This window comes from Podarcis gaigeae (assembly GCF_964106915.1).
Source record: "Podarcis gaigeae genome assembly, chromosome: Z".
In the NCBI taxonomy this organism is placed as follows: domain Eukaryota; kingdom Metazoa; phylum Chordata; class Lepidosauria; order Squamata; family Lacertidae; genus Podarcis; species Podarcis gaigeae.
Genome location: NC_139691.1, coordinates 48,477,695 through 48,618,018, shown reverse-complemented (window position 1 = coordinate 48,618,018; position 140,324 = coordinate 48,477,695). Strand labels below are relative to the sequence as shown.

The window sequence follows — 140,324 nt, the reverse complement described above, 5'->3', positions numbered from 1 at the left end:
ATGAACCTGATCTCGTTTTTTGACAGAATTACAAGCCTGGTAGATGAAGGGAACGCAGTGGATGTAGCCTACCTTGATTTCAGCAAGGCATTTGACAAGGTGCCCCATGATATTCTTGTAAAGAAGCTGGTAAAATGCGGTCTTGACTATGCTACCACTCAGTGGATTTGTAACTGGCTGACTGACCGTACCCAAAGGGTGCTCATCAATGGTTCCTCTTCATCCTGGAGAAGAGTGACTAGTGGGGTGCCACAGGGTTATGTCTTGGGCCCGGTCTTATTCAACATCTTTATCAACGACTTGGATGATGGACTCAAGGGCATCCTGATCAAATTTGCAGATGACACCAAACTGGGAGGGGTGGCTAACACCCCAGAGGACAGGATCACACTTCAAAACGACCTTGACAGATTAGAGAATTGGGCCAAAACAAACAAGATTAATTTTAACAGGGAGAAATGTAAAGTATTGCACTTGGGCAAAAAAAATGAGAGGCACAAATACAAGATGGGTGACACCTGGCTTGAGAGCAGTATATGTGAAAAGGATCTAGGAGTCTTGGTTGACCACAAACTTGACATGAGCCAACAGTGTGACGCGGCAGCTAAAAAAGCCAATGCAATTCTGGGCTGCATCAATAGGAGTATAGCATCTAGATCAAGGGAAGTAATAGTGCCACTGTATTCTGCTCTGGTCAGACCTCACCTGGAGTACTGTGTCCAGTTCTGGGCACCACAGTTCAAGAAGGACACTGACAAACTTGAACGTGTCCAGAGGAGGGCAACCAAAATGGTCAAAGGCCTGGAAACGATGCCTTATGAGGAACGGCTAACGGAGCTGGGCATGTTTAGCCTGGGGAAGAGGAGGTTAAGGGATGATATGATAGCTATGTTCAAATATATAAAAGGATGTCAGATCGAGGAGGGAGAAAGGTTGTTTTCTGCTGCTCCAGAGAAGCAGACACGGAGCAATGGATCCAAACTACAAGAAAGAAGATTCCACCTAAACATTAGGAAGAACTTCCTGACAGTAAGAGCTGTTCGACAGTGGAATTTGCTGCCAAGGTGTGTGGTGGAGTCTCCTTCTTTGGAGGTCTTTAAGCAGAGGCTTGACAACCATATGTCAGGAGTGCTCTGATGGTGTTTTCTGCTTGGCAGGGGGTTGGACTCGAGGGCCCTTGTGGTCTCTTCCAACTCTATGATTCTATGATTCTAAGCCAGAATGCTTCTGAGTACCAATTTATGGAAACCACAGGAGAGAGAGAATGCCTTTGTGCTCTGGTCCTGCTTCTGGGTCTTCCTCAGGCATTTGCTTGGCCTCAGTGAGAACCGGATGTTGGACTAAATTTCCCTTTGGATTGATTCAGCAGCAGACTCTTCTTATGTCGTTAACAATAAAAGCCTGAAAACACTGCAGAGCAAATAAAAGGCTATAAACACAGCTAAATAGAAAGGTAGAACTACCATTGCTGCCCCAGTAAAAGAGGCATGATCTCACATCCTTCAAATCAAGGGCCAAAGTCAATAGAAGAGCATTTGTTTGGTGGCCTTCTAATCTTAGTAACAGAGAAGCACCCCCAAACCCTTTAAAAGGGCCACTTTTTATTGAAAGGGCTAAAGTAAGGTTACCAGATGTCCCCGTTTCCTGGGGACAGTCCCTGGATTTACAGCTTTCTCAGCATTCACATGTATGTAGCGAACAATAAGTGTCCCCAGATTCATTGAAAAAAATCTGGTAACCTGTAGGCCAGGGGTCTGCAACCCGCGGCTCCGGAGCCGCATGTGGCTCTTTTACACCTTTGCCGCGGCTCCGGGGCGGATACTAGCGAGGGGAGGAGGCGCATTGTGCGCCCTGACACTCCCCACTGTGACGGGCGCTGTACTGGCTGTGACGTCGCATGGGGGCGGTGCGTGCGTTAGTCACGCACTGTCCCGACGTCACCTTCCCACCCGCTGTCAGATCGCGGCTCTGGAGATATATTTGTTTTAAATGTCGCAATGGTTTTGCGGCTCCCAGTTTTTTTTCTTCTTCGGAAATGGGTCCAAGTGGCTCTTTTTGTCTTAAAGGTTGCAGACCCCTGCTGTAGGCTAATAGCAATGTAATGAGTCAATGATACTAATTGAGATACATGAAAATCACAGCAGCCAAATTACCTTTTGCACAGAAGTTGCTTCTTCTGCCAAGAGTGAGCTTGCTTCTGTAGGCACCATTGCAGAAGGCTGCAATTCTTCCTCAGCACCCCCCCCCCCTTGCACACCTGCCTGGCCCACCAAACAACCCCACCTGACAAGCTATTCTCATCAGAAACAAGGATGCAATGCCACAGTTGTTTTATGTCTGGAAACTGCAGTGCTTCCTAGAGCCTCCACCTGAGCTCAGCATTACAGGGAGTGATGATGACTGAAGAAACTTACGCACAACCAGACCTGACAAAATCCAAACTGGCAGCTGGATTTTGTGCTCAGGTTTGGTAAACAGGGCTTCAGAATGGAGTTGTCACATGTCTGGCCCCAGAAACTGGGCCTAAAAAATGTTATTCCTCTCTGTGTCCTTTAGCTACGAGCTTATCTTATTAAGGAAGAGGACCCTGCTGATCTTGGCCTTAACACTGTGTGCTTCCTGAGTCACACTGAGGCTTTCTGATGCTGAGGTGAACAAACTCTCTAGGAAAGCGACAATGTGTGTACCTGAATTGCCACTTTGCCTCGTTTGCACAATTTTCATCTCTTTTCCTTTTGCTGTGAAAAAGGAAAGAAGGTGAGTTTTCTCACCCATCGTTGGGAAAGGAACTGCTTGCAACATAAAAGCCCAAAAGTCTTAGGGAGCAATAAATTATGAATGAGAAGCAGCTCTTGTGGAACAGATACCATCACTAAAACAAAGTCTCTGGTTTCATGTCACAAATTGCAGTGGGAAACAACTCATCCAAGAGAAATACAAAAGTAAGCACATTTTGAGCTCAGAGGAAATGGGATCTTCCTTGTGCTTCAGAGAATGCCAGCCTCCCAAGAATCTCCTATATAATTTTGAAAGTGGTTTGACTGGTATTTCTCCATGGTTTCAGCTGCCCCTTATCTTGTCACAAAACTTGTCATTAGGGGGTTCATCAATGTTTGGATGCTGGCTGCCATTTTGATTCAAGATGGCAGACCAAAACATGACTTTGCTCATTTTCTCATTTGGAGCTGTCTCTTGTGATATCATTGCTAGACCTGGCAAAAGGGTTCCTGTAGTGGGGGCAGCCATCTTCACTGATGTTTGGATGCCAGGCACCATTTTGAATCATGATGGTGGGACCAAAATATGCCTTTGGAGTGACTTTACCCAATTTTTGAAATGACAGGACCAAACTCACAAATTGCACTATTCATTAAAAAAAAATCCATGCCTTTTCATTTCTACAAATTCCCAGGCAGTGCTGGGCATACCCTGATACTAAGGTAGACACTGTGGGTCCATTTGTGTTCTGCTTGTGCCTTGGGTTGCCAGCTTCCAAATCAGCCCCTGCACCTGTGCATTAAGCAGTGCTTCTCTGTGCAACACTTAGCAGCATGCTGATCGCTTTGCTGTTACTAAAGGCACAATAACAAAACAATAAAGAATGATGATGAATTGACAACTGCACAGGTGGCCTGTTCACATATAGCAGTACAGTGGTACCTCTGGTTGCGAACAGGATCCATTCTGGAGCCCCGTTCGCAACCTGAAAGGAACACAACTCGCGTCTGCACACATGCGGGTCGCAATTCGCCTCTTCTGCACATGCACGTGATGTCATTTTACGCATCTGCACATGTGCGAGCGGCGAAACCTGGAGTAACCCTTTCCAGTACTTCTGGGTCGCTGCGGGACGCAACCTGAAAAGATGTAACCTGAAGCAAACGTAACAAGAGGTATGACTGTAGTATCCAATGTGGTGTCCTCAACATTGTTGGGACTCCATCTCCCATCAGCCCCGGCAAACATGGCCATTGGTCAGGATGATGGGAATTGTCCATTGACATCTGGAAGGTCCCACATTCTGTGCCACTGAAATCTGTGTAAGGGGTACAGGACTCTTTCAGCGATGTAGATGATGATGACTCATCCCTTGTAGGAAATTATCTCCTGCTATTGCTCATCCAAGCCTTTTTGGGGATTGATGACTTCAGCTAGACAGATTTTGTACATTTTGTTTGTTGCCCTTTCCCCCCTTAAACTGTATTATAAAGTGTTTATTTTTAAATGACTGAGCAGTTAAGCTTTGAATGGCAGCTGCATCCCCCTCCCCCAGTTAGTGTCATCATAACATCATTATGTTGTTGCTGGAACTCTTTTTTCCCTTTAATCTCCCTCTCACCAAAATATGCATGCAAATAAATGCCGATTCATTTATAGAGCAACATCAAATTAAACAGCTTGGATAATGACTAAACACCGATTATCACCGCCCCGAATAATATCCACTTAGACACACCACTTTGGAATCAAAGGCACAACGCCTGTTGTAACATTCTTGTGTTTTTTTAACATTAGAGAATTCCTTTAGAAACCAGGATGGGTGTATATTTCTCTCTCTCCCCCCTCCCCAAAATGGCCAATCTTCAGTGGGACACTTTGGTAGGTGGACAGAGTCACCAATCAATCAATCTCCAAGCTTCCCAAGCAGGAAAAGACAAAGCCTAAGCCTACAAAGGAATCAGAAGTGTGCCAAAGAGACAGGACATGCTTGGAAATGACCAGGAGCTCAGATCCCTCCCCAAAGCAGTGCAACAGGGCAATGGGCCAGATTCCAATTGCACCAAAGGAAAAGCCATGGCTGCAAAAGGATGTTCCTATTTACACCCATGGATTCAATTTGGTGGTACGCTCAGTTGCAGCTATACTTGTCCTGCACTTAATGTCAGGTGATGTCAGGTGATGGACAGGCAGAAGGAGATGCCTGGTGGGCCTAACTGGGCTCCAGGGACAGTGGTTCTTCACCATCACTGCTCTATTTTCAGGTATCCATGCCATACAAATCACTGCAAAAACATTCTTCTCGTCCTCCTCCTGCTCGTTAGTTTGAACACTGCTCCTGAAGATGGTTAGATGTCTATTTGTTGAAACAAATGAGACCCACAACAATATGTTGCTGTGCATCCTTTTTCACCGCCTAGCAGGATCACTCCTGTTTTGGTTTCCTGCCGTTGTTGTTGTTGTTGTTATTGTTATTAATATTAATATACTGCCCTTCAGCATAAGATCTCAGGGTGGTTCACAAGATAAAAGCACAAATAACACCAAGGTTGCAGGTTTGATCTCTGTAAGGGACAGCTGCATATTCCTGCATTACAAGGGGTTGAATTGGACAATCCTCAGTGTCCCTTCCAACTCTATGATTACATTGGGGTGAAATACCACTATGTGTGTGAGGTGATAAAAGATGGACTCGTTGATTTTGCATATTGTCAATCCAAAGGAAAGACAGCCAATATTCTGACCAAGCCACTACCAAGAGACAGTTTTGAGAATCTTTGAGTCAAGATGGGACTCTGGGTGGTTCATTACTTGTGCATGCAATTGTTATATTTTCCAGAGAAGGGGTTTCTGCAATAACCAGCTTCATACAACCAACATAATTAAGTCTATTAATGCATGAAGGGGTTAATAACATAAGGTAAGCTGCCCTGCCAGGCTTAGTGAGGTCACTTTCCCTTAACTTAGGAGGAAATGGGTAACCAAGCCTATTGTTCAACCCTCAGTCTACCAGGGAAGCTCAATGCCATTTAGTTCCTATACTGTACCAATGATTTAAGAAATTTCCCCGGTGCAACTAAGTCAAGTTTTACTGCCTGTGCAACTTTTCCTGGATGATGTATGGAAAAGCGCATGAATCTGACCTTTAGACAGCTTGAAAGTAAACTATTTTTAACTTACCAAACGTGTGGTCTTTTTCTACCTTTTATATCTCTGTTTTTTACTTGAACCAACATGAGTCACATCCATTGCTCCACCCACTATTGTATGTAGGCCCACCCACCACTTGTAAGTGGACCCTGGAAGGCTATGTAAGGGGGGGGGGCCTTTGTGTTAAACAAGTTTTCCTGCCTCAAGCTTACAGGGTAATTGATCCAGGCACCCCATTTAAATTGTTCCAACAAAATTTCCCTGTTATATAAATAACATTTTAGTCACACAAATGAATTTTATTAACTATTTTGATTGTGGGTTGGGTTGGGCATATAACAGTTCAGCAAAGGCCAGCCTTCCTCAATGGTTTAGATTTCCAGCTTCCACCAGCCCCAGCCAATTGTGTCCAGCACTGCAGTCCAGCAGCCTCTGGATGGCACCAGGTTCAGAAAGGCTGGTGTACAGAGAGAGATTTGGTCACAGATGGTGGTTGTCCTCTAATCAGAAATGCTCAGCTGAGTCCAGACGTTCTCCACTGTCCAACTCAGGTCTGAAAGATGGAAGTATTTTAAATGGTCACAGTCTATGGGCAGAATTAAATACTGAAGTCTTGAGATTCCAAATTCCAAATTCTTTATTTATACGGCTATTAGCCCATAAAATATGTACGAACATAAGAGCACAGAAGCATAAAGACCAATATATCTAACAACAGAAGGTGAACACCACGATGCAAGGGTGGGTCATTGAGCAGTGACAAATAACAGCTTGGGGCCCGGAAAGATCCAAGGGGCGGTTCACAGAAAAAGGAGAACTGGAGACGAGATCCGTCATGCATTCTCGTCATAACTGTCCGATTAGTTTTTGATGTTGTTGTTGTTTTTTGGTGGTTTTTGTGTGTGAGATAACCGCATTCAGGAATCTCGCCACCTGCAGAGTTACAGAAGGATCTGTATCCTGCAAAAGCAGTGCGGCATGTGACTCAACAGGCCTGCCAACCAAGCGCAGTAAAGCAGGACCCAAGAATGGGTATGCTATGTAGGGGACAGTTGAACATTATATGTGGAAGAGATTCAACTGTTTTCCTGTCACACTCGCATAGCGGAGACACCAAACCCTTGGAAAATCTGTGGCTCAGCAAGTTCGATGGAAAAACATTGAACCTTGCATGAATAAATGCAAGTCGGTGTGGTACAGATGAAAGAGATGACATGTATGATGGAAGGCTAAGTGGTGGGGTTAGTCTTGAGATTGGTTCCCCTCTGGATTCCATTAGGCTGTCTACAGTTACAATAAAAAGGAAATGATTGTTTTCCTATCAGGTATAGAGTAGAGACCCAAGTCTTAGAGGAGCATCTGCCTGATGGCACTCTCTGTATGGACCACTGGTCATCCTTTGAGATTATCCCTTTCATGGTTGCTCAGATTTTCCAGCCATTGCTTCCTTTTCCACCTGTCCTTCCGCTCTCCACTTAGCTTTCTTCTCTGCGTTTATCTTCAGCAGCGTGTCTTCTCTTTTGACAGCCTTCAAAAATAAGAACATCTGGTTGGTAACATTCCCTACAGCAGAGAACCAGGGTAAAGATCACAATGGCCCCACACAGCTGACTGTTTCTGGAGCAGCTCCCAAGTGCAGGCATCATTCGTCAGGGTTTGAAAAAGAAAATTTTCTTAAGGACTTTGGGAGAAATATAGAGAACTCAATTTCAAATTAGAAACATGAGAAACTTGGGCAGATCCACACCATATATTAAAAACACGTCCAATGCTTGTTGAAAGCCTATGACTTCTTTCCAAGAATCCTGGGAACTGTAGTTTAGCCTTCACAGAGCTACAATTCACAGGATCCTTAACAAACAGCTGTTCCCACGAATCTTTGTGGCAAGTCATGTGCCGTACTTTAAATGTACATTAAATGTGCTTTGAATCTTAAGCGTGGCTCTACTCCAAGACAAATCAGAATCGACAGATCTGTCCATCTCTGGCGGTAGCCCTCGCAGGGAAGCCCCTCTCAAGTAGACACAAACAGCAAGGCATGTAGAAGCACTGGCGGAGGAAGAGGGGGCGGCGGGTGGAGCGCACCACCCCCAGCAGCACGATCCCGGTGGGGTTCCATTGTGGTTGCCCCCCCCCCCACGCTGGGTGCCACGACCCCAGGCCGTGCACTACACCCCTGTGGGCGGTGCACCATGCCCCTGGGCAGAGCACCAGCCACGCCTGCTCTTTGCCCCCCCCCCCCCGTGCCAGAGCATGAAGCTCCGCCACTGTGTAGAAGCGAGAATCTTCACAAACGTATGTGAACCCCTCTCTTGTATGTGTTTAAAGCACGTTGGGGTGTATTTCTTGGTCTGAGAAACAAATGAAGTCAATTCCTTTACCATTTTACCAGAGGCGATCATGGCCATGCATCCTAGCAGAGTCAATGCAATCATGATGTAGCAGATTCGGATCCTCAGCTGGCTCTGAGCAGCCTTGAGAACTTCAACTCTGGAAAACCAGAAAACAATGGCATTCTAGTGTCATTGGCTACTCTAGTCTCCAGGTGGAACCTCCTGGTTGTTTAGGGACTCCATCAGCTCCAAGCAACATAGCCAACGGTCAGGGATGGTAGGACCTGGAGCTCATCATGTCTGGTGAAGGGTGAGAGCCACCCGTGATCTAAAGTATATCCTCTCTTCAGTTAGCACAGCACAACACAACACCACCCTAGATACTATGCCACCAAGTACAAAGTACCACATGTTGTCACGTATCAACTTTCGGGCAACAAGTTTTGAAATCAGGCCCCCAAAACTGCACTCCCCTCCCCCTCCCCTCTTCTGGCACAGCTGCAGGTATATATGATTCTATGATATTGGAGCTACCACAATAGTTAATTGATCTCTGGTTTTATTTATTTTTTCTGTGCTTTTTGCAATATTATCTCATGCTTTCTTGCTGTAAAGCGCTGGGTTTTTTTATGAATAGCAATATACATTTTTTATTACTATAAATAAACATATTAATAATTTTTTGGAAGGAGGCAACAGCAAATTTATTTTGGCTTTCCCCCGCTCTCCAACATTTGTGTGTTACTATCAAGCACCATACAGATGAACCATGATAAAAATGCTGCAGAGATCCTCTGTGTACCTTCTCATGGAAGCAGCTGAGTGCTACAGTAATTTGCTTTGCTAAATTTCTCTCAAAAGCAAGTGGAAGCGGTTATGGATAAACGAATGCTTCCAACTTGGTTTGGTTTATTTTTGGACGGAGACAATGATCGACGCCCACACACTGAACTTCCTGTATCACACACAGCCCCGGTGAAGCCCTTCCAGAGAAAGTACACACTTGCCTTAAATGTATTTTGGGTGACAAGGGAATTAATGGCTGTGCAGGCGTTATTATGAAGAGCAAGAGAGAGAGAGAGAGAGAGAGAGGAGTCAGGATTTAGTTCTCTCTGCTTGGAGACAGGATGTTGCTTCTGAGACAGCAGATGGGTGGAATGATGCAACAAAATGTGACAGGGTCTTAACTCTCATTTCACTGGTCTTGCTACCACCCCTTGTTTCACAAATCTGGCAGGATGCCTCTGAATCCCAGGAGCTGGGGATCCCAAGTGGGGAGAATGCTGCAGGTGTCCTCAGGACTTGCTTGCAGGCTTCTCAGTGGGGCACCTGAGAAAACGGTGTGCAGTGTCCTTTTACTGTTGAATGAGCACTTTTAGTTAACGATGTTTCTTTTTTAAAAAAATTCTGATGTATTCTAAATTTGGCATGGTATGGGGGTTTTTTTTGGAGGGGGGGAGGAAGCAGCTTAATGATCATGCTAGGGTCATATAAAGAAGCCATGAAGGCTGCACTTGATCCCTGGGCCCTTTCCTTTTAAGGATATTGTAATAAATAACTAGCGAACCCCTGTGGCTACTTACGACAAGAGGTGTGGGATGTCTTCTTCTTTTTTAAACCGTCCCAACCACAGCAGTACCTTTTTGTCAAACTTGGTTGGTCTTCTTTCATTTCTGAATGCTCTGTGACCTTAAAAATATAACCAAAGTTCAGTAGTTGTTGGTTCCAACTGCATCCAGAACAGGATCCTTGATCCCTCCCCCCCCCTACTGAATCAATGGATAGGATTGACCACTCTAAATAATTGCCTTGTAGGATGGGATTTGTGGATCATCCCTTTCCAGCAGGCAGGTGATGGAAAAGCCACAAGTACTTTTCAAGGTGAGATGACGTTTTCTTCCCTTAAACTTTGGTTAAAGGGCAAAAGGGCGGGGGGAGGTTCCCCCTTCCTTTCCCTCCACCCAATTAAAAAAAACACAGATGGAAATGGCAAATGTCTCGTCTCCCTTTAGTAATTCTCTTCACTGAAATCAATAAAGCACACAGCTCCCAGAACAAGCTATGCAATGAAAAGAGTCTCTAAATGATTTATAGTTTGTGGGAAGAAAGTACCAAGAATAAATTGCTAAGCCGGGAAGTTATAACAATGCTGCTGCAGCCCCACTGGGTACATACTTCAAGAAATAGATTATTTAAAAGAAGATTTTAAATTTCATTTAAAATCACCTTTCTTCATTTCTACCCGTCTACCTTCTGCAAGGAAATAGAAAGACTTTTACAAGAGAAAGAGAAAAATCATTGCCTGCCTCTCACGTCTTCCATGATTCAGAAGTGAGCTGTTGTTTTTTTGCTTTGGTTTTCTAATAACTAAAACGGGGGGACCAAGCTGGGTGACAGATCAGGAGTGGAATTAGATGCAGTTCAAATTCCCTGCTTCAACTCTGAAGATTGTTTGGTGACCTTGGACCAACCACCATCTTATTTCTTTCTTTCATTTATTAGGCACCCAGTAACAGCAGATTTTGAAAAAAAGGTTGCACACGAGGGAATCTGGCCCTTAGGTGAAAAAACCTCCCTACCTCCGGCTTACTGTTTTCCTAATATTTTATTTATTTGAACTATTATTTGAACTATTTCTATATCACATAACTCCAATAGTCCAGAGCATCCAAGTGTCCCTATTTTCCAGGGACATCCATGATTTAGAGACGCCATCCCAGTTTCTGATTAGATCCCAGAATCTCCCACTTTTTCTTAGGATGTCCCTGTTTTCACTAGATAAATATTGGAGGGTACAGAGTTATCCGACCCCCAAGCTTTCTGAAGGCATTCTTGTATAGGGAATGTTTTTAAATGTTGTATTATGTTTTTATTTATGTTGGAAGCTGCCCAGAGTGGCTTGGGCAACCCAGTCATATGTGTGGGGTATAAACAGTAAAACTATCATTATGGAATGGGGAGTCCCTATTTTCTTCAGAGAAATATCAGAGGGTATGATAGTCTCCAAGCAGTTTGGAAAGGTACAATACCAAAAATAAATAAAAGCCGGTTAAAACTATAAAATCAAACCTCAGTTAAACAAATGCTAGCTGGAATGACAAAAAACAAAAAACAAAAAATCTTCAGTAGATGCTGGTTGTTCAACAGGTAGAGAGCCTGCCTGGACTTAACTGGGAGGGACTTGTACTAATTTGGGCACGTAATACTGAACACAGGGCTTCTGATTGATAAAAGCTGTGCTTAAGCCATGGGGGACCATTCACAGTGACTCCCCCAAGGATCCCAGTGACTTGGCAGGGAATAGACAGGATTAGGTGGTCCCTTGGACCCAAGTTGCTATGGGCCTGATAAAGTAATGCAAGAACCCTGAACCTGGCCTGGAAACATGGGAACAGCCAGCACAAGCTTTTGAGCACTGGAATTGTGTGATGTCGATTGTCTGTTCCCATCAACGGCCTAGCTGCAGCATATTGTACCAGCTGGAGTTTCTGGACAAGGGAAGGATGGTTGGATGGCACATTCGCGTGCGTGCACACACACACTGCAGTAATTGAGACTTGAGGTTAACATTGTGTGGCTTATGGTGGGCAGACTATCCCTTTACAAGAACGGTTGCCTGCTGTGCCCTCCCCCGTGTATATTCCACTTGTTTCATTACTTTTCACACACACACAAATTCTAAACAGCTTTAGAACTGCTCTTACCGACCTGAAAAAGTTCTAGGAGATGCCAGCCTACTCTTCACTGAGCCCTCCGTTTTGGGCAAAGGGGGTGTCCTCGCCAGTGTCATTCCGGTGCCATGGCTCCTACAGAAAGCACCTGTTTTCCACAGTGTGGCTAGAGGCCTGTGTCCAAACAACCTTGCAAACATGCTGGCAGCCTCAGTGCTCCCTTTGGAGTTCTGGCTAGGTAGGCAACACAGGAGCAATTGAGTCTGTTGACTGAAGCAAGGCAGTATGGAACAGGCTGCTCCCTCCTGAGGTGACTCAGAGGCAAGTTCAGCCTCTTTCTGGGTTAAAGCTGATGATCATTATATTATCTTGAACCTTCTCCCAGTTAGATCTCCAGAGTAACAGTAACAACATCAATCAACTCTGCTTCCTTTGGCTGTGTACACACCATATATTTAAAGCAACCCCCACCTTCCAAAAAAGAATCCAGGGAATTGTAATTAACCCCTCATAGCACTGGATTTAGGGTGGTGCAGGCAGCTCCGCCATACAGGACACTGAACCAAGAGGGTGCAAAATTGAGAAGATCCATTTGGGGGTGCTAAATTTTGATCTCACACAGTGCGCCATACAGTACTACAAAAGATTACCAAAGACCACACCTGCCCTCACAGATATACAATTCCTAGCACCCTTAACAAATTACAGGATTCTTGGTGAGTGTGCTTTTAGAAGTACTGTAAATGCGCGTTCAACCTCTCCCTTTTGCCACAGGCCATGCATCCCAAAGGAGTCTGGCATGGGAACAGCTTGGGAAGCAACCTTGCAACGTTCATATAAGTGCCACAAAACTTAGCTGTGGGTGGTGATGGTTGGCCAGCACATGTGAAGCTATCAGGACACTTCTCCCCTCAGTCCCTGGAGAAGTTCTGCAACTTTTTTTTAGAAAGTGGTTTTGGTGTTGGGGAATAAAAGGAAGGATGAAATGTACATAAAATTGCAGAGTTGGAAGGGACCATGATGGTGATCTAGACCAATACTCTGTAGTGCAGGAATCTTTTTTGCCCAACATGGGGCTTGAACCCATGAGATTGAGAATCATATGTTCTGCCAACTGAGCTAGCTCATCAAAATTTCATTTCTAGAAGGCAGACGGTTCGTATGAAGGAGGGTGGGTTCTCCCACACTGCAGGTCTCCAAGCAGACAGCCATCTCTTGAAGGTGCACTTGTTCAGGATTCCCTGCACCAAGGGTCCTTCAGGTCTGACTCTATAGTCCTGTGTTGGAGTGGGCTAACCCAGCGTTTGACTCCATGCAAGGATGGGAAAGTGGGAAGGAGCCTGGCACACTAGGAACAGAGGAACTTGGCTTCTACTGAGTCAGGCTAGCTCAGTATTGCAGTGGCCGGCAGTGGCTTTCAAGGGGTTGAGGAGGAGTCATTGCCAGCACTCTGTGCAGATGCTAGGGCTTGACCCTGGGACTTTGTTCATCCATATAGCATACCCTCCAACATATGGGTGATCCAAATGGGATTTTTGGTCTGGTGCTCTGGTCCAAGCCAGTTGACTCATGTCAGAGCGCCAGACCCAAGAATGGGATATTCTGGGATCCAAGCAGAAGCCAGGTATGGCTTCCATAATTCCAGGATGTATTGCTTAAATCAGGATGGTCCAGCGGTATCACATGGAGGGGACTGCACCCTGTGACTTCTCTTTAAATATTGATGCCTGCTCTTCATGCCCCCAGTGACTCCCATTTCTCATTGCTACACATCTTGCTAGAAAAGCCAACAGGTGGCATTCAGTGTTAGCCATACTCAGAGCAGACTCATTGAAAAGAACTGTGATGACTTATTTAGGTCTGCTCAGTTCAGTTGGTCCACTCTGAGTGTGCGTTAGTTGGCGCCTGACCTACAATCTCCCACTTACATATTTAATATGTCAACCCTGGCAATGAAAAAGGATGATACTGGTGAGGGATTTGTCACAGAAGGCTCCTAGCCCAGTGAACTTTGGTTGAATATGAGTGTGATTCACCTTTGTGGCTATAAAAAAGAAACAGCAATGTTTCTATTTTTTAGAGGGGGGGACATTTGCAGGAAGCCAGATGATCCCCAGGGAAGTTGCAGCAGGAACAAAGCTCCCCCCCCCCCGCCTATAGTGAAGAGCCCCAGATCTGCTTACCCCACCCACACCTTTTAAAACAGGCATGGCCAAACTTGGCCCTCCAGCTGTTTGGGGACTACAATTCTCATCATCCCTGAACACTGGGACTGAGGTGTGCCGCCCACTTGCCTGCCATTTTGTCACCCCCCCCCTCAGTCATGACACCCGGGTGGACCACACCCACCACACGCCTCTGCCCTTCCCAGGTTGGAGACTCCCATCCTCCCCTCACCTTCCTCTTCCGTATGCACAGAAACTGCCTTCTTGGCCTTTGGACCTATGACTGGTCTCATCTGCTCAATCTGCCAGAGCCTGTCTTCACACGCAGGGCACAGGCAAGTCCCTAACTCACCTGATTCACTGAGAATCTGTTGGAGATGTGGAGACTTTTGGAAAGATCCTGTGAAAATGTGGGAGACTTTGGGGGGTTTGCCCTGCCGGACTTTAAACTATACTACGAGGCGGCAGCCTTTTGCTGGTTAAAGGAATGGCTACTTCTTGAGAATACAGACATTCTTGATTTGGAAGGACATGATAACGTTTTTGGATGGCATGCATACTTATGGTATGGTAAGGAGAAAGCTCATAAGGCATTTAAAAACCATATTGTCAGAAAAGCATTGTTCAATGTCTGGGTCAGATATAAAGATTTTTTGGGGAATAAAACCCCAAGGTGGCTTTCACCAATGGAAGCTAAGGCCTTGAAAAAACTTAACATGAGATCGAACTGGCCAAAATATTGGGAAATTTTGGAACAGGATGGGGACAAACTGAAATTGCAGAGTTATGAGAAACTTAAAGATAAGGTGCAGGATTGGTTACACTATTTCCAAGTAAGAGAGGCCTACAATTCGGACAGGAAAATTGGCTTCCAGGTGGAAAAATCGAAGTTGGAAACAGAATTGTTAGAACCTAGTGCTAAGATACTGTCGAGAATGTATAACCTGCTGTTGAAATGGAATACTGAGGATGAAACGGTTAAATCTGCTATGATAAAATGGGCACAAGATATTGGTCATAACATCATGTTTGCTGACTGGGAACGGTTGTAATGAAATTTACGGCATGTAATGCCTTAAGAGAAAATATTATGAAAATGATTTACAGGTGGTACATGACCCCAGTCAAGCTAGCAAAAATTTACCACCTGCCCAATAATAAATGTTGGAAATGTAAAGAAACGGAAGGAACATTCTTTCACCTTTGGTGGGCCTGCCCAAGGATTAAGGCTTTCTGGGAAATGATTTATAATGAACTGAAAAAAGTATTTAGGTATACTTTCCTGAAGAAACCAGAGGCCTTTCTCCTGGGCATGGTCGGCCAATTGGTGCCAAAGAAGGATAGAACCTTTTTTATGTATGCCACAGCAGCAGCAAGAATACTCATCGCAAAGCACTGGAAGACACAAGACTTACCCACCCTGGAAGAATGGCAGATGCAAGTTATAGACTATATGGAACTGGCAGAAATGACCAGCAGATTCCGAGATCAAGGAGAAGAGCAGGTGGAAGAGGATTGGAAGAAGTTTAAAGTTTACCTACAAAAACATTGTAAAATTTATGAATGTTAAGGGCATTGTAAATGAAATGAAGGGGTTCCAGTGATTAAGATAAATAAGAGTATAAAGGTAAAGATAAAAAATGAATTTGAATAATATGATAATTGCTGAACTAATTTTAAAATGGAATACATGAAAGGAAAGCGGGTGGAAGCAAGGAAAATAAGATCTGGAAGGTTATTAATTCGAAACAGAGTTTGTTTTTAATCTTGAATTGTCTTTGTTATGTTTTTTATTGTCGTTTTCTTTCTTTTTTTGTCTTTTGTTGGTATTTTTTGTTGTATGCGTTTTTTTGTGATTTGGGTTGTTTTTACTGTTGTTAATTTCTGTGAAATTTAATAAAATATCATTTTAAAAAAAATGAAAATGTGGGAGACTTTGTGAAGGGCTTGTCTGAGGGATATTGGCCTTTGCCCCAGCAAGAACCTAGTAAGCTAGAGCCCAAGCTAGACTCAGAGAGTGAAGACCTTCTTGCAGCAACTGTAAATAGTGTTTTTATATAGTGTGCGTGTTTGTGTTTGCTGTTGTTTCCTGTGGTGAGCCTAAATGCTTGACTGAACTTCTGTGGCGCATACTCAACACAAAACACCCCACCCCCACCCCATGCAAGTTTTGTGCTGAATGCCCCCCTTTTGAACACCCTAAAAATCTCAGTGACTTTCCAGTTTAGCAGAAGCCAGCCTTCCTCCCTTAATTAATATGAACTGCTTGTTTGGAATCAAACTAACAGCATTTTGAAGTGAAAGGTTAATCTTGTAGATATCCTTTAGACTGCATTTAATCAAAGTCAAAGCAAACATGATTCAAAGGGGCTGAGGTACCTAGACAAATATGATACACATGAGAAATTCCAATGAAGTTGATGCAAAACTCCCAGCAAACTTGAGTAGGTAGAAAATAAGGCAGGCTATAAAAGACGAAAGGGCCCTCCTATGCCTATGGAGTGTAAAGGTTTGGGTAACGGCAAGAACACACCCTTTGCATGTAAAAGTCCCAGGACCAAGCCCTGAGATCTCCAGGTAAAGCTTGGAAATACTCCCATAGAAGAACCTGCAGGGTTGTTGCCAGTCAGTGTAGACAATGCTGAATCAGATGGAATAATAGCCTTCTATAAATCAACTTCTTATTTTTTCTTGTTTTATCTCAAAATGCAATCTATAGACTGGAAGGTAATTTCAGATCACAGCTTCTGATGTGATGAGGTGAAAAACCTGTGAAGTTTAGGTAGTTTCTATAAGTAGTGGTCATGAGGCCCCCACTCTCCTCATGGATACAATACCCAGAGTTCCCTTGGAAGAAGGATGGACTGTTAAACCAGGGGTGGATCTACACACAGGAAAAAAACACAGTATTCAAAGCACTGTTTTTTTTGACTGATGTAGGTGAGTTCCAGGTCCTTAGTATGTGGGCTGAGAATTGCAGCCTTCAGGGGCACCAGTCTGAGCTCTGTCCTCTATGAACATCTCCATCTAGAGTCCCTGTGCTAGGTTCCCCTCTCCCTACAGTAGCCTTTCACATGACCTCATACCTTCCAACTTCCCAGTGAGACAAATCAATGGACGCCATGTCCCTTCTCAGGCCCCACCCCTTCTCTGTTCTCAACTCCCTCCCTCCCTCCCTCCCTCCCTTGGGGCTCACCAAATCCCCGCTTGCACCATCCTGCTGGTGGGCCCATATGCACTTTTGCCCACCACCACTCCTTCAAGAGCCACTGCGACTTGGCTTTCCAGACAGCATACTTCTGTTTTTTTAAAAAATATTTTTTTATTCAATTTTTTAAGCACATACAAAAAAGACAATCACAACACATAATAAAGACAAACTAAAACAAAAACAAACATGTATAATTTCACAATCTTATTTTCGTATACCTTCTTTCATCCGACTTCCCCATACCTCCCTTTCACTGCATCCTTATTTTACAATTTTTTAGCAACCCGTCAATCCATTTATCCATTTAATTCCCTTTCATTAAGTTTTCCTTAATTTATTAGTTACAGCTGTAATTCTCTACTTCTTACCCCTTGACATCTAACCCTCCTCAATTTTACAACAATTTTTGAGATACATTTTAAATTTCTTCCAGTCTTCTTCCACTGTCTTTTTCCCCTGGTCGCGGATTCTGCCGGTCATCTCTGCCAGTCCCATAAAGTCAATCACCTTTGTCTGCCATTCTTCCAGAGTAGGTAGTTCTTGCATCTTCCAATACTTTGCCAGAAGAATTCTTGCTGCTGTGGTAGCATACATAAAAAAAGTCCTGTCCTTCTTTGGCACCAATTGGCCAACCATGCCCAGGAGAAAAGCCTCAGGTTTCTTAGGAAAGGTCCACTTAAGGACTTTCTTAATTTCATTATAGATCATTTCCCAGAAGGCTTTGACCCTTGGGCAGGTCCACCAAAGGTGATAAAAGGTACCTTCCGTCTCATTACATTTCCAACATTTGTTATTGGGCAAATGATAGATTTTTGCAAGTTTGACTGGGGTCATGTACCACCTGTAGATCATTTTCATTATGTTTTCTTTTAAGGCATTACATGCCGTAAATTTAACACCAATGGTCCTTAACTGTTCCCAGTCGGCAAACATAATGTCATGACCAATGTCTTGTGCCCATTTAATCATAGCTGATTTCACCGTTTCATCCTGTGTATTCCATTTTAACAGCAGATTATACATTCTTGACAGATTCTTAGTATTGGGTTCTAACAGTTCTGTTTCTAACTTTGACCTCTCCTTCTGAAATCCTATTTTCCTGTCTTGTTTGAATGTCTCGTTTATCTGATGGTAATGTAACCAATCTCTAACTTTGGACTTTAATTTCTCATAACTCTGAAGTTTAACCCTTTCGCCTTCGTATTCTAGAATTTCACAATATTTTGGCCATTTAGATTCCATATTAAGTTTTTTAACCCCCTTAGCTTCCATTGGTGACAACCACCTGGGAGTTTTACTTTCCAACAGATCCTTATATCTAATCCAGACATTGTATAATGCTTTTCTGACAATATGTTTTTTGAAACCCTTATATACCTTTACCTTGTCATACCATAGATATGCATGCCAACCAAAGCTATTGTCATACCCTTCCAAATCCAAAATGTCTGTATTCTCAAGAAGTAGCCAGTCTTTCAACCAGCAAAAAGCTGCCGATTCATAATAGAGTCTTAAGTCCGGCAGGGAAAACCCCCCTCTGTCTTTTGCGCCAGTTAGAATCTTAAATTTTATTCTGGGCTTTTTGCCCTGCCAGACAAATTTTGATATATCTTTCTGCCACTTCTTGAAACAGTCCATCTTGTCCAATATTTGTAAGATTTGAAATAAAAACAACATTCTAGGCAATACATTCATCTTGATAGTAGCAATTCGGCCTAACAAGGAGAGTTTCAACCTTGACCATATTTCTAGGTCTTTCTTTACTTCTGACCAGCATTTTTCATAATTGTCTTTAAATAAATTCACATTCTTAAATGTTAAGTTTACCCCCAGGTATTTCACTTTTTTCGTTATTTCCAGACCTGTTTCACTCTGAAATCTCTCTCTTTCCTCTGTAGTTAAGTTTTTTTCTAACACTTTCGTTTTCTGTTTATTAAGTTTGAATCCTGCTACTTGACCAAAAGTCTCGATTAGCTCTAATACTCTTTTAGTACTAGTGTCTGGCTGTTGCAAAGTCAATACTAGGTCATCTGCAAATGCTCTTAGTTTATAGTGTCTAACTCCGACCTGAACTCCTTTAACCAACTGGTCCCCTCTAATCATGTTTAACAAAACCTCCAGGACCGATATAAAAAGCAAAGGGGATATTGGGCACCCCTGTCGTGTGCCTTTTTCAATAGGAATTTCTTCCGTTACCACATTGTTTACAATTAACTTTGCTTTTTGTTTAGAATATATTGCACCTATACCGTTTTCGAAACCTTGGCCTACCCCCATCCCTTGGAGATTCTTCTTCATAAAACTCCAACAAATGTTGTCAAAGGCTTTCTCCGCATCCACAAAAATCAAAACCGCCTTTCTGTTAATGTCAACTTCTAATAACTCCAAAATGTCTATAATGTTCCTCACATTATCTGACATATGTCTCCCTGGGAGAAAGCCAGTTTGGTCTTTATGAATCTCCCCTATCAACACTCTCTTCAGTCTTTTTGCCAAAATGTCTGCAAAAATTTTGTAATCCACATTAAGTAAAGATATTGGGCGGTAGTTTTTAACCTGGTTCTTTTCAGACTCTGTTTTCGGTATAAGTGAGATGAAAGCTTCTTTCCACGATTCAGGTGCCTTTTTCCCCTCCATAATTTCATTACAAACTTCCTTCAATGGTTGCATCAACCATTCCTTCAACGCTTTATAATATCTAGCGGTCAGACCATCTGGTCCTGGTGATTTTCCCAATTGCATGTTCTGAATGGCACCCTCTATTTCTTGATCTGTTATTTTTTCATTCAAAATCATTTTACTTTGTTCTGAAATTTTTGGTAGAGCATATTTTCTAATAAATTCTTCTATTTCTTGCTCATTGACTGGCCCTTGTGCATACAATTTCCTAAAAAAACTTTGAAAGCAATTACTTATCTCATTAGGTTTGTGGATAATCTTTCCGTCCATTTCTAGACTTGTCACGGTGTTCAGTTTCTCAGACAGCATACTTCTGGAAGCCGGTGCCACTTCTGGAAGGAGGAAGAGGAGTGTGTGACACTTGGGCACAAGGTGAGAGAGCATCTTTTGGAGTCAACTGACTCGTGCCAGAATGTGGAACCCAAGAGCACACATCTTTTGATGTGGAACCCAAGAGCACACTGTATTCTGGCACGGCCAGAACACAGGAGCCACAACAGGACATCTGGGAATGTGATCAGAAGCCAGGGTGGCTTCTGTAAATCTGAGATGTCCTTTTTAAAATGGGACAGTTGCATGGTATGTGAGCTGCCAGGCCTGAGAGCTCTCAAGCCTTTCTAGGCAGTAGGCTAGATTAAATGTTCCATACCCAGGTTTCCTAAACATGTGAGAAGAAATGATCCCTCACTTCAACGGAACCTGGTAACACCCACTTCAGCTAATATGTTAATTTCCCACCAGTGACGTTTTTCCTCATTTGTTACACTTTGTGGTTTTTATTTGAATGCCTGAAACTGTGGTTAATGCTGATGTTTAATTACATCCCCAGGACCCGTCCCCATGACATCTGTGGGCCCCCACCCCTGCTTCTCAGGTTTTGGGAATCTCAAGGAATTTCAAAGTCTGGCATGTGCGCTTTACATTTGTGCTGCAGATGAAGTTCTGGAGAAAGTCTGCTTAGTTCCATTTTTGATGCTGTTCAGGAGGCAATAAGACAGGCCTGGCCCAGTGCACTTTAGGGACTTGTGTTTGCCAAACTGATTTTTGTTCTTGTTTCTGAAAAGTATTCAACGACATCTTTGATCTAAATGTATGATGTTTCTGCTGTCATTTGTATAATGTTTGATATGTGTTTGGAGGATTTTCTTTTCTTTCTGCCTGTCATTTTTTGTGTTCTTTTAGGGTGGTCTGGGAGCTTTCTGTTTTCCTGTGAACTGCCATGGGCAGCCTTTGCAATCAGGTGCCCTCTATGTTTGGGGCTACAGCTGTAATCATCCCCAGTCAGTTATTGCCTCCAACATGTGGAGGGCACCAGGTTGGCCAAGGCTGGTTTCAAGTAAGCTCAGTTAGAAAAGGAGGCTATATTAGTGGGATAGGCAACAAAATATTACACTGTTGTTTTAGGTTTTTAAATTTATTTTTCAAGCATCCATTCTAATGTGCTTGCATATTGGTTAGACTAAAGTTGTGCATGCACTAACTCATACTGCTGGCATGTTGACTCCTGATTATGTGAGGCTCTGGGACTCCCACTTATGTGGAAGCCTATAAGTCACTGATTTAGGCCATCAGCATTGTAGATCAGTATTGTCTACACTGCCTGGCAGGTGCTGTCTGTGATTTCAGTTAGGCATTTCTCCTAGCCCTACCCAGAGAAGCGAGATTGACCCTGGGACCTCCTTCTACATGGAAAGCAGAAGCTCTACCTGCTTCCCCAATATACATGCAGGTTTCCATGCTTAGATTTCATCTGTATAGGTTTCTGTACAGCAGGGCCCCACTTCCTAGTATAAGTGGGCAAGCCTTTGCATGGCGAATGCATGAAGGGAGCTGCTGTTATGCCCCATTACACCTGGGGGCAGCAGGACAGGGGCAAGCACTCAGCTCTTTCCTCCAGCAGCTAGCTCTTGCTGATTGTGTGTGTGTGCGTGGGGGGGAGCACACTCTATCAAAGAGGAGAGCCGGCCCCGCTCTGCTGTTCTGTAGCTTTAAAGGCAGTTTTTGCCTTAGCCTCTGCCTGTGCTGGACCACAGCATTTGGTGATGTAAGCAGGATGCTGAAGGTCAAGGAAGAGAAATAATGATGATGATGATGATGATGATGATGATGATGATGATATTAGTTTTCCACTATTTCCCCAATAATAGCCAAATTATAACAATATCAGTTATTTTTCCAATTTATACAATTATTCAAATGCCAGAGACAGTTTTAAAAAGAAGGAACTTGACAGAGATGGATGGTGGTCAGGTTGAATCCTGACAAGACTTAAGTACTGTCTCTGGGGGGCAGGTGGGGGGGACTCCCTTGTCCTGAATGGGGTAACTGTGCCCCTGAAGCACCAGGGGCATAGCTCGGGAGTCATTTTGGACTCACAACTGTCCATGGAGCCGCAGGTCTAGGACAGCTGTCTACCAGCTCCATCTGGTATGCAGGCTTAGACCCTACCTATCTGCCGACTGGCTTGCCAGAGTGGTACATGCCCTGGTTATCTCCCACTTGGACTACTGCCATGTGCTTCACATGGGGCTACCTTTGAAGGTGATTCGAAAACTACCACTAATCCAGAATGCAGCAGCTAGACTGGTGACTGGGAGTGGCTGCCAGGACCATATAACACCAGTCCTAAAGGATCTTCACTGGCTCCCAGTACATTTCTGAGCACAATTCAAAGTGTTGGTGCTGACCTTTAAAGCCCTAAATGGCCTTGACCCTGTATATCTGAAGGAGCATCTCCACTCCTGTTAAGTTGTGGGTGAACATATCAGTTGGTCAGTCACCGGCAAGGAGGCCCAGGAGCGGCTTGTGGTTGGTGATGACGTTGAAAGTCCTGCCGTAGAGGTATTCATGGAACCTCTTTACTTCAGCCACAAGTGCCAGTGCCTCCTTGTCGAGCTGGCTGTGATTCCGTTCAGTCGGAGATAGTGTCTTGGAAACATAGGTGAGCGGTGCTTCTCTTCCGTCTGGAAAACAGTGACTGAGGACAGCGCTGATGCCAAAAGGTGAGGCATCGAAGGCAAGGACCAGTGGCTTGGCTTCACTGTACGGTATTAGCACACTGTCCTATGAAAGGAGAGCCTTGATTGCATTGATGTGGCCCCTTCTGGAACACTTCCGACAGATGGCGTCTCTAAATCGACACTTGGCATGAGAATGGTTGCCTCTGCAGCTGGCACATTCCAATTGGCCCTTGGACTTCTTTTTGAACTTCCCGCGCTCCCCTTTGTCTGGTGCACGTCATCGTCTTCACTGGAGGATGCCTTGTCACTGCTGGCCTCTTCATGATGCACTGGAACTGGCTTCCTAGCAAGACATGGGCTGCTGGCCTTGCGGATCTCCTGGGCAGCTTCCGAGGCCATGGCCTCCTCAATGGCTTTCTGCAGTGTGAGGTCTGGCTTGGCGAGGAGACACCGTTGCAGACGGATGTCCCAGACCCCCCAGACGATTCGATCCATCAGGGCATCGTCTAAGTCTCGGAACTCACAGTGCATTGCGGCCTGTCAGAGGGTGGCGGTGTAGTTGTTAATTGACTCCCCTCTGCCTGGTTCCGGTGGTAGAACACTTGGCGGGCAGCAATCTTGGACAGCTTTGGCGCGTAGTGGTTGCGGAGCTTCTCTTGAATCGTGTCCCATGGCGCTGCCTGGACTGCTTGAGGTGCAACTAATGCTTGGGCCGTCTCAAACACCTTGGACCCACAGAAGCTGAGAAATAGGCCTCGCTTACACTCCTCTGACACTTCCGTCAGCTCGTTGGCTTGGAGGTAGCAGTCAAACCGAGCGAGGTAGGAGTCCCATGATTCAGAGGCTGGGGCAAACGGTGGTAGAGGCACGAGTGAAGCCATGGTTCCAATGCCAACGTGGAGGGCGATGGATGGAACACCGTGCTCTAGCCAGAACAGTCAGCTCTGAATTGTGATTTCGCTAGGTGTTTCAGCTTAGTGATTCAGCTCAGCTCAGAGGGTAGCCGCATCTGGCTGTGCTCTGATGTCTATCAATCCCATCCTCGTCGCCAGTGTTAAGTTGTGGGTGAACATATCAGACGACACAGCGATTCTTCAAACAGCTCTTGTTTATTCACAGGCCAGAACAGAACTGAACTGAACTGAAGGGTTCAGCCAGCCTGCTTATATAGAGCTCCACTACAACGCAACTGCAACACTTTCTGTAACTATTCAATCATTGAACGTCACTTTCAATCCCTTATTTGCATATGTGGACCTGAGTGAAAACTATCTACAGTATCCCCCTGCTGGCCCAGGGTGAGAACATCAGTACATAACAGGTACCCTCCCTGTGGAACGCCCTCCCATCAGATGTCAAGGAAATAAACAACTACCTGACTTTTAGAAGATATCTGAAAGCAGAGCAGAAGGTTTTTTTAATGTTTTATTGTGTTCTTATATCTGTTGGAAGCTGCCCAGAGCAGCTGGGGCAACCCAGTCTGATACACGGGGTCCACATAAAAAAGTTATAATTATTATCATTATTAGAGAGAAATGTAAACTGCTTAGAGGTGTTTTATGATGGTGCAGTGTAGAAACTTAACTAAACAAGCAAGCAAGCAAGCAAGCAAGCAAACAAACAAACAAACAAACAAACAAACAAACAAACAGAGAAATGTCAAGGAACAGGATTACAGCTGGGCAGCCCTATGCAAAGCTGGGGAGTACCATATTTTTTGCTCTATTGGACACACCGGACCACAGGACACACCTAGTTTTTAGAGGGGGAAATCAAGGAACAAAATATTATCCCCCCCCCAGCCCCAAAGAGCAGCGGACAGGCTGCGCGCTTCCTCTTTAGCCTTGAGCAGCATCTTTAGCCTTGCACAACGGGGTGGATCGTGCCCGCTGTCCACCAGGGCTGGACTAGACGACTCCTGGGGTTCCCTTCCAACCCTGCAATTCTGTGACCTCGGAAGGTGTTGGGGGTCTCCACCACTGGAGGCTTTTAAGCAGTGGTTGGGGGACCATCTGCCTGGCGTTCTTTAGCTGTGATTCCTACATTGTGTGGGGGCTGGGCTAGATGACCCTCGGGTGGTCCTCCCAACTCTATACAGTCCTACACTTCTGCAGCAGGAGATCCACAGCCACTTCATACAATGCCCACTCCCAATTTTCATTGGAGAGACATGTGGCTTCACTGTCTAGGTAGGTACCCCCCTACCTGCCACTCTTCCCTCACCCCACCTAAGCCGAGGGAATTCCTGCCCAGAGAAGCTCCCAGGTGAGGCAAGGGTTAAGATCCACCTCTGGTAAATGGCTCTGTATCCTCCCTCTTTCCCTTTTCTCTTCTTCTTCTATGCTAGTTCCTTCTCTTGTGTTTTGTTTAATCTGTTTTTATTGTATACTAAAATAAAAGCTGCAAAGTTTCCTTTTTTATACTATTCCCCCCCCCAAACTAAAACGTTAATCTAGATAAAAACACTGATCCAGAGGAAAATAAGGGGGTGGAGAAAGGACGAAAAAAGAAAAAGAGGTAGAAATAAAGAGATTTTTTAAAAGGTGGCTTCTTTAGCCTTGTGCAGCCTCCCCCGCGGCGCGCACGGCTAAAGAGGAAGCCCGGGCAGCGAGCAGGCTTCCTCTTTAGCCTTGCGCAGCCCCCCCCCCCCCCCGGCTGGAGAGATTGCGCAAGGCTTTTCTAGAGGAGGGAGAAGGGACTGCGTCAGTCCCTTCTCCCTCCTGGGGAAAAGCCCGCAAGAGCGCACGAAGCTTGTGTGTGGCTCTTGGGGGCTTTTCCTGCCTGCCTCCCCCTCTGCATTCGCTCCATAGGACGCACAGACTTTTCCCCCTTAGTTTTTAAGACAGAAAAACTGCGTCCTATGGTGCGAAAAATACGGTACATAACTGATCTTGTTCCCAGTGCCACTTACGTTGTAAGAATTGGGCATGGTAACAGCTTGCCCTGCAATGAAATGTACCTGGCATGGCTGCAAATTTGCAAGAACAAGGACGCTCCATGGTATCCACTTTTGATAACACTTTTTTGTTATCCTAAGTTGTTCTTTTTATTATTATGCATATGAGCCAATAAAATTGCACCACGTGCAAACTACAAGGAGGATGCATTTGCTGAGAACGGGGGCGACAAGGACAAGGAGGCAGCAGAACACCTTGAGCTTTCCCCCCCGCTTCTCTTTCCCCTTGTCAAGGTTGCTGAACTAAGCAACAGGACGGCATCATGCAGGCTTGGGGATTTGCCCAAGGCCAATTACTCTGGCAGATGTTTGTGCGTGTTGAGTGGAAGCTGGGTGTTTCTTGAAAACCAGCCCATAGAGGGCAGCATAACCCAGCACTAAGCATCAAAAGCACTTTGTGCGCTGATGATGAAGATTCTCTAGCCCATATGGGGACTCCTGCACGACAAACTCCCAAAGAAGAAGGTGGATCCAAACAGCACAGTTGCCTCTTTTCCATTTCTTTATAAAAGGCTCACGCTGTGCAATTTCGTTTTCATATTTGGCCCTTTAAGTTATATCTCAGGGCTACTACCGCGAGAAGCATTTTTAAGCCTGCCAGGCATTGCACAGAGTTATAAATGGGAGGCCTTGAGGGTAGAGAAGCTGCGCAGGCAGCTTCTACGATGCAGAGGGGATTGGTGTATTAGTGAGCCTCTGTGGTGGTTCTTAAGAAGGAAACCTCCACCTTCAGAGGCACTTTACCTAGGACTGCTGCTATGTGTTGACAAATAGCAATGGCTGTCCCTGTCTGACCTGCTTAGACAAAGGGTACTGGGTTTATTTTGACCTAAGCTGGCAAGCCAAGCCCTCTGCTACTGGTACCCCCCCCCCCACTTGATGTGGATAATCACCCCAGGGGATTGTGAGATTGTAAAAGATAAAGGTAGGTAAAGGACCCCTGGACTGTTAAGTCTAGTCAAAGGCAACTATGGGGTTGCAATGCTCATCTTGCGTTCAGGCTGAGGGAGCCGGCAATTGTCCACAGACAGATTTCTGGCTCGTGTGGCCAAACCACTTCTGGTGCAACAGAACCCCATGACGGAAACCAGAGTGCATGGGAATGCTGTTTACCTTCCCGCCGGAGCGGTACCTATGTATCTATTTGCACTTTGACGTGCTTTCGTACTGCTAGGTTGGCAGGAGCTGGGACAGAGCAACGGGAGCTCACCCCGTCATGGGGATTCAAACCGCCAACCTGATCGGCAAGCCCAAGAGGCTCTGTGGTTTAGACCACAGCACCACCTGCATCCCTTGTGAGGGTGTACATTGTTAGGGAGCCAAAGCCTCTAGTCTCAACCCCGATCTCCTTCTTTCCTGCTCCTTTAAAAAACACCATATAGTGGTACCTTGGGTTAAGAACTTAATTTTTTTCTGGAGCTCTGTTCTTAACCTGAAACTGTTCTTAACCTGAGGTACCACTTTAGCTAATGGGGCCTCCTGCTGCTGCCACACAATTTCTGTTCTCATCCTGAAGCAGAGTTCTTAACCCAGGTACTATTTCTGGGTTAGCAGAGTCTGTGACCTGAAGTGTCTATAACCTGAAACGTCTGTAACCCAAGGTACCACTGTAATTGTATTTGTTTCACTTTGGTTACAGGGTGTGTCCAGAGGCATGTATACATATAAATTAATGCATTCAAATTTTATGCCAGTTTGTGTTATGGGCCTTTTTAAAGTACCTCACGACACTTCTGAATCACCAAGCATTTGCAATTTGACCTTGTTGCTACCACATGCAAATCAAGCTGAGGTTTCAGTGAAATCTCATCTTGGGAGACCTTGGTGATATCTTGCTGGAAATCAGCACAGATGCTGGTGGCAGAAGGTCAGTGGGGGCAGGTGAGGTGCATCACCTTGGGAGCTTCTGCCACCCAAGGTGGCTCCTTCATCCCACCTCATGGTTGGGCTATGCCAGGCCTGCAGCTGAATCAAATAGACAGAAATCAGGCAGCAGGAAGTGGGTGAGTTCTTTTGAACTGCTTGTTAGGAATGCTGCAAACTAAAAACCCAACAATGGCATAAGCTGAGGCTGCCCTCTAAGGGCGAAGTCTTGAATGCACAGCACAGCGATGTCTCTTGCAACTTGCTTGTCAAAACTTTCTGTGCCTGTGAAACTATTTCCAAACCGAGGTCTTATCCATACCAACTTAAAAGCTGCCTTGTTTTTCATATATTTTGTGTGTGGATGAACCATATCACATTTCTATAAACTGGCTGATATGCTGGTTTTTGGGAAGGCAAAAATCCAGCTTCCTACTAGCAGGCAATAGCACAGATCTGATTTCATGGCAACTTGCCTGCCAGCCTGTATTTGCCAAATCTTGGTTTTGTGGTTAGCCCACTTTCCCCTGTCTCCCAACCCATCTGCAGCCATGTCCAAGCCACTAAACCTCAACCTTCCTTTCCTCCTTTCTTTTGTTGTCGTTGTCGCTGCTGTTCATTTCCAGTTGCAACTTTCCTTTCTGAGCCAATTTACCTGGGAGGCAGTTTCTTTGCACTAAACAGTGCTTACTTTTGAGTAGTAGGGCTTACCAGAGGTACAATTCTGATTGTTAAACCACTCTGAGAATTGTAGCTCTGTGAAGGGAAAAGGGGTCAAGCAGGTCAAAAACAAACAAATAGAAATTTTATTGGTTTTATTCATTTCCCAAAACAGACAATATGTTTTTTTGCAGTACAAAAACATACCTGGGGGAAACCCAGAGCTTCCCACCTATCACCACAGGCTCAGTGTCCCTGGCAAAGAAAGTGCCCTGGCCCTATTTTATGTCATGGACTGTGAAGGCAGCTAAAGGACTCTTTTCAGTGAAAGTAGACTTCCAGGACATTGGCCTACAATTGACAGGAAACGTGGAATGAAGGTGGGTCTAGTGGTCATGCGACCGCTTGGTACGGCAGCTGGAACATCCTGCCACATTGCAATGGCATTTTTCTACCAACCCACCCAGAATCAAACATCTGGGGGCAAATGGTGGCCACATCCACACTATGAGTTGAAAGCACCATGACACCACTTCAAACGGTTATGGCTCTCCCCCCCCCAAAAAAAGAAAAAAGAATTCTGGGAGCTGTAGTTTTTTAACGGCACTGAGAGTTATTAGGAGACCCCTGTTCCTCTCATAGAGCTGCACTTCCTAGAGAGGCTTAACCATCCCTCTTCACAGGGAACTCTAGAAATTGTTGCTCTGTGAGTTGAATAGAGGTTTTCTAACAATTCTCAGCACCTGTTTTAAATTTATGTTGTCAATGTGACCTGTTTCTGGGATCCCTCCTTGTGGCTGCCATCAGAACCAGAGTAGCCAGTGCTGCCTGTCCTGATGTTGTTGAACTACAAGTTCCATCACTGGCTAAGCTGTTTGCGGCTGGTGGGAATTAAGAGTCTATCAACATCTGGAGTGCATTGTGTTGCCTGCCTTTCCATTAGAACAGTGTTTCCCGAACTTGGGTCTCCAGCTGCTTTTGGACTACAATTCCCACCATCCCATGCTAGCTAAGGATGGTGGGAGTTGTAATGCAAAAACTGCTGGAGAACCAAGTTTGGGAAACTGCATTAGAAGGATGAAACAACTCCACTTCCATTCTTCAACTGAGATGACTTAGGGCAAAGGAAGAGTGTTCTTGCTCCCCCACCCTGGGCCCAAAGAGGCTGTTATCTTTCAGAGCATAGGCCAGGGCTGAAGAATTGGTGTCCTCTAGATGTTATGGGGAACCTGTAGCTCTCTGGCATGGGCAGTAGCTGGGGATGATGGGAATTGCTGTCTAGCAACATCTGGAGAGCTGGACATTCCCCCTCCCAGGTGTTCAGTGGGACAAGGCTATGGACATCTTGCTGTATCCCATTATAGAACCACAGAACTGTAGAGTTGGAAGGGACAACAAGGATCATCTAGTCCAACCCCCTGCAATGCAGGAATCTTTTGCCCAACCAAAGGTTTGAACCCATGAGATTAAGAGCCTCAGGCTCTACCAGTTGAGTTATCTTCTAACAACAACAACAACAACAACATTCTGAAATAATATATATATATATTTAAAGCCACTTTTCTCTTTTGGAAGTAAACAAATTCGATGCCATAAAACTTATAGCAGGAGCTTCAGGGAAAGTTCCTTTGTAACTCAGGTTGCCTGAGGGTTTAAAGAATGGCATTTTTGAAGAAAACTAGAAAACAAGTGCTGACTCACTTGTGCAACATCCTTAAGAAAAATGACCCTCTCCAGAGACACTCACAAATTAGAGATTCAGGAGAGAATGGGGATAAAGATGGATGAATGGAAGAGCCTCTTGAGAAGATCACAGCCATTACTAGCTCAATACAAGATCAGGCAGAACAGAAGCATCCTGAAAGTCAGGTCTTTGGGCTGGCCTGCCAGCCACTCCGGGCTTTCTGAGACTAACTAAGGCCACAAAGCACAGAATATGGCACTAGGCACAGGACCCAGCTTCTGAAGTGTCGCATTTGAAAAACAAACTCCAAACACCAAGCTGCTAGCCTATATTGCTGGGACTGTAACAATATGCTTAAAGGTGTGGAAGAAACACCAGCTGAAATCCCCCAAAGCCAAAGAGTTGGCTGGATCTTTAGCAACTGCATGAGGGGTGGAGAGCACCTGGCTTATCCATCAAGAAGAAAATCTGATCATCATCATCATTATTTTGCAAGAGGATAAAAACAATAAATTATGCAAAATACAGTAAAATAAAAAGTGCACATCACTCAGGTTTCTGTGTTGCCAAATTTGGAATGCCTGGATGCAGAAATACAGATATAGATCTGATGTATCATACACATAGTTCCAGGAACAGGAATACAGAAACAATAGCTAATTGTCAAAAAACTAATCTATTTGGGATTACATCCCACTGACTTCAACAATGCTTTCTTCTAGGTAAGGCACTTGTGTGATACTGAATCACCTTCGAGCATTATGGAAGTGTATTCCTATCACAAAGCCTCTTAGGATGGGCAAGGCTGCTGCCCTTACGTTTTCAGTGGAGGATTAAGACTCCGGGGAGGATTTCTGCAGGGTCGTTACAGGAATGGATCATGATGGGTTAGGGAATGGAGCCCACTCCTAGCAAGATCTATGTGACAGCCTCCCCTGGGAACAGGGACTAAACTCTGGAACTTCTTCCAGCTCTCCCCATGCATAGCATGGACCAGTTTTAGCACCAGCTAAGGGGTCAGGAGACATGCTGTCTTCCTCACTATATCTAGCAACTGGGCAGGTCAATAGGGCAGTACATGTTAGCGACGAAGAACCTGCCTCCACGCTCCGTTGACTTGCTGTCCATTGATCTATCACAATATACAGTTCTCAGAATAAATAATATGGCTTCCATTATATAAAAAAAACACCCCGTTCACACAAACCCAAAAAACCCACTCTCTCTGCTGCACATGAGTGCCAATTGCCTCCCAACGGGCCACTTCACTCTGGCTTGTGTACGTAGGCATCCACAGTCGGGATTTCGATGTCTTTCTCCTTCTCTGTGTCAACCATGTTGCGGTATCTTTCTCCACGATTGCGCTCTAGGGCGGGACCCCAGTTGGGCTGGGGCTTGCAGCAGAAAGTAATGCGCTAGAAGGGGGAGAACCAGAAAGGGGGAATGAAGGCTCAGTCTAGAGGTGTCATCCTAGTAGCAGACACAAGAGGCCTGGCGCAATCCTCTGCTGCAAGGTGTGTAGGTGAAAGCCTCTGGTTTAGATAGCTCTTCCAAACAGATTAGGTCAGTAGTATGGAACCTCAGGTTTGTGGGGGAATGAATGTGGCTCCTCTCCCCAGGCCTTTCTATCTAGCCCCTGGGATTCTCCCCAGACCATGCCCCTTCTTCTCAGACCACATCCCTCACCACTCCTGCTCCATGCCCTTATGAGAAGTGTCCATAAGTTTCTAGTCCTTAACGTTATGAAGAATGACTGGAAGGTACATGGCCTGTGTCAATATGTGACACGAAAACTCAGGACCCCAAGGGACAGGAATCTGAGCAGCCGCCATGCAAGGCTTCAGAGGCACCATATTCCCAAGAGCTAACACAAAATCTGATGTCGCTCCACGTCTGGCTTCATGTTAGGCTTCAACAATTGGGGGAGGGGCCAGCTCCCTCAAAAAAGAAAAAGAAAAAGATTGGGGGGGGGGCAAAGAGCCTTGGACCCCCTGGAGCTGTTGCCTATGCAAGGTTTCTTGGCCAGCAAGTCTTTGCGGAAAGTAGAAAGCTTATAAACCAATGCTTTAGATTGCTTAGCAAAATTGTCCTAGCATTCATGGGAATTTACATATGCATTATTATTTGCTATTGTTTCAGCTCTGGCTGAACTCAGTGCCTCTGGGTGCCTCCAGGCTGATGTTTTACTGTGGGTGTATTCTGCAACATTTTCTTAACATAATTAAAGTGCAGTAATAGCTGGTTTTATCTGCTTTAGTTTGGTCTGTGAAGTTTCTCCAATGCTACCACATTATTGATGTCTGGAGGGGCTACAGCAGAACAAAAGCAGGGCACCCGCCTGCCAGAACATTTGTGGTATGAAAAGTTAAGGAATTTCAACCGGAAGTTACAGGGTATGCACTGATGGGAAATGAAGCTGCCCCAAAATCTTTACAGGCACAAACAGTATCAGGATTGCGTCTAACCACTTCAATAGCATTGTGATCACAAATCATCATGAATGCACAATTAAAGGAAGGGACCCAGAGAAGGGCGACTATCCCACCAGAGCAGAGTTCATGATGCCTCAAAGCACTCACCTGCCACAAGCTCCCCTTTGCTTTTGATATCTTGTAAATGGCAATGATGGGAATCCAGATCAGGCAGAACATGATCATGCACCAACCAACAGCAGCTCCCCAAACTGGGTATTCCACAGAGCCAAATGTTGGGCGCTCAAATGTGACCAAAGACCAAATCAAAATTGCCTGTTTGAAAAAAAAGTTAGAGGAACAGGAGAGTCAAACTTAGACCAGCCAAGACTAAGCTGCATGTGCAGCATTGAACAAGACCTGATCAGACATGTTTTAGGCCCAGCATTCAAGACTTGGTTTCCTAACCTCAAAATCTGGCCAAAAGGGAAAGCCAGGATCTGAGACTGAACCACAGCTGTAGAGCTGGTGGCCCCTGGTAATGTCATGAGGTGGGCCTGGAGATGGACACTAATTGGAAGAGGGGAGCAGAGGAGGGCACCCCCCCCCAAGTGTTTGTGCTATCATTTGCAGCCAGCTCCTGCCAGACTGAAGCCTGCGCTGTCTTCTTACGATATATTTTTTTTTATTAAAGGCACTCTTGCTCACCTGGAGATTCAAGCTCTCCACCTGACACCTGAAGAGGCACCAGGCAAACCTGGAGACTTCAGAGCAGACCTAGATGTCTGGCAACTGCACCAGGGAGAGAAGTTCACCTTGGCTTGTTTTCACACTGCATTTGAACATGGCTGAGCATGGCCCCATCCTTCACTATTCATGCTTAATGTTTGCAGAGTGCCAAGGAGAGTCAAGGTCATTGTCTTCAGTGGTGCAGCCAAGCCTAAAATCAATGTGGCTTGTTTTCTTCTGTGTACCTAAGAACCATTCCAAGATAACGCATGCCCCCCCCCCCCAAGAGAGGCATCTCATGGGAGTGCTGGGGTGAGGGAAATATTTTGCTCCCTCTAGCCCAGGAACTTATCCAGTCAGCCAGGATATTTCTGGGCAGCCCACAAAAAGACTACAAAGACCTCCAATATTATACGTCATGGCATTAACAAGGAGTGGGAGCAAGTAGTATTAAGCTCCTCCCTGTGCTTCTGCTGGTGAGCCAGATTCTTCAGGATTTGGGTGTGCAATGCAGTTTCCTGCAGGGGGCGGGGCGGACATCTCACACATCCAAAGCATTCCTAGATGTGCATGTGAGTTTAATCCTGCTTTCTGCAGGAATCAACCATGCAAGGTGCTGATCCAGCCATGCTGCCACCTGCCCAATACCTGACACCATATATGATGTCAGTTATGGAGATGAGGGACTTGGATTTGGGAAAATATGGGGAAGCTTGGCTGGGGGAAAAATGACCCACAGAGGTTCCCTGTAAGCCCAGCTCTACCTCCCCCCAGCCTCAGAGCTACTGAAATCTCTTGCTAAAAGTTGGCTACTTACGAGGAGGAGGAAAGGTGTGATGAAAAACCAGCAGACTCTCCACCACAGCCAGAACAACCAGCTTTTCTTCCCAATCATCATCTCAGTGTCTTCGATAAATCGGTTTCCACCTGTGCAAAGGGGACACAAACCGCTGGGTTAGTTCTGTGTTTGTGAAGAGTCAGCTTTCTTTTACTCCCCTTGGGATGGTCTGCAGACTGTCCTCAATTGCAGGTGTGTGGCACTGAGGTTTCTGCCTTGGAGTGACTGAAAAACTGCTGCTAAAGTGTTTTAAGATGGGGAGAGATGTTAACAGACAGAGAAGGCACAGGACTGGAGTGATTGAGTGGATTCCAGAATCTAATCCAAGATGTGACCGGCTTGGATCAGATCCTATGACTCCATGCTAGAGTCCTGCGATTCCTCCCCACCCCTTCCCTGCCTACCTCACAGGGTCGTTGTGAGGATAAAATGGGGAAGGGAAGGAGCATGTATGCACCTTCAGTTCTGTGGAGGGAAGATGGGATGCAAATGTAATGACGAGGATGAGGATGCCAAGAATTAAACCTGGGACCTTCTGCATGCAAAGCAAGTGTTCTGCCACAGAGCCCCTTCTCACAGGCATAGTGGTTAGAGTGCTGGACTTGCACCTGGGAGACCAGGGTCTCATGAAACCCCTGGGTGACCTTGGGGGCCAGTTGCTGCCTCTCAGCCTAGTCTACCTCATAGAATTGTTGTAGGGATTAGATGACAAGGGGTTCTTTCTGTGTGAAATAAACAAGCTGAAGGTTCCTGATGTTTGGGTTATACCCTCAGAGAGCTGAGTACAGCTGGCTTAAACCGGTTCTCTTATCTCTTTCTGTCAAGGTTGTGCTGACTATGATAATCAGCCAGAAGGAGCCTGGGTTTAGCTGTCTCTTTTTATCTCTTTTCCTTCTGGTGTGGTGTTTTGTACATAGTATGCTTAGTATTAAGGTTTAGTCTTATTATAAGTTATTGTAAGTTTAAGTTAAGTCTGCTGCAACTGGATTTCTTATGGACAGGGCCAGTCCTGAATATATTGGATTTTTAACCGTTATGCTCATTTGCCTTCAGTAGCAGTAAAACTCTTCTGGATAAAATATAATTGCCTCTGGTCTATTTTGGGGGGAATCCTGCAATGTGTTGAAGTTTTTATTCTGCTAACTATACTTTGGAGTTCTGCTCTGGATCAATATTGAGTAGAATTTCATGACGGAACCATGTACACCACCTTGAGCTCCTTGGAGGAAAAAAAAGGGATATAAAAGCAACAAACAAACAAACAAACAAACAAACAAACAAAGCTGCTAATTCAATCTTACAATTATGGGTGTCACTGGGTCTAGCCATTTGACCAGGGCAAGGTAGCATATAAAGCAATGCATTTGGGAGATTGAATTATCAAAATTTAAGTTAGATGTTAAATGTTGATCACTGGCAGAGGAAGAGGGGGTGGGGGGAGCACACTGCCCCCAGCACCATGATCCCGGTGGGGTGCCATGCCCCCTGGATGCACGTCACGCCCCTGCGGGCAGCGCACCACCCCCAGGACACACGCCGGTCTGCCCCCACCTGCTCTCTGCCCCCCCATGCCAGAGCAAGAAGCTCCATCACTGAGGCCCCCTGGATGCACGTCACGCCCCTGCGGTTGATGAAGCCTTCCTAATCATGAAGTTGCTGTTGTTGCTTTGGAACTGGGGAGTGTTTGGTGAGGTTAGTGTTTTATTAGGGGCTGGGTGACACAGCATTCATCATTTACCATAAATCCAGCAGATCCCCACCAGCTCCAGGACAGCTGCAAAAAGGATCCCCCAGCCAGCACAGAAATGGTCCACCAGGTTGACCCAGTAGATCCCTGCCTGCAGAAACAGGATGAAAGGCAGCAGAAAAGTTAGTTCCATTCCACACAGATCTCTCTCAAGTCTCTCTAGATCAGGGATGGACAAGTCTGTCAATTTTTGTTTCCTCTGTTTCTCAAGAACTCTCAAGTTCAGTTCACATTTTTGCAGCATTAAGAAAATGCAGCAATTTCTCATTTAAATCTTCATGAAAATTTATCAGCATTTTAGTGTGGTTTTTTCCTAATATACACGTTTATTGTATGCAGTTTTGCCTAATATACACATTTTTGCAAAGCCGTTTCCTCCACTGTAATGCATTTTAGTGTTATTTTCAACAGCATATGCATTTAAATTGGATGCAATTTTTGTACCCAGTACTTGGCTGGAGAACTGCATTGCAAATTTCGGAGGAAGATGAATTTGGGAGCATGGGTGTGTTTCAGTTTGTATACTGTTTTGGAAATCCAGTGGGTTTATCTTTAAACCCAAACTTTAAATTAATTTCTCCCCCATTCCTTCTTCTGAGTGTCACTACTTCCAGGAGGGACTGAATCACATCTCAGAAATATAGGCTCACATGGTTAAAAGGGCACTCTCTTGCCCTTGCACAACAAATCCTCTTATTCCTATTCTTCCTTTTAAAAAGACTTTTTGCAGCTAGGGAAGTGACAGGAATTGCACTGAGAAGTGCAGGATGCACAAATCATTAGCAGGAACACGCACAGCCAACCAGGATGATCACTCAATAATGATGGGAATAGGGCATCAGGTGGGCCATGATTCAAAGCAGTATCACACCACTTAAAACAATCATGACTTTCTCTAAAGAATCCTTAGAAGTGTAGTTTGCCATGGGTGCTGAGTGTTGTTAAGGAGATCCTTATTCTCCTCACAGAGCAACATCTCCCAAAGCTCCCTGGGTAGAGGGAACGAGTGTGCTAAACCACTCGGGGAGTTATAGTTTTGAGGAGGGTATAGGGGTTCTCTTAACAACTCTCAGCACCATCACTGTTTAAAGCACTACCACAGTTCTTTAAATGCATAGTGGAGATGGAGCCACAGTCTGACCAGTGTGTAAGCTTCATGCACATAAACCAGGGTGCATGCTCAATAGGACAGTCATCTGGAAAAGGCTATAGTGATTCCCACCCCCCTTTCTCCCTGAGATGAGAGATTCACAAATTCTATCCTCCTGGGGTCCCATGCCTCAAGGGAGAAGGTGGGCCCATGGAGACTTTGCTCCTTCCTACCTGCGTGACACAGACAAGCCCAAGCAGGAATAGCACGGTGCACAGGCCCAAGGTCACTGGGATCCTCATTTTCTTCATAAGTTTGGGGTAAACATCTTGGATGGTGGTTGTAAGGGTCTCTGCAGGATAAGGTGGGCATGGTGAGCATTAGTACTACTGATTTATTTTGTCATTTCAAGCTGCACTATACACACTATACATTTAAAGTGTGCAACTTCCCCACCAAAGAATAATGGAAACTGTTGTTTCTCAAGGGTATGAGGAACTGGATCCCTAGAACTACAGTTCCCAGGGTTCTTTGGGGGACGCCATGTGCTTTAAATGTGCAGAAGTTTGCCAATCTAACATGCATTGCAAATAATTCATTTCCGCAGAAGGGTTTGCAGAGTTTAAGGGACTGTAATCCTAGGAAGACAGTTCAGAGTGGCAACCTGATGAAATAAAATTTAATACAATCTCTGCTGACTGATTAATCAAGGGTTCATTTGAGGAGGTTTGAAATGTTAATAAATTATTAACTAAAGAGTGCAATCCTAAGCATATGACTTTTCTGTTCAGGCCAGGCTACCCAGACATGGAATTTTGTTGTATATATTGCTTGCTAATCTTATCATGTCTATTTGTTTATAAAGTCTGTTGATTTTATTGCTATTTCCCCATCATACTAGGTTTAAAAGCAATACATAAATGAACACCTATGAACAGGCTTGTGCAGAGTTTGTCTGAGGCCTGGGGCTGGAATCTTGCTAGAATAAAATTATAAACTTAAACAAAAAAGGAGCCAGTCCTTGGCGGAGGCCCCTCCCCCCCCCAGCCAGCTTAGCTTTCATCTTTGCATCAGGAAACCAGCTGCGCGAATCAAGGCTGGAGATTAGCACGAAGGTCACAGGGAAGAGTGGCTGAGATAGGAACAGCTTGTTTTGTAGCATGACTCACCTACAGTAGCAAACTGGGAATCGAGCCCCAGGAGCAGGAGCATGAAGAAGAACAAGAAAGACCAGAGGGGGGCGACGGGGAGCTTCGAAAGGGCCTCTGGATAGGCAACAAAGGCCAGATCAAACCCTGTAACAGAAGAGAAACAATTGTGGGATGAGAAGGCAACAGGAAGTGGTTTCTTGCAGTGTCTCAATGGAGGCCTCTGATGCTGTGGATCAAGGAAGAGCAGCAGGGAGGCTGCAATCTCCAGCCTAGTTTCATCAAAATCAGCTCTCATTCCGTTCATTCTGCTGCAATTCTGCATCTGCTAAAATCTACCTTGTTCATCTTGCTATTTGCCATGGCCAAAACTAATGCAATTAATTACATAATCATGCATTTGATTTCAATGGAGGAAAACAGCATATTTATTCAATGCTTATGGACTAAAAACCCCTCACAATGATAGCGAATGCCACTCATATTTGCTTGTGGGATTTCTGTTTCTGGCCTTGGAATATATGAATTGATGGGATTTTTTCTGCTTCCGGTTTCAATAAAATGCTCCAATTTCCCTACCAACACATATCCCAAGAGCAGCACAACCCCCGGACGCCCACAGCCTGTTACAGCAAAAGTAGGTGCCCCAGCAGGCTCTGGCTGCAGATGACCAAGTATCCTCCAGCTGTGCTGCCCAGTGGTTGGAGGGCACCAGTTTTGGCAAGGCTGCTGTAAGATCACCAGCAGAGCCTTGCTGCATCAGAGCAGCTGGGCTGGCACAGAAGAACATTTGGCCACCTAAGGTGAAGGAGAAGGTGGTGTCTCCCCCACATGTCAGGGGGGCAGCATCCTCTGTAGCACCTGTTTTCAACCTTTTTGATCCCGCAGCTCCCTTGACCAACTACATTCTTTCTGTGGCTCCCCTGTGGGGTCAGGAGCTCAGTTATGTTCCCCCCCTGCCTGCAGAGCTGGCAGCCCCTCACCCTTTTTCAAACACCCTCCCTGGTGGAGTGCTCCCTCAGCCTCCTCTCCCCTCCCCTTGGGAGTCCTCTGGGCAGCTGCCCCCACCCTTGCAAAGAGAGGTGCCTCCTCACATGGCCCCACAGGGGCCTGGGAAGAAGACATTCCTAGCCTTTGTGGCCCAATGGAGACTGACCAAAGGTGAACATGAGGCCAGCACTTTACCTTGGGAGGCAGCAGTGGCGGCAGCAGGTGCTGCGAGGCCTGCATGGCGGAAGGGCTCCCCTATCACACAGGGCACTCAGCTCCCAGGCAGGCCTTGCACACAGTGAGCACAAGAAAGGCCAGTGTAATGGCTGTCTGCCTGCCCAGCCTCCCATTTGTCTGTCCATTTCCCAACAGCAAGGGCTGCTGGGCTGGCTGTCTGGGCTCCCTTGCCCACTTGCTTGCTTGCTTGCTTGCTTGCTTGCTTGCTTGCTTACTCCAAGGCTGCCTGAGCTCCTGGCAACCGGCACCCCATGACCAGTCCCAGAGACACCATTTGCCTGCGAAGCTTATAGCCAGGGCTGCTGCAACAAACAGCTGGGCAAGCCTTTGGGAGGCTTGAGAGAGAGTGTCAGAGGAGGGAGGGAAGGAAAGAGGGACAGAAGCCAGGGTTGCCCGCGGCACCCCTGACTATCCTTCAAGGCGCCCTAGAGTGCCACGACACACAGGTTAAAAACCACTGGGCGACCTTATAGGGTATGGGGCAGGGCACAGGGCACACAAACCTGTGCTCGCTCCCCATCCTTCTGTACCCTCAGCTCTCTCTCTGCCTCATGGTAAGGCTAGGATCCAATTTGTCACAGTTCTAAGAAAGCTCAGGAGAATTAATGGAAGGATCTTTTTTATTTTGCTTCTCCCAGCTTTTTTGCTTTTTCTGTCTTAGATTCTCTACATTCTTGAAGCAATTGGTGTACTTTCTTGGTGTACAGAGGCATGTAAATGTGCCAGTGTTTCATCATTTTTTTATGTCTGTGTTCCTAATCAACACATTTTTTGTATATTATTTTGACTGCAAACATTTCTGCAAGTCACTTCCCAGATCTGGGGAGGGCAGGAAACAAATAAATAAATACCTAATGGAATGCATTTTTGTATGTCATTTCCATGAATGCTTTCATTTCTTAGGCATGCTTTTCTCTGAAATAAGCATTTTTGTAAACATTGGTTGGTAGGAGAGCTGCATTGCCAAATTTGGAGCAGTGCAAATTTTGATGGCTGGCTGGCTGTGCTCTGCTTCTCATATACTTCTCGAAAGTGCAAACTTGATAGATCCCACTTTAAATGCAAACTGCATAGAATTTCTCCCCCACCCCTACACACTGCTGCTCTATAAGACCCAAGAGTGCCACATTTGAATGTCCATTTTCTCTCCCCACATTCCAGGTCAGGACTGCAGGCAAATACACACAGGCTCCATGGCTTCAACACCAGCCAGCCTTTCCCCCACCCAACCTTTCCTGCTCAGTATCTAGTGTGATGAAAAGCCATGGAGAACCCCAAAGTTGGCACACTATCATTGTGATATTTTATTTATCATTAAATCATTTGATTCTTAAAATTAGGCCCGATTCATCCTTTCCCCAAATAACCGAGGGCAGCAAACCACTAACTTAATAATTCCAGTACAACACAGACTGGGAAAAATCCCTGTTTAAAAGAGGAAGGTGTTCAGTTGGCACTGGAAAAAACATCAGAGGAAGTGTCTGTCTAATATTTAATGGGAGAGAGTTACGTAGGATAGGTACCACAACACAAAAGACCTGATTTCTTTGTTGTGTGGAAGAAATCTCCAGATAAGGAGGCAGTAATTGACTAGGGTGAGATAATCTTTCAGGTTCCCTGGTCACAAGCCACACAGGGCTTTATGCACTTAAGCCAGCACCTGTAACTTGGCTGTTAACTGCTAATTAATTGGCAGCCAGTAGCAATTAGGCCAGCACTTTGGTTGAGCAAATAAAAGTATTGCTGTAATTTGGATTAAAAAAGAAGATTCTGAGCTACAGGAGGACAGCGTCTTGAGCCTCCCACCCTTATTACTTATTACTTATAGTCCTCCTTGTCAAGGAGCCACTGCAGGACAAATGCATTTGGTGCATATTCACCCAGGCATGAACTATGAACACATCATACATTAAAGCACAGAGAATCTTGAGAACAGAGCTGCAATTCCCCGCACCCTTAACAAACTGCAGTTTCCAGGATTCGGGGGGTGGGCGGGGGGAAGTGTCGCATGATTTAAATGTCCCTTAAAAGTACCCAGCCATAGATGGATCTAAACAGTATTTCTCCAGTCTACCTGAATCGACGACTTCTGAGACTTTCTTGCCTGCCTCGTGTGCCATGTGCCCCAAGATGGAGAAAATCGCAAAACCAGCAAAGACGCTTGTGAGGCAGTTTATCACGCAGACAAAAATGGCATCCGAATAGCAGTTGTTGTTGAATTTGTTGTATGAGGAGAGGGCGACCAACCCTCCCCACGCAACAGACAGAGAGAAAAAAATCTGCGTGGCAGCATCTTTCCAGACCTTGAGAAAGACAGATGGAGGTGGGGGTAGACAATATAGATATTATTGCATCACAGTCCCTGCAATGTAATAGGCATGTGTGTCACAAAGGCTGTTGTACACAGGTATAGGCTGGGGTAGCCAACATAAGAACACAAGAGATTGCTGGGTCAGGCCCAAGGGGGCCCATCTAGTCCAACATCCTCTTCTGAAAGTGGAGGAAACATCTCTGAGGAACAAGGGGAAGTTTAGGTGTGTGGCCTGATTCTGTTCATATTTATTTTTTAAAATATAATGTCCCTGCTCTCTTCATCCAGCAATGTTAGACAACAGGAAGTTTTTGCAATGATGCCTGCCATGTTCAGACTGGGAAATGATGCATTTTTAATGCCACACTGGAACTCATACTTTGGGGGGGGGGCAGAGGGGAGGTATGCAGGAATTCCCACTTTGCCTGTTATCAGTAGTGTGGAAAGAGGATAACAGGGACTTGATCCCTCTTAGGAACATCATAGGAAGCTCCTTTATATAATGTCAGACCATTGGTCCATCTAGCCCAGTTATGGAGATGTTAAGAGGTCATGACTCCCCAAGGTTTCAAGGAGAGGACATCCCAGCCCTGGAAAGTCCGTTGGGGATTGAACCTGGGGCCTTCTAAATGCAAAGCACTTGCTCTACCATGCACCAATGACCTTTCTCTTAAAAGGTAAAGCTTCTCATGGTTGAAGATAAAGAGCTGATTTAATGGTACATAAGAAGCTAGGACTAATCTACACAGGTGAGTTATACTGTTAAAAATGTGTTATAAAAGTGTGAGGGCACTGTAGAGCAGCGATCTGTCACCAGTGGGAAATTGCCCTGAGAGCAATATTTTTGTAGCATTTTTATATCGTTCTCCTGATCAGTGTAGATCCAGCCCTAGAGTCAGACCCCTGGGCATATCTAGCTCAGTATTGTCACTCTACACTGATGGGCAGCAGCCTTCCAAGTTTTCAGGCAGGGGACATTCCCAGACAGTGCTCTAACACTGACCCTTCTGTGGCCCTTCTGTGCTGTTATCTGATATCTGACAGAAGCCGTGCTCAGCCAAATTCCACCACATGCCAGGACACACTCACCTCTGCCTCTGTGAGCTTGGTGAAATTAGACTGCTTTCCAATGTAGAACTCAATGCCCTCCAGAGCACCGTCTAGAGTGGCACCTCGGACCAGCAATATCACAAGGACAACGTAGGGGAAGATTGCTGTGAAGTAAACAATCTGTGATGACGAGAAAAGAAATGAAAGAATGATCAAGATTTTGGATTTGGGAGGAGGATGTAGAAGGTGGAGTCAGGGTGGGACCGAGTATTAAATGGAGGATTTCACTAGATCTGGAGCAGGGAGCCAATTGCAGCCAATGAGATGGATGCCTTGTGTCCCTCAGCACCCACAGGTCATTCTGACAGATGGGCAGAGATGCCCACCCATCAATCACTCAATGATACAATAATGATAATGATAATATCATTATGTTGGATATTATAATATGTTGGAAAAGAGGAGACTGAGAGGAGATATAATAGCCATCTTCAAATACCTTAAGGGCTGTCATATGGAGGAGGAAATATGCCTGTTTTCTCCTGCTCTGGAGGGTAGGACTCGAACCAATGGCTTCAAGTTACAAGAAAAGAGACTCTGACTAAACATATGGAAAAACTTTCTGACAGTAAGAGCTGTTTGGCAGTGGAACACACTCCCACAAGAGGTGGGGGACTCTCCTTCCTTGGAGGTTTTTAAGCAGAGATTGGGTGGCCACCTGTCATGGATGCTTGAGCTGAGATGCATGCATTGCAGGGGGTTGGACTAGATGACCCTTGGGGTCCCTTCCAACTCTACAATACTATGATTCTATTAAGTAAGTAAGTAAGTAAGTAAGTAAGTAAGTAAGTAAGTAGTGTCTCAGAGCTATTTAATATAAAATCAGTGCTTTTTTAAAAAAAGATGGTATGCACCAGTAGGCTGTACTGCCACCTCTCCCCCCGCCCCCATGCTACAAATTCATGTGACCCTTTTATCACCGCCAAGTGCCTGATTATTGTAAAAAGGTGGTGCCAGGGCAGAGGCGCTTTGGCACAATCCTTTTGTGATTGTCAGGCAAGTTCCTGGAAGGCACTTTGCTGTTCGTAAAAGGATTGCGCCAAAGCACTTCTAGGATGCAGGAGGCAAAGGTGCGAGGGGGGAGGGAGTGGGCAGGTGGGTGGGCAAGTGGGGTCCAGCATGGTGGCGGGGTGTGTGTGTGCGCAAACAGGCAAAAAGCAGCAGGGTGGGAGAGATGGGGGGGCATGGTGCGTACTGGCACCATTTTCCCTAGAAATAAAGCACTGTGCATTACATACATACAGTTGTTAAGTAATATGTGCAATGATTGCCTATAGAAAATATTTCTTGAAAATAATTATAATTGTAAAAGCTGCTCCTTCTATATACATGCACAGCAGCTGATCTGCAGCCTCCCTCTCCTCTGCTGCAATTGTGAGCAGTCGTGCAGGTTCTCTGGAATGCATGAGTGTGTGAGTGACTGTGTGCACGAGTGAGGACACTCCCATAGGTGATACCCCACAGGAGCCTCAGCTCTTGTCCTTGGGATCACCTCCAGATGAGCAACATAGATAAGAGCAACCCACAGCTTCCTGCCAAACTTGTCCTTCTATGCTGGCCCTGCAGAATTGCTTAGGAGAACCCAAATGCCGTGCCAAACTAGACTCCTCTGCCACGGTAACTGCTAATTTTAGTGGAATCACCCTGCCGATGCTTCTCAGTGACTGGAGAAGGAAAGGGAGTCGGCTCCTGAGCTTAGCAGTGCTTAGAATAATCATTGCACTCTCAGGATGTCATCACTGAGCCGCCAGGCTGGTTCTGCTCTCACAAACAGAAGCCCTCGCATTGCTTCACCATCACCACTTGCCAGAATCCCTATGCAGATGGATAACCCTCTAAATCTCTCTCTCTTGCCACCCTGAATTTAAAACACCATGATACTGACTTAAACAGTCGTGGTTTCCCCTAAAGAATTCTGGGAGTTGTAGTCTGTTAAGGGTGCTGAGAACTGTTGCCCCCACCTTATTGCCCCCACAGAGCTACAGTTCCCAGAGTTCCCTGTGAAGAGGGATTGACTGTTAAACCACTCTGAAAATTGCCACCGTACCCTTAAACTACAGCTCCCAGGATTCTTTGAGGGAAGAAGCCAGGGAGGTTTAAAGTGCTTTAAATGCATGGTGTGAAGGCGAACTCTCTTCCAACTCAAGGGAGTTCTGAGCTATGTTGCACAACCTCTTCTCAAGGGGGATTTTTATTCTGTAGATAGGCATGAAACAAGCCTGAACATCCCACATTGGAACAAGGGGACAATTATGCCATTGCGGCTGACTGGAAAGAAATGCAGGCTCTCATAAGCTCATGTATCTGTGAGCACAAGTCTAGGCAGTGGCTGCTGGTACTCTTGCTTTGGTGCCCAAAGGTGCTTGAACTATCCAAAGTTATTCTGGATTTTCTAGAGTGGGCCTGACCACTGCTGCATAGGAAGCTGCTGTAAACCAAGTCAGACAACTCGTCTGCCTAACTCAGTAACGTCTACATCTAGATAGCTCAGATGGTTACAGCATGATGCTGATGATTCCAAGATTGCAGGTTCGATCCCCGTATGGGACAGTTGCATATTCCTGCATTGCAGGGGTTTCGACTAGATGGCCCTTAGGGTCCCTTCCAACTCTACAATTCAACAATTCTATGGTTCTTTGATGGTCACAGCTCTCGAGGGTTTCAGGGACGGTTCCCTACCAGCCCTACCTGACATTGGGGATTGAACTTGGAACCTTCTGCATGCAAGGCAGACCCTCTACCATGGACCTATGACCCTCCCCTTGAAAACAGTGCCTCACTCTAAATAAAGGGCTGGACTTAGGAAACTGCTTTGTCCATCAACTTCAGTACAGTATGCACTTGACAAGCAGTTGCTCTCCAGGGTTTGAACAAAACAAAATTCCTTCCAGTAGCACCTTAAAGACCAACTAAGTTAGTTCTTGGTATGAGCTTTCGTGTGCATGCACACTTCTTCAGATACACTGAAACAGAAGTTTCCAGACCCTTCTATATAGTGAGAAGGTGGGGAGGGGTATTACTCAGAAGGGTGGTGGGAATGGGTGATTGGCAAATAGCTGTGATGAGCCTGTTGAAAAATGGCTTTGTCATGTATAATGAGTTTGGTGAATTTACTACAAAGGAATTTCAGAAATAGACTGGTAAGAGAAGCTGCTGAATTGCAACTTATCACCAAACTTAAAACCATGGAGACACCTGGTCTGAACAAAGACCTTGGATTCTTATCTCATTATACATGACAAAGCCATTTTTCACCTTCTCACCCCTTGCTTTTTCCTGTAAGACCTATTGCAGTCGTTAAGAGTGGTCAACAGGCTCATCACAGCTATTTGCCCCTCCCCACCTTCTCACTGAAGAAGTGTGCATGCACACGAAAGCTCATACCAAGAACTAACTTAGTTGGTCTTTAAGGTGCTACTGGAAGGAATTTTGTTTTGTTTTGACTATGGCAGACCAACACGGCTACCTATCTGTAACTGGATCCAGGGTTTGAGACAGGGAGTTCATCTGAGTGTTTTCCTTTCAATGTGTTTGCATCCCATTGGAGTACAGGCTTGATCAAAGAGAGGGAGAGCAGATCTGGTGGACTGATTATGACCTTTCCTCACGCAAAGGAGGCAGGCACTGCAGCTGGTAGCCCAACGTGTCTGGGTTAAGCCTACCTTTCCCGAAGACTTGATTCCTTTAAACAAGGCCACTGCCACAATCAGCCAGGAAAGGAGAAGGCAGAGGGCGAGGTACCACACAACCTCCCCGGTCTCGTCTAAGCCACTTGAACGCTGAAGGACCTTGTTGCTGGGGGGAGACAAGGGAAGCATCAGCAAAGACATCACTTAGAACGGAGTGTTGTAGCCAGCTGTGCAAAATGAGGTGTTCTAAAGGAGGCATCTGTGTAGCCTCCAAAAGGGGCTCCTACATCCTGCAGACCCCAGTTTGGCTTAGGAACTTAGGAACAGGGATGGGAGAATGGCCTAAGAAAATGTTACAGGCCAGACAAAGGGGTTTAGACGCTATTTGGTTTTGATTCAAGATTTCCCCTGGCAACAAATACTAGCTTAATCTTGACTTGGTCATACACCACGTCTGCATGTCTGAACCAGATCTAGCTTGCCAGGGTTTCATCCTGGCCCTGGGCACTGATTTTTTTGCCTCTGGGTTTTGAGCTTGGAGAACTGATCTTGTGAAGTCCCACCACCAGCTTGCAAGGTTTCCCAAACAATATTGGCAATGTCACATTTCTCAAAGCAAACCAGGATCCATGTCTCTCTTCTGGAGGCTGTACCATGTTGTTTCACTAACAACATAGCTTTTATTACTCATATCACTCATCGGGCAAATGCGCCGCAACCCATAATGATTAGTGCACAAAAGAAGCAGGGCAGGTGACACACCTGCAAATTAGTTGTGTTCAGGTGTCATTGCCACTCTCCAATGCCTGCCCCTTTCTGGTTGTATACACCTGAACAAAGGGGTCACCTAGGTAGATGCTTAATGATCAATGAGTTTTGGGTGGGAGACAAAACTGCCTAACATTTCAGGATCTTCTCTCCTGTGTTGTTAAACTGCTTCAGGATAGGTAGTGATTGGGGTTTTTTTTGGGGGGGGGGTGTTGCAAAAAGGTTGATGATAGAGGTGGATGGACAAAGGTCAGCTTGGATATGGAAGAACCCTGTTGCTCATGTTTGTGGCCTTGGGCAAGTTTCTCAGTTCCCCACCTGCAAAATGGGGGTCAGCAGAGTCTTACCTCACAATGCCATTGTTTTAAAGGTCATAGATAGTTGCCTATGGCTGTATGCAAACCAGACCTTTAAAGCACATTCTTCCCCACAAAGAAACCTGGGAATGGTAGATTACCCCTCACCAAACTAAGGTTCCCAGAACCGATAACAAACTACAGAACCCAGGATTCTTTTTGGGGTGGTGTGCTCTGAATGTGCTTTAAAAATCTGGTGTGCACTAGAGTTTGGCTAAGTGAGACCACTGGCCTATTTAGCTCAATGCTGTCTATACCTTCTTTCTCCACTTGCTGCCCATCATCCCTGGCCATTGACGAGAGTCATGGTCTAAAACATCCAGATGGTACAAGGTTGGGCGAATGCTGGTCTACACTGACTAGGCATTTTTCCACCTGGGGATGCCAAGGATCAAACCTGAGTTCCTTCTGTGCGTAGCTGTTGAGCCACAGCCCCTCCACCCACTGAGGGCAACCCCAATGACACCTGCAGACCACATTTCAACTGGAAGAGCAACAGGCCCAGGACTCACTTCCAGTATTGTTCGCTGGGAGCCTGGGTGTTCGCAAACACCTTGGTGCCATTGATGCAGGTGTAGTTGTTTTTCTCAACCCAAGAGTAATTCGCGTTGATAGTAGTTTCATTCTCTAATGTAATGTTGCAGTCTAACACTGAAAGACAAAAAAAGTGTTGCTCAGCAGTTCTGCAGAATTAAGGGGGTACAACAAGTATGTGAAGCAACAACAGCAAAAACATTTTTAACCCCCAGTGTGATTTTGACCTCTGACCATTTCTTATGAGCAGAATGCCCATCGCAATGACACAAAGGGTATGTGTCGGTACAGAACAAGCAAGGATGGGGACCTTGATGTTGATGGATGTTGTTGTGGTTGTTGGCATTGTCACATTTATTAATCACTTCCCAAACCACTGTCAGAGTGATTTATACATATGACAAAAACAGTTAGAAACAGAAAAACAGCAAATACCTTTAGAGCAAAACTAAAACCGTAACCACTGAACACTTACGGTAAAGAGCCATTTTATCTAACTGGGAAAGCCTGTTGGAGCAAAACTGTGTACAATCGTTTCTACAAGGTGCAGGTGATGGTCGTCTGTTGTATATCAACAAGAATGTTATTCCACAGACAGGGGCAACACACTAAAAGCCTTGCTCCAGGTTACTGCAAAGCAGGCTTTCTGAGATCTTTGGAACTTGCAGGAGAAACTCTTCTGCAGAGCACAGTGAATGTATAAGAGATAAAGCAAGTCTTCCAGGTAATTTGGTGCTGAGCAGTATAGTAATAATAATAATAATAATAATAATAATAATAATAATTATAATTATAATTATAATTATAATTATAATTTATTATTTATACCCCGCCCATCTGGCTGGGTTTCCCCAGCCACTCGGGGCGGCTTCCAACAAAGATGAAAGATACACTAAAATGTCACATATTAAAAACTTCCCTGAACAGGGCTGCCTTCAGATGTCTTCTGAATGTCAGGTAGGTGTTTATCGCTTTGACATCTGATGGGAGGGCGTTCCACAGGGCGGGCGCCACTACCAAGAAGGCCCTCTGCCTCGTTCCCTGTAACTTGGCCTCTCGCAGTGAGGGAACCGCCAGAAGGCCTCGGAGCTGGACCTCAGTGTCCGGGCAGAACGATGGGGGAGGAGACGCTCCTTCAGATATACTGGACCGAGGCTGTTTAGGGCTTTAAAGGTCAGCACCAACACTTTGAATTGTGCTCGGAAACGTACTGGGAGCCAATGTAGGTCTTTCAAGACCGGTGTTATATGGTCTCGGTGGCCGCTCCCAGTCACCAGTCTAGCTGCTGCATTCTGGATTAGTTGTAGTTTCCGGGCCACCTTCAAAGGTAGCCCCACGTAGAGCGCATTGCAGTAGTCCAAGCAGGAGATAACCAGAGCATGTACCACTCTGGTGAGACAGTCTGCAGGCAGATAGGGTCTCAGCCTACGTACCAGATGGAGCTGGTAAACAGCTGCCCTGGATACCTGTGCCTCCATGGACAGCTGTGAGTCCAAAATGACTCCCAGGCTGCACACTTGGTCCTTCAGGGGCACAGTTACCCCATTCAGGACCAGGGAATCCTCCACACCTGCCCGCCTCCTGTCCCCCAAAAACAGTACTTCTGTCTTGTCAGGATTCAACCTCAATCTGTTAGCCGCCATCCATCCTCCAACTGCTTCCAGACACTCACACAGGACCTTCACCGCCTTCACTGGTTCTGATTTAAAAGAGAGGTAGAGCTGGGTATCATCTGCACACTGATGAACACCCAGCCCAAACCTCCTGATGATCTCTCCCAGTGGCTGCATGTAAATGTTAAAAAGCATGGGGGAGAGGACAGAACCCTGAGGCACCCCACAAGTGAGAGCCCAGGGGTCTGAACACTCATCCCCCCACCACCACTTTCTGAACACGGCCCAGGAGGAAGGAGCGGAACCACTGTGACAGTGCCCCCAGCTCCCAGCCCCTCAAGGCGGTTCAGAAGGATGTTATGGTCGATGGTATCAAACGCTGCTGAGAGATCCCGCAGAACTAGGAAACAGCTCTCACCTTTGTCCCTAGCCCACCGGAGATCATCAACCAGTGCGACCAAGGCAGTTTCAGTCCCATGATGAGGCCTGAATCCCGACTGGAAGGGATCCAAATGGTCCGCTTCTTCCAGGCGTGCCTGGAGTTGTTCAGCAACCACTCGCTCAATCACCTTGCCCAAGAATGGAAGATTTGAGACTGGGCGATAGTTGGCCATCGTGGCCGCATCTAAAGATGGTTTTTTAAGAAGCGGTTTAATGACCGCCTCTTTCAGCGGGTCTGGGAAGGCTCCCTCACGGAGGGAAGCATTCACCACCCCACGAAGCCCATCACCCAGTCCTTCCCGGCTAGCTTTTATAAGCCAGGATGGGCAAGGATCCAGGAGACAGGTGGTTGGCTTCACTCGTCCAAGCAGCCTGTGCACATCCTCAGAGGTAACAGATTGGAATTGATCCCACACAACCTGACTAGACAGGACTCTAGCACTCTCCTGCCCCGGCCCTGCTCCCACGGTGGTGTCTACTTCTTCCCGAATCTGAGCAATTGTATGTGCAAAAAATTTTGCAAAATCATTGCAGGAGAACCCATACTCTCTGCTGTATTATGAATCCCCATCATCCCTGACCACTGGCCATGCTGGCTGCTAATACTGAGAGCTGGAGGCCAGGAACACCTGGAGGAACCAGGCCAGGGAAGATTGGCCTACAGAAAATGATGGGGGACCTAATAGCCACCAATTAACACCCCAATTGCATTGGTTCTTTTTATGTGGTGCTTTGTTAGTTTGTATCAGCACTTGCACAAATAGGTTAAAACACTGTAGAAAACAGGCCATCTCAATACACTTCCAGGTGTATTAAGAGTCTTGGTGTGGTGTTTTACCACTATGCATGGATGCCTATACCTATCAGTAGATCACCTGAAAAATGGAAGCCTCCTTAGACTGAGTCAGACCATAGGTCCAGCTAACTCAGTATTGTCTACTCTGACTATCCAGGGCTTTGTACAGGAAGTCTTTCCTGGCCCAGCCTGGAGATCCTGGGCTACTCTACCATTGCACTACAGAGCTTCCTTGCATTGCAATCATACATATGACCACATCAAGATTGCTCTTTTGCAGTGTTTTATAAGTCCACATTCCATACTGGTAACATGGAGGTTCAAATGAACAGAAGTTGTTGAGCGTGGAGGCAAACTCTGTATTTCCCCAGAGAAGTAGATGCAGGCGGGGGAGGGGAGGTTGTAGTTAGAGTAGTAACTGTCGGGGGGGGGCACCGGTGCTTAGCGGACCTCCCATCTCCAGTTTTGCTGCAGCTTACCCCAAAGGAGGAGTGGTGAGGTCAGCATAGTACAAATGCATTGGTAGGAGTGCCAGATTGGTTCTGCCAGTGTGTTTGCACTGTGCCAGCCTCATCCCTTTCCACAGTGACACAGTGGGCAGGAAACCAGGTAAGAGCCACTTGCCCCACCCTGCCAACCACTACAGACTTAGAGGACACCATTAGCAGTAGGTTCCCCGCTTGCTTTCTGCCCATGGTGACTTGGCCACAGATAACCAAACTCGCTTCTAACCGCATAGTGCCACCTATGCATGTCCACACGCTTCATTTGCAGAGTCCACCCCTGTTTTTTGGTCACACACTGATGTGTGATGGACTGTTGCAACATTGCTCTTATATACTGAGAGGCACCATTTGGGAGGGGTAAAGAAAAATGATGCACTAATCCAGACTCCAAATAAGCCATCATTCAGCAACAGCAAGAGACCACGGCATCAGTTTACTGTAAATAAGTTGCAACATGATCAAGGATTATTGAATGAACTTGAAAGAACAGTCTTGCTGCTATGGAAGTCTTACCTAGCCTTGTCTTGCTGCAATTTGCATTGGCCCACTCAGGATTGCAATCTGCCCAAGGGAGGACGCTTTGGAAGGAGGCAAACAAGTAGTAGAGGCTGTAGCCAATGATGACATTGTAATAGATGGTCACAAACGTTGAAATGATCACCATTGTGACTCCGACTCCTAAAGGGATAGAGAGGAGACATCGTGATAAGAGCAGGAAGAGCATTTCTAATGGCCATGATGTTCGTTCCCTCAAAATTATTTAACAGACTCACTGGATTGGAGAATAAGGCTTTGTGGGGAGCCGTCCCTATCTCATCCCTCCAGTACCTGCCCAAACTGTCCTCCAAACTTTCTAGTTGAAAATGGCATTCCACATGGGTCAAAGCACTTTCTAGAGCAGAGATGGGCAACCCTGAGCCTAAGGGAAGCATCCCTTTCCAGGGGCCACATACTACATGCAAAAGTGGACAGAGCAACAAATGTTAATTTTACCTCTGTACAGTACCCTGGCTTCTACACCTATGCAAGAGGCATGATAAGAGTTTAAGGGCACAATTCCAACCAAGCAAAAGCAGTCAAGGAGGATACAAATCAGATGTGTTGTTGAGTTTATGAATGGTCCCCAGGGATCATGCCTCCTACCTCTTAACATTTTCCATCCAAGGGGTGGTGAATATCCCATATGCTATTACTGTAGCACAGTTTTGACCACCAAGCATGCAATTTTGCTTCCTCTGCTGCTTTCCCAATAAGCCACAAGCAAGACAAGGAAGATGCAAAAGGCGGAGTGGATGGAAACTGATTGACTCAAGTTCTAGATCAAATTCTTTTGGGAGTAAATATTGTGGGATGTAATCCATGAGAGGCAGTCAAGTACAACATTCCTTGAAAAGCTAGAGAAGACGTGTGAGGGAGGGTTTGGTTCAGCCAGTTGAAACTTCCTGTTCCTCCTGGCTGGAGCATCCTTCTTTTTACATGTGTTAGAAGGTGGGCGTGATGTAACCTGTCCAGGTATCAAAAGGACAAGTCATGCAGCACACCTCTCTCTTTTTCACTTCTTTCTTCATTTGACCAGCTTCTAGCTAGGACTGCTCTGCTAGCTCTCAGCTAGCAGAACACTGGGATTACTCCCCCATATGGGGTAGATCCACATGTACATAATTGTAACTAAGTCTGCCTTCAGGGATTCAACTCTGAACTGATGTAAGTAAACCTCTTTTGTTGACTTCTTTATTCTTTGAAGAGGGATTCAAGGGAACTTACCAGGAATGTACAATTCAATTTGAGACAGACTGTGCATTTTTAACATACAGTGTCTATGGGTCTCCCTCCACTGTTTGAGGCTGTGTGCCTCTGAATACCAGTTGCTGAGAATCACCATTGGGGAGAATGCTGCTGCACCCACATTGGGGCATCTGGCTGGCCACTGTGATAACAGGATGTTTGTTGGGTTAAATGGGCCTTTGGCCTGATCCAGCATGGCTCTTCTTATATTCATATGTTCAAGGCTGTTGTGCTGATATATAAACCCCTGAACAACTTGGGTCTAGGGCACCTTAAGGACTGCCTGTGGTCCAATCCCTGAGATCACCCGGAGGAGTGCTGTTTGTTGCCCCTCACGTTGCAATGGCCCAAATGGCTTCATCCGTAAGTCAGGCGTTTAGTGTCACCAGCCCCATTCTGTGGGGCACAGCAGTGATCCAGCAAGCACCCTCACTTCTCAGGCATCTCTTGGAGGTGTTTTCATGCTGGCAGGCCTATGCAGTTGCTTAAAACTCACACAAATTGTCTGTTCTGTGCTGCTTAAAAAAATGTTTGTATATTGCTCTGCACCACCCTGATATATTATGAGAGGGTGGTAGATTAAAATACATTCCAAAATAAAATAATGAGCACAAACCACCCTCGATTTTGCATTAGAGAGCTACAAACAGAAACCTTCCCAGGAAGTGTTGTGTATGTGTGTGAGTGTGTGGATGTTTCATGGCAGCCCAGTGGAAACCAATGTGGAAAGGGTAACAATGCCAACCTTGTAAAAGGGGTAGAATCCTCCAAACAGAAATGGGTCCCAAGCTGGCAAACTGCCCAAGCGAGCATTCCAGGAAGAACAAAGGCAGCCCAGCCAGAGCCAGCATGATGGTATAAGGTATCAAGAAGGCCCCTGCCAAGAAGACAACAAAAGGAAAGAATGTGAGCATTGGACCAGCCAACCTTCCAAGACGTGTGCATATACAAAGGCAACAAAATGTTACACACCACAAACACACTGGGGAATAGGCAGATTAGCAGCCTGCTGATGGTGTGGGCACAGAGAATCATAATCGCTCCACCCCCACCCCGGAAAAAAGCACCCTTAAACAGGCATTTGGCATTTGGATGAATTCTGTTGTTAATGTATTGCCCCAACTTCTGCGTAAATCTAAACCGGGCTTCTAGAAATCTGGTGTTTGGGGCTCCCACTCCCAAGATCCTTGCTGACTGGGACTGGCGGGCATTGCTCGAAGCACTGCACCTTTTATGCCAACCACACTTGGCACAATGTAAGTTATTTCTAGCCTGCAGCATTCATGCTGTTTGTGTCTCAAGGGCTGGATGAGGAGTGGGAAGAAATGCCTTTCATGGAAATTTCCTTGGCTGGTCGCCTAAATGCACTTTCAACACACTCTAGGTGAGTAGGTAAGCAGCTGTTTGCCAGCATGCATTATAAGACAGGCAACTTCAACAAACGCTCCACTAAGGTGCTTCTCCACTTTCTCCTTCTAGGATGGCCTTGCCACTGACACAGGAAGCACAAACAGAAAGCCTACCTCCTCCATCCTTATAGGTGAGGTATGGAAAGCGCCAGACATTCCCCAAGCCAACGGCATAGCCAACCATAGAGAGGAGGTAGTCTGATTTGCGCGACCAGTTTCCTCGTTCACTCTCTTCATCTTTTTCGGTAATTTTCTCAGTAGACAAAGTGAAATCCTTTAAGAAGGAAGAGAGAAAGTGATTCATGCATTTATTTCAAAACCTTAGCATCCCACCATTCTGTCCATGAATGAACATTGGCGAGAGAGGGAGAGAGAGAGATGATACAAAAGAATGCATGCCAATTATTATATTAATTTATTATATTATTACACTGGTCAACAAAAAATTAGTTGTCTGCGTTTTTTCAGTTGATTTAGGACAAATCTGATGCGCTGAATCCAAAAATCACATTGGTTTTGCTCAATCAGGTCAAGTTTTTGAGCTATGGCCACATGTCGTTTTTTACGTTTTTGTTCACATGTATGGTTGTGTGGAGCATTTTAGAAGAAGTTGGTGGGGGTAAAATGCCATGTCGAATAATTGTTTTGATGGAAATGATTATTTTAATGACAAGAAGTATTCAGGTCCGATAGTTCTGGGTGATTATGTCGAAAAGGGATCAGTTTGAAGTCATAAAACCTCAAAATCTTCCATAAATTGGTCCAGCAAAGCATAAAGTTGGGGGATCAAAACTAAGTTAGCGGGGCAGCCGCCCCACGAAGTATCCTGATCTTCAATCAGCACATCGTCCTGTAGCTCATTGTGATGAAATTCCAGTGCCTATCTTCTGAGAACTTCCTGACATTAGTGTTGAAGATGCCTCCAGTGTTGAAGGACATGAAGAAGAAGAAGAAGTGGTTCTTGAAGATGATGCTCCACATCCATTTTTCCAAAAGGAGTTGAATGATCTAGTTGGGGACCTCAGCTTGTCAAAGGACTCTACTGAACTGTTGGCATCCAGATTGAAGGAAAAAAACCTCCTCTCTGACAGTGCTTGCATCAGCTTCTTCCGCAACAGACATCAAGAGTACCTCCGTTTTTTCTCGCAAGAGAAGGACTTGGTGCACTGTGCAGATATTGCGCAGCTTCTGCTCAAGCTTGGAGTGCCACAGTACGAACCCAAAGATTGGAGACTGTTCATTGACAGCAGCAAGCGATCACTATAATGTGTTCTGCTACACAACGGCAACCAGTTTGCCTCTATACCCCTGGCTCACTCGAGTACACTGAAGGAGAACTATGAAGCGGTGAAGTATGTGCTGGAGAAAATTGGTTATGATCAGCATAAGTTGTTTATTTGTGTTGACCTGGAGATGGTGAACTTTTTGTTGGGACAACAGCCTGGCTTCACCCATGTTTTCTGTGCATGTGGGATAGTAGGGACCGTGCTCAGCATTACATGAAGAAGGACTGGCCTGTGCAGGAGGAATTGGTGCCTTGCAAAGAAAGGAATGTCATCAATGACCCTCTGGTGGACAGAGACAGAATACTCTTCCCACCGCTGCACATCAAGCTCGGCTTAATCAAGCAGTTCACCAAGGCTCTGGACAAGGATGGTGACTGCTTCATTTACTTGTGCCAGGCTTTTCCAGGATTGACCATGGAGAAGTTGAAAGCTGGCATCTTTGATGGTCCTCAGATCCGTCAGCTCATCAGAGATCCAGAGTTCGGAAACTCAATGAACGAAGTGGAACTGGAAGCGTGGAAGGCATTTGTTCTGGTAGTGAAGAACTTTCTTGGCAACAGTAAGGCCAAAAACTACGCAGAACTTGTCAACAACATGCTGACTGCTTTCAGAAACCTGGGCTACAACATGAGCGTCAAGATGCACTACCTATTTTCACATATGGAACGGTTCCCTGAGAACCTGGGTTCAATGAGTGACGAGCAGGGGGAGAGATTCCATCAGGACACGAAAGAGATGGAGACCAGGTATCAGGGTCTCTGGGATGCAGTCATGATGGCTGACTACTGTTGGACTCTGAAGAGAGACCTCCCTGCCGCTGAGCATTCCAGGAGTTCCAGGAAACGGAAGTTCAAGCCCTGAAGTTTGAAAAATGGTGAAGCAACATGCAATTTACGTGTACTTACCTTTATCAATGCCCACCATTCAGTTTACAGTAAACCTGACCTGATGGAGAGAAACGGATTCCATTTCCTGATTCAGCAGTGCAAAAATACCCTAAATCAGTTGTAGAAATCTAGACAACATTCAAAAAGTAAAAAATTGTTGCCCAGTGTTATATACTCAGAGTAGACCCACTGAAATTAATGAACATGCCCATCTTAGGTCCATCGATTTCAATAAGTCTACTCTGGGTAAAACTTAGTTGGATGCAGCCCAATACTTAATATTTATTAATTTATATTAATTAGTTTACATTAATTTACATACATGACAAGGCCCAAGTACACCCATTTTGTTATATAACGACAGTTATAATGCTCACCAGCCATGGCGACTATGTTCTGCCTCCATTACAAGAGGCATAATGCTTCTGAACACCAGTTTCTAGGAATCTCAGGGGAGAAAGTGCTCTTGCAGACCCTCCAAGTGCCCCTATTTTGCAGGGATGGTCCCAGATTGACAGAAGCCATCCCAATTTCTTATTTGATCCCAGAATGTCTTAAGACGTCCCTGTTTTCACCAGAGAAATGCTGGAAAGTATGGAGTTATGTGACCCCCTGAGCCAAGGAGATAAGTATACAGTGGTACCTCGGGTTACATATGCTTCAAGTTACATACGCTTCAGGTTACAGAAGTTTGCTTCAGGATGAGAACAGAAATCATGCAGCGGCAGCAGGAGACCCCATTAGCTAAAGTGGTGCTTCAGGTTAAGAACAGTTTCAGGTTAAGAACTGGCCTCCGGAACGAATTAAGTACTTAACCCGAGGTACCACTGTACAACCTTTAGAAGACCTCTAAAGGCAGCCCTATATAGGAAAGTTTTTTTAATGTTTAATGTTTGGTTATCTTTTAAATATGTTGGAAGCTGCCCAAAGTGGGCAGCAAATAGCAAAATAATAATAATAATAATAATAATAATAATAATAATAATAATAATAATTAGATAGGACACCCCTATTTTCATTGGAGGGTTCGTTGTTGTGCTCATATCCTTCTTGGGGGCTACCCTTGGGGGCATCTGGTCGGCTCCTGTGAGAACAGGATGCTGGACTAGAAAGGCCATTAGCCTGATCCAGCAGGGCTCTTCTTATGTGCCTATGTTCTTGGCAGTTTACAAAATAAAAAAGCCAAGTTACACCAACATTAAACTATAAACACCCATGATTGAAATACACAATAAAAGAAAGCCACTTATAACAATGCAGCAATTAAAGGCAGGAGACTCAGGAAAGGCACCTGAGCCAAGGACAAGGTTAATAATGCCCCCATGGTGAAGCTCTCAAGGTTTACCAATCAAAGGCCGGAGATGGAAGAGATGAGCCTGAATGCCAGGGGGCTGCACGCGGGGGGGGGGGTGCTCTTGCACTCATGCGCTGCTTCTGCTTCCCAGAGGCCGAAAGGGGAGCTGGGCCAGTGGGCCTTAGACCTGATCCAGCAGCCAGATCCTTCCTGTATTTCTCCACCATCAGGGCAGAATCAACAGCAGCAACAGTGAAACAGAAAAGCATTTCACATAACTCAATTTTTCTGTGGACATCCAGGTCAGAGCATGTCCTGGGCTGCAACTGAAATGACTGCTGTTGATTTAAAATCAGCTGAGAAAAAGGCAGAGAATCTTTAGTTCTACATGCAGAGCATGGATTCCTCCAAGGCAGGAGTGCCATCTTGGCCCTGCGACTGTGGGTGCCTGGGGCTATGGTGGGTACCACGCAGCTTGCCTGGTCCTGGCGCTGAAATTTGTGGGTGCCCAGCCCATTCATGGGAATTTTGTAGGCGGTGCTCAGGGTCCCAGGCACCTATGCCCCAAGGCATCTTAGGAGCTGTAATTTGCCCGCAGCAGAGCAACAATCCCCACCACCCTTAACTACACTTCCCAGAATCCTTTTTTTGGAGGGGGGGGGAGAGTTGTGTGTTTCAAGTATGCTTTAATTATATGGCAAAGTCAAAATAAATTTGTCAGCCACCTTTAGATCTCATGGCAGTTCGCGGCATAAACTTTTTTAAACACACCCACCCACCCAGGATCAATCCTCATGGGCATGGCGGGGGGGGCAGGGGGGTAGTTGCCCCCCAGATCAAGTAAAACAGCAGAAATACTTAACTGAGCAGTCACCGCCCATCAAAATCCCTCACTATGCGCACGTTAACCCTTTTACCTCTTGGCCATTTCTGCTCCATCAGAGGTTCCCAAGAGGGGAGCAACAAAGGCGAGCTCTTCTGTTCAACCTTGTGGAAGCCTTTGGGCTGCCAGAACCCTGCTGTAATTGCTAATCTTCAGTCATGCAAGCCTTTGCTCCCCCTTTCGCTTCTGACTCCGTTTCCCCTACCCCTGGTCTCACCCTGGGGTAGAATGCTATTCGTTCGTTCGTCTGTATCTATATCGATATACTTAGCGATAAGACTGTAATGAGAGCCTCGAACTACAGCAGTTCAGACACTTGTTCCCTTGTTCTGGATCTTGATAAGACGCAGTTAATCACTAAAACCAGGGGCGAAACCAGGCTTTATTTCACCCGGGTCAAAGACCCAGTTTGGCACCCCAAGCCCACGTGCAACCCCCCCAAAAAACCCCACACACAGGCAGGGCGCCTCAATGGCGCGCCTCTGGAGGAGTCACAAGGCAAAAAACCTGGCTAGCCCCGCCCCCCAACTAAGGCACTGACTAAAACCATCTATTTATGCCAGTGACTTACCAAGCAGGACTTTTAAATTATTGTAGCAAAAAGCAGAGCAAATGATGAAGGCACAAGCCCAAACCCTTTGCTGTAAGAATTGAGCATTTCTGATTTGCAAGCTATTGTTCGTCATATATCTGTGTCGATATATCCCAAAGTATCTATAGATCCAAAAGCAAATCAGGAGCAGATAAAAAAACTACCTTAGTTTAACTAACCAGGGGTGCCAACTTGAATAAAATATGGAGCGGGAGCCCCGCCCTGCATAATAGATCACATTACACGGGGCACACACACCATTTGAATGGCAATGCCCATCAATGGGGGAGGCAGTCCTGACTCCTCTCAAATATTTTATGGGGGGGGGGGGGACGGAATCAAAGGTACCTTGGCCCCTCGGAGTTGGCTCCAATAAAACTACCCATCACTAACTCGCTCTAAATGTAGAATCCTTCATACAACAGGAAGCGGCCCCCTCCTTGCAACTTGAATGAGCGACCCATTGAACTGAGGGGGCTTTGATGCACAGGGGGTGCAAAGATGCATTGGGAACGGGGCACACAAAACTTCCCTCTTGCGCTCTGAAAAAGGCTACAGGCAAAGAGGAGGAGGAGAATAGGCAGAAGTTACCTGCCGCAAGGAGCTTTCAATCTAAACCTCTACCACATATGATGGAGGAGCCCCTAGGAGCTTCCACGCACCCCGGCTTGCTGCCCCATGTTATTTAGTGGGGAGGCGGACTTTTCAGGCACCACAGTTTGTTTGCGGGGCATCCTGGTTATTCCGAGCAGCTCCTCCCGTCCCTCCTTGCGCGTCCGGCCGAACGCCGGTGACGCCTGTTGGGCTGCATCTTGCCCATCACTGTGCGGACTCACCTCCTTCTTACCGCACCGCAGGAAAGACGGCAAGCTGAGCCACCCCATTGCTGTCTGTGCTCGAAGCCCGGAGTCTTTCGCAGACTGCTACCTCCTGCCGTCCCGTCCAGGTAGCTTTTATGGGGCGAGGCGGGCCGGGCCCGCCCTAGCTGCTCTCCTCCTCCACCTCTCCGGGAGGGATCTTACAGGTGGAACCGGGAGAAGGGCAGGCCCCTCCCCCCCCACCCGGTCATGTCCCGTCCCGTTTGGGCACAGCACGTGGGGAGGAGGCCGCGGAGCAGCGTACCCGTCACCCGCCTCCACTTCTCCATTCAGGCAATTTGTCCCCCCACCCCAAATCGGAGCCTACCCCGGTCTCAGGAGGACAGGTAGCCGTTCAAACGTTCCTCTGTCGCTTCCCTTTTCTTCAATGGATTCACGTCTAAGTTCACTTCCCCTTGTCTCTGCCGCTCAGGCGTCCCATACTTCTTTCCTCCCCCCCCCGCTTCCACCCTTTGCTCATCTGCTGACCAGCCGCCCTTCCCGCTTGCCCCCTCTCTAGCAAGGCTTCCCTTACCCGCTTCAAAATTTTAAAATGGATTTTTCACAACGTCGGCCGGAGCTTCCTTACACTAGCCTGGTCCACAAGGGACGTTGAACAGGAGTCCAAACTGCCTCGTTATTTATTACTTCTTACATTTATGTCCCACATATTGGTCCCCAAGTAGATCAAGGTGGCCTGCATGCTTCTCCCTTTTCTCACTTAAGCCCAGCAACAACCCAGTGAGGTAGGTTAGACTGAGAGGCAGGGACTGGCCCCCAGGGTCACCCATCAGGAGCTTCACTGCTGAGCAGGCTTCAAACCTGGGTCTTTCCCGTGTCCTAGTCCCAGAGACTCTAACCCAGGTCAGCCCAACTTTTTAAACCAAGTGGGCCGAAAAAGTACTTTGACACAGAACCCGTAGGTTGGACACTGCCCTGTTGCGTGGGGGTGGGGGTGAAGACTGCCAAAATTTGACACACACCCCGTGTGCTGCCTTGTAACACCATACAATCAATTTATAATCTATTCCTGTATAAGTGTGTGCACTAATGTACATAGATGGTACCCTTGCTGAATAGCGCACATTAAGAACCATAGGCGTGTGCAGCTCAGTTGGTTTGTGTACACAGATTGTGCACTCATCTAGTGATGGTTGGTCCATCGAGCCCAGTATCCTTACTGGCAGAGGCTTTCTCCCTCTCTCTCTGCCTGGAGATGCCTTTGGGGGTTGAACCTGAGACCTTCTGCATTCAAGGCAGATGCTCTGCCACGGAGCTACAGCTCTTCGTCTAAGAACAAAACAAGGTACTAGTCCTCATAGTTTTGTATTAAGGGTGGATTTGATAAGAACATAGAAAACTGCCCGGTACAGAATGAGATCGTTTTGGGTACAACCAGCTCAGTATTGCCTGCACTGACTGGCAGTGGCTCTCCATGGTTTCAGGTGGGCGACATTCTCATCCCAACCTGCAGAGGCCATCAGATGGAACCTGGGCTCCACCTGCAAAGTGGGTGCTCTGTGACTGAGTCAGAGCCCTGCTGAAGGCATGAGCAGGGGACATAGAGCTTCTCCATTTAGAAGGCCAGAAAGATAAAATCTGTGCCTGATGCAGCAGGATGCTAAAGAACCATCTGTCCACTGAGCTTTCTCTTCAATCCATCATCAACTGCCTCTTTACGACTGTTTTGGCATCTATTCCTCCATCTATTCCTCCCTTTCAGTCCAATTATCCACCATTCCATTCATTTTTGCCTGGCTCTTTATCACAGACTGCTGTGTGTGTATGAGAATTGGGGGGGGGGGGGAGGAGAGGGGGAGGGAGAGGGAGAGAAATGTCTCTGCTAACTTTTCAGAATCACAGTCTCTCTCACTTTCTCCCCTCTCAACCTCTATCCACACATTTCATTTTATTTGGAGCAATAACATCCATACATTTTGCAAAGTACGCTTTTCAGCTCCATCTTTTTTTTTAAAGGGAACCATAGGAGCCAACTCCTAGGGGCCCTGGGGGCTTTGGCCCCCAAGATAAAATATTTGAGGGGGCCAGGCCCTTGCAAAGTTGATGGGCATTGCCATTCAAATGGTCTTGTGTGTGCTGTCATGTGATTGATTATGTGGGGCGGAGCCCACCTGTGCCCCCATAATATTTTATTCAAGTTGGCACTCCTGAAGGGAAGCACACAAGGTCTGTGTTTCCTTGCTTTTCGAGTCGACTCCCACAGTATAGCTTTGCACTCTTGAACAGTGCAAAGCAGGACAGCATTTGCATCTGATGGACAAGCAAAGCTAAGCTAGGGAAAAAAATGAGATTGCATTGCTTGGATAAGATCTTTGCAGTCTAGGGAGCAAGTAGTGGAGAGGAGGACAAAAGAGTTTTAGCTCTGCCCCTTCCAGCTGAACAGAGTCAAATCCAGCTGAACAGAGCCTCTCCTACAGAAGGGCTTTAAGAAGACCAGAAACAGTTGGAAGGGGAGGAGTTTGGTGGCAGGGATTCTTTTAATTTTATTGCTTCTTTTTGCATGGCTTTTTATGTATTTCGGTATTTTACGTATTGCAATTCTGCTGCTATTTTTATTGATTATAATTTAAGTAATGGTTTATTGTTGAGAGCAAATTGTTGAGAGCAAATTTCCATTTAATTGTTATTTGTTGATACTTGAGTGTTGATTTTGTTGTGTACTATAATAATAATCATAATTATTTGTGCCCCGCGTCTCTGACTGGGTTGTCCCAGCCACTACATTCTAATGGATTATTGAATACTACATTATTTGATATGTTGTTTATTTTAAGTCATATTTTTGGTATGACTTGTATTGGATTAGATGGTTGTAAGATGTGTGATATTTGTTGTATATTTCCTTGTTTCTTCTGTCTGTAAACTGCCTTGTTGTGTAGCAATACAGAAAAGCGGTATGCAAATTATAAGTGAAATGAAATGAAAATGAAATGAAGGTTGTTAGAGTGGGACCTGGGAGACCAGGGTTCAAAGGTGCCTCTCATCCTAGCCTCCCTCACAGGGTTGTTGTGAGGATAAAATGCAGAGAGGGAGAACCATGCATTCCACCTTGAGCTCCTTGGAGGAAAGGCAATATAGAAACGGGATAAATAAAATAAAATAAATATTGGGAATGTGAGAGGTTTTGCCATGGTTTGAAGAACACATAAATCTGGTGGGGGGGGGGAGGGGTTTAAGTAGAAAGGGTAAGGCAAGTGAAGGATAGCTGCCAGTTCAACATTTCTTCACGCTTCTTCTTTCATTCTTTGCAGATCCAGAACTTTGCTTCACAGTCAGCTGAGAGAAAGGGTGACTTCAAAGAGGAAAATCCAGAATTGCCCCATCACTTTTCCTGCACCCACACAGTTGCTGTGCAATGCAGAATTTCATTCACTCTGAACTAACAACTCTCCAAAGTGTCTTGCAATGTATCTGGAAAAACCAAAGTCACCATCACAATAGCAGCTGGAGCAATAAAACCAAGGTAGGTAGGTTGACTCGCAAGGAGGTAGAAACCAAAAACTGAAGACCATTAGAGCAACCAGAATGGCACAAAAGAGTGTGCAAGCTTTTGAGTTACCAGGAAAAGTGGGTAAACAAAGCAACCGGGATCTTTTGTGGGCGGGAGTGAGGGGTGGAGATGAAGCTGTGAGTTTGCAACAGGGAAGAGACTTACGATGGAATGTGGGAGGAGACAGCAGACATTAGAATAAGGTGCACCTGTGTGTGGTGAGGTTTCAGGGTGCACAAAGGGCTGCTGAGAAATAAGAAGGAAAAAGGGAGGGGTCATAGGTCAGCAGCAGAGCACCTGCTTTGCATGCAGAAGAATATGCCAGGTTCAGTCTCCAATGGCATCTCCCCGTAGGGCTGGGAGAGATCCCTGCCTGAAACCCTGGAGAGCTGCTGCCAGTCAGTGTACGATACTAGTGATGGACAGCTTCCTGTGTTCCTAACGTACAGTGACCGACTCCCCATCTGTGGGAATTCAAAAGAAGAAAATTACCTTGATCCATTGCCACCCTTAGGAACAACACAGGTGTCTTGGAACAGGTGGGAAACAGGAGTGAAGAGGAACAAGGCAGTAGTTATGTCAAGCAGGTACAGGCTAATTTTAGGTGCCTGAGATTGCTTTATTCCTCTTACCTCCTGCTCCACTTTCCCTTGTGTTGTGTTTGCTTAGATTATTAGCCTGTGGAGAAGGGACTGTCTTGTTTTGTATGTAAGCTTGTTTGGGAACCCCCCCCCCCCCCGCCCAATGGTATAAAATCCTTTTTCCAGTTTAGAATTTTGCATCCGAATTGCTTATTTTTTAAAAAATAAATAAATTCTAAAGTCGCATAAAAAGTTAGAATATAAAATCCATTTTGAGGCACTATCTTTATTAGGCCACCAAAATGTCACAAAGGATAGGTCCGGATATTATTATTATTGTTGAGATCTGGAAATGGCCTATGTCTCCAGATTTAAGGACTTAATAAGAGCATTGCCAGATCAGCAAAGGTTAAGCAAGTTGGTGTTCATCATCATCATGACAGTCATCATTTTATTATTTATATCCCACTCACCTCACTTGGTTGCCCCAGCCACTCTGGGAGGCTTCTAACAGATATTGAAACATCATACATTAAGAGATTCCCTATACAGATCAGACCAAAATACTTCTTTCCTGCACTTACAGTATCCTTTTCAGACTGTGGTGATCAGAAATATGTATTCTATTCCAAATGTGGCAGCACCATAGATAGACACTGCAGTACTGACAGTTTCAACACACAGTACACAAATGTCCCCATTTAGAAGTCAAGAAGAAATCTTTTGATTGCCTCAATAGCTATCAGGGATGCCAACTTGGGTCTCAGCTTATAGGTGCCCAGCATATGTGACATGACATCATGATGTGACATCGTGATGTGATGTCATGATGTCACACACCCCGTGACCTCAGAACCTGACTTTTCCAGTGCCACCGGAAGTCAGGTTCCAAGGTCTCACAAGGCCTTTGATAGCATCTCCAAGGTCTTGCAAGATGCTTTGTGAGGCCCCCAGGGCTCCCTATAGTTGGTGCCCCTGATACCTATGTTCTTCCACTGTAGAAGGAAGCATGCCTCCAAATATCAGTAGCTGAGGTCAATGATGTGAGGTGAGGATAAATTCAATCCAGTTCAGATTTTAAGACATCCTTCAGAATTTGCAGCTCTCCAAATTTTGCACCATGGTTTTCCAACCTACAAGAATCCAAATATTTGGGGAAGTTGTGCATAAAGACAAATATATTAGTGAAAACAGCATACAAAAAATGTAATATATTAAAGAGAAATTGCCTGCATGCATGTGTGAATGAGTCAAAACTGCATACAAAGATGTTTTTCTTAGGAGAAATTTGCACTAAAATGCTGAAGAATTTTCATGAGGGTTTTTTTGAAGGGAAAAAAAGGAAAAATCACAGATTGCTGCAGCAACATGGAAAACTGAATTTAAGATTAGAAAAATGAGATAACAGAGAGAACCAAAGCTGACAGAACCTTCTCCCACTAGCTGGGAATTGCAGGTGTTCGGGTGCTGATGTGCTCATATCTTGCTTCCAGGCTTCCCATTGGAGTACCTGGTTGGCCACTATGAGAAGGGGATGCTAGACTTGATGGGTTACTGGCCAGATCCAACTGTCAGGCCCTTCTTGTGTTTTTATGCTTTCTGGTTCAGCTACATTTGTGCCTAACTGGCCAGTGTACCTTGAAAAATGATAATGTGGGGCTGGGAGAGGGGGCAGAAAATAGCAAAAAACACCAGGGCCATTGAAAAGGTTGTTTCCTTCTCAATGGCCTTTGGAATCTCTTCCATTTATGAATGCATTAACCAGGGTGAAGGGTTGCTTATTAGTCTTCTCTAGGGAATATCCCCAAATGGCCAAGCAGTTTCCCCCCTTCACATGGCCAGTTTTGAATACATTGGCACGGTTTGGGATTCTGCGCCTGTGTCCTACAAGGTTTCTATATGCCACAAAGCTAGATGGGCATGCCTGTTTCCAAAGGGGACGATGAGAGTGCCTGGGATAGGATGGCCTCCTGCGCAGTGCACTGTAGAACACAGAATAAATGTCTGCAAAATGCTTGCTCTGCTGAGTGACCAGGAGAAAGGCTCCTTCCTTCAAAACAAACTCGGAGCAGGAACAGCATTCCTGTTGAGATTTACCAGCTACCTGCTACCTGCACTTCCCAGGTACAATTGGAATCCTTTTTTTTTGTTTTGTTCCAATGGGCTTTCTCAGATGGATAAATGGCTTTTAGTATTTTGTATGGTTTTAGTTCCGTTCTACATGTATTCGGTTGGGGATTTGCTGTGTTTTTAATAGTTTTTATTGTACATTGCCTTGAGACAATTGCATAGAAGATTAATGAATAAATGCTAATGATATTAATTATCCCCATCTGTCCCCTGAATGGCTGCTAGAGGCCACTCAACACACCCTCATTCAATGCATTCCACTCACCATTCAGGAACATTTATCTATGTTCATCTGGAGATCCAGAATCTCAACCCTTTCTGTATTTCCATGGCCATTTGGAAGGGCCATGGAAATACATTAGAAAGGGTTGAGATTATTTTTGTTCTGGCCATTTGAAGACGGTCCCTAAAAATCACCAAGGACACTGGGCTGGGCCAATCACCACCCTGATGGTGGGAAGCATGTAGCAGTTGGGGCCTGGCATTCCTTTGGCTATTCAGAAGGAACCAATGTATTCCATTTGCTACTCCCTGTTATTGGCTTGAATATCTCCCCAAGGGAAAAGCAAAGGCATTTGGAGCTTTGGAGAAGGGTGGGTGGGTTATAAAAACCATGCATGGTGCAGAGAAAGCAGGCAGGGATCATTTTTCACCACCTGCCTCTTATACCACTAGAACTCAGGGCCACCCAATGAAACCAGTCTGCAAGAGGCAGAGAGCAAAGCGAAAGGGGGCACAATTAGCTAGTGGAATTTGTAGGTGCACAAAAGTGGTTTAAAGAGGGCTTGAAGGAGGGGATCGTTATTCTGTTGTGGTTGTTACAACCTTAGGTCTGATCCAGCAGGACTCTCCAAATTTTCTTACTAAATTGCCTCCTTTCAAAAGCACAAGAAAAGGAAAACCTTCTGCAGAAAGCACCTTGATTCATGACAATTTTGGGCTTTGAATGCTTTTGGGGGAGCACTCAAGGCACCATGCCACACCTGGTTTGGGGCTAATCTAGACACTATATTAGCCATATATGTATATAACCCCCCCTTTTTTAGGTGATCTCCAACACATTTTTGGAATGATGCAGCCTTGGCTGGGGCTCATGGGAGCTGTAGTCCAAAACATACGAAGGGCACTAGGCTTGCAAGGGCTGCTATAATACAGTTTTCAAGTCCATTTATTGTAAAATGAGAAGTAATGGAAATTAAAGTTGCAAGTCTCGTGACCATCAAGGGCTAAAACTAATAACCTTTGCAGCATAAATCTGCCAGAATAAATTTTAAGAGACAGATTAAATTGGTATACAACTGTATAACAAAATATATTTACATTTACATAAGGGAACCCTGCTGGGCCAGACCAAAGCCCAAACTAGGTTAGAATCCAGTTTCTTGCAAGTTGATGCATCTGGAAGAGACCATAGATCAGTAGCAGAGCATCTGTCTTGCATGTTAAGGCCCCAGGTATGACCCCTGGCATCTAGGTTGGGCTGGGAATGTCCCCTGCCTGAAACCCTGGAAAGCTGCTTCCAGTCAATGTAGACAAGTACTGAGTGTGATGGATCATTGGTTGACACAGCACATACATGCAATTTCCTTTGTTCCAATGGGATGCCCACAAGAGGGACTTAAGAGTACAACGAGCCATCACTGTCATGTGTCCACACCGTTTGGTAAGCAGATGTAGACTGCTTCTGAAAACAGAGGTTCCATCATAACTCCTAGCTGCTCATTCATCTATCCAAAATTAAACGTAGCAATGGTTTTTCATTGTCAAACAAACAACAACAACGACATCATAAGCAGAACAGAAAGCAGCGAATGTCCGGGGGGAGGATGCAATTAAGGCTGGGTTTTAACTAGGCACCAAAAGTTACACAGCAAAGTAGCCAAGGCAGGCATCGCTTGGGAGATAGGGTTGTAATCACAATAAAAGACCTGCTTCTTGAGTCACCCACTCAGCTTCCCACAGGTGTTTGAGATTCATGCCCTCCTGCCCAGAAGTGCAAAAGGCTATCATTTGCCCATAATAACAAAAGTGTTTTATGAAGACTAGTCCTAAAAGAAACCAATTTGCTCCAAGCTATCATTATTACAGTGGTACCTCGGGTTACATACGCTTCAGGTTACATACGCTTCAGGTTACAGACTCCGCTAACCCAGAAATAGTACCTCAGGTTAAGAACTTTGCTTCAGGATGAGAACAGAAATCGCGTAGCAGCGGCGGCAGCAGCAGGAGGCCCCATTAGCTAAAGTGGTTTCTCAGGTTAAGAACAGTTTCAGGTTAAGAAGGGACCTCCAGAATGAATTAAGTTCTTAACCTGAGGTACCACTGTATTTCAATTTATTATTGGCCCCTCAATGTAGGGTCTCAGGATGAACCAGTTAAAACTATTTTCAAACAAGATAATAGGGCTGGCCCTCCTATGAAGAAGAAGAGGAGGAGGAGGAGGAGTTTGGACTTTGGACTTGATATCCCACCTTTCACTCCCTTTAAGGAGTCTCAAAGCGGCTAACATTCTCCTTTCCCTTCCTCCCCCACAACAAACACTCTGTGAGGTGAGTGGGGCTGAGAGACTTCAGAGAAGTGTGACTGGCCCAAGGTCACCCAGCAGCTGCAGGTGGAGGAGCGGAGACACGAACCCGGTTACCCAGATTACGAGTCTACCGCTCCTTACAACTACACCACACTGGCAAGATGAGGCAATTGCCTTGGGTGGCAGGATCCACAGGGGCAGCAAATCTGGCTTTCAAGAAATGCATCACCCACTGCTGCTGCCACTTCCATAATGACAGTGATGGCTGTGGTGACTCAACATCCTGTTTGGAAGTCCCCCCACCCCCCACCTTTTCTACAGTGGCCTCTTGACAAATAGGAGACACTACTGCTTTCCTCCCACCCTAGGGAGGAAATGATGGGAGCTTCCCTCTGGGGTTTCCAGGGGTCTGCACCTACTAGGTGTGATTTAAAGCAGGCCGCCACCCCACAAAGGCCTTTGATTCTCACTTCAACTGTCAGGTAAGCCTGATTTGATTCCACTGCCCTTATTCCCAATGTAGACCTTCACTCACCCCCCCTTCTTCCCTGGAGGGGGCCCACCATTTTGTACTTTGCCTCAGGTCCAAGATGTCTTGGTTCGCCACCCCCCTCCCACACACAGCAGATGGGGCTCATCCACCTGGGAAAGGAGCCCATTTAGGAGAAGGAAAACCCTGATCTTAAACCTCTACTGCCTTGCAAGATATCTTCAGGAGAAGAAAAGGCTAAGGAGTAAACCTACAGAAATCTGGAGTCCCTAAGAAGGGTTGGATGGTGCCTTGTACGTCACCTTCCGGCAACTCCTGCAGCCAAGCAGGTGCCAAACATCTTGCTCTGCTTTCTTTTGGACCATATCAGTGAGGCCGAGAGGGAGGGGTCTTGCCGTCTGGGCAGCCCAGGATCTCCAGACACACTGCCCAAGCTTGTGCCCCTGAGGGGTCACTTCAGTGCTGCTAACACAGCAGTTTGACTTCCTCCACAGAGGCATGGGGAGGAATTTCTCCTGCTAAGGAGCTGCCACAGAACAATGATATTGAAACCCTACTCCTCAGGTGGATAACAAACAGCCCATAGGCTTATAACAACCCCAGGCTTGGAGGAAGGTTTTTGTTATGATTATTTTTTAAAAAAACAAACAAACACTCTATTGGCATCTTGCCTTAATGATTATGGAAGGCTCCTCTGAGATAATCTGTATTTACTTGGCAACACACCCTGATGCCAACCGCACAGTGTAGTCACGTTCATCCCTGCTTAGCAGGATGAAAGTCTATTTTGCAATGTTAATGATGTCATGCTACTGTGGTGTTTTGTTCCTTTCTTTTTAAAGGTGCAAGCACAAGGTGCCCAGAAAACAAAGTGTCAACACTGCAAGATAAACAGAATTTAATCCTCATAGGGGGTGGGGAAAACCTGGGTGTCCGGGGATATTTACATTATTTCCTTCTTTAAAAAAATATAACCAGTGTGTGTAACCAGGCTGGCTATTGCAAGGCTATGGTGACTGCTGTGAAACAGCATTTTCTCTGGGTGGAGAGGGGTGGGCTGGGCCTTACAAGAAGGAGTCTGAAAGCCAGTTCAAGCAGGATTTGGAGTTATGGGGGTGAGGAGGAATCAAGCTGCTATTATTATTCACTTTCTACACAGTTGTCTCAGGCAAGGTACACTAGAACCTGCAAAAAAACAACCTAGTTAGAAATATAAAAAACAGCAGATTTAAAACAAAAACAAAACCATACAAAGTATACAACTCACAGTGAAGACCCATTTATCCAGCTGGGAAAGACTGTTAGAACAACAGCAGCAAATGTCCTCAGTTGTTTTTGGAAACTCTGGCGGTTAGAGTACGGGGTTGAGACCTGGGAGACCAGGATTCAACCCGCCCCCTCACTGGGTGTGACCTTGGGTCAGTTGCTTTAGCTCCTTGGAGAAAAAGGTGGGATATAAATGTAAGCAAAGAGATAACAAATAAATATGTGTTCATTCAGAAGCAAGCCCCAAGGTGCTCAGCAGACGTTATCCCCAGAAATGGTTGTGTTGGGATTACAGCCTTAAATCCATGTGATTGGCAGATTAACCAGCCAATTAAGTAACAAAACGTTTAGTCGATTAACTGGGGGAGGCCAGTTCCAAGCTGCAGGTGATGCTGAAAGCGAAGGGGAAAGCTTGTTGTTTCTGTGCCATGGAGTTGTGACATTTAGGAGGGGGGAGTCCCCACCCTTCTAATAACCAAACATGAATGAGAAAAGGAAAATTCATAATTGATTCTTCTAAGAATAAGTGGCAGCTGCTGTTTATAGATCTGTAAGTTATCTTTCCTCACTTTGTAACACTTTCCCCAATATATTAGTTAAACTGTGGAACTCACACCCACAGGAAGAGTTAGTTATGGCCACCAACTTGGATGGTTTTAAAAGGGGGCTGGACAAATTCATGGAGGAGAACACTCTTGGGGACTGCCAGTAGCCTCTAGCAGTGATGGCTGTGCTGCACTTCCACAGTCAGCCTCTGGCTACAAGTGGGGAGAGTGGTCTGGTTCTCTGTTCCTGTTTCCAGGCTTCCCACGGGCCCCTGGTTGGCCACTGTGAGAACTGAAAGGTGGACTAGATTGGCGCCCGTTGGCCTAATCCAGCAAGCCACCATTGTGTTCTTATGCTTAGGAGACCTTTGTATCAGGGGTTTCAAAATAGCACTTTCTTTTCTTCACTGCACTGGAACCTTCTGCCCTCTTGCCTAGGACAAGAGACAGGTATGCCAGCCAACTTGTTTCTGTTTTCACCCAAACACTTTCAGACAGGTTCTCATCCCTCAACATGCAGGTGGAAAATGCAAGATCCACAGAGTAAATCAACTTGTAGGGCAAGTCTGCCCACATGCCACTCATGGAAGCGAGGTGTCCCTTAACAGGAAGTCTTCCCTGAAAAGTGCTGGCAGGAGCAATGAGTGCATGCCAGGGACTTAGATGCCATTGTGGTGGAGATGAGTGACTGTCTTACAAGACCAGGCTGGGTACCCCGTCTGACATATGCGAGAGGCAGCCCTTACACAAGCAGGTTGGCAGAAGGAGAACACCCAGGTCAAACAGTATGTGTCAAGAGGTGCTGCCCAGGTGATGGAATTGCAGAGCTGAGTGACTGTCAAAGCAAGGTTAGTTCAACACAGAGAGCTCCAAGTTGCTTCCAGGCCAAATGGGTGTGCCTGGCATTCCAATTCTCGTCCAGACATAGTTTCAGGAGTTACCTTAAGCAGAACAAAGGCACATGTGTATTCGGACTCTGACCAAAGATAACCCCAGTTCTGTATCACCAACAATTTTGTCAACCTGGGATTTTTTTATTACAGTGGTACCTCGGATTACAGACGCTTCAGGTTACAGACTCCGCTAACCCAGAAATAGTACCTCGGGTTAAGAACTCTGCTTCAGGATGAGAACAGAAATTGCGTGGCGGCGACAGCAGGAGGGCCCATTTGCTAAAGTGGTGCCTTAGGTTAAGAACAGTTTCAGGTTAAGAACGGAACTCCAGAACGAATTAAGTTCTTAACCCGAGGTACCACTGTACTCATATTGCATATTTCTGTGTAATTTACCGGTATTTGGCTTCTCAGATTTAATGAAATCTATGAATATGTGTGGGTGGGAAAGACTTGGTGGTTGAGCAACTACCAGGACCATGATGCAGCACAGCAAGATCAACCAGGGGTTTGTTGTTGTTGTTTTGTTTTTTAAACCCTTCAGGAATGGGGAATATGTAGCTCTCCAAATGTTGCTGGGCTACAGCTCCCAGCCTCCCTGGACATTGGTCCTGCTGGTGGGGGCTGATGGGAGTTGTGGTCCAACAACACAGAGAGAGCTAACCATCCCTGTTCTAACTCTAACTCTCATGGTGCAATGTGCACCATTGGGTTGGAAAAAATGCTAAAATTGTGCTATATCAGTTACAGGCACACACACCCCATTCACACGCATTCAGTGTGTGTGCAACTGCGCACAGGTGCATAGTGCGGAACCTGGAAGTGACCTGCTGTAAACTTCACAGAAAGGGGCAGACTGAGGGTGGACTTTTCCAGTGGTATTTCAAATATATGCGATTTCGCTTAAATGCACGGTACCTTGGAATGTAACCCCTGTGAAAATTGGAAGCTGCCTGTACTCATTTTTCCAACCTTAAATTTAGTTTGTGGATTTTTTGAAGTCCTCATGGAAATTCATCTGATTTTAGTGTGAATTTCTCCCAATATACAAATGCTTGCACACAATCTTGCCTAATATGGACATCTTTGCAGAGCAGCCCTCCCTTTACCACAAGGTATCAGGGGCAGTTCTCTGACTGGAAGAAGTAGAAAGTGGAGTCCCATAAGGATTGGTGTGGGAGCCTGTGCTTTTTAACTTGTTCATAAATGATCTAGAGTTAGGAACAAACAGTGTGGTGGCCAAATTTGCCAATGACACTAAATTGTTCAGGGTTGTTAAAACAAAAAGAGATCCAAAACGACTTCTCCAAACGGGTGGAATGGGCAGTAAAATAGCAAATGCAATTCAGTGGAAACAAGTGTGAAGTGATACACATATGTGCTAATGGGATCTGAACTGGAAATGACAGACCTTCATATGAGATAGCTTGATGAAGATGTTGAGCCAGTATGCAGTGGCTGTAGAAAAGGCAAATTCCATGCTAGGGATCATTAGGAAAAGAATTGAAAATAAAACGGCAGATATCATGAATGCCATTATAGAAATCTATGGTGCAACCATATTTGGAGTCATATGGACAGTTCTGGCCGACTCACCTCAAAAAGGCTATTGTGGAGTTGGAAAAGGTTCAGATAAGGGCAACTGAAAAATAATCAAGGGGGTGGGGTGACTCCCCTCTGAAGAAATGTTGTAGCATTTGAGACTTCCTAGTTTAGAGAAAAGGTGAGTAAGGAGCAGCATGACTGAAGTTTGTGAAATTATGCTTGGCATGCAGTCAAATGCATGGAGAAAATGGGTAGAGAAAAGTTTTTCTCCCTCTCTCATAACACTGGAACTCATGGACATCGAATGAAGCTGAATCCTGGAAGATTTAGGAAAGATAAAAGACAGTATTTTTTCCAAGCAGCACATAGTCTAAGTGTGGAACTTGCTCCACCAGAAGGCAATCAACTAGGGTGGCTTTAAAAGAGGATTGGGCAAACTCAAGGAGAAGATGGCTACCCATGGCTACTCGCCAGGAGGGCTATGCTCTACCGCCACAGTCAGAGGCAATAGTGCTTCTGGTTGCCCTCCTAGGGAGGGGAAAGTGCTCTTGTACTCGAATCCTGCCTCTGGGTTTTCCACTAGGGCATCTGGTTGGCCACTGTGAGAACAGCAGACTCTCCAAGTGCCCCTCTTTTCCAGGGATGTCCCTGATTTAGAGAAGCCGTCCCAGTTTCTGATTTGATTGTGGAATGGGACATCCCTATTTTCATTGGAGAAGTGTTGGAAGGTATGGAACAGGATGTTGGGCCACTTGCTTGATCCAGCAGACTATTCTTATGTTCTTGTGGCAGTTACAACCATTACAACACAATGGCTAAGGACAGTTTAAAACAACTTACAGCCACAGAAATAAGGCGAGTCCTGAAATAGAAATCGAAGGGGCCTACAGATGTGTCTTTAGCATCTTTCCACGTTATTTTAACCAATAGTACATTTTAGGCACACTTTACCCAAGTGAATGTGTATATATTACTTGGCTAGAGAAGTGCACTGCAGAATTTGGAGAATTGCCTTGGAATGCAAGTGAGACTGATTTCTCCCCATCCTTATCATGCTTGACATCAGCCGAGTTGAGCATCGTTGGACTTGGCAATGATACAGAGGAACAGGCTGCCCCTGTTTTGGGTTTCTGACGCTGTGATAGAAACCCACAATGGAAATGGCGCAGCAGAGGAGGATGCACAGACCGCTTTGCATTACGGTGCAGAACATGTCTGGGTTCACTGGGATTAGAGATGGCAGCAGTGACCAACCCTTTTCCCCACAGCCAAAGGGCCCCCCTGCCTCCCATCTGGGGCCAGTGTGTCAGTGATGGCTGTGGCCACTGCCAACTCCCACCTCACATGCACACATCAGAGCACCACAGTGACCAGCTGGCAACCCCTCTCCTGTCAAATCCTCAGCAAAGGACAAGGGCCTGGGGGGACAATTTCCTCCCCATCACAGCGCTGGGATGGGCAGAGTGCTTGAAATCTCTTTGCTGTGCCGAGATGGGGAGGAAAACCGCAACCGCTCTGCTCTTCAGATGAGAGGCAACAGGACTTGCTGTTACTTATGAGATACTCAAGGCCACTGTCGTCCACCTCCTTCTTCCAAAATTCCTGGATCTGGGCAGTGCAAGGATTCTTCCATGAATCATTCTTTCAATTTCCCCAGGCAGTTTCAGTTTTTGATTGACTCACATTCCTGGGAATGTTGAACCTTCCTCTTGTTCCTGTGCTGTTACATAAACAGCTGTTCAGTAGTTGATGGGGGAAGTTTCTCTAGGGTGTCTCAGTCCAACCATCTAGTTTCCAACACATTCCCATCTAATTGGGGGGTTGGGGTTGGGAATGTGCCAAAAAATACTTCTAAGGCCTTTGGCCGCAGAATGGGGCTTCCTAAACATTTCTTGAGCTTTATACATGCTGCTGAGGTCTTCCAGGTTTCACTGAAGGTGAGGAGCCAGTCTACCTTCTCCTGGCGAGCGGCTCCAAATCTTTGCTTTCAAAGAAACAATAAATGTCACAATTCACGAGGAAATACTCAAAATGTAAGTCATTTTCAAAGGAGGTTGAATCAGTGCACATACGCTCTCTTTGACTTGTTCATAAATTCTGGTAAAATATTGTGGTGGCACATCAGCACAATCTGTTTCTTTTTTGAAACCTTTGTTTCCTGCTATTCTGGTGCAAAAAACCAGGACACCAGGCGGCTTATGGCTTTTAACATTGCAATGACATTTGAAGCAATATAAAATAATTGTGCAAGGTGACAAGGTTGGTGTTTGAAAAAAAGTTAAAACGTAAAAAGTCTGCCAGAATCCAATGGTCTTTGGGTATCGATGCAGGAGCAAGGTATATTTCATGAAGCAAGATGTTCCATAAAGTAGCTTGGCCTTGGCTAACCTGAGTTGTAGTCCAAAACATCTGGGGGGCACCAGGCTGGGAAAGGTGCAGAGATATGAATTTTATTGTGGGAAAACAGAAGCTAGTGGCTCACCAGGTATGAGGCTGCCACTGAAAAGGCTTTTCTATAGAACATAAAAGACTTCCATATGCAGCTGGAATTTGCTCCATTTACCTGTGTGGGTGGATGTGTGAAATCTCAAGGCGTTCAACATGAGCAAATGAAGTCATCTTACCCTTTTGAGTCAGATCCTTGGCACATCCAGGCCAGTATCACCAACACTGAATGGCAGCAGCTCTCCAGCATCACAGGCAGCCATCCTTAGATGGTGGCTTAACTGGAGAAGTGCACTTTTTCATGAAATGCTTCCAATTTCCTTCTTATGGTCCTCAGTGCATCCTCTGACTTGTGTGGTTAACAGAGTTGTTTTTCTGGCAATGCAAACATTTTTATTTTTATTTTTTAAAAAGTATCAATCTAAAGTTGCCTAACTAGAATTGCAATACACAGCACGCAAACCTGTTCAGCAACAGCAACCTGCATGTGGTAGAAACTGAGGCTATAAGTCAGTAGATGCTTTATCCTGCCAGATTATTTGCCAATGTGACTGCTTCCTTTTGTGCTCCTTTGGCCACCTTCCTTATTTGTTTTTATGCAATACATGTTGAAGAAGAGTTCCCCCATCTAAGAAAATTATGGACTCCTTTGCAATAGTCATCAAGTGTTTGTGATAACATGCTGGTTTCTCGCTCCCCACCCTCCCCCCGCCAAACCCAGTGAACGCAGATATGCAAAGTATGTATAGAAATATCTCAGCTTGTCAACACAACATTTGCATTCAAAATTAATAGGGAGCAAGCTTTGGAGTTCACCAGCACTCTTCATCAGACTGTATGGGTAGCCAACATGGTGTGTTCCAAATGTTGTTGGACTACAAACTCCATCAGCCTCAGCCAGCATGAGCAGCCATCAAGGAAGATGGGAGTTGTAGTCCAACATCAACGTCAAGGCATTTTCACTTGACAGAGTTCCAGAGCAGGGGAATGAAATCCTCACCCCCACATCTTGTGGAAAGGTACCACGTCAGCTCTATGGGGTTCAGGTTTCAATTTGCTCTGCCTTTCAGGAGTGCCAACTTGAATAAAATATTGGGGGGGGGTAAGCCCCACCCTGCATAATCAATCACATGACACAGTGCATGCACACCATTTGAATGGCAATGCCCATCAACCTGCTCCTCAAATATGAGGGCCTCCTCAAATATTTTAGGGGGGGGGCAAAGATCCCTCAGCACCTAGGAGTTGGCTCCTATGCTGCCCTTAACATAAAAAGGGATGGCATGCAGAAAGAGGAGTCAGGAACTAAAATGCTGAAAAGTCTTCAGCTGGGCACTGGCTGGTCTCCCAAGCAGGTATCACATTAGTATGGAGAATTTGGCACTGGGTTTCAACAGTCAAGGGAGCATGGAAGTAGACCAAGCAGACAGATCAATGTTGCTTCAGGGGCAAAATGAATGGTGCATTTCCAAAATAGACCAACCTAGAAGATGAATGGTGCCTGCCATGGCCAATGAAACCTGTCAGATCAGTTGACAATGAGTGCAAGATGGTTGCACAAGAGCATAGTGGATCTTCATACACAACAAGAGGAGGCATCTATTTCATCACTGTTGCACAGATTTCATCAAATTTTGCATGGAATTTTCAGTTTGGAGTCAGCTTTACTTCTTCAGAAGGGGACAAACTCTCAGGCCTTGTCTTCTGAGCCCAGGAAGGGGATATGATTCATTTTGGAAGCTGTCTGGTTTTTTGTGTTGTTGTTTGTTTGTTTTTGAGTCAGGAAGGATGTCACAAGGTTACATGTGCATTTCTTTTGAAGTGTGAAATGCATACATTGTGTTTCCTCCAGAATGAGCTCCAAATGATTCAGATAGGGTCCCTAGGTGGCCTGTCCTTCATTCATGACTTTTATCATGGATGGGCTAACTCAGGTTTCAAACCCTGAACCTGAAATCTCATTGGAAGGAGGAACAGGGAAAGCAGATTTCATCAGCGGCACCCTTGAGAAGCAATGTTGCCTAGGCTTCCGGGTGCGTTCCAGGCTGCCCCCCCCCCATCACTCCCAGGTTTACAGGAGCAGAGCATAAAACAAGCTAAACAACAGTTTCAAGGCTGTTTACCGACAGATTGGTTAGATCAAGATTGTGTGCATTATTTGCTGCTTTAATAATATCTGACATTTAGTGAGATAGCATATCAAATTTCTGCTCAAGCAGAGCTGGGGCTGCTCTCCCGTCCAAGGCCAGTGCCTGCCTTTTTTATTATTGTAGACATCTGAGTCTCTGTCCTCCTCCATTGTAGCAGAACTTCCCCGCCTTCTTGGTCCTTCATATTGCCTTTGGCCATGTCAGCATCTGAGGCCTCCTCTGAAGACTCAGGCAGAGCTCCCTCTACTTCTTCCTGAAGATCTAATCTTGCTGAGGCTGTGTAAAACTTTTTGATTAGATGTCAATAGGATCCATCACGGGCGTAGAATGGGGGTGTGAGCCAGGCGCCCCTGCACAGAGTGTCCCATCCCACCCTGCCTGCTGCTGCATCCCCAGTCCCCTCACTGAATGGCTGCCTGGCCAGCATCAGGGGGGATTTGCCCACCAAGAGCTGCATTGGTCTACCGGGCTCCACATGTGTGGGCAGGGGCACAGCCCTGCTTGGCTCAGGTGGCCAGGGCTGAGCTGGTGCACGGGCTGCATGAACCCTCTGCACCTGGTGGACGTGTGCTCAGCAGTGTTGGTGGTGATGGCTGGCCTGGCGCAGTGGCGTCTGTGGCCCTGCCCAGCACACACGCACACACATGCATGTGTCCCAGGTGTCAAAAAGGACGCAACACTGCTGAGATCCAGTCTGCTTAGATTGGAGACAAAGAGCTATGCTGCCATTTCACTTTCCAGCTAGCCACAGTCCCACCCTAGGATTCTGTATGGCACTGCAGACACTCCATTGTGTCAGGAGCAAGGAGCCATCCCTGGAGGACACTGTACCCATCCACCAATGACACCAACAGCTGTCCAGAGTTCTGGGTGGGGTAGGGGATTAAAGGGGAAGAAATGCTGGTCTGATGTGAATGATTTTTGGACTAGGGAGAGGTTGAGGTTTTGTTTATTAAGTAGAGAGCCTGAGTGTTGCTTTTATTATTATTAGGGTATGTTTTATCTGGACATTATGGTCTCAAATTGCTTGTAGTTAGAAAGACAAAGACCAGAGTTGGGGGTTGTGTGTGCAAGCTAGAAGCTGGAAGCAAGCAGGCTGCAGCCTGGGCAGCTGGGAGGCAGAGCCATGCCTGATTTCTGCTGGAATCCAAGGCTGTGGCTAGGGGAGAAACAAGCCCTTCTGGGGTGTTAATGTTGTGAGCCCCTCCATCATAGGCTCCAGTGGTATATATGTTCAAATAACCCATATATCATGAAGACACCCAGTGCCGAATTCACGTGTAAGCTAAGCAAACTATAGCTTAGGGCCCCACTCTCTTGCCCCCCCCCCCAAATAAAGAAAAAAACCTGGATGTACATTTCCAAAATATAAGAAAAAATAAATAAAACCTACATATTTTGTTATGTGCAAATGGCTTGAGATACCTATTACTGTAGGTCCATCAATTACCATATAGCATATATTCAACACAAAAACCAGGACCGAGTTGTTGTTGACAAAGGACAGCTGGACATATAAAGGGCCCCATTACCTCCAGTAACTTTGGGCCTCATCAAACCTAAATCCGGCCCTGAATACACCACAGTTGCCACTGAGCCTCATTCTCGAAGGAAATATGAACCCTGGGTAAGCACCTGGAACCCCTGGAATCTTGCACCACTCAAGAGATTATGGTGGCCTGCAGCTATACTATTCAAGGGATTCTGAATACTATAAAAGCCAGAGTAAATAGGATGGCCTTTCCCTAAAAGAGATGAGGATGGGCAGATCTGCATAGCTTTCAACAACCTGGCCTGGCCTTGCACCCCCAGATATTTTGCTTGGGGCTGATGTGAGTTGTCAAAAACATCTGGTTGGTGGATCCTGGACTAGGGAAAAAGTGCGCCATGTATGGCAGCCTCCAGCAACTTGGTGCCCTCCAGAGGTTATGCACCACCATGCACATCAACCCCTGGAGGGCGCTAGGTTGGCAAAGTGTGGTTTGCAACTCTGTGTCCTTCAGACTCCATGGATATGTCGATAGATGCTATTAAACTACAGAATCTGATCTTTGAATCATTGATAAGGGAAAGGAAGGTGTACAAGAGAATGTACAGACTTGCTGCCCCAGATGATAAGGAAATGGTGAATAAGGGTAAGGGCGTACAAAAAGATACATTATCTGATGACAAAGATGATGAGACATTAACAGACCCCTCTCCACCAAGAGTGAGTTTGGGATGTTGTTGGAAAAAATTATATTTTCATAAAACTGTATTTTGGTTATTATGTTTTCTTTTAGGTCTATGGCCTAGCTAAACTGAAAGAGCCTGTACCTGCCTCTTACAGTACAGAACTAGCTGCTTTTAGGTACTGTAAGTAGCTAATGTCCGTTACAGAACATTGAAAAGAATAAGCTGTTAAAATCTAAGGTGCAAAAAAAAGAGAATCAGCTGGACACAGTAATTGTGATTAATCTTGAATTGTTTTGCAGATGGATGAAAGGCGACATTGGAAGACTTTTAACCAACAGGAAAATTAGTTAAAGTCTTAACAGAGAAAGACGCTGAAGAATGGTTAGATGTAATCACATGATATTATGGTAAGGGCTGATCTGAAGAGTCAAATGACTTTGACTGGTCCAGGATGGTGACACTGGGTTGCAACAGCTAAGATTGCTGTGATCCTTTGAGTATTGAATAGAAATGATGTGTGCAATCTGGAAGTGTAAAAACAAGAAAAACCCATGGCTTTGGATGTGGTTCTTTGCAGCCTCCTCCTTACTTTTTGGGCTGGCCCTGTTTGCATTTGTACAGTCATACCTCAGGATAAATGTGCTTCAAGTTAGGTATTTTCGGGTTGCGCTCCGCAGCGACCTGGAAGTAACGGAGCACGTTACTTCCAGGTTTCGCCGTGCGCGCATGTGCAGACGGTTAAAATGATATCATGCACAGAAGCGGCAAAACGCAACCTGTGCATGCACAGACGCACGGACGTGGATTGCTTTTGCTTCAGGATGCAAATGGGGCTCCGGAACGGATCCTGTTCGCATCTCGAGGTACCACTGTATTTTAATAAAGGCCTATCTTCTCACTTGGAGCTTGCATCCTTTTCTTTTAGGTTTCTAGGAACCACTTTTTAAATTTATCCAACAATGTCTCTGTGGAAGTGCCTCAATACGAGACCAGGCCTCTTGAGGCATGGCCCCCTACCTGTGGAGTGCTCTTCCCATCTTTGTACAGCTTTTACATGTTTCTGCTGGCCAAGGCTTTCAGTTAAGTAAGGGTTACCTCCTGTGGTGTTGCTTGTGTTTCAGTAGGTGGGCAGGATGTGGTCTGTATTAGTAGGTTGCTAGATGAACATTTTACCTACCATCAATGTTTTAAACTTAACATGGCTTTAAACTGTTTTCAGCTATGCTGTGTTTGATTTCTGTCAAGTTATTTTGAGACTTTTGATTGCAAAAAAGCAACTGATAAAAGTAATAAATAATAATATAATAATAAATAAAATCACTATAAATATTATATACAGTCTGAAGATCGCAGGGGAATCTTATATAAAACACTTAAATAAACTTATATAAAATATAAAGCTCTGTCTATTCCTCCTCCCCAAGAAACAAATATATACATTACATGTGCGCCAGACCAGGACAAATCTACAATGTCCAAAATTTAAAAATAAATTTATAAATATAGATACATTATTTCTTGCCCACCCTTCATCATAAGGTCCCAGTGTGGATTATATCAACATATTGCACAGTTAGGAAAACAGGTAAAACTATTATAATGATGCAACAAGTAAAGACCATTCCAAGTGGAACAGAACAGTTATAGATGAAAGAGGGTCTCACAAAACAAGACACCTTTTCTGTCAAAGGCAAGGGTAGAGAGGGGCATCTCTTATATTGAAATCAGGCTCCATATACCTGCTGTGTATCTTGCAATGATGCCTAGAGAGAAGGATTCAAGTCTAGCTCTCTCTCTGATAATACATTTTTAGGTACCCAAGTGCCTAAAGGAGTGCCTCTCCTAATACCTCCCATCTTGGGTCCTAGGATCAGAAGGGGAGACCCCAGTGGTGGTGGGTTCAGTGCTGCCTGCTGCCTGTTGACCACAGCAGGCCCTTCTCAGTGGTGGCCCCCCATTGGTGAAATGCCCACCCTGGTAAGGGATGTTTCTCTTCTTTTCCTCCCTTCTGTTAACATTCAGAAGGAATTTAAGAACATTTCTCTCCACCCAATCATTTGATGGCACGAAGAAACTTGAAATTATTAAGTGTGAGGGTGTGTGACTGTTTGTCATTCTTCTTAGATATTGTAATTTTTAAAATGTCCTGTGGTGCATTTGATTTTTTTTTATTTGTTTTGTTTTGTTTTTAATTGCCTTGTTTTCTTACTTTGTAGCTTGCTGTCCCCAGCTCCTTGGGGAGGAAGGATGGGACAGAAATTTAGTAAAGAAAGAAAGAAGTCAAATTTTGTCTTCCAGAAAAGGAGCCTGCCCCAAAGATCCTTATCACTCTTGGGAGCTGTGCTGTTCCAAGTGGAAGTCTAGGAACTGATGTGGGACAAACCACACAGCAGTACTCACCAAATTCTAAAGGTGCTAGCCAGAAAAAGAATTACTCTGTGTTGACTTTGATGCTCTGCAGGAAAAAGGCAGAGGAGAGTCATTCAAGAACATGATGACGGCTCTTCATTTTGTGGTTTAGTATCTGGGCATGAAAATCTAAGGTCCCTGCTCACTTGAGCATGAAGCAGACAGTGGTGCCAGGTGGAACATCATATGGGCCCCAGGTGAAAAAACTTTCCTCTCACCTCAGCCCTACCCTCTGAATTACACACCAGCTTTTTGCTCCTGTCTGAAGCATGCCAACCAACCCAGTAACCATATATAGGGATGTAAATCAAGCACCTACTTTGTTCCAGGCCTGAGCCTCTGGACCTGGCTCGCCAGTCCCGGTTCCTGAAGCATTATTCTGTCCTTTCTGGCTGAGGGTCCACAACCACAGCAAGCCCTGGTCCCACATTTTGGGGGGCAGAGCCTTCATACTGCCAAGTTCTTGACTGCTGGAGGCTAAGAGGGAGAGAGGGAGGCCCACTATGCACTGGGTGACCCTTGGGTGCTGAGAGTTGAGAGCAATGCCTGCTTAAGCACCCAGCTGATGCACAGCAGGTGCCTTTCAACATTCTAAATCCCTACCCAGTAAGTGGCTTGACTAAAGGATTGCTGGCCAGTTCTAAGCATGGGCTTCTATGACCTTGGATCATGTTCAAGGGCTGTCTTTGGCAGGTGGGGCTTCATGTGGAAAACCCCCAGAAGATGTCCCATCTCCCAAGGAAATGGAACAGGAAATTCCCACACCACTAGGATCCTCTCCCTGCCACCTGACTCAGGTTCTGGCTAAATGGCACTCATGGCTCCCACTGGCTGGCTTCTTGGAAAAGCTTCAGCTGCATCTACCTTTATGACACCAGGTTTACCTCATTAGCTACTTCAAAATGAGCAAACAATGAAATTAGTCAGAGGGATGCCTCTGAGTGATGATTGGGTGTCCCTTCCTAACCTGTTGCCCTTTTCATGAGGAAGTAAGATTGTTATTTAATGACACTGAGGGAATTGCTGTTCCTTCTTCCTCTAGTGCTTGACTTGCTAAGATCAACATTATTCTCAGTACAGACTTTCCACAGCAAACTTATTTTGGTTGCTGGGTTTCTGAGCTTTCCATGTTTCCTCCAAACTTTCCATTTTATTCAGCAACATAACAGCATTTTGAAATTTTGCGGTCAGATTCATGGCTTTCCAAAGGTTCTGAGTGTGCTTGGGGAAAAGGTGTTTCCCTGTAGAAAGTTATAGTGCTTGTCATAATCACCAGTCCAACACAAGTCCACTTCACTCTCTTTCAAGGTATGCTATTCCCACCCTCTATTGCACAAGCCCCACTCAAAGTGGGGGTGCCCCGAATTCTTCATGTCCTGCATTGCACAAAGAGCACTTAGTTCAGGAATGCATGAAATGAAGCCATTGAGAACTCACTCCACCCTTTCATATCTGCCACCAGCTGTAGAGGCAAAATGTACAGGACTAACATTCTTTGGCACTTGTTTGAGTGACAAAGTGAATTTACCTTCTGCAGTGTAACATGGACTTAGTCATGAACACAAATTAGTCATCTTAATTCCTCTGCACACACACACACATATACCAACTCCATGTAATCTTACCTGCAGGAAATGTACAGCACAGCAGTGCCAAGTTCTAAGATTACCACACCTGACTTCCTTGTTTCCCTTGATGGGCACAAGCAGTCCAAACAGAACAAACATTTCAGGCCTCACAAAACTTTGAGGCAGCAAAAAGAATACCATAGAATTCAGACTGTGATACAGCAAAATACAATATTAGAAATAAAAACTCAGTTAACAAAAATACAGTGCCTAACGCAGCACATTCCAAATGATAAAACAGGCAGAAAAATTACTAGGTGGTCTGCTAAGACCAGCAGCAATTTTCAAGTGGTTCGTGGGGGGAGGGGGGTTTGGAGCCACATTAAAAAAGAGAAAGTGTAGTGGTGAGAGTGGAAAACCAGGGTTGAAATCTCCACTCAGCCATGAAGCTTACAAGCCTAACCTACCACACAGGGATGTTGTGGGGATTAAAGGAGGAGCAGTAGAACCACCTTGAGTTCCTTGGAGAGAAAACCGGGATATAAATACAGTAGATAAAAAAAGGATCCCCAGTTTACCCTGGACTCCTCTAGATGATGTTTAACTGAGCATTTGCTGGTGAGGTGTTTCATTGGTCAAACATTTGCCCATTCAATTCTCTGTTACTTGCCTAAATGCAGCAGCCGGCTTCTTTTTGAAAGTGCATTGTTGCACCAGGGTAACAGCACTTTAACCCACCTAAAGAAGGCAAACCTAAATCCTACCACAGAATTAAGCCACATTGGATCAATGGTCTTGAGTCCAGTGATTGTACCTTAAGAGTGGATAGTGGAGCTATCACTGGGAACTAGAAAATCTTACAAACACAGGATTGCTGAAAGTGTTCTTGAGGACTCTCCATAATTTAGGTCCCAGGTGGGGAACATGCCTCCTGACGCCCTCAGCCAAAGGGGGCCCATCTAGTCCAGCATCTTGTTTTTCCAGTGGCCAACCAGATGCCCTAATGGGAAGGGCACCCACAGGACTTGAGGGCAACAGCAAGTCTCCCCACTTGGGAGTCCCAGCAACTGATATTCAAAGGCAGATGGCCTCTGATCCTGGAGGGAGAACATGGCCATACTGGCTAGCAGATGTTGAGATAACATGGTCCTCTGTGAAAGCCATTGAAGCTGGTGGCCCTCACTGTCCCTTGGGGCAGCCAATTCCATGTTGTTCTTCAATTCCATGAAGAAGTACAATCCTTAGCATCTCCAGGCAAGGCTGGGAATGTCCCTTGTCTGGAACTGTGGAGAGCCGCTAGATAGAAACCCTGAGCCAACTGCACCCAGAAACACGGGAAGCTGCCCTAGACCAAGTCAGGTGATTGGTGAATCTAGATCCGTATTGTCTACACTGACCAGCAGCAGTGGCTCTCCAAGATTCCAGGCAGGGGTCTCTCTCAGCCCTACCTGGAGATACTGGGGATTGAACTTCAGATCATTTGCCAGGTCTTCTACCAGGGAACTACTGTTGCTCCATGATGGACCAATGGTCTGACACAGCTGAAGATGGATCCATATGTTCTTCAAAACCTTTAAGAGTAGATCAGTATGCTTCCTAAAATGATTTGTGCTTCCCAGAGAAGCCTAATCTAATGAAACTGTTCCATCTCACAAATGAAGCTGGATCACCTCCAGAATTCTCAAAGCTCTTATTATTGTTTTCCTTTCAGAAACTGTATTTTGTGTACTTCAAGTGACAGCTTGAAAACAAATGAATCACTGAGGCCTGGACCAAACCACTGGTGCTTATCTTCTTTGCCCTATGGAGGCTCACTTTGGGCAAACATGTAAATGAGAAACCCCAAATTAGTGTAAATGTGATGTCATTCTTTCTGTTGGTAGCCACCGACTATGAATCAACCTTAATCGTGTTTAGAGTAAGGGATTCTTTGGGCTCAAGCACAGCCTCAAGAAACCAGCATTTCCCTAGGTACTGCCACTAGGATTCTGACTCTGGCAACAGCCCCCTGGACTTGTTGCAGAGAGGAGGGGGCTCAGTCAGAGAGAGGATGTCTTGTCCAAGGGCTTTCTATAACCTGGCACTGACTGTGCAGAACACCTATGTTTAAAGCTTATTTAGGCCATTATTTTCTCCCAAAGAATCTTGGGAGCTGTAGTTTGTAAAGGATCCTGGGAATTGTAGCTCTGTGGAGGTAAACTATGCTTCCCAAGCTTCTTGGCAGGGAAACCATGTGATTTAAATCATATGGTTATTAAAAAAAGAAACTGTATAGATTTGTATAGAGTATAAGATGTAAACCATAAACATCACAACTAGGAAGGATAAAAATACAGAGATACAGCGCAGCTCCAAAGGGATAATAAAGTGTTAACTCATACAAAGGTTCCCTCTACAAATAATAAAGATGCATAAAAATAAAAGTATTCTCCTCCTTGAATTCCATGATTATTGAGAATTAAGGTTCTATGTGGTCTTAAAGGAACAAGACCTTTGCATATCATGGTGCCTATGAGAGCTCATCCTCAGGAGGAGTATTTCTGAATGTGCCAAAGCTGAGCATTCAGGACCACGGAAAACACAAGGTGCTTCAGTGCATGTTACATACAAGGGAACTTCAAGGAAGGCCCAAGTGAAGTCACTCCAGGAGGAGACAGTGGAGCCCTCCACATCCTTTGCCCTTGTACTCATGTGCCCAGGAAATGGTTGTTGCTGAAAGGCAACACAGGGAGAGCTGCACTGATGGCTGCGATGCATCCATAGTTATAGTTATGCTATAACCATGAGATTATTTTAGAATCTTAGCAGGTTTGTAATCTTAGAAATTGCCTTGGCTGTGACTATTATGAAATGACTCTGCACATCTGAGTTTGCCACAACGCTACTGCTTCTGAGTTAACATCAGACCAGGCTGCTAATCACTTTCAAAATACTTTCTTGTATTTTGTGTTTTTAGGGCCTTGCTGCTTTGAGTTGGCTTACCTTAGCCAGATGGCATTAGGTGCACTGAAGCACCACAAAACAGTGGGTGGGAATTTTGAATCAAATTCCTCTGGGTTATTTTTATTTTGAATAAAGAAAGTATATAGGAAAGGGACCAGAGTACTAAAACATGCACGAAAACTTTCAAGCACTCCTGTGATGCCATGTTTCCAAATCAATGGATTCTATGATCCTCTTAGCAGTCATCTGCAGGCTGAGAAGAATTCAGGCCTCCAGCAAAGCATCACTGTTTGCCTGGCATGTGGAAGACTTTTTGTTCCACAATGGATACTGAGCAGATGAACAGTGAGAGGTAGATGGGCTGTTCGTCTTTCAGGCCAAAAGCTCTGAACCATGGGCATACACCTCTCAGTGTTAAAACACTGGAACCCATAAATGGCCAGAATTAAAACAGAGAGAGAATTACCAATGAAAGAATAATGGAGGATGAAATTGATGGACTATGCAGAGTTAGATAAAATAACAGGAAGGATTCGAAACCTGCAGGACCAGAGATTCTCAGAAGACTGGAATAAATTTACAAAGTATCTGAAAAGCAATTGTGATGAACAGATTACGCTAGTTGGATTGCAATAAGTTTTGTTAGGTGAACTATTTGAAATATTGCAAGAAAGACTATGAGGAGAATTATTAGTTAAAGATAATTAAATGTAATATAGAAATTAAGAAATGCAGAATAAGTGACAGAGAATGGGAAATCATCAGCGGTGTTGATGGAAGTCTAAAACATTTTATAAAATGAGAAGTTATGTTGTATGAATGTTGGAATTGATATATTAAAAAATTAATAAAAATGTATATATGTGTGTAGATAGATAGATGATAGATGATAGATAGATAGATATAGATAGATAGATAGATAGATAGATAGATAGATAGATAGATAGAATTAAAACAGAGAGAGTAGTTAGTTTAGCTGTGAAGTGTCATGTCCTGATGGAAGTTCAATTGAAAAAAATAATCAAGAGAGAAACCAGATTAAGAGATTAAAAGAAGGAGCTTTTCATATTCACAATGTCATATAACTGGTTGGTTGATGAATGCTGGTATTTTTAGCAGTTGCCTGTGTTTTCTGTGACAGTTGTAAAACTTCTCCCTCTCTCGTGGCAGTAGACCTCAAGGTCACACAATGAAACTGACTGAGAGTAGATTCAAGGCAGGCACAGTGAAGTACTTCTGCACATGACACATAATTAATGCTTGGAATTTGCTGCCCCAGGAGTCAGTGGTGGCCACTGGTTTAGATGTCTTTAGAAGGGCACTGGACACAATTGTGGAGGAAGATAGGTTATTAGCTATTAGCCTCTGTGTTCAGGGAGGTCTGCCTCTGAATGCCAGTTGCTAGGTACAGTACTAAAAACAGGGGAAGTCCTGCTTGTGGACTTCCCAGAGGGATCTGGTTGACCGCTGTGGGAACAGCTTGCTATAGAATTGTATGGTCTATTATTCATACAAAGATTTATTTCCCATGTTTCTTGAGTTTAGGTACCACCCAGCGTGGCTAAAAAGAGTTAAAATATCATCCCACAGATGTTCTTCCCTTAGAAGAACAATACAGTGGTACCTCGGGTTAAGAACTTAATTCGTTCTGGAGGTCCGTTCTTAACCTGAAACTGTTCTTAACCTGAAGCACCATTTTAGCTAATGGGGCCTCCTGCTGCTGCCGTGCCACTGCTGCACGATTTCTGTTCTCATCCTGAAGCAAAGTTCTTAACCCGAGGTACTATTTCTGGGTTAGCGGAGTCTGTAATCTGAAGTGTCTGTAACTTGAGATACCACTGTACATTAATTCTCAGGTCAGTCATAAAGTTAGAATCTATGCACAGAGGTGAGGACAATGTTGGAATAGGGAATAAGCCTCATGTTTCCTATGAGGGCATTCTAGGAAGCAGGTAGAATTCCAGGCAGTGAAACTCCCATTCTCAAACAACTTGTGCAATGTGCACAAAGATTTACATTATTGGAAAGTTTTTGTGAACCATGTTGTAAGTCCAGAAACCCTAAAGAATGTGGATTGGATTAAAGGTTAGGGCACTGCCAGGGCTGGTGATGAATAAGCTGCACCTTGGCTGATCAAAGGATACCACATGGAGGAAGCTCAATATTCATAGACAGATTTATCTAGCATAGCTTTCTCCTTGCCTGAGATGCTATTTATATTTTTTGCACACAGGAGATTTTGACACAAGGAAGCCTTCAAACGTGAAGTTCCCCATCAGTGTGCTCTTAAGTGACAGAACCTCAGGAGATTTCTGCACTCAGTATGTATGTGTGTGAGCGAGCAGGGGCAGACCATGGGGTCTCAAATTTCAGTGACACCCTGTGCGGTGCCAAACTTCACATCCCGATTCCTGCGCTCAATTCCAAATAATAGTTGTGGAGACCCTGCAGCTCTGTGCACAGTGCAACCAAACCGATTGGCTCCCCAAAATCCACCTCTGGCGATATTTCTCCAAGTCCACTCACCTTCTTAGGTGGGGGCTGTTGCGGGCTGTCATGATTCTGGCAGCAGAGGCCCCACTTCCTGGGACACTTCCCAGGCAGGAAAGGATGTCCCTGGACTGAGCTTGCTACCTGGGAACTGGATTCATCCTGCTCACACAATTGGCCAATCGAGATCAGGATTGGAGTGGTCCACTCCTGGGGGGTGGACCCAACAAGGCCTGTTGGCTTTTCTCAAGTCCCCTCCTAGGTGATTTATATGGGGCCTTTGGCTGACCTTGGCAGCCACTCCTTTGCTGGATGACCCTCCCTCCCTATTTTTCTGTTGTGTGTTGCATTGAATGGCCTTGCCAGGGATATTGGCCATCACCATATTTGGCAGCAGGTTGGAATTTTCGCATTTGCCTAATTGGCTGCTGCCATCTGGTTTTCTCCATCCTTGTAGGCATTGTCACTACTTTGGCAGTTTAGGCATTGGGTAGGCATAGTCTTGGACCAAGTGGAAGTTGTAGCCTCTGCTTGCCCCTCCAGAAAATGAGGTATCCCATTAAAAGGATCCAGCAGTGATGCTTCTGTCTGGATGCCCAGGCATGGGCTAGGTCCACAGCATTTCCTAAGTGCAATCCAGAGGGGCAGCTACTTCCTGATGTAGGTCAAGAACTCCCTCCTGGTGACCCCATATTAAGTACTTGCAGCAGGTGGGCTGGAAGAAGTGTGGTCTACCCAATGTCTATGCCGAACCTCTTACAGCCGATAAAGTCAATAAAGTTGTAGCCTGATTTGACCCAGACGCGCTGACTTAGGCCTCAGATGATGCTTCCAGGGTTATGGCAGGGGTGGGGCGGTGAAGTTGGGTGCACATCCGCAGCTGCAGCAGGCCCCAACAAAGGCCCCGTGGTGAAGACAGAGGCCCAATCCAGTTGCCACTGCAGGGCCGGAGAGCTGGAGGTAAGGCAGCAGGTGGCAGCAGGAGGAGGCCGGGCACCCACAGTGAAAATTTTGTGGGTGCCCAGGCCCCCCTGCAGATGGCACCAGTGATTTGATGAAAAATGGAACTTGTCGGTTCTTATTATTTACAGTTTAAGATGTTGCATCAGATAGGGATGCCTGGGAACGCAAGGGACGTTCAGGGGTGCAATGCTCACATGATATAATTTAAGAGGTTCCTCCTTTACCTGCCATAGGCCAACAAAAATGGCACAAAATAGGGTGAAAGCTTTCAAGTTCACCCAAATAATTTTATTATTTGTACCCAACCCAGCTGACTGGGTTGCCCCAGCCACTCTGGGCAGCTTCCAACAAATTATAAAAGCACAGCGAAACATCAAACATTGCAAACTTCCCTATACAGTCATACCTTGGGTTGAAAGTGCTTCAGGTTGAGCGCGTACAAGTTGCGCTCCGCGGGAACCCAGAAGTAATGGAACACGTTACTTCTGGGTTTTGCCACTCGCACATGCACAAACGCACAAAATGATGTCATGTGCATACGCAAAGGAGCCAAAACATGACACACGCATGTGCAGACACACCGTTGCATCTTATGTTGTGTTCAGGATGCGAACGGGTTTCCAGAACAGATCCCGTTCGCATCCCAAGGTACCACTATATAGCACTAACAATGCAGTTCTTCTGGTACCAATGTTATACGGTCCTGGTGGTTGCCCCTTGTCACCAGTCTAGCTGATGCATTCTGGACCAGTGATAGTTTGTGAGTCACCTTCAAAGGTAGCCCCACATGGCAGTAGTCCAAGCAGGAGATGACCAGAGCATGCACCACTCTGGCGAGACAGTCTGCGGGCAGGTAGGGTCTCATTCTGCGTACCAGATGAAGCTGGTAAACAGCTGCCCTGGACACAGAATTGACCTACGCATCCATTGGCAGCTATGAGTCCAAAATGACTCCCAGGACTCCTGGTCCTTCAGGGGCACAGTTACCCCATTCAGAACCAGGGAGTCCTCCACACCCACCTGCCTCCTGTCCCCCAAAAACAGTATTTCTGTCTTGTCAGGATTCAACCTCAATCTGTTAGCTGCCATCTATCCTCTAATTGTCATTAGAAGTAAAATACAAGCTATAACAATATAATAAAATGGGTGGACGTTATAAGCATATTGTACAGCCCTTGTGTTTGTCAAGAGTGGCAGCAAATACCCAATAAATAAAAGTGTCTCCAAATGGTTTTGGGGGGGGGGCAGGGAGAAGCAGTACCAGTTTGGGGGTGAACTGAACAGGTTTTTTTTGAGGGACGCAGGTGGTGCTGTGGGTTAAACCACAGAGCCTAGGACTTGCCGATTAGAAGGTCGGCGGTTCGAATCCCCGCTACGGGGTGAGCTCCCGTTGCTCAGTCCCTGCTCCTGCCAACCTAGCAGTTCAAAAGCACGTCAAAGTGCAAGTAGATAAATAGGTACTGCTCTGGTGGGAAAGTAAACGGCGTTTCCGTGCGCTGCTCCGGTTTGCCAGAAGCGGCTTAGTCATACTGGCCACATAACCTGGAAGCTGTACGCCGGCTCCCTCGAGAGAGATGAGCACCGCAACCCCAGAGTCGGTCATGACTGGACCTAATGGTCAGGGGTCCCTTTACCTTTATTTAGAACAGGTTCTTTAATAATTTTATAGGCTTATTCAAAAGCTCTAGACCAGGAACTTTTACTAGTGGACGCTCCCACCATAAGTGGAAGTATGTACCACAGGGCCCACATCCCCCAACTCTTCTCAAGATAATACATGAAAGGTGTATTGGGGTACAGTACCACTTGCCTTATTGACTGCCCACCCTACTGCTGTCCCCGTCAGCTCACCGACTGAGTGAGACTCCCTGCCACCCTCTCCTCCCTGAGGAAGGACCAAGGGCAGTGGAAGCGCAGCCATTTGGGTGTATGAAGCCCTGCCCTGCATACTCTCTCTGCCCAGTGCCAACCCCTGCCTGCTTGCTTTCCTGCCTGAAGCTGGGACAAGCAACAACTCTGGATGTCAGCTGCCTTCTCCTACTTAGTCCCAATTCTGCCCTTGTAGAACTGAGCAGGGAGAATGATGGGACAAAATTAGAATGAGACACTCTGTCTGTCCATGGCTCTGGCACCACCTGCTGTTGGTCTTCCAGCCTTGCCAGGCACCAGGGGCCAAGGGATCCTTCTTCAGAGTGAGGCATTGGGTGAGGTGGCTGAGGGAGCGCCTACACTGCTGCAGTTTGCCATGGTGGTGTTAGCGAGACAATTTTCCTATTGCATACACTGGTGAAAAGTGATATTGCGGACCTGAACTCTGCTGATCAAATAACTGATAGTGCAGGTAATAGTCCAGCAAACTTAGCACATCTTCTCCAATGGATGCCTGTTGCTCATGCCCCTTTCATCGCTGTCTTGTTAGAAACTATCCTCTGGTCCCCCATATGTCTGTCGTTCATTAAAATGCTTGCGCTTCCCATGAGAAGGCACTAGCCCTTCCTGGGCATTCCTGGGTGGAGAGCTGCTGTACCCCAGACCCCAAAAGAAAATCCATCAGGCAATGCTAAAAATGAATTCTGTTTTAAATGCAGTTTTTTAGATATATTTGCACAGAAGAGCAGCCAGAAATGTTTAAAGTGCCTGTGTTAGGAATACAACTGGGTTTCTAGCTGTTTTTGGACTACAATTACCATCATCCCTTACTGCTGCTAGGTGGGGGTGATGAGAGTTATGGTTCAGAAAGAGCTGGAGACCCAAGTGTGGGAAGACCTGCTCTAGTGAAAGGCAATGATATGGACATGAACTGTTCTGATTAAATTGTACATTGGATCTTTCATAGCTCCGATAAGAGTGAAGTTCAGGGAGCAAACAGCCCTCCTACTCCCAGACATCGCTCCCCCTGCCTTGCTGAACTTGTGTGTGTTTACTCCCTTGTAGCCAAGGGATCTGCTGTTGTTCATGCTCATGCTGCTATCTTTGCTGCCTTCTCAGAAGCTGCCCACTGGTGTCCCCCAACCCCAGCCGCCCCCGTAGATGCATCAATCACTATAAGGCTTGGACTTTCCATGGTGATGCACAAGCCATTCCTTGCTACTGGCGGAGAGCCTGCCCAGACCCCAATATGTCTCTTTGGTGCTCTGCCACTTCTTCTGCCAAAGATTCCCCATTTTTCCACTGGGCACATGGGCAAGAGGGGAAGTAGGCATACAAATCCTTAAGGCTGGGTTTGCTGTGAAGTCCACGGGATCTAAGCCAGGAAACCTTGGTTCATTGTGGGGATTTGTTTCTCTGCGCACATGTAACTCTTTAGGAAATTAATTTTGGAAATGCATTATTTGCTATGTACTGGATTTCCCAAAAGGGCAGTCAAAAAAGTGAAAAATATTATGATGCTTTAAGCCAACCAGCTAAAATGTGAATTTAAAAAGGAGAAACGGCTGTTGTGGTCATCCCTCTGTCTCAAGAGACCATGGCATGTGCCTTGGGGGCTGAAGCCAAACTGCTGGGCTAGCAGCAGTGAAGTGACCTCCCCAGGGCATAAGCCTGGGCAGTGTGTCTGGTGGTCTTGGGCTGTCCAGACGACAGGACCCCCCTCTCGGCCTCGCTGATGGGGTCCAGAGGAAAGCAGAGCAATGCATTAGGCACCAGCGTGGCTGCAGGAGTTGTAGGAAGGAGGCACACAAGGTGACAGCCAACTGCCTTATGGACTCCACTCTGCATTGTGTAGGGTTTACTCCTTGGCATTTCCTTCTTCTGAAGATATCCCACAAGACAGAGGAGGTTTAGGATCATAGTTTTCCTTTTCCCAGATGGGCTCCCTTCCCAGGTGGACAAACCCCACCTGCCCCTCAATTCCCACTCCAGCACATGCAGGAACCGCCTCCATAACTGCTGGACCCATTATTGGTCCCATCTGCTCCATCCTCCGGAGCCTGTCTTTGCATGCAGGTGAAGTTCCTAACTCACCAAGGGTTTGAGACCCATTGGCTACCCTCCCCTGGTTTAGCCAGCCAGTCGAAGCTATTCCTGGCTTGTGGCCTCTGTCACGTGCTGACAGCTTCTAGGACCAATTTACATTGAAATGGATGAAAGTAGACACAGAAGCATTTGGCACACACCCACAACCACATTGCTTTTCTATATTTGCTGTAAGTCACATGCAGAGCTTCGGGTGACAGGCAACTAATAAATGAAATGATTATACTTCCTTCTACCATGATACCTGTCACTTCTATGCTGTCCAGCACTCCGTGTCTCAAAAGCCGCTGTTGGAATCTGCAATAGGAATACACTGACATATAAACCAAGAATGGCTGTTAACTGTGGTGAGTGAGAACATTTATTTGACATTTAAATGAGAAACTGTACTTTGTTAAAATTGTTCCATGAGGCTTTGTTGACACTATAACTGCAAAGCACATTCAAAGTACATTCCTTGCCCCCGAATCCCAGTGGGAATCCTAGGAATCCTAGTGAATTGTAGTTCACTAGGATTCCCAGCAGCCTTTAACAAACCACAGTGTCCAGAAATTGAGGAGGGGGGGAATGTACTTTGAAAGTACTGTACTCAGAAGCATAAGGCAGAACCCCAACTCATGAGCTACAGGTATTGGGATATTCTCTGATGAGAATTTCTCTCTTCTGTGGGTTCTTTGATGTGAAAAAAGGAGTGCACTTCCTTCCATGTTCCAAGCATCTGCTTGGAAATTCTCTTATTTCCTTTGATTTAGCAAACAAGGTCTGGAAATTTCTACGGTACCTCCTCCTTGTGACCCAGTTGATGTATTCCAAGACTTAAGGGAGACACAAAAGACTTTTGACTTTTGGAGCATATAAGCTGTGAAGGTGAAGGAGAGGCAGCGCCATCTTCCGCCTGCACTCTCTCCTTTCCCAGGCTCTGCCTCCTTGGGGATAACTTGGAACCTTAAAGAGCTAGCAGCCCTGTAGCCTGATGTAGGCACTCCTTCTCCTGCCTGGACTGGTGGTTCCACAGGCTCAGGGGAAGGTACCTGCCAGGGTCCTGCCTCTGACCTACGGGATCAGGTGATACAGGAGCTTCTTCTGAGGGCTCCGAACCTGATCTGGATCCTTGGCTGGAGACTGCAGCCCCTGAGTCCAGATTGTCACTGGGCTTTAAGATCAGGACAGTGCAGGTGACAAAGATAGGGATGCTGTATCTTGGCAAAAATGGTAGGGGGTGGATGAAAATTGAGGGTGGTGCCAAGTGGTAAATACCCAGAGCCCTGAGGCCTTTCTTTTAGGGATAATAAGGTCCCCAAAAATGATTAACTTACCTTTGCAACAACAGCAGCTAGAATTTTGTACGCTCAGAACTGGAAAGAAGAGAAAATTACAATTTGTTGGGAAAGAATATGCAATTTATTACATATTTATTATTATTATTATTATTATTATTATTATTATTATTATTATTATTATTAATTTATTACAATTTGTTGGAAAAGAATATGCAAGGAAAACAATAAAAATTCACTTGGAAAGGAAAGAAGAGAAAACGCAGACGAAAGAAGAATGGATTTTGAAGCTAATGGACTATGTGGAACTGGTGAAACCTAACCGCAAAAATAAGAAATTAACATGGCGGACTATTTGTGGAAGAATGCAAGCCCATTATACCTCGCCCATCTGGCTGGGTTTCCCCAGCCACTCTAGGTGGCTTCCAACTGAATATTAAAAACAATACAGTGTCAGACATTAAAAACTTCCCTAAAGAGGGCCACCGTCAGTTGTCTTTTAAAAGTAAAATAGTTGTTTACTGCCTTGACATCTGCTGGGAGGGCATTCCACAGGGGAGGCGCCGCTACTGAGAAGGCCCTCTGCCTGGTTCCCTGTAACCTCACTTCTCATAGTGAGGGAACCGCCAGAAGGCCCTCAGCGCTGGACCTCAGTGTCCGGGCTGGGTGATGGGGGTGGAGACGCTCCTTCAGGTATACAGGACATAGCTGTCAACATTTCTCTTTTTTTAAGGGAAATTCCCTTATTCCAAATAGCATTCCGCACAAGAAAAGGGAAAAGTTGATGATATAGGACTCAAGCCGTTTAGGGCTTTAAAGGTCAGCAACAACACTTTGAATTGTGCTCAGAAACATACTAGGAGCCAATGAAGAGCTTTCAGGACCGGTGTTATATAGTCTCGGCAGCTACACCCAGTCACCAGTCTAGCTGCTGCATTCTGGATTAATTGCAGTTTCTGAGTCACCTTCAAAGGTAGCCCTATGTAGAGCACATTGCAGTAGTCCAAGCGGGAGATAACTAGAGCATGCACCACTCTGGCAAGGCAGACTGCGGGCAGGTAGGGTCTCAGCCTGCATAGCAGATGGAGCTGATAAACAGCTGCCCTGGACACAGCTTTGACCTGCGCCTCCATGGACAGCTGTGAGTCCAAAATGACTCCCAGGCTGCGCACCTGGTCCTTCAGGGACACAGTTACCCCCTTCAGGACCAGGGAGTCCTCCACACCAGCCTGCCCCCCTGTCCCCCAACAGTACTTCTGTCTTATCAGGATTCAACCTCAATCCGTTAGCTGCCATCCATCCTCCAATCGCCTTCAGGCACTCACACAGCACCTTCACCGCCTTCACTGGTTCTGATTTGAAAGAGAGGTAGAGCTGAGTATCATCCGCATACTGATGAACACCCAGCCCAAACCCCCTGATTATCTCTCCCAGCAGCTGCATGTAGATGTTAAAAAGCATGGGGGAGAGGACAGAACCCTGAGGCATCCCACAAGTGAGGGCCTAGGGGTCTGAACACTCATCCCCTACTACCACTTTCTGAACATGGCCCAGTAGAAAGGAGCGGAACCACTGAATAACAGTGCCCCCAGCTCCCAGCCCCTCAAGATGGTCCACAAGGTTGTTATGGTTGATGGTATCAAAAGCGGTTGAGAGATCCAGCAGAACTAGGAAAAAGCTCTCACCTTTGTCTGTAGCCCACTGGAGATCATCGACCAGCGCGACCAAGGCAGTTTCGGTCCCATGATGAGGCCTGAATCCCGACTGGAAGGGATCCAAATGGTCTGCTTCTTCCAGGCGTGCCTGGAGTTGTTCAGCAACCACTCGCTCTATCACCTTGTTCAAGAATGGAAGATTTGAGACTAGGTGATAGTTGGCCATATCGGCCGGGTCTAAAGATGTTTTTTAAAGAAGCGGTTTAATGACCACCTCTTTCAGTGGGCCTGGGAAGCATTCACCACCCCGCAGAACCCATCACTCAGCCCTTCCCGTCTTGCTTTTATCAGCCAGGATGGACAAGAATAAAGAAGACAGGTGGTTTCACTCGTCCAAGCAGCCTGTCCATTTATCATTATTATTATCATTATCATCATCATCCCACTTTTTTCCCTAACAGAAACTGAAGGTGGTTTTCAAAGTGCCCGTCTTGGCTGATTAGGGAGTGTCCAGATGTTGCGCGGACCCCTCTGGTTGAAATTATCAATTTGTCCCTTGACACGGGGACATTCCCAGGGGAACTGAAGTTTCAAATCTTCCATACCTGGGTAAGGTAATTGAGAGAGCGGTTGCTGAGCAGCTTGGTAGGTTTCTGGAGGAAACATCGGCATTAGATCCATTTCAGTCCGGTTTCCGTCCTGGTTTTGGGACGGAGACGGCTCTGGTTGCCTTAACAGACGATCTCCGTAGACAACTGGATCGAGGCGGGTCAGGACTGCTGATCCTTTTAGATTTGTCAGCAGCCTTTGACATGGTCGATCATGATCTTCTGGACCACCGCCTCGCAGACGTGGGGATACAGGGCATAGCCCGTAACTGGTTGTGCTCTTTTATCTCTGGTCGGGGACAGAGGGTGGCACTAGGGAGGGAAATGTCGTCGCGCCACTCCTTGGTGTGTGGAGTGCCGCAGGGCGCAATTCTCTCCCCGATGCTTTTTAACATCTTTATGCGCCCCCTTGCCCAGATTATCCGGAGCTTTGGGCTGGGCTGTCACCAATATGCTGATGACACTCAGCTCTATCTGCTGATGGATGGCCACACTGACTCGGCCCCGAACACACTGACCAGATGCTTGGAAGCTGTGGCTGGATGGTTTCGTGGGAGCCGATTGAAACTAAATCCTTCGAAGACAGAGGTCCTATGGCTAGGTCGGGATGGCATGGGGATGAGGGACCAACTCCCTTCTCTTGCGGGGGCCCAATTAGTGCCATTGCCTTCCGTTAAGAGTTTGGGTGTAATCCTTGACGCCTCCCTTTCCATGGAGGCGCAGGTTACAGCAACAGCCAAGGCGACATTTTTCCACCTTCGCCGCATCAAGCAGTTGGTCCCTTACCTTTCCCACCCTGACCTGGCTACAGTGATCCATGTGACAGTCACCTCCAGGCTTGACTACTGTAATTCGCTCTACGCGGGGCTGCCCTTGAAACTGTCCCAGAAACTCCAGCGGGTACAGAATGCTGCAGCGAGGCTCCTCACGGGGTCTCTGCCATGGGAGCATATTCACCCAGTGCTTTTCAAGCTGCACTGGCTCCCGGTGGAGTACAGGGTCAGATTTAAGGTGCTGCTCTTGACCTTTAAAGCCCTTCACGGCCTAGGACCCTCGTACCTCCGGGACCGCCTCTCCTGGTATGCCCCACGGAGAGCCTCAAGGTCCATAAATAACAACACCCTAGTGGTCCCGGGCCCTAAGGAAGTTAGATTGGCTTCGACCAGAGCCAGGGCCTTTTCAACTCTGGCTCCGGCCTGGTGGAACGCTCTGCCTCATGAGACCAGGGCCCTGCAGGATCTGATCTCTTTCCGCAGGGCCTGTAAGACAGAGTTGTTCCGCCTGGCCTTTGGCTTGGAGCCAATTTGATTCCCTCCCTCCCCCCCTCTCTCTTTTTCCCCCTTCTTTTCCTTCTCCTCCTGCAATGAGGCTACATTTTAATATTTTAATATTTTAATGTTCCATTATTTTAATTGTTGTGTTTTATTTTTGTTTTTAAGTTTGTAATCATTCATCTTGTTTTTATTATTGCTTGTAAGCCGCTCTGAGCCCGGCCTTGGCTGGGGAGGGCGGGGTATAAATAAAAAATTATTATTATTATTATTATTATTAAAGTAAATCTGGATTATTTTGAAAGTTGCAGCTAGTTTTGCATTAAATGTTGAGTGCTTGACAGAACTGACCACATTATTTCGCCACTTTCTGCTATATGCTTTACATATTTTTAGAACAAAAATGCAACCGATGATAGTGTGAGAAAGTCACTTTAAATCCACCAAGGTCAGAGTAATTATGCTCAAGATATTCACTGATAATTTACTAGTAACTGCTTTTCTACATAAAAATGCAACCATAATTTTAAGTGATAGACATTAGGCCAGTAGAAAAAGATTAAAATAAACTACATCTCTGTTAAAAGAACATGCAGAGAATATAGCTCACATTTGCTCCAAGCAAGCTGCTTGAAATTATCAAAGGTTTTTGTTTCTGGCAATGATCTATTTGGCAATAATCATAATATCATAATATCATAATCAGTTGAAACTGTGTGCAGGATTTAAAATGATAATATTTGAAATAGAATAATATGTCTTAGCTGAAACGTTTATCAGAATGCAATATGTAAAAGGGATGGGATTAAGAGCAGCAGGGAGGGAAAGGCGGGAAGCCAAAGTTTAAAGAGAAATGTACGTATAGCAAATTTGAAAGCTGGAATTTATATGTAAAGAAAAGAAGAAATGGAGGTTGGTGGTTGGTGGCCCATTGAGTCCAGCATCCTGTTCTCACTGCGGCCAACTAAGTGTGAGAAACCAGGGCTAGGGTTGGAACCTGCATTGGGAGAAGGTTTGGAGATGCTCAGTTGAGACTCAGATGGCTCAGAGTCCTGTTGTGGGGCAGATGGTGGCTGCACCTACCATGCCCACAGAAGGAAGCCTCGGTCTTACTCAGCTTGATTTGCCAGCAAGACAAGCAAAGGGTTGCAGGCGACAGTGGCATCAACTTCCTGCTGTGGCAGGGCAGCCCTGTGCCTCAGAACATGGGAAGAGCCTTTAAGGAAGATTGGAAAATGTTTGTAGAATCATTGGAAACTGATGAAAATGTTAGCAAGGTTAGAATAAATCCAGCAGTTTAAATTAAGTGAAGATATAATGGGGGAAATTATTATTATTTAATTAGCATATGCAGTCATAACGGAAAACTAAAACGAACCATGGAATGGGGGGAGGGAAGTTGATGACTATTGTATGGTAATATTAATTTGAATGTGAACCTATGTAATGTAAAATTACAAGTACGTTTTTTTTTAAAGAACACAGGAAGAGCCATGCAGCTGGGTCATGCCAATGGCCCATGTAGTTCAGCCTCTCATCCTCTCAGTGGCTGATCAGGCACCCAGAGGGCGGAAGCCCCCAGGCAGTATTACAGCACAGGAGACCCCTCTTCCCCTGTGGTTTCCAGCAACTGGTATTCAGAAGACCTCCAACTGGGGAGGCAGAGCATAGCTATTGTGGCCAGGAGCCATTGAAAGCCCTCTCTGCAATGGCTATCTACTGAATCCTCTTTGGAAGCCATCCAAGTCCCAGAGTTGAACTCTGTGCTGTGTGAAGAAGGGCTGGATCTTCTCATATTCAGCTTCCCAGCTCTAGTGTTGGGAGAGAGGGACCAAAACCTTCCTCTGACTGCTAGCACAGTATGCTGATGCAATAAATACTCAGAAAGATAGGGAGAAAAAGTTCAAAATGCACTTCAAAAGTGGTTGCTTCAACTCTTTTGCAGAAGAGGTGGGGTGGGGGGGAGAGATGGCTAAGTGGAGTCCTTCATATGGTGAGGTTAGCTGAAAACTTGCCTTGTTTACTAAACTTAGCTTTCCAAATCATGCAACTTAAAAGCAATACAAAAAGACCTTTTGACTTGTTCAGGTCTTGATCAGTTTGCTATCAGGAGTTTGAAGGAGCCATGGCAGCTCCCGTCTGGGAAATTATTCAGTGCCAGTGTTTTGCTGTTTCCTGTGTAAAAGAAAAAGAAGACGAAGAAGATAAGAAGCGGTCTTATACATTCCTAGTATCTTTGAAAACCCAAAACAATGCAATGCCTGGGACAAAGGGAATGTAAACTATTTCTGCACTGTGTGGGAACTCTCAGAATCATAGAACAGTAGACTTAGAAGGGATTCTGATGCTCATCAATGCAGGAAGAAATGGGTGCCCTGTTAATGCTGGAATCCTTGCCACCTTCCAGTCAACTATTGGAGATTCCATAGCTCTTGATTCCCTGCATTAAACAGGGCCATTTATTTATTGCTTATCTGATTTATATGCCACATTTTGGGCTGCAATTGGCCCAAAAGAGCATGAGAAGAACCTGTCAGTAGCTCATCCAGTCCAGCTTCCCCCAGATGCCTGTGGGAAGCCAGCAAGCAGCGCCCATGTGCAAGAGCTCTCTCCTTTCCTCTGGTTTCAATCATTTGCTGTTTGGGAGCACTGCTCATGGTAGTCTTTGCCTCCATGAGTTTATGCAGTCCTTTTTTAAAGCCATATTCACATAATGCAATAGTGATGCTGTTAATAATGATTCAATTAAAACCATCTGATCACGGGCTCCCTTCCACACAATATAGGAGCTTAGTCTTTAGTGGGGGGGTCCCTGCCTTTTGGAATTCCCTCTCCTTAAAATAATACCAGTTACAGATAGGTAGCCGTGTTGGTCTGCCATAGTCAAAACAAAAAAAATTCCTTCCAGTAGCACTTTAAAGACCAACTAAGTCAGTTCTTGGTATGAGCTTTCGTGTGCATGCACACTTCTTCAATCTGAAGAAGTGTGCATGCACACGAAAGCTCATACCAAGAACTGACTTAGTTGGTCTTTAAGGTGCTACTGGAAGGAATTTTTTTTGTCTTAAAATAATAGACAGGCACTGTGCCTGTTGTCTTTTCAACACCTGCTGAAGACCCCTTTCTTCCAGTAAGCCCTTGAAGTAGATATCTATTCTAGCCTGCATATGTTGGAACTGATTGTAAGTATTTAAATACAGGTGGGGAAAACCTGTACCTCCTCCGGATGTTGCTGAACTACAACTCCCATTATCCCTGACCATTGGCTTTGCTGGCAGGGGCTGATGGGAGTTGGAGTCCAGAAACATCTGGAGGTCCACAAGTTTTTTCTTCTGTGTTTTTATTCTTTTATTGCCTGTGTGATTGCTGCCCCTGGCTCCTTTGGAAGGAATGGCAGGTATGAAATTAGTACTGGCATTACTATTTCTGCAGAACCTTCTTCGGCTTGCCTTCTCCATCTTAGAGATGAAGCAATCTTGGTAATATTGCCACAACCCACCAATCAGGGACTTGTTCAGGCAACAACGGCCATGCACAACTGTAGACAAACACATTATGACAATGACCAGAGCAGTCCCCTACAATACCCTCTGCTTCTCCACATGCCCAAGTGTGGAGAAACCCCAATGCAGCCCCCCCAACGTCTCTCAGCCCCTCCTTACTCTCTGGAGACTACACAACTTTCTTGCGTGTTTTTCCCTAGATGGAATGTGTCCTTGAAGTGTGCCTGGATGAAAAATAGTGATGCAGACTCCTCTGACTCTTGAAAGGCTGGAAGGCAAGGACCACACACCTTCCTCTGACTGCTTTCACAATAAATAAAATACTTTTTGTTCTGCCTGCTCAGTTCCTGCATGCACTTCCTAAGCCTAGCCTAAAGAAGCTCACAACCACGTCTGGGGCAAAAGAGCACCTCCACTCCTGTGGCTTCCAGCAACAGGTCCTTGGACTTCTTCCTGGCCCACGCTCTGGTCATTTTTGAGCTGCAGCTTGTAGCTCTTGGGTGCTCAACATAAACACAAGTGGTGCCAGAAGTGGGGAATCCATAGGTGGCAACCATCTCTTGACCATCTCCACCCAGAGGAACATCAGAAGATCCTTTATTACCAGGTCAGATGAGGTGCCCATCCAGGCCAGCACTGTCTACACCAGTCTATGTCTAAACATTTGCCCTGGCCAATGTCTTGCAACCTCCTTCATCCCAGTTCCCGTGGAAGATCTCTCATGAGATCCTCAGCAGTGAACATCCAAAGAGTCTTCTGGATCAGGCCAGTAGCCCATTCAGTCAGCATTCAGTCCAGCATCCTGTTCTCACAGTGGCCAACCAACAAGTAGGATTCACACACAAGACCACTCTCTCCTCCTGTAGTTTCCAGCAACTGGGATGCAGAGGCACCACTGCCTCCAACAATGGAGGCAGAGCCTAGTCATAATATCTAGAGCAGGCATGCCCAACAGGCCGATCGTGATCTACTGGTAGATCATTGGACGTCTGTGGTAGATCACTGGCTCCCCCCAAAGAAGCTCAACAACTTTGACTCCCCTAAAAAAAAGCTTAACAACATTGCCCTGAACCTCTAAAAATGGGGCTTTCCTCCTTCCTAAAAAAACTGCCAGTTTTTAACTCTGTGAGTAGATCGCAGTCTCTTGGGAGTTGGCCACCCCTGCTCTAGAGCCTCAGCAATCCTCTCCTCCAGGACTCAGGTTAATCTTGAGGCCCAAGAAGACCCCTAGATTTTTTTTCACATGTGCTGCTGTCAAACCAGGTGTCCCTATCCTATATTTGTGCATTATTATTCCTGGCTAAGTGTAGAAGCTTTGTAAATTCATTTTGTTAGTTCTCCAATCTGTTAAGACCACATGGAATGCTTTCTTCTGCAGCATTAGCCACAGGTTGGTGTCACTGCAAATTTATTGAACACCCCCTTCCATTCCTCCACCCAAGTCATTGTAAAGACGTGGTCCAAAATGTTCAGACCCTTGACCAGAGTAGAGGAAGACTGAGATTTAGACCCATTTTTTTTAGAAAAGAGATGGTGAAATATGACTTCTAGGGATGGAGAGAGTGTGCAGGCTTTGTTGATGCTTAGTCATTTGTGATATATAGATAGCACAGGTGAGGGGGCTTTAGAGTAAGGTTACCAGAGTCCCCATTTCCCGGGGACAGTTCCCGGATTTACAAATCAGTCCCCTGACAAAATCCATCTATTTAGTAGGAAGTTGAAAAGTGTCCCCGGAGTCATTGAAAAAATCTGGTAACCTTACTTTAGAGACACCTGTGGAGCAGATGCAACTGTGGTGCTGCAGGTATTTCAAGCCCCTTGTATAGTGGCTTGGCATCTTCTACACTTGAGGGATTGCCTTACGCCCTGTGTGCCTACTCAACCTGCACAACTGGGACTGTTACAGCTGCCACGTAAGACTCATTCCACCCTTGCAAGAAATCTATATTTTAGTGCAACAGCACTAAGACTTTGGGACTCCCTGCCTAGGGACCCAGGCAGCTGCCTTCACTGTACTCTTCCCCACGCCTCCGTAAAGCATTCTGGTTAGGGGCCTTTGGAAGACATGTGGAAGCCTGCAGGGTGTGGAAAGCCTTTTGCTTACTGCGGAGTTTAATGGTCATGGCAATATTTTGAAATGTGTGCCTGTATTTCACTGCTTCATTAAACATGAAGTGACATTACATGACATGAGGTGTTTTTGTAAACTTGCTTTAATTTTTTTGACAATCAAGTGGGGTATAAATGATATAGGATGAATTAAGTTATATTAAATTAAAATGAACTCAACTGAAGTTGAATCAGAAGCGGTGATGGTATATCTATCTGCTTGTGTCTTGTGTTATTCCTGTACTGTATTATTTTTGTGCTTCTTCCTGATTTTGTTGTGTCTTGAGACTGAGATAAAAGCCTCTCGACCTACAGCAGCCATTCTCCTAAAAATATTCAGGACTGACTTCAAGGGATGCAACTCTTTCCTATCTAACCTTTCCTCTGTTTTTTGACCATGTAGAGGTTACATGCCCCATATGTTTTAGAAAGCTCTCCTCCTTTTATGGAAACTTTCCCTCAAAAGGCCCGCACTTGTGTTCTATGACAAAAGCTTCTGAAGAATGTTTAAAGCGTTCAGTGGAATTCATCTTATTGTGAGGCTACTTATGTACCCTGGGAGTAGAATAGGGTACATAACATATTTCAGATCAATTTTACAACAGCCTGCAGTTTGATTCCACTCTTTGGCTGACAGAACATGGGAGGTCATGAACTGGACACGCCTAAGTTATGGGGATAGTGTTTATCCCCACTGACACAGGGTTATGCTGTTATGCTGTGTGGGTATATCAGAGCCAGGTTGGGGGCTCCTAGATAGTCTTCTCGCAGCCTGAGGTCAATCCTTGTTGGGGGCTGGCAATGTAGCTATCATACCTGAGTTCCCGGGGTTGTGTTTTCATTGTGGCAGCATGGCCTATAAGAGGCTGCCAGTGGGGGGTGGCTCAAAGGGGATCATTTTTCCAACGTCACCATCACCCGCAACATCACAGGTGAGGAACCTTTGAACTAAGGCAGCTTTGCACATAGAAGAGAATCAGGAGAAGCAACTGCAAGCCCCTTAACCGACAGAAATCTGTCCTGGTTGTGGTTTGGGGGAAATACAGTGGCATTGTGTGAGTAGGGTCACGGGGCAATTTTCCTGGGCACAAAATTCTTAGGCGCTTAAAATTTCGAAAAAAGAAAGAAAGTAGTAATAATAAATATAACACCACCCCCAAATCTCCCAGCATTCATGTGAGGAGCAGATTTGGGCAATGGTTGGTTGCAAGGGCACCCTCCACACAGTCTTTAGTAAGATGTCCACTTCCTACCAATCCTCTGTGCTCAGTGCTCAAGGGAGCTGTGGCTGGCACTCAGGTAGTTTGCCGAGCTATTGCCCATTTGTTGCAGCCTGTTGGGAGTTCTGCCCTGGCCCACCTCCCCTTGCTGGCTGGTACCAAGAGAGGCTGCTCCCCCATCTCTGCAAAGGGAAGCTGGTGCTACCTCTGTGGAGGAAGCTGCTGGTCTCTGGGTGCTGCAGGGCTGAGTGAGCTGGTGGGGGGCTGGGGGGGCTAGATTGAACTACAACTCACTTCATCCCTGGCCATTGGCCATGCTTTCTGGGGTTGATAAGAGTTGTAGTTCAGCAGCATCTGGAGTTTTCCACTCCTGGTATATGTGAATGCATGGGTGGTGAAGTGTGTGACCATTATTGTTGCTCTAACAATGGAGGGGGACACGGGTGGCGCTGTGGGTTAAACCACAGAGCCTAGGACTTCCTGATCAGAAGGTTGGCGGTTCGAATCCCCACGATGGGGTGAGCTCCCGTTGCTCGGTCCCTGCTCCTGCCAACCTAGCAGTTCGAAAGCACCTCAAAGTGCAAGTAGATAAATAGGTACCGCTCCAGCGGGAAGATAAACGGTGTTTCCGTGCGCTGCTCTGGTTTGCCAGAAATGGCTTAGTCATGCTGGCCACATGACCCGGAAGCTGTATGCCGGCTCCCATGGCCAATAAAGCGAGATGAGCGCCGCAACCCCATAGAATCATAGAATTGGAAGAGACCACAAGGGCCATCGAGTCCAACCCCCTGCCAAGCAGGAAATACCATCAGAGCACTTCTGACATATGGTTGTCAAGCCTCTGCTTAAAGACCTCCAAAGAAGGAGACTCCACCACACTCCTTGGCAGCCAATTCCACTGTCGAACAGCTCTTACTGTCAGGAAGTTCTTCCTAATGTTTAGGTGGAATCTTCTTTCTTGTAGTTTGGATCCATTGCTCCGTGTCCGCTTCTCTGGAGCAGCAGAAAACAACCTTTCTCCCTCCTCTATGTGACATCCTTTTATATATTTGAACATGGCTATCATATCACCCCTTAACCTCCTCTTCTCCAGGCTAAACATGCCCAGCTCCCTTAACCGTTCCTCATAAGGCATCGTTTCCAGGCCTTTGACCATTTTGGTTGCCCTCCTCTGGACACGTTCCAGTTTGTCAGTGTCCTTCTTGAACTGTGGTGCCCAGAACTGGACGCAGTGCTCCAGGTGAGGTCTGACCAGAGCACAATACAGTGGCACTATTACTTCCCTTGATCTAGATGCTATACTCCTATTGATGCAGCCCAGAATTGCATTGGCTTTTGTAGCTGCCGCGTCACACTGTTGGCTCATGTCAAGTTTGTGGTCAACCAAGACTCCTAGATCCTTTTCACATGTACTGCTCTCAAGCCAGGTGTCACCCATCTTGTATTTGTGCCTATCATTTTTTTTGCCCAAGTGCAATACTTTACATTTCTCCCTGTTAAAATTCATCTTGTTTGTTTTGGCCCAGTTCTCTAATCTGTCAAGGTCGTTTTGAAGTGTGATCCTGTCCTCTGGGGTGTTAGCCACCCCTCCCAGTTTGGTGTCATCTGCAAATTTGATCAGGATGCCCTTGAGTCCATCATCCAAGTCGTTGATAAAGATGTTGAATAAGACCGGGCCCAAGACAGAACCCTGTGGCACCCCACTAGTCACTCTTCTCCAGGATGAAGAGTCGGTCACGACTGGACCTACTGGTCAGGGGTCCCTTTACCTTTACCTAACAATGGAGGGGGGAGTTTAGTGCTGGGGGGTGTCAGTTTATGCTTCAGGAAGCAGAATGTCCAGTGCCAAGATTGCAAATGCTGGCTATATTGGCCAAAACAAAATGCCTAGATCTTTGTTTTGCTAAATTATAAGGAACACTGTTAGAATATCACAGACAAAATATGCCTGCACAAGAAAAGCAACCAGGTGTTTCAAAAAAAGGATGGGGAAGTTGGGGCTTTGGAAAGAGCCTTTACTGTGACCCCCTCCAGATGTAGATGTACCAACCATCTGAGGAGTTATGACTTCCCCTCCCTGCTGTAGCAGCTTAGAATAATAGATTCACAGAACTGTAGACTTGGAAGGGGTAGAACATATGAGGCTTTGGGGCTATGCGAGGGGGGGGGAAGTGGGGACATAATAGAAATATGCATGATGTGGAAAAGGTGAATAGCAATGCTTTCTCCCTCGTAATATCAGAACCTGGATCTCTTTAAGAAAGCTGAACGTTGGAAGATTCAGGCCAGACACAGAGTGCCTAGTGACACTGAAATTTCCTCCTTCCAGAGGCACTGACGGGGATGGCTTTAAGAGAGGATTAGTCAAATTCATGGAGGGTTAGACCATGTTGCACCTCCAGCCACAGAGGCAGTCTACCTCTGCATACCAGTTGTGGGCGTCCCAAGTGGGAAGAGTGGGGCTGCATTTGGAGTCTGCTTGGGGCTTCCCTTGGACATCGGCTGGGCTGCTGAGAGCTGGGCTAGATGGGCCTTGGTCTGATCCTGCAGGGCTGTGACAATAAGAGCCTGGAGTATGGCTGCTTCAGGAGCTATTCACTGAACAGCTGAGCAGAGTTTCATCTCCCTGGGAAGGAGCACGTGCTCAGCAAAGCTGTCTCTTGCTTCTGGTCCTATGAGTTGGGGTGGGGACAGGGAGGAAAGGGCTTCTGTATGTGGGAATGTTCAGGGAGGCAGGAGAGGATATATTGTTTAATTATATCCTTCCCGACTTGTGTTAACAAATTCTACAATTTAGCAGAGTAACAGTCCCCTTTTTAAACTTACACAGCGGATAACACTTTTGCCAGGATTGTTTAAGCCTCTAAAATAAGTTTCCTGGTAATTCCCCTTTTATTCCCTCCTAAAAAGATAGACACAACACAGTCTTGTATAAAAGTATAAAATAGTTTACTCATAGTTTCATTCAGTTCACAAAAGGATCCCTGAAGGCAGACTTGTTACAAAACATATACACCTGGAATCTATCCCATAAGGAGATAGTTCCTTTGATGCTTTGATGAAAGCAAAATGGAGAAGAGAGAGATGTGGTGGCCAGCCCTGTGCTTTTGTTACCTGCACAGGTAAAGTCACGCCCACCTCTGGTCCCATGTAGAGGAGGTTTGTCCCAGCATAGGAGGAAACAGGAAGCTCATCTACTGGCTGGACAAACATCCCTCTTCATGTCTAAACATGTCCACTCTAGGAATGTTGTATTTGACTGCTTTATGTTTCACAGCCCATACTACAGAGGCCAGTCTCTCCCCTGCCTCTCTCTGCCACCTCTGATGTGCCCTAAAAGGCAGTTGGCATAGGAAGGGAACCAATAGCCAGGTCCATCTGTACTGGCTCAGTATGCCCTATTCTGACAGATGCTGCCTTTCATATTCACGCCCAAGAGCCTTTCCGTTCCAGAGATCTGGGGCTGAACCCGGGATCTGCACGCCAAGGCTGGAGTAAGAAAGAGCCCTTGCCAGCTGGCCACGTTGGGCGCCTGCCTGGAGAGTGGGAGCCGGGGGTTGGAGGGACATCGTGCTGCTCCTGGCAACCCCCACCCAACCCGACGTCCTCCTCCGCCTGAATCCCGCTTCCCCTGGGACGCACTTCCCATCCTGGAGCGGCGGGAGGGGGGTCGCTCCCCACCTTTTCCAGACCCCGTACCTCATGCCCCCTCTTCGCTCCTTCCAGCCTGGTCTCCCTCCCCGTGTCAGTGGGCATCCCACTGCCTGCAGCATGCCAGGATTCTCCAAATCGCGAAACAAACGCCCGGGTGTTTTCCTGAGTGTATCTTCACAACCACCCTCTGTGAAGGAGGCCCATCTTGATAAAGGTCTGGCCCAAGGTAGCCCTGTGAAGCTGAGAATGCGAGCGGGACAGCATTAAAGAAGTGTCGAACATAGCGGAGCTGCAGGACTCTGGCTCTTTACCTTTGCCAACCATTTCAGAACTGACAGTGAAGAAAGCAGTTTTATTGCCTGAAATAATAAGACTGAACGAGTGAAGTTTGGAAATACTGGTGTATCATAAACCATACATTAAGTCTTGTCACTGGGTCTTAGGAGCTTGTAGTCAAAAGGTAACTTTAGAGGAATTCTGACAAGGCCGCTGGATGTCGCTGGATGCCATCACCCAACACAACACACAGAGAGTGTGTGGAGGGGAGAGAAACTTCTGTTTTGGATGAGAAAGGGCATTGAGTCATGCTAGTGGCCTTGACTTGCTCTCAGGCATCCCATCGCACTTTGTTTTCATACTTGGCATTGGAGGAGGGCAACTGACCCAAGCACACTCAACGCCTTGAGGGGAGGGGGGCAGAACTGCCCACTTCCTTCTCTTATTGGCCGACCGCAGCACGCGAGTTCCAGCAGCCCATCCCAGGTTGGAATCTCTGCTGGCGGCTGCTGTGTCCGGAGCTCGGACTAATCCAGGAGAGCGCGCGTGTCCCGAAACGGAGGCAGCTACAGAGAGGACTTGCCGGGGCATCCTCGGAATGGAAAAGAAAAATCCGCCCGAGAAGCCCGAAGAACCTTCTCCTGCCCAGGTTGCTTGGGAGAACTGCAGGATCCGATCTCCTATTCTCACATCTTTTCTCTTGCGCCAGGAAAGCTTGGTGCCCTGCCGCCGTCCAGAGCCTGTGTTTGAATCGCGCGGGCCCCACGACCCGTCGACCAGGGCTCCAGCGCAGGCTCCAGCGCAGGCTCCAGCGCAGCCTCCAAGGCAGGCTCCAGCGCAGGCCCCAGCGCAGCCTCCAAGGCAGGCTCCAGCGCAGGCTCCAGCGCAGCCTCCAAGGCAGCCTCCAAGGCAGGCTCCAAGGCAGGCTCCAGCGCAGGCACCAGCGCAGCCTCCAAGGCAGGCTCCAGCGCAGCCTCCAGCGCAGGCTCCAAGGCAGGCTCCAGCGCAGCCTCCAAGGCAGGCTCCAGCCCAGCGACGTCCGGATGAAAAGGTAGGGCAAAGTTGGCAGAACCCACACGCTATTGTGCTATTGCTATGTTCGGTTTGTGGGGAAAATAGTGCAGTTTCCCTGTGGGTGGGCAGCCAGCAGCAGGGTGGCATGTGGGCCTGTGGGAAATGACTTTGTTGGGGACCCTCAGAACTCGTCCCCTGCATGTTTGTTCCCCATTGTACCAAACTGGAAACTGTCTTGCGATTCAGGCTTGTGGCACACAGGTAGAGAAAGTGAGCTGTTCATGTCTTCAGATGCCTGGGAGAAGAGAGCAGTGGGTGGGGGCAGCCACTGCTACCCCTTCTAGAAACATGAGTGCAATTCTGGGTGGGAAACATGTTTTCCCATCATGGATTTGGGGGGATGCTGCTGCCAGCCAGTGTGGGTTATTATATAATATTATATAAGATATTAAACATCTTTTTCCTGTAGGCCTGTTTATTTTGCTGTATTTCAATGATTGCATATTTTCTGACATGGTTTTAAAGTGTCTTGAGATTCCCACATAATTGGTGGCAGGTAAATACTCTTAAAAATTTAAATTACTTCCCCCCTATCATGTCACAAAGTCAATTGACATAGAGCGTAAAATAATGCCAACGAGCTCTTCTACCTGGACGTGCAACATTAGCCCTTAACACAACAGCCCATTTCCCCCCCCCCCTTACTTGAAGGAGTCATTGGATAGCTCAGTCAGTAGAGCATGAAACCCTCAGAGTTGTGGGTTTGATGCCCACATTGGGCAAAAGGATCCCTGCATTGTTGGGGGTTCAACTACATGACCCTGGTATTCCCTTCCAACTCTACAATTCTATGCTTCTATGAATAATGCAGGTCTGAATAGTGATCCTTTGGTCTTCAAGCCACAAGGAACCCCCACCCCACATGCAGAAAAATAGCATCTCCCCCTGAATTCCTTCCACTTTAAAGTGTGTGAATAAAATACTTTGGGTCATGTGTCTCATAGAAAGTGCCTCCTGGCCGACAACAGGCTCCTCAGGGAAGCAGGCAGAAAACTTTCCAACCTGTAATGAGATTTGCCGAAAGAGCTACAGGAACACGGACTCCAGATTTTGGCGGTGAGCTGACTTGGTTTGGGGTGGGAGAAAGTGCACTGTGTGTGACTGGTTTGCTTATGCTCATTTCTAATTGGTGTTTATGCTGTTTAGGTGTGCATCCTCTGAACTACAAATATTTGACTAGCATTGTATTCTTCTCCTGCAAGGCTGCAGTTAGGTTGGCCAGATGGTAAATCCTGATAGTTGGGTCAGGATGCATATGGAACGGGTTGGGGAAAGAGGGAACTCATTTATAAACTCAAGAGCTGGTTATCTGTTGGGATAGGGGAGGAAGAGGGCTGGGTAGACTCTTATGGTTTGTGTAGCAGGCTGTGAGAGCTTTTGGCATTTTCCTCAACAGCTGTTACACTGCATGCTAGTATGAAGGAGGAAACCAGCAACTTTCCATTGTGTGTGGGGTGTTGACCACGACACTTTGTGGTCCAGGCTGTGGACTGAATGGAGATACATTGCAGCCTTAGGACTCAACTTGATGCCTTTCCTAAATTGGTGTTTGTGGTTTTTGCAGCTGGGAATAAGAAGAAAGCATCTGGTTTTGTATTCAACTCAGACCAAGAGATCCATAGTTGGGCCTTTGGTGGTGGCTTGGATTGTCACCTTTGGTTGGGTAAAATGCAAGACAGGTGGGGCAGGGAGGGGGGCAGAGAAGATGGGGGGTATTTTTTTACCTGGTGCTGAAATAACTTCAGAGCAATCCATTACAAAGACACATGTGGTACACGGTGCTTTAGTCAATGAAAATACATCAAGAAAAGCATTATGGTTTAGAAGTGTAAGAAAAATATTACATATTACGTGCTTTGCTGGGCTTTGTACTGCTAATTGTTTTGACACAAATCAGCATGAAATATCAGCTGCATGGTGTTCACCCAAATCAATTAGAAACTCTCTGTAACTTCAAACAAGAATTAAGCAAATTAACATCTTTGTTTCTGTGGAAAGGGCCCGTCAGTAAGTCCCTCTGTATTGAGCCAGTAGTCACTCCACCCCCCTCCTTCACCTTCCACGACTACATTCTGTCACTCCTTGCTGCACTCAGCAGTGGTCTGCCTTCAAATATAGCAGGGAATGGGCTTGGGATTTTGCCACAAGACAGGGGAGGCATAAAGGGGTTAGGATTTGGCACAGCAGGGCAAGTTAAACACATTGCATACAACATGCATAGCTGAGCTGGCTCTTGTAATACTATTTGCTTAGAGGCAACCTGCATAGGATTTCACAGCAATAACCACAAGCATTCCCAAAACAACTCCAGGCATGCCTGGAGGACCATTTGGATCCCTTCCAATCAGGATTCAGGTCCCATCATGGGACAGAAATTGCCTTGGTTGTGGCGGTCTCTGGTGCGCTAGGGTCAGAAGTGAAAGCTGTTTCCTAGATCTGCTGGATCTCTCAGTGGCTTTTGATATCATTGACCATGGTACCTTCTGGACTGCTTAGGGGGATTGTGAGCTGGGGGCACCATTATGCAGTAGGTCTTCTCCTTCCTTCTGCTGTGATCAGAAAGTGGTGGTGGGGGATGAGTGTTCAGACCCCTGGGCTCCCACTTATGGGGTGCCTCAGGGTTCCCTCCTCTCCCCCGTGCTTTTTAACCTCTATATAAAGCCACTGGAAGGGATCATTGGGGGTTTGGGCTGGGTGTTCATCAGTATGCAGATGATACCCAGCTCTACCTCTCTTTCAAATCGGAACCAGTGAAGGCGGTGAAGGTCCTGTGTGAGTGCCTGGAGGCGGTTGGAGGATGGATGGCCGTTAACAGATTGAAGTTAAATCCTGACAAAACAGAAGTACTGATTTTGGAGGACGGGGCGGGGTGGTGTGGAGGATTCCCTGGTCCTGAAGGGGGTAACGGTGCCCCTGAAAGACTAGGTGCGCAGCCTGGGAGTCATTTTAGACTCACAGCTGTCCATGGAAGTGCAAGTTATTTCTGTGTCCAGGGTGGTTGTTTACTATGCCCGCCTGGTACACAGGCTGAGACAAAGAAGAAGAAGAAGAAGAAGAAGAAGAAGAAGAAGAAGAAGAAGAAGAAGAAGAAGAAGAAGAAGAAGAAGAAGAAGAAGAAGAAGAAGCAGCAGCAGCAGCAGCAGCTTGATGTCAAATGTGCAGTTGGGTTTGTGTTTGTCGCCCACGAATATTCTGCCACCCACTCTGAGCTATATACTGATTTCCTCTTCTGCTTCTGGGATGCATGTTGTAGACATCCTGAATAGATTAAAAACTGCAAAAGGTTCCTATACTGAGAAAGCAATGGGAATATTCGTTCTGTTTCTCCTTTTCTTCAGAAAATCACAACCCTAATACAATGTTGCCTCCTCTCCCACCACAGGTACTCCTGTGCAGCCTGTCGCCTTTCGTCCAGCTGTGCTACGTCCTGCACCATATCCAGTCAGGACTTGGATCCCTGGCTGCTGCTGCTGCTGCTGCTGCACCTATGCGGCTGCCATCGCTGCCACCTTACCTGCCGCTCTCCACTACCAGGCCAGTCACTATTCCTCCTTTAAATTCATTGTGTTTTCAAGCAAATTAATTATCAAACTTAACCAAAGGTCCAAGTGCCAGTCAACATCATCAGTGTATTTTAAAACTTTTCCACGTAAGAAAACAAATTATTACACCCTGCATAAATCTCATTTTCAGAGTTCATAAATACAAACACAGATCCGAGTTACGAGAACTGCACCACAGAATGTCGCCACCCTGGACTATTTAGTTTCCCCATGCAGCCTCACAGAACCACGTTCAGTGCAAGAAAGAAAAGAGGAAGAGGCATACTCCGAGAGCGTATTTTAAAACTTTGCCACATAAGAAACAAAACTACTACATCCCACATAAATCTCAATTTCATTAGTAGATTTCATAAATACAAAACCCCACCTGCTTAGTTTGTTTCTGTCACTCACAAATTCTTTAACCAGTGTCTCTGAGTCTTCTGTAAACACCTGGAGTAAATGTCTACCCATCTCTGTCCTCTCCAGGAAAATCTGGCTCAGAAGATGGGGGTCGAGAGACTTAGGAGGGATGTGCAAAATACATATAGCGATAATCAGGCACTTAACAGAGCTATTCAGGTGTTTGAAGCAGACATCTTGGAGTGTGACGCAAGATTCCAGGAGCAGCAAGCAGGAGGTATTTTTGAGAATCCTGTCTTCACAAATTCCGGGGACGTGGTCCTCCCAAAGATGTTGGGTCTCATCATCCATGATGAGCGCTGGCCATGTTGGCTGGGGCTTAGGGGAGTCCCACCACAGTCTGGAGCACAGTTCAGTGCGCCTTTGTGGGGAGCTGGTAGCCATGCCACGGTTGCCTTTGCCGAGTGGAAGGGGTGGCATCCCTCCCCCCAGGAGCCCAGAGGCCAGTAGCAGACTGCGCATGTGCCTCTGAAGGGCACCAAGGTTTGCTGTCTTCCTTGTGTGCCCATTTTCTTGCCAAAAAGAATAAAAAAAAGCTTAATGAAAATACAGCATATGGTTGCACATACCAGGCACCAATTTTAACCCGTGGTTCTTTGGCTTTTCCCTTAGGTGAGGAACAGGAGGAGGAGGAGGAGGAGGAGGAGGAGGAGGAGGAGGAGCAGGAGCAGGAGCAGGAGCAGGAGAAGGAAAAATAAAGAAAACTGGAGGATATTTTTTTTCATATCTATTTCTATTATCAGTTATATTCCTATAATCATTTTTAAAAATACATGGTGTGTATTTGTAATAGAGATTAGTCTTCTGAGCACAGTCTGTGAAAAGGTTTTCTGAAGATCAGCAGCACTTGGCTTTAGCTTGCTGCTAAGAAATCACTCGTTGCTCTTGCCTTTCATATTCAGGGCCGGATTTAGGTTTGATGACACCCTAAGCTACCGGAGGTAATGGGGCCCTTTATATGTCCAGCTGTCCTTTGTCAACAACAAATTGTCACTGTTTTTTTGTGTTGAATATATGCTAATAGATCCATACACAACACAAAACACTGTTGATGTATGTAGGTTTTATTTTATTTGTTTTTTATCTTATATTTTGGAAATGTACATCCAGTTCTTTTTTCCTTTAAATTTTTTTGAGGCCCCCAAGATATTGAGGCCCTAAGCTATAGCTTGTTTAGTTTATATGTAAATTATCGTTCTTTTTTCTGTTGAATATATGCTAATAGGTCCATACACAACACAAAACACTGTTGCTGTATGTAGGTTTTATTTTATTTGTTTTTTATCTTATCTTTTGGAAATGTACATCCAGTTCTTTTTTCCTTTATTCCCCCCCCCCCCGCAAGAGAGTGGGGCTATAGCTATAGCTAGCACTGTTCATATATCACTGTTTTATTGCAGTCCTCGCCATAGCTGTCCAGAGAAGTATTCTCAGGATCCTGTTGAGGTTTCTGCCTTCCCTACTTCCCCCCGGACAGAACTGGTTCTTTGGAATCTGGTAGCCACTGTCCCTTAAAGTTTAGCCTTTTGAGACGCAGGACCCACTTTTCACCCAAGCATGCACCTGAGAGCTCATTTCTTAAATTTCTGGGGCATGCATTTATATTCCCTGAATTGTAGAGGCTCCATAGACAGCAATGAGAAACCGAGCCTTTAGAGTCATCAGCCCAGACCTGTGGAACTCCTTGCCAATAGAGATTAAGAGGGCGCTTTCTGTGCCAACTTTTAAACACCTGCTGTTTCATTCCACCAGGCCTATGCGGGCACACCTCCCACAATGGTATATGGGTGCGCCTTTAACTTTTTTACTTTTGGATTGTTTTTAGTGTTTATGGTTATATCCTATGACTTTTATCTTTCTGATTTTGTAACCTGCTTTGATATATTTAATGGTATATATTCCTTTATTAATAAATAAAATTGTTAATTAAATATGTTGAGAGTACTTCTGTTGTGAAGCTGAAAGCAATACTTTAAAGCAGGTGTGGGGAACCTCTGGCCCTCCAGATGTTGTGGATCTGTAGCAATCCCCCCCACCTCTGGTCGTCAGCTGTGTTCCTGGGGCTGTTGGCAGTTGCAGTTCAGCACCAGGCTCCCCAAACCTTCTTTGAGGTATCCCCCTCTGGGGCAAAGGGTGCCTGGGACCTTGATCTGACAGCTCCAGGTTATTAGATGACAACATTTATTTTCCATAGCAATCACCCACAGTTTGGTTTGCAGAAGTGCCATAATGTAGTGTGGGAGCAGCTTCCTGCTCCCATGAGAAGGTCCCCGTTTCAGACCATGATGTCTCCAGTCAGAGCTGGGAAAATCCCACAGAAAGGCTGCCAGTCAATGCAGAAATATGTCCCCTATCTTTTGATTTGGGAGAGCTCAACTCAAAGAAAGGAGCAAGGGGCACAAGCGGCAGAGCACGGCCAAGAGAGACTAAAATAAAACAGGAGTTTACAGCACCTTGTTTATAACCTGGGTCTTGGGGAAGAGGGTGAGCATGTTCAGCTCCAGATTTAGAGTGGTGTGGGGCGTTCCACTGCACAGGGTGCCAAGCAGAGGTGCGCACAGCAGCAGCAGTAGCAGCAGCAACATTTATTATGGAGAAGATCCATTAAAAAGCAACTGCATCAAAAGGAATTATTGTGAAAATAAGACCTGGGTGTGGCACTAAATTTTGTCCTCGCTTAGAGAGCCATATTCCCAAAATGTGCCTTTCACAAAAATGCACCCCCAGCTTGGAGCCAGAGGCTCTTGATTAGCTTACTTTGCAGAGTGGGTTGACGGCAGATAAAGATCTGGCATCCATCTCACCAATGCCCTGGCCTTTTGCCAGCTGCTGGCATGAGCCTCTTGGCAGAAGCTAACTTCTAAGGGCCGTGGGGGCTTCAGACCCCACAATAAAACATTAAAGGGGCCAGGTCCCCCTAAAGTTGATGGGCATTCCCATTCAAATGGTGTGTGTGCACTGTGTCATGTGGGATGGGGCTTACGTAGGCCCCCGCAATATTTTATTCAAGGTGGCACTCCTGGGCTCCGGGCAACCACATCATATAAGCTCAAGGGACCCTCTAAGCTGGGAGCTCTCTCTGGAGTTAGCCTCTTGCTTTCTTCCCAGCAGGATAAGGCTCCCTACTCTGGAAAGCAATACAGCGAAAGCTGAAGTTCACCAGGCGTCCTGAGTAGGGACCCCCTGTTGACAAGCCTTCTTCTTCCTCTTCTTCTTCCCTGCCCTCTCCATCCTAATATCAGTCAAGAACATGGTTGTGAGCTCCCAATTTATTTCTGGGGTTTTTCGCTAGCCAAATCCAGGTCCCGTCTTAATATCTGCCTTTGATGCCTTTGGTGATATGTGAGAACCTTCAGCATCCCCAAACAACTAGAGAGCTCCAGCAAGTGATGGCACACACTCTCAAGGCTTCTTAGGTTCTCAGTAGGGGACTGGGTGCCCCTTTGCAGGGAAGAAGAGGTGGAGAAAGAAGCAGCAGATTTGCTGAAGATCTTCCTCCTCCCCAAAGGCATCAACAAATAAGGAAGGGAAACTGCATCGCTTTGCAAGTCTGTGTCACATTATGCTCCTTTTCCCTGTCAAGGATTGGTTTGATGGAGACATGCAGGCTGCATACGTGGACTTGAGGGCAAAAATATTTTCCATCGTTATGACAAGTAGAATTATGCTGCCCTCCCCCACCTCACAATGCAAATTAAACAGTAGATTCATACAGGTTGCAACAACGTGAAAGTGCTAAGTACAGTGAAGAACAGCAGGACCATTGTAGAAAGGGTTACTTGTAATGCCATGCAATGAACAATCCATGCCCTCCAACATTTCTCCAGTAAATATAGGGACGTCCTAGTCCATAAAAATAATATTAATCATTTTATTATTTATACTCCACACATCTTACTGGGTTGCCCCAGCTACTCTGGGTGGCTTCCAACACATATAAAAACATAATCAAACATTAAACATTAAAAAACTTCTCTATACAAGGCTGCCTTCAGATGATACTTATAGATACTTATCTCCTTGGCTCAAGACACTGTCACTAGCTGAGCAAATGATCAATGTATAAAGTGCAATTCCCAAGGTCTCCTGGGAACTGAAAAGACAACTGGTAACTCTGTGAGGGATAAATTACACTTCTGCTGCAGGGTTCTGTCCTGGGTCTGTTATTGTTCAACATCTTTATAAATGACTTGGATGAAGGAATTGAGGGGGTGCTCATCAAATTTGCAGATGACATCAAACTGGGAGGGGTAGCTAATGCCTCAGAAGGCAGAATCAGAATTCAATATAACCTTAACACACTTGAGAACTGAGCCCATACTAACAAAATCAATTTCAATAGGGACAAATGTCAGATTCTGCACTTAGACATGCAGAACCAGATGCACAAATAGAAGATGGTGAACACTTGGCTTACCATTACAGTGATACCTTGGGTTACAGACGCTTCGGGTTACAGACATTTTGGGTTACAAACTCCGCTAACTAGGAAGTGGTTGCTCCAGGTTAAGACTTTGCCCCAGGATAAGAATGGCAATTGCGTGCCAGTGGTGCAGCGGCAGCAGGAGACCCCATTAGCAAAAGCATGCCTCAGGTTAAGAACTGTTTCAGGTTAAGAATGAACCTCTGGAACAAATTAGGTTCTTAACCTGAGGTACCACTGTAGTACATATGAAAAGGATCTAGGGGTCTTGGGGGACCACAAGCTTAACATAAGTCAACAGTGTGATGCAGCAGCAAAAAAGCTAATGCTATTCTAGGCTGCATCAACATAATCAAGGGAAGTAACAGTACCACTCTTTTCTGCCTTAGTCAGAACACAATTTAAGAAGGATATTGACAAGCCGGAATGTGTACAGAGGAGGGGTCTGGAAACTAAGCCTTTTGAGGAACACTTGAAGGAGCTGGGTATGTTTAGCCCAGAAAAGAGGGGACTGAAAGGAGATACGATAGCCATCTTCAAATACCTTAAGGGCTGTTATATGGAGGAGGGAGCATGCTTGTTTTCTCCTGCTCTGGAGGGTAGGACTCTAACCAAGGGCTTCAAGTTACAAGAAAGGAGATTCCGACTAAACATATGAAAAAACTTTCTGACAATAAGAGCTGTTTGGCAGTGGAACATATTCCCATGAGAGGTAGTGAACTCTCCTTCGTTGGGGGTTTTTAAGCAGAGGTTGGATGGCCACCTGTCATGGATGCTTTAGCTGAGATTCCTCCACTGCAGGGGGTTGGACTAGATGACCCTTGGGTCCTTTCCAACATTATAGATCTATAATTCTTTGATTCTTTGCAGGGAAGCCTTGTGATCTAAATGTGCTAACTAGCTAGCTATTTAGTGATCTAAATGTGATACTGTAACTAGCTAGCTATTTAGTTATTTAGTTGTTATTTAGTTATATTTTAAAACAGCATTGATTTAATCAAAGGCAAACATGAAAAACAAAACCTGCAAGTGTTAACCAAAAGGAGGAAAACAAATAATAAAAATATAAACCATAAGCATCACAACCAGGAAGGATAAAAATACAGAGATACAGCGCAGCTCCAAAGGGATAATAAAGTGTTAACTCATACAAAGGTTCCCTCTACAAATAATAAAGATGCATAAAAATAAAAGTATTCTCCTCCTTGAATTCCATGATTATTGAGAATTAAGGTTCTATGTGGTCTTAAAGGAACAAGACCTTTGCATATCATGGTGCCTATGAGAGCTCATCCTCAGGAGGAGTATTTCTGAATGTGCCAAAGCTGAGCATTCAGGACCACGGAAAACACAAGGTGCTTCAGTGCATGTTACATACAAGGGAACTTCAAGGAAGGCCCAAGTGAAGTCACTCCAGGAGGAGACAGTGGAGCCCTCCACATCCTTTGCCCTTGTACTCATGTGCCCAGGAAATGGTTGTTGCTGAAAGGCAACACAGGGAGAGCTGCACTGATGGCTGCGATGCATCCATAGTTATAGTTATGCTATAACCATGAGATTATTTTAGAATCTTAGCAGGTTTGTAATCTTAGAAATTGCCTTGGCTGTGACTATTATGAAATGACTCTGCACATCTGAGTTTGCCACAACGCTACTGCTTCTGAGTTAACATCAGACCAGGCTGCTAATCACTTTCAAAATACGTAAGGCAGATGTTGTGTTTTTAGGGTCTTGCTGCTTTGAGTTGGCTTACCTTAGCCAGATGGCATTAGATGCACTGAAGCACCACAAAACAGTGGGTGGGAATTTTGAATCAAATTCCTCTGGGTTATTTTTATTTTGAATTTATTTTTATTTTTATTTTTTATTTTTATTTTTATTTACCTTAGCCAGATGGCATTAGGTACATTGAAGCATCACAAAATTTCTGGTGGGAACTTAACCTAGGCAGTCAGGGTGGGGAAAACTGCAATGAGGTATCCGGTTGGCTTTATGGGGTCATATGATGAAGTTGTGGTTTTGAATATCTTATCAAGATCTTCTTCATTGCATCTACAAAAAAAAACAAAAAACCAGCAGCAGGAGACTCTTTCAGGTGGTTCATGATCTAACAGAACCACCTTCGCCATCCAGGCCAAGCATCCCAATAACTCTTGCAATGATTTTGCAATTTTTTTTTCCAGATAAAGTTGCTCAGATTTGGAAAGAAGGTACCCTCCACTATGGGAGCAGGGCTGGGGCAAGAAAGTGCTAGAGTAGTGAAAATCCAGACAGAAAAGTTTTTGAGCTTTTTTTATGGAAAATCAGCAAAAATAGCATGGGCTGCCATACACCCAAATTTTTCTGGGGTTTTTGTTTTTTTGCTGATTTCCACTCAGACACTGCTGTTGGCTGGGTTATTCCAGATATATCAGCGAAATTCTAGACGTATGGCAACCCTATGCTAGAGTCCTGTCTAGTCAAGTTGCATGGAATCTGTTATGTAGTGAAGTTTCACCCTGGGCCAGCAGGGGGATACTGTATATAGTTTTCACTCAGGTCTGTAGATAGTTTCCCCTCAGGTCCGCGTCAGTTATTTTAGGCGGGAACTCTGGGCTGTTGTTGTTACAATGTTGACAGCCGGCTGCCTATAAAAGCAGGCCGGCTGAGCTGTTTGCAGTCAGTTCTATTCCAGCTTACGAAATAAAGAGCTATTTGGAGAAATCGCTGGTCGTCGGCTATGTCAACCCACAACTTAACACTGGCGACGAGGATGGGATCGATGGACATCAGAGCACAGCCAGATGCGGCCAGCCTCTGAACTGAGCTGAATCACTGAGCTGAATCACAGAGCGAAATCACTGAGCGAAATCACTGGACAGAACCAATTCAGAGCTGACTGTTCTGGCTAGAGCACTGTGTTCCATCCATCGCCCTTCTCTCCGGCATCGGAATCATGGCTTCACTTGTGCCTCTACCGCCGTTTGCGCCAGCCTCTGAATCATGGGATTCCTACCTCGCTCGGTTCGACTGCTACCTCCAAGCCAACGAGCTGACAGCAGTATCAAAGAATCGGAAGCGGGGCCTATTCCTCAGCCTCTGTGGGCCTGAGGTGTTTGAGACGGCCCGAGCATTGGTTGCGCCTGAAGCAGTCCAGGCAACACCATGGGACACGATCCAAGAGAAGCTCCGCAACCACTACGCACCGAAGCCGTCCAAGATTGCTGCCCGCCATGCGTTCTACCACCGGAACCAGGCAGAGTCAATCAACAACTACACCACCGCCCTGCGACAGGCTGCAATGCACTGTGAGTTCCGAGACTTAGACGATGCCCTGATGGATCGAATCGTCTGCGGGTCCGGGACATCCATCTGCAACAGCGTCTCCTCGCCAAGCCAGACCTCACGCTGCAGAAAGCCATTGAGGGGGCTGTGGCCTCAGAAGCCCAGGAGATCCGCAAGTCCAGCAGCCAGCGTCTTGCCAGTTCCGGTGCATCATGAAGAGGCCAGCAGTGATGAGGCATCCTCCAGTGAAGGCGATGACGTGCACAAGACAAAGCGGGAGCACAGGAAGTTCCAACAGAAGTCCAAAGGCCAACCGGAATGTGCCGGCTGCGGAGGCAACCATTCCCGTGCCAAGTGTCGATTCAGAGACGGCATCTGTAGGAAGTGTTCCAGAAGGGGCCACATCGCTAAGGTCTGCCGATCTGACACCCCCCCTTCATCTACTTGCAAGTCCAAGCCTTCACTCCAGTCTGCCAAGGAAAGTTGTTTCGCTCTCACCAACTGCTGCTGCCCGTCTGGAACCACGATTGGCCAAACCGACTCGCCTACGCGACGCAAGCTGAACGTCACGGTGCTCATTGAAGGAGCTCCATGTGACATGGAGATCGACACCGGGTCTGCCCTGTCCATCGTGTCGTGGAGCACCATCAAAAGACTGGTACCCAGAGTGTCCAAAAGGCAACTCGACTCTCACCGCGTACACCTGAGAGACTACCAGGGAAACGACATTCCCGTGGTAGGCGTTGGCCGGTTCCGGATTGCCTTCAAGGATTTTTCGGGCCTGCTCCGGTTGGTGGTGGTCGAAGGTCAGCGGCCAAGCCTCCTAGGGCTAGACTGGTTTGATGCCCTCGGCCTGGAAGTCACCGGCATCAACTGCATCTCTAACGCAGAGACTGAGGGTCTGGTCAAAGACTTTGCCGAGGTTTTTGACGGCACCTTGGGGCAATATACAGGTACGCCCATCTCCTTTAGCCTTGATCCACAAGTCGCCCCCATCAAGCTAAAGCCACGCCGGGTTCCCTTTGCTCTCAAGGCTAAGGTGGACGAACAACTGGACAAACTGATCGCCCAAGGAGTTTTGGAGCCGGTTGACCACGCCAAGTGGGAAACCCCCATCGTCACGCCTGTCAAGCCAGATGGGTCGGTGAGAATCTGCGCTGACTACAAGTGCATGATCAACAAGGCACTTCAGCAGCACGCTTATCCGGTTCCTGTTGTCCAACACCTGCTGCATTCTCTGGGTGAGGGTAAGGTCTTTGCTAAGCTGGACCTTGCCCTAGCCTATCAACAACTGCCAGTCGATGATGCCACTGCTGAAGCCCAGACGATCGTCACCCACCGGGGGGCATTCCGTTGCCGCCGGTTGCAGTTCGGGGTGAGTGTGGCTCCTGGCATCTTCCAAAGCCTTATGGAGTGTCTCCTGCAAGGGCTTCCGGGCGTGGTACCATATTTTGATGACGTCTTGGTGTCTGCAGACTCACACCAGCAGCTGTTCGAGCGCCTCTGTGCCGTGCTGACCAGGTTCCAAGAGGCCGGGCTCAAGGTAAAGAGGGAGAAGTGCCAGATCGCCGTTCCACAGGTAGAGTTCCTGGGCTATCTTATCGATACCTCCGGCCTTCACCCGACCACATCCAAGATCCGTGCTATCCAGCAGGCCCCCACCCCAAAGAACAAGACGGAGTTGCAGGCATTCCTGGGGCTGCTGAACTTTTATAACATGTTCCTGCCCCACAAAGCCACAGTGGCTGAGCCTCTTCACCGACTCCTTAGTACAAAGACGCCTTGGGCCTGGGGTCATCGGGAGATGGCGGCCTTCAACGCGGTCAAGGCTCTCCTTTCATCAGACAGTGTGCTGGTACAGTACAGTGAATCCAGGCCGCTGGTCCTTGCCTGCGACGCCTCACCTTTTGGCATCGCTGTGCTTAGTCACCGTTTTCCAGATGGAAGAGAAGCACCGCTCGCCTACTTTTCCAGGACACTATCTCCGACGGAACGGAATTACAGCCAGCTCGACAAGGAGGCATTGGCACTTGTGGCTGGAGTGAAGAGGTTCCATGAATACCTCTATGGCAGGACTTTTGACCTCATCACTGACCACAAGCCACTCCTGGGCCTCCTCGCCGGTGATCGTCCAACTCCACCGGTCCTCTCGCCACGCATGCTGCGATGGACTGTTTTCCTGGCTGCCTACCACTACCGGCTCATCCATCGCCCGGGGCAATCGATGGGCCATGCCGATGCCCTCAGCCGTTGCCCTCTTCCAGCATTTGTGGAAGACCCGGCTCCAGCTTCATCGCTCCTTCTGATTGAGGATCTTCCGGCAGCGCCTGTATCAGCTGCCACTGTGGCCTCCGCGTCTGCCCAGGATCGCACCATCAGCCGGGTGCTCAACTGGGTGTGGAGGGGGTGGCCACAAGGGCCTTTTGCATCGGAGTTCCAGCCCTTCGCAACCAGACAACATGAACTCTCAGCTCATCGCGGCTGTCTGCTGTGGGGAGACCGCGTCGTGATTCCCCAGGGACTCCGTCAGCGCGTCCTGGAGGCTCTGCACGTTGGCCACCCGGGAATTGTCAAAATGAAGGCGTTGGCTCGGTGTTACGTCTGGTGGCCTAATATGGACGATGCCATCACTGCCTGGGTGTCCGCCTGTCAAGCGTGCCAAGAGTCGAGGCCTGCACCACCGGCAGCTAAGGGACACACCTGGGAGACGCCAAAGACACCCTGGTCGAGGGTGCACATTAATCTGGCTGGCCCCTTTCACGGCCGGACCTTTATGGTAGTGGTGGACGCCTATTCCAAATGGCTGGAGGTCGCCCTGATGCCCTCCACCACTACCGAAGCTGTCATCCGGGTGCTGCGCGGCCTGTTTGCAACGCATGGGTGTCCTGATGTCCTTGTCTCTGACAATGGACCACAGTTCACGTCAGGCATGTTTGAGCGGTATCTTTTGGGACTGGGCATCCGCCATGCCCTAACGGCACCCTTTTATCCATCCAGCAACGGGCAAGCGGAAAGAATGGTGCGCTCGGCAAAAGAGGCACTGGCGCGCCTGGACCGGGGAGACTGGCATGAGCGGGTCGCCGAATACTTGTTCGTGCAACACATCACCCCTCATGCGGCCACAGGGAGGAGTCCTGCTGAACTGCTTATGGGCCGCCGCCTCAGGTCACCGCTCGACCGGCTACACCCGGACTTTGCCGTGGCTGAACCCCCAGGCTGTGCCAACGCGCCACGGTCATTTGTCCCAGGAAACCAGGTCTTTGCCCGGAACTATGTGGGGGACATTCCTTGGGTACCAGCCACAGTAGTGGGAGTCACTGGACCTCGCTCGTACTAGGTGGCACTCGAAGACGGACGCTTGTGGCGACGGCACATAGACCAGCTTAGGCGCAGGGTTGGGGACTTGGACACTACCGAGGTGCCCCCAACTGTGCTTGTGGCTCCAGAAGAGACACGTACAGATGGCGAGGCCCCACCTACACCTCCCTCGCAAACTGCCAGCGTGGAGCCGAACCAAGCCGCTTCAGAGGGTCTGCCAGACTTACCACAGACTCAGACCACTCCACTTGCGGAGGCTCCACCCACAGCAGCGGATCCAGGGGATTTGGTTTCAGCGCCACCTAGGGTCGCACCACAGCCTCAGCAAGAACTGTGTGGCTCTCCGGACTTGGCTACCAGTCCCCGGGGGTCTGGCAGAGTTTCCAAGCGCCCAACTTATTTAAAGGACTATGTTGTTGGACAGGTATCACTGTTGGTCTAAGTATGGGAAATGTAACCAATATACTTTTGTGCCTATTTGAACCATTACGCGTAGTGCTGCATATAAGGAAACCATTACGATTGTAACTAACGCCTTATCTCGGTGGGGAGGGGTGTTATGTAGTGAAGTTTCACCCTGGGCCAGCAGGGGGATACTGTATATAGTTTTCACTCAGGTCTGTAGATAGTTTCCCCTCAGGTCCGCGTCAGTTATTTTAGGCGGGAACTCTGGGCTGTTGTTGTTACAATGTTGACAGCCGGCTGCCTATAAAAGCAGGCCGGCTGAGCTGTTTGCAGTCAGTTCTATTCCAGCTTACGAAATAAAGAGCTATTTGGAGAAATCGCTGGTCGTCGGCTATGTCAACCCACAACTTAACAGAATCAATTCCAATCTGTTACCTCTGAGGATGTGGACAGGCTGCTTGGACAAGTGAAGCCTTGATCCTTGCCCATCCTGGCTGATAAAAGCGAGCTGGGAAGGACTGGGCAATGGGCAATGCAGGGTGGTGAATGCTTCCCTCTGTGAGGGAGCCTACCCAGACCCACTGAAAGGTGGTTACTAAACCACTTCTTTTTTAAAAAAACATATTTGGACTAGGACAATATGACCAACTATCGTCCAGTCTCAAATCTTCCATTCTTGGGCAAGATGATTGAGTGGTTGGCTGCTGAACAACTCCAGGCCCACCTGGAAGAAGCGGACCATTTGGATCCCTTCCAATTGTGATTCAGGCCTCATCATAGGATTGAAACTGCCTTGGTCACGCTGGTTGATGATTCTTGGTGGGCTGGAGACAAAGGTGAAAGCTGTTTCCTGGATCTCAGCAGCATTTGATACCATTGACCATGACGTCCTTCTGGACTGGCTAGTGGGGTTGGGAACTGGGGCACTGTTATATAATGGTTCCACTCCTTTCTCCTGGGCCATGTCCAAAAAGTGGTGATGTGGGATGAGTGTTCAGCCCCTGGGCTATCACTTGTGGGATGCCTCAGGGTTCCGTCCTCTCCCCCATGCTTTTTAACATCTACATGCAGCTGCTGGAAGAGATCATCAGGGGGGTTGGGCTGGGTGTTCATTAATATGCGGGTGATACCCAGCTCTACCTCTCTTTTAAATCAGAACCAGTGAAGGCAGTGAAGGTCCTGTGTGAGTGTCTGGAGGCGGTTGGAGGATGGATGGCTGCTAACAGATTGAGGTTGAATCCTGACAAGACAGAAGTATTGTTTTTGGGGGACAGGGGGCGGGCAGGTGTAGAGGCCTCCCTGGTCCTGAATGGGGTAACTGTCCCTGAAGGACCAGGTGCATAGCCTGGGAGTCATTTTGGACTCACAGCTGTCCATGGAGGCGCAGGTTAATTCTGTGCCCAGGGCAGCTGTTTATCAGCTCCATCTGCTACGCAGGCTGAGACCCTACCTGCTTGCAGATTGTCTTGTTAAAGTGATGCATGCTCTAGTTATGTCCCGCTTGGACTACTATAATGTGCTCTACGTGGGGCTACCTTTGAAGGTGACTCAGAAACTACAACTAATCCAGAATGCAGCAGCTAGATTGGTGACTAGGAGTGGCTGCCAGGACCATACAGTATAACACCGGTCCTAGAGGATCTTCACTGGCTTCCAGTGCATTTCTGAGTACAATACAAAGTGTTGGTGCTCACATTTAAAGCCCTAAACAGCCTCAGCCCTGTATACTGAAGAAGCATCTCCACCCCCCATCTCTCAACCTGAACAAGGAGGTCCTCCTCCAAGGGTCTTCTGCTGTTTCCCTCATTGCAAGAAGTGAAGTTAAGGGAAGCAGGCAGAAGGCCTTCTTGGTAGTGCCACTCTCCCTATTTAATGTCCTCCCTTCAGATGTCAAGGACATAAAAACTTCATAACATCTGAAGGCAACCCTGTATTGGGATGTTTTTAATGTTTGATATTTTACTATGTTTTATAAATACTGTATGCCCCACCCCCCTGAAACTCAGCCAGATGTGCGGTGTATAAATAATAAAATTATTATTGTTATTATTATTATTATTATTATTAGCCTACCAGGGGATTTGGGAACCTGGGCATTCTGGAATATTTTCTTCTTCTTCTTCTTCTTCTTCTTCTTCTTCTTCTTCTTCTTCTTCTTCTTCTTCTTCTTCTTCTTCTTCTTCTTCTTCTTCTTCATCTTTGGCGATCTCTGGTAGACAAGTAAAATTGTCTTCCATAAACACGGTTTTAACAGTGAGTCCGTAAGTGACTGTGGAGGCCAATTCTGGATCCACATTCCACAGTGGGGACATAGATTTCTGGGTAGGAGTTGATCATGTTGAGGGTTTGCCAAGCGTGCCTTCCTCTTACCATGTTTCTCCCTTTCATCCTGAGTTTGAGCATCTTCAAAGCCCATGACACCTTTGGTAAAGGCTGTTCTCTAATTGGAGCACTAACAGGCCAGTGTTTCCCAGTTGTCAGTGTTTATACTACTTGGGGGGGGGGATGAGCCTTGAGAGAGTATTTAAACCTCTTTTGTTGACCACCAGCATTATACTTTCCATTGTTAAGTTTGGAATAGAGTAGTTGCTTTGGAAGACGATAATCAGGCATCCATACAACATGACCAGTCCAACGAAGTTGATGTTGAAGAATCATTGCTTCGACACTGGTGATCTTTGCTTTTTCTAGTATACTGGCATTAGTTCACCTGTCTTCCCAAGTGATGTGTAATTTTTTTCAGAGACACCATTGATGAATCTTTCAAGGAGTTGGAGATGGCATTTATAAGTGATCCATGTTTCACAAGCATACAGTAAGGTTGGTAGTACAATAACTTTGTAAACAAACATTTTTGTTTCAATGCAAATGTCCTGGTCCTCAAACACTCTGCACTTCAATTGGGAGAAAGCTGCTCTCAGAGCTCAGGCAATGCTGGATTTCAGCATCAATGTTGGCCCTTCTGGAAAGATGTAACTGCCCAGGTAGGAAAAGTGATTGACATTTTTCAACATTACGCAACTGAGTTGGATTTGAGGCACTGCAGAGGGGTTGTTTTGTGTTTGTTGGTGCAGCACTTTGTTTTTTTGTATGTTGAATGATAGTCCAAGCTTTTCGTAAGCTTCTGCGGAGATTTTGAGGATGGTTTGGATGTTATCCTCTGAGCGCGCACACATTACATTTTCATCAGCATATTGAAGCCTTATGACAGAAGTTGCAGTTACTTTCCTCTTTGCTTTCAGCATACTCAGATTAAAGAGATTTCCATCTGTTGGATATATGATTTCTACTTCAGTAGGGAATTTCCCTTCGACAAATGGCAATAAAATAATGAATAGAGTTGGGGCAATAACACAACCCTGTTCAACACCTGATCCCAATGTGAATGGTTCACTTTGAGAGCCATTGTTATCTGCAATTGTTGCTGTCTTATTATCATGGAGGAGCTGAATAATATTCACAAATTTATCTGGGCAGCCAATTTTGAGAAGGACAGTCCACAGGGCATTACGATTTACAGTGTTGAAGGCCTGTCAGGTCAATAAACGCCATAGACAGGGGTTGGTTTTACTGTCTGCATTTTTCTTGAAGCTATCGAGTGGTGAAAATCATGTCCACTATCCCCTTAGAAGGTCTAAAAACATTTTGGGATTCAGGAAAGGTCACCTTGGATATTGTTAAGAGATGGTTTGCTAAGATCCTTACAATAATTTTGCTGTCCGCAGCTAATAGAGATGCCTCAAGAGTTTCCACAATCCGTTCTGTCACCCTTTTTTAAAAAAGAAATTGATAATTTGGCATCCCTAAAGTCTGTTGGGATCTCCTCTCTTTCCCATATTTCTTCAGTTAGCTTGTGAAGTTGTTGTGTAAATTCAATTCCGCCCACTTTGAAGATTTTGGCAGGTATCCCATCAGGTCTGTTGTCTTTGTTGTTTTTCATTTGGTTAATAGCTGTACACAGCTCTCCCAGATTTGGAGATACCCCAAGCTCATCTCTAACTTGTTTTGGGGGAATTTGTGAGAGGACCGCAGCAGGTACAGGGGAGATGTGGTTAAGGAGATGCTGGTAATGTTCTTTCCAGTGCAGTGCAATAGTTTATTTATCTTTTAGGAGTGTGGTAGTCTGTTGAATGTAGGGGACATATGCCATGATTTATTGGCCCATAGATGGTCATTGTGGTTTTAAAGAAACTCTGTGCATCATGAATGTTGGCTACGTGCTGGATTTCTTGAGCATTTTTATCCACCAAGTGTTCTTTTTTTTCTGGTTCTTCTTTCAACCTCAGCCTTAGCATAGGTTTTTTTCTTAGTGGCACAGTTTCTATCTCTTTGCCAGATCTGAAAGACCTTCCTTTTCTTGTCAATAACGTATTCAATCTCACTGTCATTTTCATCAAACCAGTTCTGGTGTTTCTTGGTTTGGTATCCAATAATTTGTTCAAAGGCTGCAATAATGGATGTTTTTCCCTTAGTCCAGTGTTCCCCGATGTTATCAGGGAATTCCGAAAGCTGATGGTCCTTAAGAGTCGTTTGGAAGCAATCCTGCTTAATAGGAACTTGAAGTGCTTGAGTGTTCATTTTGCGCCTTGGTTTCCTTCTTTGAAGCCTGCGTTGAAGTATACAGTCATATCCGCGGGATGAATACCCTTCGGGTTAGGCAAATTCGGGTTGCGCTCCGCGGTGACCTGGAAGTAACGGAGTGCGTTACTTCCGGGGTTCATTGCATGTGCATGCGCAGACCGTCAAAATGACGTCACGCGCACACGCAGAAGTGCCGAAACATGACCCGCGCACACGCAGACGCGCCATCACATCTTGCGTTCCATTTGGGATGCGGACGGGGCTCCGGAACGGATCCCGTTTGCATCCGGAGGTACCACTGTAATCTTGATAGCCGTCATGGAGCATATTAATCGGTGATCTGTCCAACAATCGTTGGCACTCTTCATAGCTCTGAGCACATCACGGCTATCTTCAGCTCGGACAATTACATAGTCTAAGAGGTGCCAGCAGTTTGACTGAGGGTGCCTCCAAGATGTTTTAAATTTATTTTTTTGTCAAAAGAGTGTGTTGGTAATAACAAGGTTGTGTGCTGCACATATCGTCAAAAGTAAGATTCCGTTCTGGTTGCTGTTGCCAATTCCTTCTTTCCCAATAGTCCCAGACCACAGAAATCTCACAGAAATGGGTCATTAAAATCACCCAGGAGGAAATTTTTATCCTCCTTAGGCATCTCTGATAGGATGGTAGCCAGCTAAGAGTAATTTTTTTCTTTAATGTCTTCATCGGCATCCAGTGTTGATACATAAGCACGGAGAACAGTAGCCTGTTGGTTTTTGGCAAGTCTTATTCAAAGGGTTGAAAGTTGCTCATTAATGCTGGGAGGGACTTCTGACAAGATTTAGTTGGAATTATTTTCATTTAGTGCAGGCTGCTCAGAGAACATTAATATGGAGCAGTATGCTGATACAATAAATACAAAGGAAGAGAAGGAGAAGAAGTTTAAAACACACTTCAAAGAGTGGTTGCTTCAACTCTTTCGCAGGACTTGTTCCAGGTGGGGGAGAGAGAGAGAGAGAGAGAGAGAGAGAGAGAGAGAGAGAGAGAGAGAGAGAATGAGAGAGAGAGAGAGAGAGAGAGAGAGAGAGAGAGAGAGAGAGAGAGAGAATGAGAGAGATGGCTAAGCGAAGCACTTCAAATGGTGAAGTAAGCTGCAAACTTGCCTTGTTTACCAAACTTAGCTTTACATATCATGCAACTTAAAAGCAATCCAAATCCACCTTTTGACTTGTCCAGGTCTTGATCAGTTTGCTAGCAATAAATTTGCTGAGAAGTTTGAAGGAGGCATGAAAGGTGGGAGTCTGGGAAATTATCTAGTCCAGCTTCCTGTTTTCATAGTGGCCACCCAGGTGCCTGTGGAAAGCCAGCAAGCAGCTCCCGCATGAAAGAGCAATCTCTAGCAACAGGTGTTCAGAAGCATTGCTGCCTCCATAACTAGTAGCCATTGATAGTCTTCCCTCCATGAGCTTGCACAGTCCTTTTTAAAAGCCATATTCAAAAAATGCAAGAATGATGCTGTTGATAATGATTCCACTAAAACCATCTGATCAGGGACTCCCTTCCGCACAATATAGGAACTTAGTCTTTGGTGGGGGGTCCCTGTCCTTTGGAATTCCCTCTCCTTAAAATAATAGCCAGGCACTTTGTATGTTGTCTTTTCAACACCTGCTAAAGACTTTCTTCTTCCAGTAAGCCCTTGAAGTAGATATCTTTTCTAGTCTGCATATGTTGGAACTCATTATAAGTATGTAAATCCAGGTGGGGAAAAACCTGTACCTGTGACAATGCCTGCTGCTTGCCGGGATGAAAAATAGTACTAGTCCAGAGCCCTCCATGGGCATAGCCAGGATTTATGCTGGGGGGGGGGGGAGAACACCCACCTGTCATCATCCTCTGTCTGGTTCTGTCTAGCAGATTCAGAATGAAATGTCTCAACAACAGTTGTTTTAATTTACTTTCTTTTGACTTCTAGTGCTCAGAAAAATCTGTCAAAATCTTCAGTCATCTGAAAACTAGGAAGTTAACAGTAACATCATGTGGTTAATGAATATATTTTGCAAAAATTTCAAAGAACATGCCTTTTTCATTTTTATTTTTTTAAAATCTAAGCTCAAACAAGTTTTCTTGGATTTGCTGAAAAGCTTTTCGGTGCTTCCTTCTCAAATTCCTCCTCTTTTCTATTGCAGCTGAGTAAGCATAGGCCATTGAGATGTTCCCTTGTCATCCTCGACCTTAGCCAGGTCTTTGCTCTCTGCAAGGGACTGAATGGCTGCCCCAGGGCACAAGTGGTGCCTGGCTGAGCAAGAGAGATGGTCAGTTAGACCCACTGTTGTAGGATCTTAAATTTGGATGTTCTGCAGAGAGTGGCTCATACATTTCAACAAAGTAGTAAATTATATGCTACATTCATAAGTGTAGCAAAAGCAGGCACTGACTTTTTCTAGAGAAATGCTCGTTAGGGAGGGAGATTGCAGTATCTTGGTGAGCATTTCAATTTCAAATATTCTAATTATTTCTGATTTTAGCTAGGTATTGCTGTTTATTTACTTGATGGGAGGAGCTGCCCAGCTGCCCCCCCCCCACTATGCCCATAGAATCATCTGACTCTTGAAAGGCTGGAAGGCAAGGACCACATGCCTATTTCTGGTCTACGCTCTGGTCATTCTTGAGCTGCAGCTTGTAGCTCTTGGGTGCTCAACATAAACACAAGTCGTGCTGTGATTTGTCCATTTGACTTTCATTTATTCAAGATGTGCATTCTCTGGTCTTAAAAGCCCTCAAGGAGAACCTAAGAGACTGTCTTGCTGAAGCAGAAAGAGAGCCCAAATGGGTGCATTTCCACAGCTCCAGCATCACAGGGCAGCCCTGGCTAAAGTTTCTGGGAATTGGACTCCAGACTGGGGGGGAGGTCTGGCTGTGTGGTGTAGTGGGTAGAGTGTTGGGCTGGGACCTAGAAGGCCAGAGTTCAAATCCCCACACAACCATGAAGCTGTTTCATGGGTGAGCTTGGGCCAGTTCCTGTCTCTCAGCCTAACCTACCTCACAGGGTTGTTGTGAGCATAAAATGAGGAGGGGGGAGATCCTTGAGCTGCATGGAGGAATGGTGGGAGAATAATGCTTGGCCTCCACAAGGGTTGCTAACATAAATAAAAATGAGGGGAGGGGGGTAAGCTCCTCCCTGCATAATCAATCACACACACCAATTGAAGGGCAATGCCCATCCACTTTGGGCTGGGAGCTGCCTTTGGAGTGAAGTCTAGCCATTGGAGATAATGCAATAAACACATCAATATCCTGTTCCACACACTGGCTGACTAGATACCTCTGGGAGGCCCACAAGCCAGGCAGGAAAGATAGATTCTTTATTGTCATTACACAAGTGCAACATTGCACAAGTGCAACGAAATTGGATGCCATCCCTTAAAAACAACAAAAGCAACACAACAACAACAACCAAACAAACCACATTCCAGCCACACCCACACCCACACCCATCAAACTCCCAGGTCACACTATCGAGTTACTGCATTTAAGAAGGCCACAGCTCTTGGATAGAAACTATTTTTCAGTCTATTTGTCCTTGACTTGATGTTTCTGTATCTCCTGCCAGAAGGCAGTAGTACAAACAGACTGTGTCCCGGGTGAGATGCATCCTGCAGGATATTGTTTGCTTTCCTAAGACAACGGGAACCGTACAGTTCTTCCAAAGATGGGAGGGGATGACCAATAATCCTTTGGGCTGTGGTTATGACCTTCTGGAGCACCTTCCTCTTCCTAGCTGTACAGCTGGAGAACCAGGCACAAATACAGTATGTGAGAATGCTCTCTATGGAGCCTCGGTAGAAGGACACCAGCAGTCTCTCACTCAGATTGTTCTTCTTTAAAAGTCTGAGGAAATAAATTCTCTGCTGGGCCTTCTTCACCAGAGCAGTGGTATTTGCGCTCCAAGTCATGCCCTGATCGATAGTCACTCCCAAAAACCTGAATTCCGCCACCCTCTCCACCCGTTCCCCGTTGATATACAAGGGCTGAATGTCCGCCTTTTTTTTCCTGTAATCCACCACCAATTCCTTGGTCTTAGTCGTATTAAGAGCCAGATTGTTCTCTCCACACCAAGCACAAAGCCGCTCCACCTCGTCCCGATAGGCGGACTCATCCCCTCCTGAAATGAGCCCCACCACCGTAGTGTCATCAGCAAACTTGATGATTTTGTTGCTGGAATAAATGGCTGTACAATCATACGTATAGAGAGTATAGAGCAGGGGACTCAACACACAACCCTGTGGTGAGCCGGTGTTAAGGCTAAGGGCTGTGGACATATGTGACCCTACTCTAACCCTCTGAGAACGTTCTGACAAAAAGTCCAAAACCCAGAGACAGGTGGAGTTGGAGAGTCCAATCGCCTCTAGCTTGGACACCAGTCTATGGGGGAGGATAGTGTTAAAAGCAGAGCTAAAATCCACAAACAGCAGCCTCACATAACTCCCCGGCTGCTCCAGATGGAACAGAGCAGCATGGAGAGTGGTAGTGATAGCGTCTTCCGTGGATCTATTTGCCCTGTATGCAAACTGGTAGTTGTCAAAAGTTGATGGAAGACAGGAAATAATGTGACGGCGCACCAGTTTCTCAAAACACTTCATAATGATTGGAGTCAGTGCAACTGGTCTGTAGTCGTTCAGACTACTGATTGTGGATTTTTTAGGCAGAGGAACAATAGTTGACGACTTCAGGCAGGGTGGGACAATAGACTGGTGTAAGGACTTGTTGAAGATCTTAGTAAAGACCCTCGCCAGCTGATCCGCACAGCCCTTCAACACCTTTCCCGTGATGCCATCAGGTCCAGCAGCCTTCCTCGGATTCACCATCCTCAATACCTGTCTCACCTCATGCTCCTCTACAGTGAATGAGGGGCCCCTATGGGCTGGTGGCTGTAATACCGGCGTCTCAGGTGGCTCCTTCTCGAAGCGAGCAAAGAAGAAGTTAAGCTCCTCCGCCAGCAAAGGGTCACCGTCGACAGCAACCTCCCCACATGCTGCTTCTCCCCAACAGCTTGTCTCCAGTGGCATTCTGTGTCTTGGAGCAACAATTTATACATGGAGGTCCTAACAGCATGGAACTGGGCCAGGAGGTCGGAGGGGAGATGGGGGCAATTCCTGGGCTGATGGCTGGCGTCTGGGTCAGGAAGGAGTTGCACTGGAGCTCAGTGCTATAAAGTTTCAAACTATGTACCTGTTGTTCACTGCTTCCTCAAACATTTTTGTGAGGCTTTTTGGGGGGGTGCAAACTGCATAAAGGGGTTTCTTTTGACAATCCAATGGTATATAAATGTTATTGGATAAATTAAATTAGAATGAACTCAACGGAAATTAATTGTGAAGTGGTGAAGGTCTAACTATCTGCTTGTGACGTCTGTTATTCCTGTACTGCATCATTACTGTTCTTGTGCATGATTTTGTTGTGCCTTGAGAGTGAGATAAAAGCTCTAGACCTACAGCAGCTATCCTTCTGCAAACAACCAGGACCTCAAGGGCTGCAATGCTTTCCTATCTAACCTTTCCTCTATTTTTTGACCATGTAGAAGTTACATGTTCCAAATGTTTTGGAAAACTCCCGGATAATCATCCTCCTTCTATGGGAACTTTACCTCAAGAAGCCTGCACTTATGTTCTATGGCTAGGCACAGCCTTCTGAAGATTGTTTAATAGTATTCATCTTATTGTGAGGCTACTTATGTACCCTGGGAGTAGAATAGGGTACATAACATATTTCAGATCAATTTTACAACAGCCTGCAGTTTGATTCCACTCTTTGGCTGACAGAACATGGGAGGTCATGAACTGGACACGCCTAAGTTATGGGGATAGTGTTTATCCCCACTGACACAGGGTTATGCTGTTATGCTGTGTGGGTATATCAGAGCCAGGTTGGGGGCTCCTAGATAGTCTTCTCGCAGCCTGAGGTCAATCCTTGTTGGGGGCTGGCAATGTAGCTATCATACCTGAGTTCCCGGGGTTGTGTTTTCATTGTGGCAGCATGGCCTATAAGAGGCTGCCAGTGGGGGGTGGCTCAAAGGGGATCATTTTTCCAACGTCACCATCACCCGCAACATCACAGGTGAGGAACCTTTGAACTAAGGCAGCTTTGCACATAGAAGAGAATCAGGAGAAGCAACTGCAAGCCCCTTAACAGACAGACACACTGTGTTTCAAAAAGTCATGTCCAAACTGTTTCCAAATTTAGGGCTTGTAGAACTGGAATGTGCCATATCTAATATATCTGAGAAGCTTGCTATTGCTTTTAGCAGTACTATGAGAACTAATGGTGATTTGCAAGAGGAAATAGATTATCTTGTTCAAATAGTCATTCAAAATAATATGGCACTAGGGGCTCATCCACACTTCCAGAAAGCTGCTCTTTAGCATTCAATCAGAGCAAACAGTCAACTGGGGCTTTCCCCACCATCATTTGTCCTTAGCCATCACTACAGAGCAGGTTTTCCCTTGCAAAGGGAAAACTGCTCAGATGGTGCTTTCTAGCCATATCACAAGCAGAAGTATGGATGAGCCCTTAATCTCACCCAGAAGCAAAGAGGGGAAGAGTGTATTATTATTTATTTGAGTTGTTGTCATTATGTAACTTCTTCGGGGCAGGTAGAGGCTGAAGTGCAGAGAATTAAGGAAGCAATCCATGTGTTTAATGAGGGGCTGACATTTCTCATGGTTTAACAAGCTGGTTGCCTAGCAGCACCTTCTGATTAAAAAAGCTGATAGTGGGATTTACTTCTGTAGTAAGCATCCTGTTTTCAGGCTAATGTCTGGTTCAGTGGCTTCGTAGGCTAACCCAGCTTGAGATACAGGATACTCAGTGTGCCATCTTGAAAAGGGCACACAAAATTGAAATGTTAATTAAGGTTGTTGCAAGAGTTAAAGTCTGAACAGGAAGAGGGACAAAGGTTCATGAAAACAGAGGTGCTCCAAAGGTTCTGACTATGCAAGAAATTATTAAAGGCATAAATGCCTTTTAAGGCTAAGGGGGAGGCTGTTGTGGAAAACAAGGTTTGAAGAACATAGAGAAAGTCAGAGTACATGTATGTTGAAAAGGGTAATGCAGTTAAATGCTTGAGTGTGGACAAAATTACGTTTCTGGGCAGGCTTTTGTTGGCATCCATCTGACTTGAGAGACAATGGAGCATGCCTACAGGGTTGAAGTTAAACTGTTGAATTAGCAGGGAAATGACCACCCCATTGCACAAGCTGGCACTGGGTGCATAGAGGTCCTAGGCTGCCCAGATGATAAGACCCTCCCCCCCTTGACCTCACTGATCTGGTCCAAATGGAAAGAGCAATAATACATTTGGCATCAGCTTGGCTGCAGGAGTTGCTGGAAGGAGGTGTACAAGGTGCCATCCAACCACTCTTGGAGATTCCATTCTGGATTTGTGTTGGGTTCATTCTTTAGTCTTCTCCTCTCTTGAATATACAGTGGTATCTCGGGTTACAGATGCTTCAGGTTACAGACGCTTCAGGTTACAGACTCCGCTAACCCAGAAATAGTACCTTGGGTTAAGAGCTTTGCTTCAGGATGAGAACAGAAATCGTGCAGCAGTGGCAGCGGGAGGCCCCATTAGCTAAAGTGGTGCTTCAGGTTAAGAACAGTTTCAGGTTAAGAACGGAGCTCCAGAACGAATTAAGTTCTTAACCTGAGGTACCACTGTATCATGCAAGGCAGCAGAGGTTTAGGGTCAGAATTTTCCTTTTCCCAGATGGGCTCCCTTCCCAGGTTGACCAGGCCCATTTGCCCCTCACTTTCCTTTACAGCATGTGCAGAAATCATCTTCTTGGCTGTTGGACCCACTATTGGCCTCATCCACTCAATCCACAGGAGCCTATCTTTGCATACAGCCAAAGTCTCCAACTCACTGGGGTTTTGAAATCCATTGGCTACTCTCACCTGGTTTAGCCAGCCAGTTGAAGCCATTTTTCGGGGTGTGGCCACTGCTACATGCTACATGCTGTAGCAGGTTAGAATCAGAGAATCACAGAATTGTAGCACTGGAGTCCAGCTAGTCCAGCCCCCTGCAATGCATGAATCTCAACTCAAGCATCCCTAACAGGTGGCCATACAACCTCTGCTTTAAAAACTCAAAGGAAGGAGAATCCACAACCTCCCAAAGGAATCCATTCCTCTATGGCTTGCCCTGTAACTGACAACAATAAGAGCATAGAGTATGGCTGCTTTGCAAGCCATTTAGTGAACAGCCCTGCAGAGTTTCATTTCCCTCAGCAAAGCTCCTGTATATGCTCTGCTTGAGAGCCTATGTTGCACAGCAGAACTTTTGCTTCTGGCCCTAGGGACTGAGGTGGGGACATGGAGATAAGAGGTGCAGACTTCTGTAGAAAGAAACCTTTCTCTCTCTCTCTCTGTCTCCTCTGATGTGACCTAAAAAGTTCACAGGAAGTGAACCAATAGTTAGGTCCATCTGTACTGGCTCAGTATGACCTATTCTAACAGATGCTGTCTTTGCAGTTTGTGCCCAAGAGTCTTTCAGCTCGAGAGATCTGGATCTGAACCTGGGACCTGCACGCCAAGGCTGTGGTAAGAAATAGCCTTTGGCAGGTGGTCATGTTTGGGCCCTGTCTGTGTGGGAATGTTCAGGGAGACAGGAGAGGATATATTGTTTAATTATATCCTTTCCAACATGTGTTAACAAGTTCTATAATTTAGCAGAGTAACATCTCCCTTTTAAACTTACACAGTGGATAGGTTTGCCAGGCTTGCTTAAGCCTCTAAAATAAGTTTCCTGTTAATTCCCCTTTAAAGGTTAAGGTACCCCTGCCCA

General features: G+C 46.1%; 3 protein-coding genes and 2 long non-coding RNA genes across 9 annotated transcripts; 3 read left to right on the top strand and 2 right to left on the bottom strand.

The window, feature by feature from the left end:
* Positions 1-7,282: 7,282 nt before the first annotated feature.
* On the bottom strand, positions 7,283-12,287 carry LOC310836117 (protein FAM162B-like; the record flags this gene model as incomplete). Its single annotated transcript, XM_083721035.1, has 4 exons — positions 11,910-12,287; positions 9,785-9,890; positions 8,250-8,358; positions 7,283-7,396 (listed from the first exon to the last, which is right to left on the bottom strand). Exons 1-4 carry the CDS (start codon positions 12,070-12,072, stop codon positions 7,283-7,285), a joined length of 492 nt encoding a protein of 163 aa, XP_083577161.1. The 5' UTR covers positions 12,073-12,287.
* Positions 12,288-28,489: 16,202 nt separating this feature from the next.
* SLC6A14 (solute carrier family 6 member 14) lies at positions 28,490-83,853 on the bottom strand. 2 transcript variants are annotated; one of them, XM_083722888.1, is made up of 14 exons: positions 83,284-83,853; positions 54,613-54,772; positions 53,835-53,966; positions 51,818-51,982; positions 47,927-48,065; positions 46,324-46,456; positions 42,641-42,781; positions 41,315-41,543; positions 38,035-38,160; positions 37,099-37,217; positions 35,767-35,866; positions 34,008-34,117; positions 32,630-32,797; positions 28,490-31,465 (listed from the first exon to the last, which is right to left on the bottom strand). In XM_083722888.1, the coding sequence occupies exons 1-14, from the start codon at positions 83,413-83,415 to the stop codon at positions 31,316-31,318; spliced, it is 2,004 nt and encodes a 667-aa protein (XP_083579014.1). In that variant the 5' UTR covers positions 83,416-83,853; the 3' UTR covers positions 28,490-31,315. The 2 variants fall into 2 exon arrangements, with proteins under 2 accessions (XP_083579014.1, XP_083579015.1); XM_083722889.1 differs by lacking the exon at positions 83,284-83,853 and adding an exon at positions 60,277-60,503.
* LOC310837032 lies at positions 60,507-105,517 on the top strand. 4 transcript variants are annotated; one of them, XR_014560352.1, is made up of 6 exons: positions 60,507-60,644; positions 63,570-63,781; positions 82,772-83,161; positions 89,709-89,796; positions 95,170-95,250; positions 103,418-105,517. It is a non-coding gene; the product is annotated as an uncharacterized lncRNA (long non-coding RNA). The 4 variants fall into 4 exon arrangements; XR_014560351.1 differs by lacking the exon at positions 95,170-95,250; XR_014560350.1 differs by lacking the exons at positions 82,772-83,161; positions 95,170-95,250.
* A 5,436-nt stretch (positions 105,518-110,953) lies between these two features.
* LOC310836116 (uncharacterized protein) lies at positions 110,954-115,146 on the top strand (the record flags this gene model as incomplete). The annotated part of the gene is made up of 4 exons (XM_083721034.1): positions 110,954-111,527; positions 112,495-112,606; positions 114,933-115,084; positions 115,126-115,146. The coding sequence occupies exons 1-4, from the start codon at positions 111,075-111,077 to the stop codon at positions 115,144-115,146; spliced, it is 738 nt and encodes a 245-aa protein (XP_083577160.1). The 5' UTR covers positions 110,954-111,074.
* A 24-nt stretch (positions 115,147-115,170) lies between these two features.
* Positions 115,171-117,446, top strand: LOC310836211. The gene is made up of 2 exons (XR_014559924.1): positions 115,171-115,732; positions 116,128-117,446. It is a non-coding gene; the product is annotated as an uncharacterized lncRNA (long non-coding RNA).
* Positions 117,447-140,324: the final 22,878 nt, after the last annotated feature.

Coding starts and splice junctions, on each gene's coding strand:
- SLC6A14 (XM_083722888.1), bottom strand. CDS start 83,415: ATGAAGGCTCTGCCCCCCAAAATGTGGGACCAGGGCTTGCTGTGGTTG. Junction 53,967..54,612: donor CACCTATAAGGATGGAGGAG/GTAGGCTTTCTG, acceptor TCTTCTTGGCAG/GGGCCTTCTTGATACCTTAT. Junction 35,867..37,098: donor GGCTTGTCTGTGTCACGCAG/GTAGGAAGGAGC, acceptor CTGTTTCTGCAG/GCAGGGATCTACTGGGTCAA.